The 144,179-nt window shown below is 39.4% G+C and overlaps 4 protein-coding genes across 4 annotated transcripts; 3 read left to right on the top strand and 1 right to left on the bottom strand.

Moving 5' to 3' along the window:
• Positions 1 to 62,006: 62,006 nt before the first annotated feature.
• Positions 62,007 to 90,307, bottom strand: MMUT (methylmalonyl-CoA mutase). The gene is made up of 13 exons (XM_016212796.2): positions 90,237 to 90,307; positions 86,246 to 86,667; positions 84,642 to 85,009; positions 81,141 to 81,298; positions 78,966 to 79,137; positions 77,516 to 77,764; positions 74,594 to 74,705; positions 73,446 to 73,561; positions 71,349 to 71,464; positions 69,658 to 69,789; positions 68,354 to 68,501; positions 66,980 to 67,147; positions 62,007 to 62,496 (listed from the first exon to the last, which is right to left on the bottom strand). Exons 2-13 carry the CDS (start codon positions 86,625 to 86,627, stop codon positions 62,368 to 62,370), a joined length of 2,250 nt encoding a protein of 749 aa, XP_016068282.1. The 5' UTR covers positions 86,628 to 86,667; positions 90,237 to 90,307; the 3' UTR covers positions 62,007 to 62,367.
• A 197-nt stretch (positions 90,308 to 90,504) lies between these two features.
• On the top strand, positions 90,505 to 107,792 carry CENPQ (centromere protein Q). Its single transcript, XM_016212841.2, has 9 exons — positions 90,505 to 90,857; positions 94,786 to 94,928; positions 95,708 to 95,762; positions 96,809 to 96,935; positions 97,463 to 97,531; positions 100,341 to 100,470; positions 105,451 to 105,570; positions 105,711 to 105,785; positions 106,830 to 107,792. The coding sequence occupies exons 2-9, from the start codon at positions 94,827 to 94,829 to the stop codon at positions 106,959 to 106,961; spliced, it is 810 nt and encodes a 269-aa protein (XP_016068327.2). The 5' UTR covers positions 90,505 to 90,857; positions 94,786 to 94,826; the 3' UTR covers positions 106,962 to 107,792.
• A 7,985-nt stretch (positions 107,793 to 115,777) lies between these two features.
• On the top strand, positions 115,778 to 128,224 carry GLYATL3 (glycine-N-acyltransferase like 3). Its single transcript, XM_087817243.1, has 5 exons — positions 115,778 to 115,855; positions 119,354 to 119,461; positions 120,192 to 120,318; positions 124,231 to 124,357; positions 127,789 to 128,224. The coding sequence occupies exons 1-5, from the start codon at positions 115,778 to 115,780 to the stop codon at positions 128,222 to 128,224; spliced, it is 876 nt and encodes a 291-aa protein (XP_087673369.1).
• Positions 128,225 to 142,471: 14,247 nt separating this feature from the next.
• On the top strand, positions 142,472 to 143,286 carry C5H6orf141 (chromosome 5 C6orf141 homolog). The gene has a single exon (XM_087817440.1). It carries the CDS (start codon positions 142,503 to 142,505, stop codon positions 143,127 to 143,129), a length of 627 nt encoding a protein of 208 aa, XP_087673566.1. The 5' UTR covers positions 142,472 to 142,502; the 3' UTR covers positions 143,130 to 143,286.
• Positions 143,287 to 144,179: the final 893 nt, after the last annotated feature.

Genomic DNA, 144,179 nt, shown 5'->3' with positions numbered 1-144,179 from the left:
AATAGTGATTTAGGTAAACTAGATGATGCCACTCATAATTTTTCTTAAAAAGATAAATATTTTCATTTGATTGGGATCCATGTTGTATTCAACCTAAAGAAATTTATTACACAGCACATTAATTTTGTTACATAACCTCAGTGTTATTGCTGAACAGACAATACTGAGAATAATTTGTATGAAGGTATTGATTTAAATAATATGATTTGAAGGCTTTCTACTTCAAAGTGGGATGAAGTAGTTTGCAACAAACCACTGGGAGCAGGAAATGGAACTGACGTGGATAGAGGGATGCAAAAAGGCAAGAAAAAGCACAGAATCAAAAAGTACAAAGCAAGAATCAGAACCAAACTTGGACATGACACGGGTTTTGGAATTACCAGATAGGGGCTTTAAAATCACTACGATTCATATGTTAACGGAAAATGGAAGAAAGTAAACAACATCCAAGGACAGATGGATAATATACAAAAAGAGATAAAAATTCTATGAAAGAGCTGAAAGGAAATGCTTCAAATCCAAAACTGCAGCAGAGAGGAAGAACGCCTTGATGTGCTCATCAGCAGGCGAGGCGCGGGAAGGAGAGAATCGGAGTTTCAAGAAATGCCAACAGGCTTCCCAGGCTGGTGGTCCCGCAGACGGCACATCCCCACCCAGCAGCACCGCCTCGTGGGCCCAGAGCACCTACCTACAGGAACCCAACTGAACACAAGTTTGGGGAGGAAAGACTGAAAAGCAAAATTGGTAGGTGAGAGTACAGTGAGGTCCAAAGCAGGGAAATAATTGAAGATTAAATCAAATAGGTGGGAAATGGTCCTTACAGGTAAAGTTTATTATAAAAATCATATTCACTAGGTAATTTTACAATATGCTGCCTCACTTGCTCCTTGGAGAAATGAGCCTAAACTAACCTTTTTTAGGCGATAACTCAAAGACAATTACATTTTAGCCCGTCGAAAAATAGTTTGACTATATTATCCATTGATTGCTATCCAACATTTTAAATTTATTTTAATTCTGTGACATCTGTCTCTGTCTCTCAGTCTCTCTCATCTGTTCCCCACCACCAGAGAGAGCAGGGGTTTCTCTCCACAGGGCGCATCTCCGGAGCGCCCTTTCCCCTCCTGTACTTAACATTTGTTGACCTTTCAAACTCTCAAAAGCCTTATTCTTCCATCTTCAAAGCAACTAATAAAATCTCCATTAAGCAAATGAAGACGCTAAGGAGCAAAAAAGGCAAAAATGACCTCTAAGGTCATACAACCATTAAATAGAAGAGCCAGGACTTGATGCTACTGACCTCAATCCAAAATCTACGTTATTTCATCTTACTACTCTGCATTTCACATCTGCTGCGGGTTCCTACTGTCACTGCGTCATCCTCGGCACTGTACACCAAAACGTAGACTTTAAAATGCATGATTGGTAGAAATGAACTCTTAGTTTTACCTTATGAAATTCCAATCAGCCTGTGTAGTGTAGCTTGAAAGTCAAGAGTACCTTAGCTATTTTGGAAAATGTTATTGAAAACTTATTAAACACACACACAAAGAAAACTTATATGTTTATTTTTTACCAATCCTTTATATATGCCAGGAGCACCTAGGTGACTTCCCAGTATAAAGGGTTGGGTATGTTGAATATCACTAGGACAACTCTGTTAAGAGCTTAGGAGAAGCTCGCAGGATCCTTTGACCTGGTGCCATCCACTTTCCAGACACACTCAGCTACCTTCTATAGACAGAGATATAGTTCTAATTGTGGTCACATGTGATACTCTTCTGAGACTGAATGGAAGATCCCTCACATTTTATCTAAAACACATTTTTACCACCCTTTGTGTTACGAACACATTTTTACCCCACTTTCTAATATTCATAGTATATATTTCAATTAAGTATTTATTATTTATAGGCTGTTTCTCAGTTTATCTTGATCCAGGGTCTTAAAGAGCTGCCCATATTCATCATTGTTTTATGAAGCACTTATTATGTTCTCTATATTGTGTTCAGCACTGTGGATAAAGTATAAACAAAGCTCAGTCCTTGCCCAAAGAGTTCAAAATTTACTGAAGAAAATTAATATGTGCATAGATTATGCTAATACTAGATTATAAATTTCTTAAGAGAAATAAGCCAAGAACTCAGGGTTTGTTTCCACACACTCTTATTTCCTTCACCTCAATATTTGCTACCTTTAATGGTACCATTTTACATTTTAAACTTCCTTGTCTATATCAGCATCAAAAGTTAGTTAGCATTAAATGGCCATAAATAAAAACCAAGTGACATTTTCATTATTTTATTTCAACCAGACTAATCTTCACCCATGTAAAGATATTGCAGAAAGGGAGAAGAGTTTGCCATATATATATATCACTTTCAAGCTTCAGGAATAATTGTAATTACAAAAATGCTGTTATCTCCTAAGTACAGTCATTTAAACTCTACCAGAGTCTTGGCATTGCTTTGCTTAATAATGTAATATCTAAAATATGTACAAATTAATTGAGTAAATTTTGTTCATATATATGTTGTAGTAATAAGACTTCAGAGTGATAAATGTAATTAACAAGAGAATACCAACAAGGTATAGATAGAGTATACAATAATTTCTACCCATTTGTTATTACCCATAAAAAAACACAAGTTTATTATCTCAAATGTTCATGATATTAAGTGATTATAATTAAGAGTTTAATGGCTCCTCCATTTGTCTATTAAACAAAGTCCCATGGGCCCCATTGAACGAGGCATGATTCAAGAATTGCTTTTATTTCTGCCATTTCATAACTATGAGGGCTATTTTCAAAAGAGGTCTTGACTCAGCAAAACTTGTGCACTGAAAAACATTTGAGTTAATGGAACAGTATTTATAAAACTGGAAAATTTACAAGAGCAAATTCCAAGGCTGAAATTCAGCTGCAGAACAATGGCTTTATTGGAGATTCATGACTAATACTTAGAAATATATATGATATTCCCTCATAACTTAAGTTTCAAATGCTTTGGGTGTTTCTGAGTGTTGTCCTTGGACTGTTCCCCTTAACCAGTGGCTACCACTGTTGCCATAATATAATTGTTATTAAGCCAAAAACAGTCAAAGAAGGGACAGGTTAGCAGGCAAAATTTGGGGGAAAGTATATAGATAGCTAGAAATCATAGATGAGAAGCAGAGGTAAAAAGGACCTCTGTCATGGCACATGTACAGGAAAACATACATATAATTATTAAGTGAAAGAGCTAGTGATCTTAATCCAAAATCCATGTGATGGCCTTCTCCAGGATGGCCCCCAGGGAGCCCTGCCTCCTGGTATTCACATCCTTGTGCAATCCCTGCTCACATTGTACCAGTGTTGTTCTCTGTGATCAATAGGATATGGTAGAAGAGACGGTATGTCACTTCTAAAATCAGGTTACAAAGGACATCATGGCTTCTACCTTGGTTCTTCTATCTCTTGGATCATTTGCTTCTGGAGGAGCCAGATATCATGTCATGAGAAGCCCAGTGGAGAGACCCACATTGTGAGGCACTGAGACCTTTTGCAATCATGTAAGTGACCTGAAAAGCAGATCCTCCAAGACCAGTCAAGCCTTCAGATGGCTGCAGCCCTGGTCAGCAACTGACTGCAACCTCACCAGAGACCCTGGGTGGAAACTACCCAACAGCCATTCCTGTATTTTTGTGCTACAGAAACTATGAGATAATAAGTATTTGTTCTTTTAAACTTCTGTTATGGGATAACTTGTTATGCAGCAATATATAGCTAATGAAATGACCTTGGGCCTAATTTTAATAAAAAGTTCTAAAAAATAAATGGTTTGGGGGAGAATGGTCTTATATACTAATATCTGAAAAACAAAAGTCTTGAAGGCAAAACTAAGATCAGTGTCTAAGGGTACTTACTGAGCCTCATAGGAAAACACAGGCAAGGACAAATATTTGTAGCCTTAAGTTCAAACTGGACAAGTAGATTCTTATTATAAGAGAAAAGAAATATGTTTGAGATTCATAGGGGATGAAGAATCAGGCAGGGGGAGGTGCACAGACTAAGACTTTTGGAGTAAAATGACTTAGCCCCTACCTACAAATCCAAACTCATAACACACCATTCTTCCATGGCTCATCAAATTGTACTCACATTGGTTTTCCATTAGTTTTTTAGAAACTCGTTTGTATCTTAGGACCTTGAAACACTCTTGACCAGCTCCTAGCACAGCAGGCCTGTTTCCTGACCACGCTCTATAAGTAGATCCACATTCTGATCTTCCTCTCCCAGACCTTACCACACCTTCTGCAGTCATTTACGTGTTTGTTTGCCTGCGTCTTAACCACTCTTCTCCTTAAACAGTGCAATCTATGAGGGCAGAGACACTTTCTTTTTTGTTCAATCCTGTTTTCACTGAGCCTAGCACATTCCCTGGCACATAGTGGCTGCTCAGAAAATAACTGTGGAATCTTTTTAGAATTCAGAACAGGTGATTCTTCAAAATCAATGGTGAAACAATTGCTAATCTCAGAAATGGGCTGTTTGCCCTCTGCCTGCATTCAAAAAATTAAGAGGAACAGACAGAGTAAGCAGGTGGATGTTTCCCAAATGAGCCGGATCCTCCCATGCTGATGATCTCAGCAGAGAGCTGTTTTCTCTAAGGTAAGGCAGCGCTTCACAAATGTTAGAGTGTATCAGAATCACCTAGACAGCTTGTTAAAACTCAAGATGACTAAGCCCCACCACAGCATTTGATTCAGTAGATTTGGGGCGAGAGCCCAAGAATCTGCATTGTTAACAATTTTCCAGGTGCTGCTCCTGCTGCTGTTAGAATGATCACACTGGGAGAGCCGCAGATTAAGGAGCCTTCTTCAGAGTATGTATGAATATTTCCATATGTCCTTTATGAGACCATACTTGTTCAGATGAAGATAAGCAGACAGTAACATTAACATGGCCACAACCAAGGATTTGTTCTTGCTGAACTGGGAAAAAAATTAATGGATCTCTCAAGTAGAAAAAAATGGAAAAAAATAATTTTAAGACAGGAAAAATTATTCAGGAAAGACTATTCCATCTCTTAGCAAAGAAATAATACCCCTTTGTTCCAAGAAAGCAACTTACATGGAATAAATATTATTTATAAATATACTTATTTATAAAAATATTTACTTAAAAATAAAAATATTTCCCAAATTCCTCATAGATGATATATTTTGTGGCCCTTGGAAAGGATCAACAAAGATCAACATGTTTGTTTTATGTACAAACTGTGAGTGAGATCTGACTTTTGGTAGAATCATGTTACAGAAAATTCTACACAAGAGCACATTTCTTTAAAACCAATATATCTGTGCCTTAAAACTCCCTAATTCTGCTCTAAATGTCATTTTATTCTTATTAATATTAAAATTATAGCAAAGTCAGTGGACAAGAGCTCGGGGAGGAAAAACGTAGTTTGAGCAGTTCAGGCTCTTCAGGAGGAAATATCAAGGGTAAGAAAGGAATGTCCTCACTACCAATAGTACTTTTCAAAGTCATCCAGTTTTTTTATATGACGAGGCATTTCTGTGTTGTTTTTTGTTGTTGTTTTGTTTTGTTTTGTTGTGTGTGTATGTGTGTGTGTGTGTGTGTGTGGTGTTAATCCCCACCCAAGAATATTTTTTTTCCATTGATTTTTAGAGAGAAAGGGGGGAAAGGGGAGAGGGAAAGGAAAGAGGGGGGAAAGGAAGGAGGAGGGAAAGAGAGGGACAGAAACAGCGATGTGAAAGACACATCATTGGTTGCCTCCGTCATGCACTCCACTGGGGCCAGGGATCGAACCTGCAACCCAGGTATGTGCCCTTGATGGGGAATCCAACCCTCAATCCTTCAGTGCACAGGCCGACGGTCTAACCTCTGAGCCACACAGGCCAGGGCTCAGTAGTTTGTGTAAAAAAAAAGACTTCATGTTCCTCATACTAGGATTTGTATTTCCCCCAAACTCCTTAGCATGCATTCAAGGTGCTTCATGATCTCATCCCCACTTACCTCTCCAACACCATTGCTCATTGCTCCCCAGCAACTTACACCCCAACCTGGACTAGAAAACCTGCCTATTCTTTCCTCAGGACCCAATTTCAACACCAGCTCTGGGTCTCCCCAACATGGAACTGCAGAAACTATTGATCAGGGTGGCAGCATTGGGGCCTCCCCAAGCTGAACCACCTGCGAGAGCCCTCGTGTTGCAGAGCACTGCGTGACCTCAAACTAGCAGAATTACACACCATCCCCAGCTCAGCTCTGACCTTGCGGATGAGGCAACTACTGAAAGGTGCAGAAACCAGCAGTGGAAAGCCTTTGTGAACTGTGATTCTGCATATTTATTATGGAATAATTGTCATTAAATGTGCCTCAGCTAAATCTTAGGCTCCAGCTGAAACTTTATGAAGTTTAATGTTTTGGAGGATGGTTGGTACTTGAAAGTCTCTTTTAAATTAAGTCGAGCAGCTAATTAAGCTTCCGTTTCCCAGAATTGTTTTAATAAGCCTTATCAAAGCTATTAATAGATTTTGCAGTAAAACACATTTATTACCATTTTGAAGGCCCACAGTGTAGATCTTTTAACTTTTGATTAATGCCTAAAAAGTCACTAACCCACTAAAAGTAATTTTTATCACTTGTGATGTTTCTCAAAAATATATAGATACTACAAAGGAGTTTTTCATTAAAGCATTTAATTAATAAATATTTCACAAATTCCTCATAGATGGTATATGAAATAGATGATCCCTATCCACTCAAACTTGAAAGTTTCTTTAACAGCTAGATAAAAACTGGAAAATATATTCAAAATATTACAGACCCAGAATATGGTTAATTCTTACAATCAGTATAACAAGTTACCTGTTTTACCAGGAAGCCCTTTGGGCTTTCTGACAAGGTGGTAACCTACAACTCCAAAGTGAGAAATTTTGAGATTGGTAAGATTCTGGAATCTAAGTGTCTTTGCATCAATGAACATGGATGATTTTAGCTTGAGTTAATAAAGAGAGAACCACAGCAGATTGCCACAAAATGATGAATGAGCTGGTAAATTGCTATACCTAGTGATAAATACACAAGGATCTATATAAAGCAAATGCCTGCTCTGGAAAACTTCGGTTAAAAAAAAAATTAATGATCAAGATAGATTCCAGGAAATGTTTGCATAATTTATCAAATTTAGGAAAATGAAATTGGGAATCTACTTAGACACTTGGAAATAAGCCCAAATTTCTTCCAGAAGGCTGAGCAATATAAAATAGGTATTTATCTCAGTATAGAAAAACTGTCATCTTTTTGCTTGGAAATACATTCCATTAGCTTCTTTTAGAATACTTTAATGGCTAGAGTTTATATTTGGCACTAATATAATTATTGTTTTCAAATAGGTGGTGTATTTGAATGATTATGTTTATTAGTACATGTAGAAGCTGAGATTTAGACAGTTCCATTGATTTCCTAGTCATCTGTGAGATTTAATGTTTGTTTTGAATGCTCCCTTGTCTTTGTGTTTAATACCCAGTTTTGTACAGTGCAATTCCTTGAGCACCTAGTGCGTTCATCCTGCCCCTCACTAGCTACTTCCTCTCCTCTTAGTGCCCTACCAAGTCCTGTATTTCCAGGACACTTCCTCCAACTTAAAAGCTTTCTGGCATCAAATTGCAAGCCCTACACTGTCTTCTAGTACCATAAAGTGTTAGAATTAGAAAGAACCTTATGAGGCACCTGACCGATGTTTTTGTAGATGAAGAAAACAATTTACTCTTGACATCATTGAGAGATTAACAGTTTAATTTTTAACTTTCTTTTCTCTCATGTTCTGGCTTTGGTTACAGAAAAATTATACCTTCTGCCAGACGAGGCACATGTTTCCTGGAGGAATCCAAGCATAAGTAATAGACATTTCTGTGTACACAGGTTGAGGCGGAGCCAGGCAACCACTTACAGCCTTCAGACTCTAACACAGGTGTCGTTATATACATCAGTGCTGGGTCTGGTTTGCTGAAATAGCATCACAAATCGGCACGTACAGAATTAGTCAAGTGGTGTTTACTACTTGGCAAAAAACTATTTTAGGTGTCTACCTAGAGACACTCAATTAGATTTTTACTCCTGTTAGTGCTTGTTAAGCAGGAATACAGTTAATCAGTGAGGGAACCTTAGCCTCCTACTGAACTAGAAAAAAAAAAATCCAAGAAATACAAATTCAGTTCTTAGTGATCTCTATGAATCCGTTGTGTGCCTGCTGTGTACAAGTCCCACTATGCTCTAAGCCCCATTGCCCCTCCACTCAAAAAACTTACAGTTTGTTTTGAAACATAAATCACAAAAAGTGAGCAAACAGTACCAGGCTCTACTATTCTAACATGCAATGAAGCATAATAATCTTATCAGCATAAAGTCAGCTCTGTGACATTATCCCATGCCCATATCTCCTAGTTTCCTGCTTCTCATGGCTTTCATATTACACAATTATGGATTCTGCTTTATAATCTTGTCCTCTGTCATTTTAACATAGTTCAGAATATATAATGTAATCCTTAGAGCAAACAAGAACAGAATTCAATATTCTTTTGAAGTACACATGGAATACTATCTTAGATAGACTATTAGAGTTTGTCATAAAACAAACCTCAACAAAGATAAAATAACTAAAATCAAACAAAGTATGTTCTCTGGCCATCTCAAAATTAAACAACAAAAATCACAGAAAGGTATCGGGAACATTCTTAAATATTTGGAAGTTAAAAAAAAATCTAAATAACCTATAATCCAAAGACGAAGTGTTTGGGGAAATTATAAAATATTTTTTACTGAATAAAAATAAAAACAACATATCAATATGTATGAGAAACAGGAAAGTGCTTCGATTTTATAGCATTAAGTGCTTATATTCATACATCGTGAAAATAAATTATTATAAAACTGGCAAATAGAAAACTTCATTATGTTTTAAGGGCTTTCTGCCAAAGTCTATGAGTAAATAATATAATGATACCATTGTAATTTAATTAACTGGAAAGGAGCAAAGAGAAGGCCAAATAGTATGGGCGTGCCATTTGTGCAGCTTTGCCAGGAAGCTGCATTTTAGACACATGCCCAATAAAGTCTGGGTGAAACAGGGAAGGAACTTGCCTGCCAGTCACAGCTGGGAACAGGCCATTGGCCAGAGTCGGTGTGGCCACTGCAAGCATGGGGAGATTTAAGATATTTAATCTCCTGAACAGAGGAGTCCATGCTCTTGGTTTGCGCTCCTGGCTTGCGGGGGCCCTCACACTCCCGCGTCTGCCCGCATGGCCTACAGCAGGCGAACCCCACACGCAATGGACTAATGGGCCGCAACTAGCTTAATGCTACCCTGGACCCAGCTCTGCCATGGAACAGAAACTTTGGACACTGGCTTTGCTTTTAGCTCTACTGAATCCACAGCTGCATCTCTTCCAGGGCTGGATTAAGGGAAATGGGACTTTGCAAACCCAGAGATATAGTTCCATGCAAATAAAAATCACTCATCGGCCTGTCGGTGTCTCAGAAAATTCTTTTTCTTGAGATATCATAAGGACCCCACTCCTTCTAGCAACGGAGAAAGACCACCCACATATTTCTCCAATAACAATACTACTTGTAAAGAAGTCTAAATGCTACAACAATTAGAAACAAAATAGTTTAGGCAATAATTGAAGATGAATCATGAGGACAAACTCTGTCTTCAACTTCTGAATTTTTTGGTAACTTCTCTTCAGTTAGGAAATCTAAGCTATAAGCTTTCCTCATCGATAGTTAAATTAAGATGTGTTCTTGATTTTTGCTTTAATATAAATTTAAAATGTCCTCTCCAAAGCCTCCTTTATATTTTTTCTTAGCTAATCACTTAGTGACAAGTCAGGTGAAATTACCGTTTTGTTTCTCATTTCACATTTAGAAATAGCTATTTCTTATGGTTTACCTAATTCCTTGATTTCAAGATTGTTCTCATTTATTAATCCTAAATTAGTTCAAAATTAATCTGCAATAAAATGCAAACAAAATGAATTCTAATTAAAAAGCAAATTCAACAAGTTCTCCAAAACTAATTTTTCATTAAAATCTCCAGGCTAGATTTCACACCTTATAATACCATAAAATTGTTTGGCTCATGATGCTGAATGGAAATCATACTTCAGTGTATTTTTTAAAAATTGGTTAGCAATAAACCTAAATAAGAGAAAGTATTACGACTTCAAAATATTTAGACTCTATGTATCAGTTTAAATTATTTTAATCCACAGACATTTAATTTCGGTCCATGTTCTACTCTAATACCCCCACCCAAGTGCCTCAATCTTTCATTATTTTAATAAATGCTATTTATGTTTTCATTATAGGCAAAGTATGGGATATAAAGAAATAATATGCTTGATTTCTATCCTAAAGGCGTTTACAATCTATTTGTGAGCCAAGACCTCATGTAAAAATTTCAGTAACAAGCCCTGGCTGGCGTGGCTCAGTTGGTTGAGCATTGCCCCACGCACCAAAAGAATGCTGGTTCAGTCCCTGGTCACGGCCCATGCCCAAGTTACCAGTTCAGTCTGGGCTTGGTCCCCAGTTTCTCTCTCTCTCTCCCTCTCCCTTCCTCTCTCTAAAATCAATAAAAACATATTTTTTTAAAATTTAAATAACAAGAGTAGAACTAACATTTAAAAAATAGGAAAGGTAACCCTTAATTGCCACATAAGCGTCACAAACAGCAAACATTTGAGTTTAGAGGAGGAGATCCATCTGAGCTGGAGTGTTAAGGAGCGTCTCCGTGATGCCCAAGATTGCTGTGTGCTAGGCACACAGAAAAAGTATGACCTGCTCTGATCCTCTCATGAACTGGGCAAAACGTAACCACAAAACAATGTGAGCTGAGTCAACAAGTATACATGAGATTCAAACATATACACAAAAGAAAGAGGAGCACTGTAAGGGTAAAAAACAGCTGGTGGAAGCATAGTAGTTTTTTTGAACATCAGCTATTGCTAAGCACTTCCCTTTACCCCAAAACAATACTGCAGTCATTATTATTATTATTATCCCCATTTTCTAATGAGGAGACACATTAAAACAAGTTAAAGAATTTGCTCAAATCATTTAGGTAGTAAATGGCAGGTATATCATTTGAACCTATAGATTATGGAAGGGCATGCATACCAGAAGGTAACTGGGTGGCGGGGGGAGTGTCACCTTAAGATCTGTCTGCCACATCTTCCTTCACAGCTTTGTGCATGTTCTCTTTCAACTTTTCTCTTTAGATTAAATACAGCGAAAAGCAGTAAAGGGCAACTTGGGGTACATAACTCCTGCTTGTGAACTGCTAGCCAGAGAGTAGGTATGAGGTTTTATAAAGGAAGCATTTCCTTTTTCTACCTATCTTTATTATTGAAAGTATTAATGGGCACTGAGCAGATGCCAGAGATCATTTTGTGGACCTCTTGTTACATTAACTGAGCAATATTTGAAACACCAGAAGTTAGAATGCCTTGAAACATGATGCCACAGGGGTTGCAGAAACAGTGATGGTAGAAAAGTCTGAACTCTCTGTATCTACTAGAAGAGAGAGCAAGTGAGTAGCCATTCTGTAGATGGCTTGTTTTAGGAGAAGCCTGTAGGAGAGAAGTTGGAAAGAATGGCTGATTTGGGGAGAAAAACGAGCATGTAATGGATAATTGACTCATACGAAGCTCATATGCTTGTACAATGTTTGAATCTCTAGTTTGACTAATGAGGAAGCCCAGTGAGGATTTTCCAACATTCACTGATTTAGTGCATGTTTATTGCTATAGCTTATGGGAAGCCAAAGAAACCAATGAGCCACTATACTCACAACCACGGAAGCACTGTTTCATGGCAAGTCACAGACCTCACTCCAAAATGCACAGCAAAGATCCATCCATGCCCAAGGCTGACTGCATCTCCGGATCAAATGAAATTGGGTCAACAGTGACTCTGTGGCACATCCCACATAGGCCTGATCTTTAGACCTAAAGACACCCACTTTGCTCCATCCATATCATTTCTTTGCTCTGATAATTATCTCTATTAAGACAGCAGAGTGGCTGTTGACTTTTACTTTCAACAACTCAGATATGTTCACCCTCCGAGTACAGGGAGAGTAGAGAATTGGCAGTCATCAGGATCAGACATGCTACTTGGGAGTTAGCTGTACCAAGGGATTCCAAGTCCTCCACATAGAAAATGCAAGCAGGAAGAGTTACTGCAATGACTCTGAACTACCTATTGGATGACAACATACCTATAAACTTCAATTTCTCTCTCCAGCCATGTGTCTATTGTTGTAACGACATTCTGCACCAAAGAGAGCCTAATCTCTACACAGATTTTGTTTAAAGCCACAAACATTAAAAGGTTTTGCACAGCAAAGGAAACTATGAACAAAATGAAAAGGCAACCCACTGAATGGGAGAACATATTTGCTGATACATCTGATAAGGGGTTAATATCCAAAATTTATAAAGAACTCATAAAACTCAACACCAAAAAAACAAACAATTCAATTAAAAAAGATACTTCTCCAAAGAGGACATACAGATGGCCAACAGACATATGAAAAGATAATCAGTGTCACTAACCATCAGGGAAATGCAAATTAAAACCACGATGAGGTATCACCTCACACCTGCCAGAATGGCTGCCATCAATAAATGAACAAACAACAAGTGGTGAGGGTGTGGGGAAAAGGGAACCCTCGTGCACTGCTGGTGGGAATGCAGACTGGGGCAGCCACTGTGGAAAACAGTATGGAGTTTCCTCAAAAAATTAAAAATGGAACTGCCTTTTGACCCAACAGTTCCATTCCTACGAATTTATCTGAAGAAAACTGAAACACTAATTTGAAAGAATATATGCACCCCTATGTTCATTGCAGCATTATTTACAACAGCCAAGATTTGGAAGCAGCTCAAGTGTCCATCAGTAGATGAGTGGATAAAAAAGCTGTAGTACATTTACATAATGGAATACTAATTGGCTATAAAAAAGAAGGAAATCTCACTCTTTGCAACAGCATGGATGGACCTGGAGAGCATTATGCTAAGTAAAATAAGTCAGTTAGAGCAAGACAAGTACCATATGATTTCACTCACATGTAGAATCTAATGAACAAAATGAACTAATAAGCAATATAGAGACAGACCCGTAAATAGAGAGAAGGCTGACAGATGGGAGAGGGGGGTGCTGGGGGGAGGTGAAGAGATTGAGCAAAAAAGGAAAAAAGAAAGAAAAACTCATGCACACAGTGTGGTGATTGCTGGGGGAGGGGGAGGGGATAAGGCGGAAGAGGGGATGTGGGGTTAAATGGTGATGGAAGGAGACTTGACTTGGAGCGGTGAACACACAATATAGTGTACAGATGATGTGTTATGGAATTGTGAGCCTGACCCCTGTAGAATTTTGTTAACCAGAGTCACCCCAATAAATTCAATAAAAAGGCAAAGCCACAAACATTAACTTGCAGTGTTCAGAGAACACTGGACTCAGTTACCCTATAGGCTCAGTTAAGCTTAATTTAAAGCCCTAAAATTACATCGTATTCAGCACCTGCCCCTCTGGGCCTTCTAGACATACCTAATCCCCTGTCCAGTGGGATCCTCCTACTGAAGAATTATCAGGCTCATAAGCCTTTGAAAGAAACTTTGCCACAGGGAGCCATACTGCAGTGATGGAGCTGTCCTGAAAAATGCTCTCTTGAAGTATTTCACCATTCCTGAAATGCTCTTCTTGTAAATCACACTGAACATCACTGGCTTTTATTAGGGAACAGAGATGCACTGCTACCCTCTAGGCATAATAGAAAATAACCATCTTTTCCCATCTAAAATCCTTCAACCAATCAACCCAGAATTTTAAAATCTGGAAGCCATGCCTTTTGTACTCTGCCACAATCATGGGGCCCAAAATTTAGGGTGAATTCTCTCTCAAAATCCCCTCTGATTCATAAAGTTTGATTATTACAGATTCATAGATTCAAATCATAGAGTCATAAGTCAGTTTGACTTCTCTTTGCCTTAAATGCTCACAAAATATCTCAGAAAATATGCCAGCTAGATAAATAAAAAGAGATAGAATATTAGATATAAAGAAAGAGCTGATGAGACTTTAATTCATTAAGACACTATAACTGGAGGTTAATATTCCCTGGACCAGTGTCCACATCATATAAAAACCACCAATCAATTTCATTTAAAGAAAAGTCAATCAAAACTTCTATAGCAAGCTAGTGTGGTGGTGATAGGTATAAAAAAACCCTCCATGTGCAGAACGTTAATAATACTATACAAAATATTAAAAAACATGTTTTTTCAATGCATGGCTGAGTTCACATTGAAGTAAGGAATATCCTCAAAGGTAAGAAGTGGGAAGGAAAAGTGGAATCCAGAGAGCTACACCATCTTCCCTGGGCTTGAGTACAGGGGTCAAGAGATAAAGCCTAGAGGCTAAGTAGGGTAGAAGACCAAGATGAACACCTCTGCATAAGAGAAGGGGGCCTGAAGGGAAGGGCAATACCTTCGCAAGGTCCACTCGCTAAACACCGGCCCACAGAAGAGGGTAAATACAAGAGCTAGACCTTCACTCCGGGTGGAGCTGAAAAATAAGAAGTTCAGCTTGCCAGCTCCAGTTCTGGGTAAGCAGCAGGCATATTCCACCCTGTCTCACCCATTGAATGGACAGAATGCATGAATCCTGAAGAGTAAATGATGTCAGGTAGACTGGGGGGAGGGGGAACCAGAATCTGAAATACCACCAAATGTATGGTGAGTTTCTCTTTTTTGTCTTAAGGTATCACCCAACCTGGACCCAAGGCAGCTCAAAACACAGAAGGGCAGATACCTGGGAACAACAGAGAGAGTTCCAGAAATCCTCAGGTTTTGTCTTTAAAAATGGGAATGGAGTCCCCTAACACTCAGAGAAACTTGGGGTGGGGGTCTCCCGATTTTTTCCTGTTCTCTCTCACCCCAGCCCCCTGGCCATCCCACTACAGTGCTAGAAGCAAGAGCACCACTGGCAACAGCCAGGGCCCAGAGGTGCCTAAAATGTGAGAAACGGGAACCTTTCTCTTCGCTCAGGGAAGTGATGATCATAAGAGGACAGGGCAAGCGAGCCTCCCTTCTCTGTTCTTCCACCGCCTGGCCCCAGACACAGGCACGGCCGCAGGAGGTAAGCAGCAGAGCAGGGTGAGTGAGACCCCCAGCTCCAGGCCACAAGGCTGAACAGAGGAGTGCCAGAGAATCTCTTCGGAAACTAAGAAATTAAGGGGCCTTCTTAATCTGAAAAAGGGAATCTATGTTTATGAAAAGGTAGTGACAGTAAACATCTCAGAAAATTGTGAATGTTGAAAGCATTACATTTAAGAAGTCAAGTATGTAGCTATTAGCACTTGCCTTCTTTACATTTAATAGTAGGCACATTGGTGTTTATTATTATTGCTATATAAAGTGCATATTGTGTTTTAGACACTTTTATGCCTTTATTTTAGGAAAAAAGTTTTAAAAATTATGAAACAAAGAAGAATGTGTCTTCGTTGCTGTGTATATAAAGTCCATGTTGCACCCAGGGAGTGCACTACATAGGAAATTTGAATTCAAGGTGTCTAGCCTCCACCATCACTGACTGTCTGTATGACTTGTACTAATTAATCATTTAACACTTCAGAGACTCAATTTTCTAATAAATTAACTGAATTGGATTCAAGATATAGCCACACATTCTATAATTATTTTCAACTAACTGGTGATCAGGCTCTGGGTTTTTCATTACTTTACTTGCATACTTCCATGGATTTGGGGTACAGTTTTGCATTCTTGACAGAGAATGACTAAACAAAATTATATAAAATTTAAATGTCAATGTCCACAAATAAAGTTTTATTGAAACACAGCCATGCTCAGTATCTATGCACTGTTTATGATTGCCTTTGTGTTATAACAGCAGAGCTGAGCATGTGCATCAGAGACATATGTGGTACTCTCATTACTTTTCACCACTGCTCAGTGCACAAATCACAATAACAGATGTTATAACTTGGCAGCTCTTCAAATGTCATACATATCACCATGTGGGGACTTTATATTTTCAATTACCACTGCATACCCATCATGTAAAAACAAGAAAAGTGGACTTTGCACTTTTATGGCACAGTGAAGTGTTTTGTTATTTAATTAGGTCACCAATCATTGTATTTATTATGCAAACACTATAGATGTGCTCAAAGATTACAATATATGTTGATGTTACCAGATCAAGCACTAATCACAATATTGACTGCAGAAGAAGAAATGTGTCAAGAGAAAATATGCTTGTTTATAACTACGAGACAGTAGGAAAAAATCAAATAGTTTCTTAAAAAGGAAAATGATTTTGAATGCTCTTCCTTAGCTCTTGGTGAATTAAGAAATGTTACCTATATTATTCAGTTGTTTAAGGGTCAATGCTGAGTTTGAAGTAACTGAAAAATTAACCTCTGTGAATAAAGTGGTTGGAACAACTGCAGATGGAAATATTTTACAAGAAGTTGAAAAAACACTAATTTGGGACAAACTGAAATGGAATCTGCTAAGATGTGCTGCAACTAATGGTAGTAAAAATAGGTTTGAAGAAGAAAAGTGTTTAGTTGGACAAATTTGCAAAGCTTGTATAAATGTAAGATGTTTAAAACTAAAGTTGTTCATTGTATTTTTCATCAGTAACTACTTTGAAGAAAATATTTAAACTGGTTACTGAACCAGTAGTGTCAACAGTGAACCTCACTCACTTTTGTGAACTGAACAATCATCAGTTCCATGAATTTTTGTCAGAAGTAGAAGCTGAATACTCTAATTTGCCCCATTATATTGTACTCTGAAGGCCTAAAGTCTTATTGCAAATTTTAAAATTCATGCCAAGAAAAATTTTTTTCTAAGTGAAGAGCTACCCTCAACCATTACTATTGAACCCTGAGTGGATGTGGAAATTAGTGTTTGTTGTAGATCTGATCATTTTTCCTCATGAAGTCAACCTTCAAGGCAAACTACATGAAGTCAAATTTCAAGGCAAACTACATTTATATGCAAAATGTATGATATGATAAAGTCATTACAAAGACAACTAAGGTGTTTGGAGTCACATGTAATGTCCAGCTGCTTTATATACTTCCCATGCTGCCAAAATTTAAACAAAAGGACAGATCACCATTTCTGTAAAAAGTTGCAGTTGGTATATTTCATGAGATTAAAGTACAGTTCCAGCAGTGTTTTGGGGGGGGGGGGATCTCGCTGCAAGTGCAAAGGAAATATTCACATTTGAAAATACACTTTATTGGGCAATTGAGAAGTTTCCACCTAACCTCCAACTAGCAATGATTAATCTGCAATGAAATGACATACTAAAAGGCAAGTATCAAGAAAAGAATCTAATAGAAATACATAAATGCGTGCAAGCATTGAATATGCTCAATTAAAATCATATGCTCATGTATTTATATCAGTGTTTGGCAGTAACAATTTGTGTGAAAAGACATTTCCAAAGATGAAATATACAAAATCTAATTACAGTTCAGATGAACATTTGCAATCAATTTTGATGATGGGAACCACTGACTTTGAACACCAATTAGGCAAAATATTACCCTCCCCAAATAAAATAATATGCTACTCTTCTCATTACTAGACCTGTATTATAAAAAATTGTACTAAATTATTATTTTTATTGTTGTATTTGTAATTTTGTCAATAAAAATGTTATGAATATTTTTCTCCATTATTGTATAAGTACCTTTAATTTGGCCTCCCCTGTAAAGCCTAAAATATTTTACTATCTTGTCCTTTACAGAAAAAGTTTGCCAACTCTGAGACCAAATTATGAAATTAACCATACCCAATATAGTCTACATAGAGTTTATTCACACCCCCTTTAACACATTTGTTTAATCAATGCATCTTGCTACGTCCTCTTTGTCAGGGAACTATCAACATGATGTCATCAATATAAGTGATAATGGCAGAGGGTGGAAAACTTGCTATAACCCTAAGGCAAGATGAAGACATAGTGCTATGTCAATAAGGTGAAAGCAAACTGCTAAAAAAAAAATGTATTCACCGACCAAGTCATGTAGACGTCATTGTACTGTGGGGACCAGAACAAGTCACCCCAAGATATGCCTCTGTAGTGTGCAGATTATTTCGAGCTAAAGGAAACTTTAGCCATAGGCTCAAAAAGGAACGTTTGCCCCTCCACTGACTACCTGGAAGAACTTGAATTAGTGGCCTTACCCATAAAGGGAGATATCAGATATAACCTCTTTTGACCTATCAATGATACAGGACAAACATCTATATATTAAATGGTTGTTCTTCTTCTTATCCTGTAATGAATGACCTTTCTAAGTCCTTAAGGTGCATTACTTCATCCTAACTCAGAGTGTCTTATATGACCCAATCTCCCTTTCTATCTCTGGGCCTCTTGTGCATGTGGGATCTCTGACTCTCATGTATGAGGGTTCCCCATACATAGGTATGTATTAAATTTGGTTATTTTCTCTTGCTAATCTGTCTCATGTTTATTTGATGATTAGACCAACCAGAAGAACCTTAGTTAGCTCCTCCCCATAGTATATATTTGCTTCACTAAATATACCACATCTGGACTAGCACCTGCAATTACAGTCATCCCTTGATTAAGTTTATTATCACCCACTGTCTGACAGATTCTATTTTCTGTCGATTTAAATAGGCGTATAAAAGTGTCCTCTTTGTATACATCTTCTAACACTTTGACCTTGCCACTAATATCTCTAATTCCCCTGGGATCAGGTATTGACTTTGATTTATTATTTGGGTATTAATGGGAAATTTCTAGAGCTCCCATATGGCTTTTCTTACCAGAAGAGTCTTCACTAGTTGGTCAATGGGGGATTCTGTCAGTTGAATATAACTTATTCCTATTAACTCAGAAACTGGAGGGGGGGGAAACAAAAAACAGAAAGTTTTCTCAGACCTACTAGGCCCACTGTGAGACATGGATTTAGGCCAAAATTCCTTTTACCTAAATACCTTAATTTCTTCACTCTGACTGGTGGTACTCAATAGCATTCTAAATCTGTTACTTCAGGAAAAGTATTTTAAAATTTCTATGAAGGTCTAGATATATCACTTTATCCAGTCTGCCATCACTTTAGTAAATGACTGCAGATTTGTGGGAGACAAGAGGAAGATTTGAAATAGGATTAGGGTTAGAGTTAGGGGCTAGGGGTTAGGGTTAATGTGATGGGTGCCCCTCAGTTGTGTCTGGCCACTCTTCCATTATAGTGGTGCAGGTCTGTGAACTGACTCTCATTTTAGCTTTAGGAGAGACCATAATTTGATTTTGATGACTCCAGTCAGCTTGGAGTACTTTTGTTTAAGCAGATCAAGGTAGGAACTTTGTGGATGGTCCATCTTTCTCAGTCTTAAATATTGTACGGTAAATTGACTATCTCCAAAGTTCAGTGAAATTTCAACCATTCTGATTCCTTGGGTCATGCTCTATATTGGTAAACCATGTCTACCTAGTCAATAATAATTAAGGAATCTTTGTTTTAATCAGGTTATTCATTTCACTGGCAGCTTCTCCTACCTTTTTCCTCTTTCCAAGTCCAAGACAGCTACTATGGATTTCTCCAAGGAAGGTGGTGTCCTTCACATCAATGTAGCTCTTGGTATTTTTGGTAAAAGGAAAAGTTTTCTGAGCCTTCCCTTCCTGAACATTTGGATTCCTTCCTCTTCATTGCTGTAGGAACTTCTGGCATCTCAAACTTCATTCAGTATAGGCTTCCCTTTAATCCATTTCTAGTTAATAAACCAAGCTTCTCCCAGCTGCTCAAGCTACAGCAGAGTCTCTTTTAAGAGCCTTATTTAAAATCATGTTCTCCCCTCCTTGGTCTAGCACTCTGAATCTCTATTGCTACATAAATCTTTTAAATGTCTTACAAATCTTTCCATGTGTAAACCTTTCCTCTAGGGTTTGAATTTACAGTTGACCTGTTCACTATAGGGCATTGTTGGAGAAGGTCATTGAGAGGACATGACAACCAGTTGACACCCACCCCCATTCCCAAGCTGGACCCAGGCAATTGGAGGCCCCTCCCCTCCTTTCTGGTGCTTGGAATGTATATTCTGCCCACCTTTCCCACTGCCGAGCTGTTTTCAAGGATGCAGATTTGAAAGAGTAGTGCACTGTTGAGACCATCTAGACTAAATATTTGATTGAACCCAGTTAAGGCCTCTATATAAACTTTCAAGATTCTGGTGGGCAGGTGAGATCTACTCTTCTTGCTGCCACCAAGACAAACCTCATATGTAAGTAAGTTCTCTGCTTACTAAAACTGCCACCTACCAGTCTGGAGTGCCCTGACTCACTCTTTTATCTCTCCTTGCCCTCCGGGGGCAGTTTGCTATCCAACAGGCACTCTGACTCTAGTTACAGGAGAAGGCAATGAGAATTGGTATCTACCTGCAAGAAAACAAGCTCATGTGAGTTTAATGCAGGGTCTTCAAGCAATGAAGACCAGGTCTTCAGACAGGTGAAGGACAGCTTCCACTGATGTGGAAAGTTCTGTGAAATTTTGGATTTGAGGTATTCATATATATATGAATATATACCTGAATCCTCCAAAATACCCCTTTCATATCTCAGTGTCCCACCCTTCTAATAAATCTTAACTTCCACAACAAATATGTTGAGACAATAAATTAATCTATGTTTACATTTAGAAAATGACAAAATCATATTCTGCACCTAGAAATTATTTACACAAACCCTGTGGCTATAAGAAATAAAATTTTTTAGTGTCTTCATAGGAACTCTTTGGTTCTCTTTTTTTATTAAATTTATTGGGGGTACATTGGTTAATAAAATTATATAGAATACATCATCTGTATATTGCATTTAGTGCCCACCACCCAAAGTGAAATCTCCTTCTATCACCATATAGCCTTGAGTGTAGAATTAAAGGCCCTGATTCATTCATCTTCTCTATAGCAGAGTTTGCAGAAACTGTCTCATTCCATAGTCTTTGTATAACTTATGCCCATTAAATATAACTTAATATGCTGTGGCAACCACCACTTGAACTGTCCTTAATATTTTAAAGAAATTTATGTCATGCATTAATATGTCATTCTCTAATGATATCCTGCTCCTCAATGCTTTCAAACCCAACTAGTCAAATAATAAATTCCTAATTACCACCCTTGAGGGCTGCTGCTTATAACGTCCTCTGGTATCTGATTTTGTATTGGATTACTCTTACAGAAAATACTCTGGGTATTTTAAACAGCAAGAAGATTAATGCAAGGAATTGGGTGTTTGCACAATTTTTGTGAGGATTGAAGAAATTCTCTGTGGTACATTTTCAAAAATTCCTTCCAGGAAAATACCACAGAACCAGCTCCCTGAGGGGTCCCCTGTTCTGCCACAGTTGGGCTCAGGCAGCCTCTGCCCCGGCTTCTGGCGTCCAGATTGCACAGTCTTGCCACAACTGAAGATCAGAAAGCTACTCCCACAATCAGGAAATTTTTATTCAGTGACTATTTATGAAGCGTCTTCAGAGGAAAGAGACTTCTATGGGGTCACCGGGCAGCCAGAAGCCAAAATGATATGAAACTATGGTGTGATAGGAACCTAAAAAGAATTTGGAGTTATTAATTTAGGCAGTAAATGACCGAGAGAAGCACTGAACACAAACTTTATAAAATATTCAATTTTGTAAAGAAAAATTCTTATTCTGTGTATCTGTTTTACATGGTAGAAAACTGAGCAATAAACCATTAGGTGGGAATGTGTATACCTCTTAAATGAAAACAATCACAGAAACTTATTTCATAGAGTCATTTTACCTTTTCACAGATATTGCTAGTAAAATTCTTAGATCAAATAAAATGGCAAATTAAAAAATATATACACAAGAAAATAGTGAAGATTTTTCATTTTGTTTGGCTTCTTCATGGGCATTTACCCAAGCTCTCAGGTGTTTTTTGCACAGAGTAGAAAATATATAGACAAATATTGCACTTAAAAGCTGGGACTCTAAAACCAAAGCAAGAAAAAATAATGTAACTAAATAAATCCAGTTTAAAAGAAAAAAAAACAAGCAGGGCAGTCAGAAAGAAGTTTACACACACACAACAGTTTTCCCTATAAAAGTCAAGTAATTGAGATCTAATGGGATAATATGTTTTAAGAGGAGGAAACCCTTTGATCAGAATTTGAGGTAAGTAGTTCATCTGTGAGGTGATCTGAGGAGGGAGAGGAAAAGAGAAACCAGGAGGTGAAGGGAGCTCATCAAAGGGCTTCAGTTCTCTTAGGGCTTCTGGGAAAAGGTGTAATCTCACCTCGGAATTACCCCACCCAAGGAAGCCAGGGTGCTGTCCTCTAATTCCCAGCATCACTGATGGAAGCTGCTTCTTGAGGCCTCACTGCCCGGAGCTCGAAGCCTAGGCCTGAGCACATGAGGAAAAACTGCTCCAAAGAGCTACAGGAGCGTGTCCAGCATGTTAGAGTGTGTGTGTGTGTGTGTGTGTGTGTGTGTGTGTGTGTGTGTGTGTGTGTGTGTGTGTACTATCTCAAGAACTATTTCAATCACTTATTTTCTTTTGTGTAGATATAAGGTTCACTGTTGCAAGTACAAATATAGAAGCAATGTATACCAAATCGGTATGCTAACTAGCACTGGATATTAACAAATGCAGAGTAAATAACAGCTTTAAACTTTTTCTTTTTTAAAAAACAATTTCCAAATACAAAAATGTAGGTATTCAAAATGGATTTTCATATACATATATATACAATTCTGCTGCAAACAGTGAATCAGAAGGCAAAAATGTCCTCGGCAGGTACCTCCAGCTAAAAGTTAATTGACGCGTTACTTTGATGCCCTAATTAAAAGACCACAAAAGAATCAAATAGCTGGTGAGGGAAAGAGTAACTAAGTGGTTAATTTTCTGTAATTCTCTGTTCCCTCTGATTTTCTAAGTCATTACTTTTTTAAAATTTTCCAGTGTAAAAAAGGCTATCCCCAAGCATCAGTCTTTCCACTCAGTTAAATACACTGCTATTCAATATCGAGAAATGGCTGTGGGGGAAAAGCTGTGAATTTAGATTGCTTATTAAGCACAAAGTAAATCAAAATTCACCTAAGCTGTCTTCTTTTTCTGCCTTTCTTTATCTCCTGCTGCATTTTATGTCTCCTATCCCTCTGTACTTTTAAATACAACTCTACTTAACAACAGCAAAACAACAACAATTCTCATGACTTTCTTTAGAAATGACGATGAGCATTGTAATCTTCTGCCAAAATATCCATCAAGACACACACAAAACTTTTCCACTTAATTGATAATAATAAAACCAATTTTAGAATTATGTTATGTCAGTTGCAACAATCTTTTGCCCCTAGGTTTTTTAATTCTTGCTAAATAAGCAATCAACAGCACTCTCGTTTTTGGATTTGAAATGCCATGAAGAAAGCTTCCAATTGACTTGTTACATTCCCATCTGTGAGAGGAAGAGTTGGTGATAAAAGCAAATATATATTGAACTTCTTTTCAAGTCGTCTTCTCAGAGGAACCTTTTTTAATGAAATTGATCAATCTGGGAAATGTGTCCTTCATAGATTTCCTCTAGGAAGAGCATGCCAGTGAAATTCAGCAAGGAATGAAGTCATAAAAAAATGCAAGTCATTCTATTGCTAATGAAGCCAGAGATATCACTTTTGTGATTGAACTACAAGGGAATTAAAATTGCCCTTACCAACCTGAGTATTAGGTACAAAAAAATACATTTCACCTATTTTTTAAAATAGACATACATGGTAAAAATGATTTCTCTGGTCCAAGAAAAATTTCATTTACATGGGCATTGATCAAAAGGTGAGTTTTCGAAGTCAGTTAATTAGGAATCATGCGAAATACAATAATATTTTAGTAGTGAGATATTATTACACGTTTGGCAGTACTATTAAGGACATAATTTGGCAACCTTGTCACTGAACTTGGCTCCTCTCATAAAAATGAATACTCAGATTTTTATGCATACTCTAATTTCATTTAAATGCAAAGAATTACTCTAGAGAAATATGGGGCTAATGTTTTAATGTTTTAGTAGACAATGGTATACATCAACAAAATTGAGCAATGGTGGGCATGGTTTGGGGAAGAAAGGTAAAACAGCAGTGGAAACCCATTTTGTTAGAACCACTGCTTGCCTACCTATTATCCACTCTCCTTTCCCTTTGGACTCACAGACTCTGTATATACTGGCAATTTGCCAACTATAAGTAACATCATTCAGCCTCTCTTGCAGCTATGATGGCCATGTGACACATTTCTGGTCAATGAGATAGAAGCCATACTTTGCTAGGGGTTTCTAGAAATACTCTGTATTACAAAGATAAGCAATTCTCCTGTTTCCTGTTCCTTCCCTTTTTATGCCTGGAATGTGGACTAAGTATGAGAAGTAAAAGCAGGTGATTCAGACCTTCTCATCACCATTTATCTATGTCTCATCATAGATCTCATCACACTCTGTGGCCACACTATATACCCCTCACCCAAACATCCTTGTCAATTTTCCAATCTTGTTCTTTCCATGTCCTTGACCATTTGACCAACCTATTAGTGTCTGCCCTTAAATCACTGTAGACTTATCCCTCAAGTTCTCTTATTTGAAATAAATGACCAAAGGCACTACCCAAAGTGGTACCCATTTAAAGGATTTCTTTCACTACTTTCAGGACTAACCCTGCTCTCAGACTATATATAAACACTAGTTGCTACTTTTCCACAGATATAGGTGGAGGGAGAAATGACAAAGCAGTAGACAATGTGAGTAGTACAACGTGAGTCTGAATCACCTGCTTTTACTTCTCTACTTTCTGGATTTGCTGAGATCCAACTCCATTACATCATTTCCATTTTATCCTGGAATATTGCTGTGCATATTGAGCTGCATGTGTCTGTCAAACAGATGAGCTAAGTTCAATGTGGACAGAATCACTTGACTGTGTATTAAGTCAGGAGCTGATTCTTAGTTGGTTGGAGAAATAAGAAAGAAAGAGAGGCTTAGAGTTAGTCGGAACTTGTGGGAGATGATGGTGATGACTGATATCAAACAGTATGAATAGTGAAAGGAGGCATTGGTCAAATGAGGCAAGTATTGAATTGCAAGTATTGGGAATGAGGTTACTGTGAATGCAGTCTTCATGAATGTTTGGCAGAAGATCAGTTCTCTCTGGGAAGTCCATACTTTCAAAAGGCTACACAGGAAACAGAGGAGTGAGGGGCGGCTGTGTAGGGAGTCAGAACAACCACTCGACTCTGGTTATCCGGAGAGCAAAGATAACAGAAAGAAACATTTTTTTAAAGATCCTTTTTCTGTCTAATAGCATTTACTGAGTTACGTGGTGTTGGGTGACCTACACACACTATCTCATCTAATAAACACAACAAACCAGTTTTAATGAATTGCCCAGCAATCATCAATAAATGCCTGAGATGAGTTGAAACACAGACCTGCTAGCTCTAAAATCCACACTGCCCCACCAGAGGTGGCTCTCATTCAGTTCTGCTCATTTCAAACTTCACCTGGGCAGAAATGCATTTCAATCATGAAAGACATTCTGTGAAAAAATTCTTGTATCATGCAGTTATCTAGGCAAACATGGAGTGTTTTCATTCTAAGAGAGGCCTGGAGAGCTCATTAAAGTAGATATATGCTTAGTTGGAGAAAATTAAATGTATTCCTTGCTTCCTCTAGCTAAAGAAATTTTCAAGGCTCCCTGACATGAAAAGCATTGGGGTACAAGCCAGAAAAAAATGTTCACAGAGGCTAGTAATTTCAGCTGTTCTTCACACTCATGGCCTTCAGTTAGGCCAAACATGTCAACCATATTGTTTGGATTAGGTTTGAGAACAGAGCGGAACTCTTCCAGGCTGAGAAAGCATTTGTGAATTGAAAATATTTTCTTTCTAATTAATCTACAAATTGTTCTACTTTTTAATTGTATGATTTCATTCAATTCATAAGGCAAAGCATTGTCATTTGAAGCTTATTAAATTGCATTTCTGCAAAACAAAAAAGATTAGAATTCTGTTTTGAAAAAAATTCATCAGTTTTACAGTTTTACTGAAATGGCAATTAATTCCTTTCATAGTTAATATGTTAAATCTTATAAAGTACCACAGTAAGTGTTACTGAAGTGTTTGTTCCATTATTGTGCATGAAACTTAATGAAAATATAAAACATTTCTTGACATTTATTCTATTTTTCTTCTATTGTATTGACTGACTAACTCACAGCTGGCCCTCAAGAGTATGAAAAAATTCAGCACCCTAAGGTGTCAGCCAGTGAAATTCCACCATCTCAATTCTTAACAAGGGATTTTTATATTAATGGGTCTAGCAGAGTATTCAGAGACCAGGCCCAATTAGATAGACAATTGGAAAGATTTGGAGAACCAAGAACACTGGGGCGAAATATCTTCCCACTGGAGATCTTTTACATTAGTGAGCTCAAACTGGTGGACTCCAGCTCAAGTCTGTGTTTTATTTGGCTGTCAAAGTGTTTTTATTTGAATTTGAATGCCTTTTTCCTGGCATACCTTGTCCATTTTGACATAATACCTGCCACTTCTTATGTCTTATATCCTGATCCAAACAGTAATACTACCTACTGTGACCTTTGTGCAGAAAATACTTCATATTTCAAGAACTCTCTGTCAAAACCTTTAAGATTAATGACATCTAGCTTTGGCAAGTGTGCAGAAAAAGTCATCTTGCTACATTTTAGCTAAAAGAAAGCCTTTTTGGAGAGAAATGCAGGTTGGTTATTAATAACTATCAAATTTTAAAATTTTGTACCATGGGCTTTACCCATGGTACAAAAACCAAGAACTATTTTTTTCTAAATCCTCACACAAGTACAAAAGCTTTTATGTGCAAGAATGTGTTTGTCTGCATTGTTCAAAGTAGTAAAATCTTAAAAACAATCTAGATGTGCATTTATAGAACAGTTATAGAAATTATGATAGAGTTCTTCTTTCTATATGTATATATACATTCCTATATTATATATATACACATAAATCTATGTCACATATATGAACATAATGGATACACAAAATAGATGAGTATATGTCTTTTATCTACTGTCAAGAAAAGCTCTCAAGGTGTACTGTTCAGTAAAAGAAAGAGTTGCAGTTGAATGTGTATAGTATGAACCTATTTTTTAATAAATAAAAGTAAAAGCATATTATGCACATGTATAAAATGTATGTGAAAAATTCATAAAATTATAATAATAATTACTTTTTCCAAATTTTAATGTATATAATTCTAAGTTGCTTGAATCACTTATAATTGGAAAAATTTAATAGACCATTTGTGTTTTCATCATAATAAAGACAATGCTGGTGGGGAGGGGGCGGGGCAGTCCTCTGTTAAAATAAAGAAAATCCTTGAAGGAATACATTATCCATCAACCATCAATACCTTAACATGCTTCTCAGCCCGCACTATTTGTTCCCACCACCTGAAACACTTTCCTTGAATTTCTGTCCCCTGCCTGCTCCCCACTTAATTACCACCCGCTAATTCTTCAGATCTCACTCCAATACCATCTTTTCATGAAAGATTTCTCTAATCAACCCAGTCATCTGCTCTCAGAGAAATCATATTCCCCCATAGTTCATACCATGGTCTATAATTATATTTTCATTTGGAAAAGTATGTGTTTTATATCCATAGCCTCAACTAGACTATGAGCTCCGTGGGGTCAGGGACCATATCTGGTTGGCTCGCCCTTGTATTTCTAACACCAAGGACAATGTCATGTACATGGTAGATACTCAAAAAAAGATTGTTCAATAAATAAATCACGAGCGAATTTAATGTTTAGATGCAATTACATGAAGGCTTGGGATAAATCTGATGTTAAAAGTCACATAAAATGAGAGGAAAATAGGATTTTGGGGGTGGGGAAGGACAGACAGACAGCCTAAAAATTTCAGCTCGTTTGAAATTTCACAGGCTTTGATAACCTAGCCCTTATAGATATTCACAATTATATCTGTGTATAGAGACATGGCATTAATTTACTCATTCATTTTATTCATTAATACTCATTTGTTAAGCTTTCCGTCCTTTCGGACAGAGAAACATTCAAGCAGTCTTAGATTCCGTGTAGTGTTTCCTCTTTAGTTCACAATCAGCTGCGTAAACAGAAAAAAGTCTCTTTTGTCCCTCAGCTTTTAAAACCACACGTTCCAGTTCTTATGGGCCTCATTTACATTCTCATCTTATTGGGTTTTTCCACTAATAGCTCTACTCAATCCAAAAGGTGTTTTACTCGGCACATCTCTGATTTTTATTTGTCCAGTTTTATCCTATTTAAAGCTGTTTGTTTCAAGATTTTGTTTCTCTATTTTCAAACTGACATTTTATTGCTATTTTCCTGGCCTTGGGTCTATCTGAGGTTTTAAGAAGGTTGTGTCAATAGAGAATACTTAAATTCTTACTGATCCTTTTTTGTTTATCTTAGGAAATCCACTACCATTGTACAATAACTACATGTCATGGTACTTGGGTCAATGCATGAATTCAGGCAAGGTCACTAGATTCTCCCGAGGCAGGATCCCGCTCTTCCTCACACCCCCTCCCAAGTGGAGCTCACCCATGTACCTGGAATGTTGACAGCTCTCCTTCAAGAGGATGGTGGCCCCAGGGTATTGTCTTCAGAAAATGAGTTTGTGCCCAATGCCCTGAATTATGCTACTCTTTTTAATTCTCTAGGAACATGGTAAATGATAAATGCTCATTTTCTATTACTTTGTAAATAGTTCTTTGCCGAGAGTAATCTTGTCTTTTACAGATTGCTGACCTGATTATGATGGTGTCTCATACTTGCAGAGCTCTTTTTGATTTGCAAAATACTTTAGCACCTGACTTGTGTCATAATTTCTACCTCTGATTCTAGTGTCATAATTCAATTACATAAAACAGTCGTGTGATGAGGGACTGCTATATTTAAGCACTATACCAGCTCTTCAGAGGTTAATTATAATGAGATATAGTCCCTTCTCTTGCAAACCCTTAGAAACTTGAGACTGATGCCTTTGAAACAAAGAGAAACTGTTATCGAACTACAAGACACTACAATTTAGTGTAATGAAGTAAAACTGTGATATATTCAGCACCAAAGGTGATTAAGAAGGACAGGTTTATATTTGGCTGAAATTAACAGTCAAGGCTAACAAAATGAATCTGACTGCCTTGCCTTTTAGCGATAGCCCCAGATATTTTCTTGAATTATATTTGTGATTGTTATATTTAATTCTTGCCCAATATTCTGCTTCTACCTGAACATCCACCCCAGCTTGGACCATGATATCAGTTCTTAATATATACCTTTGATATATAAATCCCAACTTTCTCATTTGGCCCTTAAGGCTTGATGTGTTTTGTGCATAATAATATAGCACAAGATCACAGTGCTGGTAACATTTTTCCAGACAATAGTCATTCCTTTAGAGACACTTTTGTTAAGCCATCACAATGTGCCCGGGATAGTGCTGAACCTCTAGAGTTATAAAGTTGACACTCTTAAGAAATTTATAGCCAATCAGAGAAGTTTACAATCCAGGCAGTTAATTAGAAATTGTTTTCATCAACTGAGAAATATATAAGAATTTACAAATATATCCAAACTTCCTTCTTAAACTTTCTGACAGTCTTTAGTATATAAAGGAAACTAATACTATACCATAGCCTATCAAGGTACCAGATTAGCCAGGTTACTAAATATACAATAAAACTCAATAGAAGTTTCTAACCTTGATGATGAAGGGAAAATGAATTTGAAGGTATAAAAAGGTTAAAATTTCCCTGACAGAAAGATAAAATATACCAACACTGGAAATACACTAGTGGAAAAATTAATCAGTGCCAACCACAAGATCGTCAGAAGGTTGATATAATCGCTTTTTTTGTGGAACAATAAATTCTCACTCATTGCTGGTGAGAATGTAACATAAACTGTAATAAATTAAAACACATATTTCAATCCCTACAGCAGCCACAAAACATTAAATAAACAAATAAGAAAGTATAGTTTAAAAGTCAATATAGGAATAAGTAGAAAAATTATAAATGTTTCACAATAATCCAGAATAAGAGAGGAAAGTAGGAAAAGAAGAGAAAACAGATGTGAAAAAGAGAAAACACATAGCAAGACGGCAAACGTAAAACCAACCATTAAATAAGTTCACTAAATTTAAAACCTAAACACTTCAGTAAAAGGAAGATACTACCAGTCTGGATAAAGACTATCAGCCAGAACAAACCAAATTCTGTTTAAAAGACATGTACTTTAAGTGTAAAAAGAGAGGCTAAATTTTTTCTTTTAAAAAAAGGAGAGAAATATATATCATATAAATGTCGAACATAAAAATGCTGCAGTGGCGATACATCAGATGACATAGGCCACAAGAGAAGGAATATTATCAAATACAAAAAAAACTATTTCATAACAAGAAAAGGTTATTCATCAACAATACCTACCAATTCTAAATCAGTATGTACCTAATAATGGAGGTTTAAAAACATGAAGCGGTAATTAAAACTAAAGAAAGAAACAAAAAATACACCATATTTAGAAATTTTAACATTGTGATTTTAGTAATTGATAGAACAAGTAGATACAAAACAGATTAAAAGCAATTTGATCAAATTATCCTAATTGAAATTTACAGAATGCTACAACTAATAAATGCAGAATACACATTGTTTATAAGTGCTCATGAAGCACTAACCAAGATGTAAACTGGGCTTTAAAAAAATATCAATACATTTCAAAGAATTAAATTCATTCCATAATATGCTCTCAACCTACAACAAATTTAAATTAGATATTAATAATAAAAATATTAATATGATTATAAATCATGATTAACAGTTTGAAGAAAATAATCACAATGAAAATTTTAAAATAACTCAAAATAAATGATAATGAAAACACAACATAACAAATTTTGTAGGATGCAGCTATAGAAGTGCTTAGAGGAAAACTGACAGTATTAGAATGCTATCTTAGAAAAGAAACATGATTAAAAATCAGTTATACAACTTTTCATCTTATGAATGTGGAAAAAAGAGCAAATTAGCACAAAGTTGAAGGAAGAAAATTAAAAAACAAATGAAAGAAAGCAGACAAATAATAGAAAAAAATAAATTAAATTTGGTTCTTTAAAAAGATAATAAAATGTATAGCCCCTCTGGCTTGAAATAAGAAAAAAGAAAGCACAATTTATCAATATTATGAATGAAAGAGGAAACACTGCTATACATATATATGTATATATACACACACACATACACATATATATACACACATATACATACATATCCCACAAAATTAGAAAACAAGAAATTATTATTAAAAATGTATGCCAAATTTAACAAATTGCTAGTAATGTTAATTTATTAAAAGACCCAAATTAACTAAATTCATACAAGAAGAAATAGAAACATCTAACAATCCTATATTTATTTGTTAAATAAATTCAATATGTAAATAAGACCTTTCCACAGAAATACTTCCAGCCCAGATGCTTTACTGGTGAATTCTATCAAACATTTAGGAAAAAATAATTTCAAACCTAAACAAGTGCTTACAAGAAATAGAGGGGGAAATGCTTCCAAACTCATTCTGTGAAGCCAGAATAACCCTGATATCAACAAACACTTACAATGGATATTACAAGAAAAGAAAATGAACAGCAGTATCCCTCATAACAAAATATTAGTGGTGCACGCCAGCAATATTTATTTAAATAATGACTAAATAGGGTTAACCCAAGAAGGGAGAGTTGTTTCAACATTTGAAAATCAATCTGTGTGGCTGGATAAAGAAGGTGAAAGGATTAGCTAAAGAACATATATGCGTAACCTGCATGCCCTGCCTACCCCCTGGACACGGACAATAATGGTGAAGGCCAAGAGGGGGTGGGTGCAGGTGGGGGCACCTGCAATAATGTCAACATCAAACATTTTAAATTAAAAAAAAAGAAAATCTATGTAAGTCCCCATATTAACAGAACAAAGGATAAGAACACTACCTTTGTCTCAATAGATGTGAAACAAAGGCCTTTGATTGTATTTAAAATCCATTCATGATTGGAAAGAAAAAAAATACCTTCAAAAAACTAGAAACAATTCCTCAATCTGATAAAAAAAAAATACTAACAAAAAGCCTACAGCTAATGCCATACTAAATGTAGCAATATTGAGATAATTCTCCCTAGAATCAGGGGTAAGACAAGGATGTCTACTTTCATCAATTTTATTCAACATGATGTTGGAGATCAAATTTACATTTTTTTTTCTTTTATCCTTCTAGCTTTTGGGGTTCTATCTAATAATGATAAACCTTTCCTCAGTGTATGGTCACAGTTATTTTGGTGAGTGTGAGCTTTCTTCTAAAAGTTTGCTAGTTTGGGATTTTTACAGTTATGACTATGATCTGTTGGGGGTAGTTTTTTATATAGTGTGAAATATGGATTGAGTGTTCATTTTTGTTTGTTTGCTGTGTTTTGTTTTGTTTATGTGGGGGATTTTGTTTTTACATATGGATGTCCACTTGTTGCAGCACCATTTATTTAAAACGTTATTCTTTCTCCATTCAATTGCCTTGGCACACTGTCAACAATTAACTGACCCTCGCCAGGCCGGTGTGGCTCAGTGGTTAAGCATCGCCCTAAGATCCAGGTGATCAGGGTTCGATTCCCGGTCAGGGCACGTGCCCGGATTGTGGGCTCGATCCCCAGCAGGGGGCGTGCAGGAGGCAGCCGATCAATGACTCTCTCATCATTGATGTATCTAGTTCGCTCTCCCTCTCCCTTCCTCTCTCTGAAATCAATAAAATATATTTTTAAAAAAACAATTAACTGACCCTCTATGTATAGGTCTATTTCTGGATTCTCCATTATGTTTTATTAATGTATGGAAAAGATAGATGATTTTGTTAATACCATTGATTTATGAAATTGTTTTGCTAAAACCACACTCTATTGAATACTGTAACATTATATTAAATCTTCAAGTGTTTTTTCACTTCAAAATTGCTTTGGGTATTGTTGGTCTCATGCTTCTCATAATAAATTTTACAATCAGCATGAAGATTTCCAGTTAATTTTCAATTTTTATGTATTTAATCCCCCCTCCCCACACATGCCTTGTTGAATTGACTAAGACCTCCAACACAGTATTGAATAAAAGTGGTAAAAGTAGACATCCTTGTCTTATTCCTGATCCTAGGGAGAATTAAGTCAATATTTTTACACAGAGTGTAACATTAGCTGTAGGTTCTTTGTAGATTTTATTATCAGATTGAGAAATGTCTTCTTTAATTAAAACTATGATAAAAGTCAAGCATAATGCCCCACAGGTAATACTAATGGCATAACTTTTAATTAATGAAAAAAATTCCACGAAACCTGTGGGCTGCATTTACATCCGTGATTTTTGCTACTGCAGTGAAACAAGGGCCTCTCCTGTGATTCATTAGTTCTTTCACCGCTGCTGAATCTCTTCTGATTACTGCTTATTCATGTACCACTGGGAAGCATCACTCCCAGACTAAAGAGGGTGTCAAATGAAAGAAACAAGGCTCTGTCCCTGAAAATCACCTGGGCCTTCATTAAAAAACCAGGACACTGGCCCTAAGGAAACAGTGTAGGAAACAAAGGCAGACAGGCCCTGATATCACCTAAGAGCATCTCCCCCAGGACTTTCTCAAGTGCTAGTTAGTTGCTCAGCTCTCACCTGGACCCGTCAGCGAGGGGGAACATACTCGCTCATGATATGCGTGTTTTCTATACATATTCTAAATAATTGATTATTGGATGTTTTCTATTCTATTCATTTGCTTTGCCTGTGTGGGGATCAGAGACTTCAGTAACTTTCCTTGTTTGCTGTTTCCAGTCTTCGAAGACGTTTAAAGATATGTATTGTACAACAGAATGTTCTCGACGTTGAAAACTTTGGTCTGATAATCCTCATTTTCAGCCAAAATATATTGAACCCCCTACCCCCACCCTGAGTAAAAAGCACAGTCAGAGAAACAAACAAAAGAAAAAAATCCAAGGATCAGATCCTGGCTTTCAAAGAAGCTCCTGATCCAGACACAGACAGGCCTGGGAGGATGCTTCATTAATAAGATAATGGCAAGAAAGAGAATTCCAGAGGAGGAGAGATGGAAATAGAGACGGGAAGATCCTCTCCTGTCTCCCACTGCTAGAGGGACAGAAAGGACAGTTGTGTTTGCCAACAAAAATAAATAATATGACAATAATGTCACTTAAGGAAAGAGGGACAATTTGAAGGAACAATCTGTTACTTAAACAGCTCGGTAAAATGAATGGAAAAATAAAAGATTAGAAAACAAGCTTTTCAAATTTAGTATCTGGAATATTCCTGTTCATTGAAGCCAGGAGAGGGAATTATCCCTAAATCATACTTTCCCCAAGTCTTTTTCTTCCTTCCCTCCTCCCTCCCTTCCCTCTCTCCTTCCTTCCTTTGTTCACTGCAGTAAGAACACCTACTTAGGAAATCTACCCACCTAGCAAATACAGTATTTTAACTACAGGCACTGTGTTGTGTAGCAGGCCTGTAGAATTTTTCATCTTGCATAACTGAACCTTTATATCCATTCGAACACCAGCCCGAGTCTTATGAATAAATATAGCATCTCAGATCTTGCTAGGGTTTCCTCTCTTATGTTTAGCAGAACTTAAGCTGGACAGCAAGGAGAGAAGAGCCCTAATGGAAAGGAGAACCCTAATCCTTCGTCCCCATGGAACCCATCTGCTTTGACCTTCAAAGAGAAGCCACCCCTAAAGCATCTGGAAGCAGCACCGGGGACATGCAGCTCCCCCAAAGCCCTCTGCAGTACACGCCCTCTCTCCGGCTCACTCGGAACGGGAATCAGAGTGACCTGACTGAAAAGTACACACATAAGGTGGGAAACTGGAGTGTCCAAAATATATGTACATAAAGGATGTTTGCAACTAAATGTACCCAAAACACAGGAAAACAATTTTCTTTATAAGAATCTACACTACCCCTCTCTGGGCATGCTTTTGGTATTAATTTTCTCAGTAAAAAACTTTTTTGCGGACAATGAAAAAGAGAACTTCAGGCCTGTTTCTCTCTGAATTAGTTTAGCATATAACCCAGGGGAATCAGTTAATGAGACTTTTTTTTTTAAACGGTAGATCAAAGAGGTCACATGTTCTTTTCACTGTGCTCTGTTTTAAGTGCTTTGGTATTAAAGAGAGTTGGGGGGTAGGGGAATAAAAAAGAACTTTGTCCTATATTTAGTTTGGGGGGGTTTTCCCCCCAGCAAGTTACACAGCAGAAGTTACAAGTAACATTTAGAGTCCTGGGAACGGAACTGGATGGTACATTGCTGCTACGATGTTCCACATCCAAACACTGGTAAAAATTACCTCTGCAGAGAGAACAGTGAATTCCCCCTGGGGTGTCTTGAAAAAGAAAACAGAAACACTCAAGTTGGGCATGAGAATATCCAAAATGCAGGGTGTTTATACACCCAAAAAGGGGGGATTTAAAAACTGTGGCTCTGGAAAGTAAGCCATGGCCCACTGTCGGGGGAAAGAGCAGGTTACGAAATGCAGTGTTTCATGGGAACCCCTTTACTTACAAATATTTGATATATACATACAGATATAATACACTTATATAAACATACCACACAGAAGAAAAATATCTGAAAGTAAATACCACAAGTTGTCAACAATGCTCGGAGCGGAGTGTGATTTTTTTGCCTTTTTTTGATGATTAAGGATAGTCTGATGAGCCTCCACGTGCACATAAAGCCCTGCTCTGTAAATGGAGCAACTTCAGGGCAGGAACAGGAGCTTCTATTTCTGGAAATTCAATACCAAAAAAAGAGAGATACAATTAATGTGTATGTACTTACCAAACTTAATTATAACAACTCTGTAATCATTAGCATCCCCAGTTTTACAGATGAGAAACTGAAGTTTAGAGATATTAATTAACACAGCTAATGACCTTCAGTGAAGACATACTAGTGCTAAAACTCAGGTGCACGTGTCTCACTTCAAACTAAAATTTAATGTCGAACAGAAGAGAGGAAGGAAAGGGGCAAGCCATGTAGACTTGGGAAAAGTTTAAAGCTATCATGTACAAAGAATAAATAGAATACAAAATGAAATATATAATAAGCAATTATATAAAAGATGTATAGAAAATATGCATGCCACACCGAGTATGTTGCCCCTCGCTGAGGGGTCCAGGTGAGGGCTGAGTAACTAGCACTTGAGAAAGTTGTAGAAGAGATTTCTGTCCTGGGGGAGATGCTCTTAGGTGATATCAGGGCCTGTCTGACTTTGTTTCCTACACTATTTCCTTAGGGCCAGTGTCCTGGTTTTTTAATGAAGGCCCAGGTGACTGTTAGGGACAGAGTCTTGTTTCTTTCCTTTGGCATTCTCTTTAGTCTGGCAGCGATGCTTCCCAGTGGTACATGAATAAACAATAATCAGAAGAGATTCAGCAGCGGTGAAAGAACTAATGAATCACAGGAGAGGCCCTTGTTTCACTGCAGTAGCAAAAATCATGCATGTAAATGCACGGGTTTCGTGAAATTTTTTTAATAATTAAAAGTTGTGCCATTAGCAATACCTCTGGGGCATTATGCTTGACATTTAAGATATTTTTAATTAAAGGAGCTATGCCCATAGGTAAGTGCTGGAGTATACTAAGAAAGGCTCAGGTTATCCAAAATATAGATGGAGTAGCTGATTTCTTCTCTAGGACTTATATTTAGAGTAAGCCGGATAAAACCTGTTGCCAAGTAACTCATGAATGTGAATATGAATTAGAAAGATCTAACAAATATTGCAATTTAGAGCTACCTATTGTCTCAGTCAGCAATTTTCAGTCTCTTTCATCTCATGGCACACATAAACTAATTACTAAAATTCTGCAGCACACCAAAAAATACATTTTTTGCCTATCTGAAAAACAAAAAGTATAATTTTGATTCATTCACACTTAACGGCTATTGTTGTATTGCCATTGTCATTTTTTAAAAATATTTTTTAAATTGATTTGAGAGAGGGAGAGATAGAAACATCGATGAGAGAGAAATATCAATCACTGCTTCCTGCACACCCCCCACGGGGGAATGAGCCCCCAACTCGGGCATGTGCCCTGACTGGGAATCAAACTGGCCACCTCTTGGTGCCTGGATCGATGCTCAACCACTGAGCCACACCGGCTGGGCAGTGGTCTTTTTTTTTTTTAATATATCTTTATTGATTTCAGAGAGAGGAAGGGAGAGGGAGAGGGGGACAGAAACATCAATGTTGAGAGAGTCGTGATCGGCTGCCTCCTGCACTCTCCCCGCTGGAGATCCAGCCCGCAACCCGGGCATGTGCCCTGATCGGGAAACCAGGAATCAAACCTCGATCTCCTGGATCATAGGTCGATGCTCAACTGCTGAACCACGCTGGCTGGGCAGTTGTCATTTTTTTATTTGACAGTTTAAGGGAAAAGAGGTCAGTGCCCCTGACTAAATAGTCAGGTACTGCATGTTTTAAAAATTCTTGCTGCACGTTGATTGAAAATTGCTGATCTAAGTACACAGTCGTCTTTGCCCTGACTTTGAATTAAGTCCTAAGCTATGAAGGTTGGAATGAAAAGTGAGAGAATCCAGCTTTTCATTCTCTGAATCTTTGAATAGTTCTCAGGAACATGGCTAAAGAATGGAACTTAATATTTTTTCCTACATCGTGAGTCAAATGGGCACTAATATGAGAAATACTACCTAGAGTATTTAATAAGGAGAAATATCATTATGTGATGACTATTAGCAAGTTTCGGCATTTCAGAGTAAAACAAATATCTTGGAGTCTCATAATATAAATCTATAAAAACTAGTAATTCAATTTCACCTGTTTTATTTATTACCTACTCTCTCATTTCTTACCTAGATCCTTAAAGCCTTTAATCCTACAAGTAGAACAAAATAAATATGTCCGACAGAATATAAGTTATCAAATTCAAAAAGTTCTGCCAAAATGAGGCCGAGAGGTGCTTTTCTCCTGAGAAGTATTTTGGGAGACAGTAATAAAGGATTGATTGAACTGACATTCCAGGCACTCTGTTCACAAAGATGAATAAATAGCTCTGATCACAGGGACTTATCATTTATGGAGAATATAGACCATAAATAGATAAATCTTATACCCACATATACAACTTTGAGGGAGGTACACTGGTGGAGGCACACATGGGTGTTATTGGTACACTGGGAAGTGACCCATAACTCAGGCCATTGGGGTAACGAAAGGACTCCCTGAATATCCACTTGAGCCGAGATCAATACATGTAGGTGTTAACTAGGCAAAGGGGCGGGTGCTGAGTGAAGTAGAGTAGGGAAGGACATGCCAGGCAGAAGTGGTAACACAAACAAGGGCAAAACAGAGAGAACATAGTGGGGACTATGAATAGCTCCCAGTTGCCAGGTTGAAAATTATACAGTGGAGAATGAAGAGAGAGAGATGGTCAAGGAACAGATCATGCATGAGACTATTTGCACAAAGAAGAGCTTCTCTCTGGAGCGTTACTGAAGGATTTAAAGCAATCAAGTGGTATTTTCAAACCCGAATTTTAAATGGATCCCTTTGGTGGTCACATGGAGAATGTATACACCAGCCAAGAGATGCAGGTAGAGTGGGAAACTTTGGAAAGCAGAAATTTGTTTAAGGAAATGCAACCAGAAGAACCCACAGAGAAGGCAAGGGGCATAGGCAGAGAAATATCAAGAGGAACTACAGACTCTGTTGCTAAGACTGTCGAATAAGTAGGATGTTGCTTCCAAACGTCAAAGAGATCAACTGTACCAAAAGAAATACAACAATCCACGGCGGCAATTACTGAAAAACATCCAACAGAATTCTAATCAGTAAGGCCTTTAATAAGAGCAGCTCACTGGAGCAGTGAGCACAGAAGCCGAGTGCCATGAGTTATGATGGGAACGGAAGGTGAGGAAGGGCTGGTGATGGAGGGTGAGTCAGATTCGGAGAAGTTTGTGTAAAAAAGGAAGAACTATTGGGTGACAGAGAACGGACCTGTTGGCAAAAACATAAACACAGGCCAAGTGAAACAAGCCAGAAGAGGGAAAGGCTGAAGATAGAAAAAAGAGAAGAGATGTCTTCAAAGGGGAGATGTGAGAAGATGAGATCTTCAAAGATACAAGAGGTGATACAATAAAAGGACTGACTTGATGTCAAAGACAACTTTGGTTTGTCTGTATTGTTTTTTTGGTTCTTGTGGGGTGTGTGTTTTTTGTATTGTCCATTCATGGAACAAAATATTAGGCCAGCATGAGAAAATTTTGTTAACAGTTTCAAAGACCATCAACTTCTTACCACTAACATAACATACCTTTATCTGAAAGGTCTGAATATGCTCCTTCTCTAGGGAAATGTACTCAACAAATTCAGTATAAACACATGCCCTGCATCACTGGATCTTTGCGGACGCTCAGAACTCCTGTGCAGTCATTTCCTGTACTAAGCCTTGACACACTGTCAGTAAGTCTTGTGACAAAAGGAATGTCAGGTTTTCCCTCCTCAAGGGCACTGTTACAACCGTCTGTTCTTGTTTAATTAGCATTGATTTTCTTGAAACTATTACTCTCAAGTCATAATATTTTTTAATTGCTTGCAATGAAAAAACACTTCATTTGGTGAGTTCTGTAAAAAGAACACTCTAATATCTTCTGTCATTTGAAGATTTTACTACTTGTGTATATCTCATTCATTTTGGGTTTAGATCTGAATATTTTTCTCATTAACAGAAAACATTGATGACAGATATCCAGTTCATAATAGGGATGAAAGGGTAGTGTTATTATTAAAATCTTAAGTCTTTCAAACTGGTAGATCCTTATATCATGTTACATTCGTCCCCCAGCATTTAAAAAAAAAAAATTAATGCATCCTTAGCACTGTTGCATTCCACCAGACACCTCACACCTTCGCTCAGTGACAGGGTAAGGCTAGCACCAAACACACAACCATGGATACACAGCATACAAATGGCTCTAAACTATATATGATGAAATGGGCCATTTCTATATTCAAACATTCTCTGCACAGACGTCCCAACTTCTCACTGCTCTGCCTGGAGCTAGGTATTGTGAATGCTGTTCCATCATTCTCAGGAAGACAACTCAACTACACCTCACTGTGCAATGGCCCAGGGCTCATCCTCAGGGAGACACTGAGGAGGCTGACGATTCTTGGATTTTGTATTCTTTACTCCTAAGAAGTCACGTAATGAGTAATGTTCTCATATCTTTTCCTACCCCAATATCGTAACTGTGGGGAGATCTGTAGACTCACCTGAGATCTTTTTGTCTGGGTTACAAGCGCTGCCCTAAAGGATTTACATGGACTACTGTAATCAATCCTCACAACAGGTCTATGATGTATGTTACTAGTCGCATTTTGCAGAAAAGAAAACCAAGAAGGTTCAAATTTTTACCCAAATATCTGTAACTAGTTAGAGGCAAAGGAGACCCAAGTTGTCCAGATGACCAGCTGATTAAAGGTGGTGTCACAAACAGACCTCCAGTTCCTGACCTGCAGAACAGTGCCACCAAGGTTGCCAACAGTGGCTCAGATGTCCAATCCCTCGATAGACTGACATATTTAAAATCTCCAAAAAATACTCTTGGCATTGATTTAAACTGACATTTTCAATACTAAGATGAACTGTGTTTCTTCTCTGGAGACCGAATGCTCTCCAGTGTGAAAATGGCCAAGCACTGAGTATGTCTGGTGAGCCTGAGGAATTATGCCCAACACTGCAATATCCCAGGCTCTCGCACTGATAGATCTCATGCCTACCCTGCTGGAAAATGTATGTTCTTTCCCTTTTTAGGGTTTCACTTCCAAAATACTTCCAATCACTTCAGGAATTCTAACACGTATAACCAGGAGGGTGCGAAGGCCCCGGCAGCGCTGCATCTATATCAGCTGTTGCTCTAATGACACTAGCAGTTCTACATTTCCTCTCCTAACACCAGAAGAATCTCCTTCTCATCATTTCAAATCAGATTCCCGAGATGTAGTCTCACGGGACCTTTTCAATCCCTTGCTCATCCATAACCAACCAGTGTGACTGTGGAGAGGGCTATCCTGATCTGTTTAAATCAGTCAGAATCCACTCTTGAAACTACAAGTTTGAGGACCAGGGATGGGAAGTGAAGGTTTTTCTCTGAAAGAAACCCGGGATATTATTACCAAGAAGTATGGGGGAAATAAATGGTGGGCGACAAAGTGTCTGCTACAGATTCCAACTGTCTGTAGGCACAATTGTACATGTCAAACCCCTCAGTACGTTTAGGCCAGGAACCATTCTGTTTTGCAATTCTAATTCAAAAATTTAGATGTGAAGCTTGTTCCCGTTGTAGTGATTCCTGATACCTACATCTAAACAATTCAGTCTGAGGTCAGTTAAATTCCTAGATCCCTAATATGAGCACTACTCTAGGCTATTGTCAAATGCCTACGTAAAGTTCGTATCTAGTAGGGATGAGACATCTTTCCACTTTGTAGCCAGTACTTTAAAATTTGTTAAAGGCAGGCATATCTGGCCTAGAAAGGATTGAGGTTCAGCAACTCATTTATACATGTGTTCTCTGGACATCACTGCCTCGTGGATCAAGCTAATGCTGCCAGGGAGACAGGATATGGTGCCCAGAGCATCTAAAGAGCGGCTCATGGTCAGTCTTCCCACTCTCGCTCCTGGCACCATAAAATCCCTTCCCAAAAGGAGTGAACTGGTATCAGCAAATTAGAAGGTTCTTTTCCTCTGAAAATCTCAATCGTTTATCAAAATTCTAGGTCCAATCTGAGGAATTTCATCCATTTATGGGAACTGGGCATGAGATCTAAACATGGTATTTGCTCACCTTAGCCTGCTCACATTTGGCCTGTACTCACCAGCTTCAATTCAGAAAGGAGAACACACGAAGACTAAATTAGTGCGAGGTGTGCCCTTATCCCCAGCAAGTGTCTCCAGGTAACATATGCATCTCAATCCAACATCAAAGAAGCCACATGTTTCCTGCTCAGTTTATCAAAGGGCATGTCGCACAACAGCGTATTCTATTCAGATACGTCTCAAGTCCAACGAGCACTGGACATCTTCCCTAATTACGAGGGAGATAAAATGGTATGGCAGAAGTGAAGCAGGTTTTCGTGTCAGACACACCTGAGTCTTCTGAACAGTACCTCTGCATTTTACATGCTGGGCTGGGAAAGTTTTCAACTTCTCCCAATATCAGTTTCGTCACCTACAGAAGGGTGATGATTAAAACATATCTCTTAACGTGATCGTCAGCATGAAGTGAGGTAATAAGTAAAATGGGCCTGGCTGGATGCTGACTGAATGCTGATTCCCTTGCAGTCACCTCAAATGGGTACTTACTGTCCTCACCATCAATAGTAATGTCATGTTGATAATATGCATTCTTTTTTTTAAATGTTTTTATTGGTTTTAGAGGGAGAGGAAGGAAGGGGGGAGAGAGAGAGAGAAACATCAATGTGAGAGAGAAACACCGATCGGCTGCCTCCTGCATGCACCCCAATGAGGGATCAAGCCTGCAACCTGGGCATGTGCCCTGACCGGGAACCAAACTGGCACACCCCCTTTTGGTGTGAGGGACAACACTCAACCCACTGAGCGACGCCAACCAGGTCATATAATATGTACTCTTGATATGATGTGATGAAAATGGTACTTTACTTCTGTAGTGTTCCTCCCAAAAACATATAACCCCAGTGCAATCATGAGAAAAGCATCAGATGAATCCCAAGTGAGACATTCTTCAAATATCTAAAGTGTAGTCCTCAAAAGTGTCAAGCATATGAAAAATAAGGAAAGTCTGAGAAACTGTCACAGTCAAGAGGAACCTAAGGAGCCCTGATAACAAATGTGATGTGGTATCCTGGATGGGATCCCAGAAAAGAAACAAGGCATGCAGTAAAAACTAATGAAATGTGAAGAAAAGATGGACTTTAGTTAATAATTATGTATCCATATTGGCTCATCCATTGTAACATATGTACCACAGAAGGTAAGGAGTTAATAAGAGCAGAAATATGGGGAAGTTCTGTATTATCATCTCAATTTTTCTATAAATCTAAAACTGTTCCAAAGTTTTAAAAAGTTATTTAAAAGATACATTTAAATAAAACACCTGCAATTTTGAAACAGAGATGTTAAGCAGTTTCCCTGAAGTAACCCTTCTCTCTTTCTTCCTTCTTCCTGTCTCTTCCCCCAAATTTAACTGCTGGGACTACTGCCCTTAGAAGCCATAAGGCCAGGGTGAGAGTTTCCTGAGGTCCGCTGAGAAAGGCCCATGAAGGAAGGGCAGGCCAAGTTCACACACAAGAGGAAACATGGTATCCATTAGGGAGAACCCATTCCCAGCAAAGCCGTAAATAGCTACTGTTCCATGTGCTGGGTACATGCATTGTCTTTTTATATTTGTTCTCACAGTAACTGTACTGACATAGATACTCACCTCAACTTGCAGAGGAGGCTGAGCTGACCGTGACCCCCCAGCTCACAGGAACCAGAGTTAAATTCCACACTCCAAAGGCCCTGGTCATAACCACTGCACATCCCGCCTCCCAAGGCCACAGTCAAGATGATCAACTTGCCTTTAGGGGCCTCCCCCTCCCATTCTTTTATACCTCATTCTCTCCAGGTGCCCAACAACATCTCGTGCCCACTGCGCCATCCAGCCATGCCTCTTCCTTTCTCCAAAAAGAAAAATGAGAGCGAGGGAGTGCGAAAGGGTGCGGGGGAAACGGGAAGGGAGAAACAGAGCTAAGGGTAGTGGAGCAGCTGCTACACACCAGGACACTTAGTAGGTACTTTACCCACTTCCCTTACTCGATTCCTCACGATATCCTCCTACGGATATCATTTCCATTTTTAGGCTCGTGGCTCCTCAGTGCTTTCACCTCAGCTGTCATAAAGGGGAAAGTTCTTCCATTTTCACTACTCTCTGCAATATTCCGTGACACACTGCTCACCCCGGCAGGGCTCGCCTCCCCTGCACCCTCCCGGTGCCTGCTGGCCCCCCACTTCATCTTGCTCTAATCTCCCTGATTTTTCTACCCCACTGGCCAACTTCCAAGTTTCCAACAGCATCCAGGGAGTTTTGTTTGCCTCTCTTTGTCTTCTCCTCTACTCTAAGCTTTAGTAAGGACTCTTGCCTCTGCCCCTCTGGTCTTTGTCCAGCTAATTCCTCCTCAATAAGGGATCTTCACTTACAGGTCAGTTTGACAGAGGCCTTTCCCAACATCCCAGACGAAACAAGGCCACCCAATTACCTCTATGGATAGCAGTCTGTTTTCTTTAACTGGGGTTGGCACGGGCATTGTAACTGTGTATGCGGCGATGCTCTTATGCATTTCCTTTCTGTCCTCGATCTGGACTGTCAACTCCAGGAAAAAACGGATCATGCCTATTCTTTTTTTCACATGTGCATAGCACAGTGCCTGGCACATAATATAGCTCAATAAATATTTTTTAAATATAGTTTTTAAATTAATAAATAGGTATAATAATACAGAATTTCTCTCCTTTCTAAAATATTCTTTAATTTTTTTTAAGGAATATGTCACTGTGTGCCTTATATTCAAGTTATTTATGCACATGCATTATTTTCTTAACTAGACTTTAAGCTCCAAGGTGGAAAAGCTCTGCGATTTTCCTGTGTATCCTCTATTTCTCTCTCTCTCATACACACACACACACACACCAAGAAAATCCTATGTGGTAGGTGCCAAATAATGGTGATAAACAAGGGGAAAGTAAGTGGTTTTGGTTAAGTGGAGGAAAGCTGACTTCGGTTTGACATGTTTTCCTCCCAGGACTGTTTGAACTTTGAGAGAGCATCACGGACGAGCTACGCCTGAAACCCACTAATGGCTCTGGAGGTGTATTGGCATCATTAATGATAACAAATGGGGCTTCACAGAGCTCAGAAACCATCTTTCACTCTTTTCAAATCCCATTCCATAAATAGGCTCCGATCGGCCTCAAAGTGAACGTAGCTCTGTTTGCAAAAAACTGTCAGTGACCTTTAGAGGGTTTCACAGTCTCCCTCCTCTCTGTTCTTCACTTCAGAATGCCCATGAATCCCACATTTGTCCCCAGAGGGTAAGCGTTGGCTCAACATCTCTCAGCTGCCACAGCAGCTTCCTGCCTCAGTCATGACCCCCTGCCTCCCCCCACTTCCATCTTGATGAGGAAATCCTTGTCTGATGTCCCTCCAGCAAGGTTCAGAAGCATTTCGTCTGTCAAATAAACAATTACCTGATCTGATCATTTTAAGATTTCCAAGGAAAAAAAATGCAGGATTTCATTTAAAATGTAAGAGCATGTTTATCTCGCTTTCCTCTGTAATCAGAGAATGAGCTCACTCACTCTGAATAGCATTCTAGGAGACGGGCTGGATGTTAAGTAACATCAGGCTGTCACCAAAAGATTAATGTGTCCAATTATCAGTGATGCCTTGCCCTCGGTAGAGTTAAACTGAAGGGTAACAGAGCTCCTCAGAGCCCGGGCTGGTGGGTTTGTGAGCTGAACTCAGAAGTGAATCCTGCTCAGCACAGTATGAATGTCCTGCTCCTTCCCTAGTGCTCTAGGGAGCTCAGAGCTGAAGATAATCATGGAGTTTAGGATAATCAGCTCACGAGCATTCGTTAAGCAACCCCACGGGTGATTTCTCTCCGTGCTCAGGCTCCAGGCCCAGCGCCTCCATCTCTGACTCAACTTCCAGGCCCAGCCGGGCTGGTGAGTCTCCAGGCTGCTTCGCCAGCACACTTGGGCATGTGTGTTGCGAGTGGAAGACGTGAGAAGGGGAAGAGTTAATACAGAAGCAGGGGCACTGAGCAGGGATAAAAGAGGACCCCTGACACTCCTGAGATGGGCTGTTACCAAGTTCACCCAGAAGCCAGCAATGGTTTTGAGAATTCAAGTAGAGAGAAATGCTCTTTAGTACTTGAAATATATGCATTTTACCAAAAATCGCCCCACATGCTACCATTGGCTTCGGTACTTTAGGTAGTAAACCTCTCCCCATGACGACACCAAAGAGGCTGCACATCAAAGTGAAAATGCAAAGCAGGGTACGATTCATTCACCTTGGGAAGTAAAATAAACATGCCTTTTGTGGTATTTCACTGTGTGCTTATAGCTGTGAGCACAAATATAAAATACAAAATAATGACTTCCAAAATGCGGATGTTTATATGGAATGTTATAATGAACATTGCTTTTTTTAATATCTGGTGTGCAAAAATTTTTCTATTTGAGGGGCATCGCAAAGTAGAAGTGGGGTTCCATCTCTTACAACCTAAAAGAAAGAAAAAAAAAGACTGCCTTTCCAGGCCTTTCGAAAGCTAGGGCATGGCTGGCAGGCATACTATCAGCCAATGGGTATCCAATTGAACATTTGAGCCTTTGAACCTTGAGAGACTGATACAAAAAAAGTTAAAGAGCAAATTAAGACCTCAGTAAAATACTAGCTAGCAGAATCCACAAAATATAAAAAGAATTGTAAATCATGACCAAGTATGTTAGCATCTGAAAATCAATGTCATGTCCCACATCGGTAGAATAAAGGCCCCAAACCACATACATGATCGTCTCAACAGATGCAGAAAAAAGCATTTCACAACATCCAATATCCCTTCATGATAAAAACACGCAACAAACTAGAATCAAAGGAAACCTTCTTGAGCTGATCGATGGCATCCACGGGAAAATGAAACTAACATCATAATTCATGGCGAAAGACTTAACGCTTCTTCCCTAAGATCATTGTACTGGAGGTTCCAGGCAGGTCAATTAGGCAACAAAATGGAATAAAAGTAAACCAGATTGGGAAAGAACAAGTAAAACTCTCCACTTCCAGATCGATAACATGACCTGGCTCATAGAAAATCCTAAGGGGTCCGCTAAAAGTCTAATAAATGTGTTCAGCAGAGCTGCAAGGTACAAGGCTAACATACAAAACCAACTGTATTTATATACACTAGCAATGAACAAGGAAATTAATAAAACAAAGCATTTATAAGAACATCATGAAAATAAAATAAGAATAAATTTAACATCTTAAGTGTAAAATGTAGCCTCTAAAAACTACAAAGCATTGTTGAAAGAAATTAAAGAATTGGTGTTTACCCAGAGCAGCTGCAGTGAAGCTGAGTCCTAAGCAACGGCAGATGCCTGAGGATGAAGCTGCTGGTGATGATGGGAACTGATGTTTCCAATAATAACGGAGCAGGACACATCACCAGCAAACTCTCTGTAGGATGAATTTTGGCTCCAGATTTTGGTCGGCTCATTGAGCCTGTTTCATCAGCCCTCCCTTAAACGCAGAGATCTATGTATTGTCCTCTCGGTAAATTCCATTTAGTCAGACTTGGTTTCTATTTTTTGTAACCAAGAACCCTGACTGAGGCAGGTATTACTAGTTAGTTTCCCTCCAATTCTACTGATTTTGGTTTAAAAAGAGAATGTCCTTTTAATTTCTATAATACATTTTTTTAGAACTTTCTAAATGCCATAGCTTTCCCATTGTTTAATTCATTTCCTCAATGACCTTATAGCTTAATAATAACTTTACAAAATATATAGTATTAATCTTATTTTTACATGTGAGAAAACTAAAGTTGAAAGAGGTGACACGACGGCCTAGGACAAGGCGGGCTATAGATGGAAACCCAGATGAGCGGAGCCCAGGTCCCAGGCAGCTTCCACTGCACTAAGCTGCCTCCTTGATTTTCTGTCCTCAGGACAGAAAGCAGGTTAGCTTGCCTCTGCCCGTGGAGGAGGGGATGGAGGTCAAGTAGAAACCACTCTAAACAGCATACAAGCTCAACAATTAATTATATCCAGTGAGTGGAACAGGAAGCAGTCATTAACAGTTCTGTTTTCCAAAAGCATTTAATGACATAACAAAATGCATGATATTAGTCGGAAATTTTAGGGTAAACACGCTCTGAATCAAATCCAATCATGTTATGTGCATACATGTATAAGTGTGGATCTGTCTTATATGTGTGTGTATCAGACAGACACACACAAATATTGTGTAAATGGCTAATTATTAACAACAGAAATGTGAGGAAGGAAAATAGTATAAGTTTCAAGGGGAAATGAGAGTAGTAGGGGAAAGGTGGTTATAAAGAAAATAAGTAGCTCTAGTCTTGGCCACCCATGAAGGAAAAGACAGGGCCTACGGAAATGCTACTATAGTATACTCACCAAAAGCTTATTGCATTCTCAAGTCCCTGAGAGGAAACCACTTTTCCTTTCTATGTCAAAGATTCCTATCACACGTTAATTGCTGCGGCTCTCAGTTTTCCCAAATATCCACGTTGCGCTGCTGGGTCTTCCTGAATGCTGGCCTCTCCCGGCCGTTTCTGGTATTACAACCCTTCCCACCGTAGCACACTTAACCCTGAGGCAGTGATCAACCGTTTTCTTTTCACGGTTACAAAATGAACTGAAATGACCAGAGATGCCTGGGACCCACTGCCAACCATCCTGAATCCCCTTGATGTCAGTCTGGCCATTATCCAAATCCAAGTTCACAATGGGCGGCACCCCTGGGAGCTCCTCCCCACCCACCCCTGGGCACTGGAGATTTCTCCGTTGCAGACACTCTTTTCGATTCAGGCAGTTTTGCAGACTGGGTTTCCATCACGAATTTGAATGGTATCATCTGTGTTCCCTGGATTCATATCTTTCTACGAACGCCTGTGTCTTCCCTCCGCCTAATTGAACGGTATGACTCATTTTGATAATTATGAGTCTCCACACTAGACGTTGAAACTACTGAATTTGGCAGCAATATTAATTATGAGAGAAGGAAGGCTGGGCCCTTGGACATCTGAAGTTCCATCTGTCGGTTTGGGGAACTTTCAATGTCAGAGGCTCTGTTCTAACACCTGAAAGGAGGCTCCAGAGGTCTCCTTCTCTGGTTGAAAACAGAGCCTTCATTTGGGGCAGTTCCTGTGGAAAATCACTACACTACTAAGCAATTTCATCGGTCATAAAACTGTTGTAGCCACTAACGACCAGCGAGGTCTCCTGCCAGCAATGCAACCAGCCCAGTACAATCACCGGTGAGGGCATTTGTCAGTCCTCGGAGCAATAGTTTCTCTTCAGGCTGAGAGTTGATTGCTGGCTAGGATAGGATCAGAAAGCAAAGCTTTAACAATGAAGATTATTCAACTGGTAAAATGTATTTGATGCAATTTATATTATGGCTGTAGCCTGATAAATAAATTTTAGATGGATTATTTTAGGCAGCATGGGTTTTTGATAATATACTCTTATTTTGAGTGTTTCCAAGCATACGTGTAGAAAGTCTTCCTGAATTTAAATTACTATATAGCCTATTAAGTTACATAAGTTTGATGCACTGACCCCAGGAATGAGAAAAAAAAGAAGTAGGGAGCTGAGCAGTCACCACAATCAAGTAAGTGTGGGGCCCTTCAAGCAGGAGGCCATGCAGCTCTGCCTTTCCCTTGGCAGGGCCCCAGTCGCAAGCTCTGTCCGGGGTCACACTTTTCTTTCTCATTGAATCTCTGTATCTTCTCTACAGCATGTCTGCTTTGAAATTAATTCTGCCCTCTCTCTGTTTTCTTTGGGTGTAATTTCTTTGCTTTTGCAAGGAGTCTAAGAACATGAGTACCCATTTCACAAAAATATGTTATGAAGACAAATATAATTGTAATCAAACAAAGTATTTAAGAACTTAAACTTGGTCTTGACACTGTGAAAGATACAATAGAATTATATACAGGTTGGGGCAAAAGTAGGTTTACGGTTGTCCATATGAAAAATAATTCAATAATTAATAAATAATAACACAAGAATAAACTCTGTGTTTCCTATACTCACAACTGCCAACCTACTTCTGCCCCACCCTGCATTAGTTAGAATTCACTGGGTGCAAAGGACTTATCATTGGGTGCAGCTAAAACTGGTTTAATTGGTAAGAACAGTTATTTCCCCCCATAACAAAAGTTCCAGAGGCGAGGCAGCTCCAGGGTCTCTGTAGTCACCCAACAATAGAGTCAGAGATCCATGTTCCTTACAGCTTTCTGCTCTGCCACCCTTAGATTACTGGCTCTCATTTCTGGCTTTTCTCCTTTGGGTAGCATGATAGCCATCATAGCTCCTGGCAACCACAGCAAGGCAGAATACGGGGGATATTATTTTCATGCATTTTTTTAAATCAGGGAGTTAAATATTTCCCAGAAATCATAGAACCTGCTTCTATGGCCAGAATTGGGCTCACTGCCCAAGTCCTAGCGGCCAGAGATGGGATGTGGCAAAGAGAGTATTTAGGCACTTTCAGCCAAAAAAGCAACAAGGAGTTTGTAGGGTGCAGATAGCTGGTATGTGAGCAAACACCACAATCCGTGGCACCATATAAGGCACATTTCACAAAGAACTTACAATTGACTGTTAACAACATCATTGTGTATAGTGATTGACAGTTCACAAAGCACTTTCTAATGAATTACTTCACTTAATCTTCACATTACCTTGCAAAATAGATTAAATGACTCCATGTATACATATTTTTTAATCCCCACCCAAGGATATTTTCCCCATTACTTTTCGGAGAGAGTGAAAGTGGGGGAGAGAGAGAGAGAGAGAGAGAGAGAGAGAAACATCGATGTGAGAGAGATACATCCATCGGTTGCCTCCCACATGCACCCCAACTGGGGCCGGGGATCGAGGTATGTGTCCTTGGCCAGAACTGAACCTGGGATCCTTCAGTCCGAGGGTGGACACTCTAACCACTGAGCCAAACGGGCTAGGGCTCACTCCACCTTTTTAATGAGAAAACTGAGCCTCAGTATGGAAAAAGATTAGTCATGCAGTACCAGCTAAGCCTCCTTCACTCCAGTTAAGCCTCTTTAAGTCTAGTGATATGCAAACTTAGAAATCACGGGCACTGGAGAACTGGAATAGAGACTTTAAGACCAGAAACTGAGTCAGGGGAACCAGGCACGACGTAGCCAGATCACTACCAAAAATTAGCTCAAGGTCTAGGAAAAGAGGAAATTATCAAACAAAAAAAAATGAACAGCCAATAAATGGGTAAATTCTAAGACAGGGGCCATGAATACAAAATCCACTGAGAATTTTAATGCCACAGTATTTATTGAGCACCTACTAACTCTCTGTTTAGAGTGTGGAGAAAACCAATGTGAATTAGACTTAGGCTCTACCTTCCAAGAGCTGAGTCATATAATACCAATTAGTAGATGCTCTAATAGAACACACAGCTCAGTATTCCATGAATACCTGGGGAAAGATCAAGCACAGAGACAGATTTTAGAGAGGAGGTAGCATATTCACTTAACTTAAAGAAAGGATAGCGATCCAGAGAATGTGTGCCGCGGGAGGAGGCCACATATTAGCAGAAATATAATAGCAGAGACGGAGAGTATGGAAGAATCGAACGGGAAAGCTAACAGAACAAGTAGGAATTGATGGAAGAGGAGGGAGGGAGAATGGTATCTTGCATGTGTCATCATAAACATCAGATAATAATTTTCTTCAAATTAAGCGACCTCTGACCAGGGGGAGCAATTGCATGAAACAAAACATACAAAAGAGGCAGCCAAACAGGAATGGGGCACTTAAATATGCCTGATTCAGCAGCCCCTGAGAGCTGATGCCAGGGAGCTGGGCCCTGCAGGATTCCGTCAGTCTACTTACACCATGAGCCCTTCCCCTTGCATTTACCCTCTGAGTTTAGAGCTCTGACCTCTCTTACAAAATAAAAACTCTGGAACGAGCTTCAAATATTTTACGTAAATCATCTTGGTGCTTTGGGAAATTCTTGACCAAATATCAGGAACACCGGACTCTCTTGTTTTTGTCAGTCTTGCTGCTTTACTGATTTTCCCAGTAAGGCAGGAAGTGAAAGTGGCAGGACTCCAAAAGACAAATGGCCAAAGTGCGTCTCCAAAACAATCTTTTTTTGTGTCCAACTCCAGGTAACATTGAGGAATGATCATGTTTTGCTTGCACTGGTTTTTGGGGCTCTATAAGTGAGGTTTCTCTTATACTTCAAAGTTCTGGGCAGTGGAGAGTCTACCCATCCTCAGAGAGGTGGGCACAGATAGAGCCATCTGGGGGAAAGCTCCAAGGACATCACCGCCTGGTTCCTGCCCACCTGGAGCAAGGCCTCCTCACTGACTCCTTTATGACCAAGGTGAAAGGCCATGCTGGCCTCCTGTTACAGCTTTTCTGTTTACATTTTGAACACTGAGAGGAGGCTCCTGTTATTTAATAGAAAATGAGTATTAATGCTAAAAAGCACTGAACCAACAATCCCAATCCTGGGAGTCAATTTGAAACAAACATGAAGATAGGCGCACGCACTGAAGCAACCCAAACATTCATCAGTAGAAGGGTTGTCCTATAACCATAGTTCTGAATTCTATGGAGAATTAAAAAGAATGGGGTATAAAAGGTAATGCAAAGAGCCATACATATAGAATGGTCCCGTTTATATAAAAACCATGTAAAAGCATATATAAATATGTGCATATTTTATAGTGAATATATCTGGAGACTGGGATGAGGAAGGATTTTTCACATTTTTATAAACATTTCCATATTGTTGGCATTATATATAGTGTGTCTGTCACCTGTCTGACTTGAGAGAAAGGTTCTGTATGTGTACATAAGTGGTGACAAGGCAGGACTGACCCAGAAAAGCCATGTCCAGGAGTCGCTTATCTGAAAACAGGTAGGACAGCCTGACCTGGGAGACTAGGGGGAGATGAAGAGAGAGAATGGAGAATTTCCTAGGATAAACAAAAGACGCAGGCGAGTTCTGGGCCCAGGGCAGGGCAGAGACTGTCAACAATTTGCCCTGCTCTGCACGGTCAGCTTAACCCAGGCCGCTGAGGGCCTAACCGCTGCTTCACAACGTGCAAGTGCAGCTTCCAAGAAGTTGCTTCTGCGTTAGAAAAGGAGAGGGGAGAGGGTCGCCCTGGGAAAATGTCACCTACCTTGGTAAAGCTGTGAGGGAGCTGCGCTGGTCCGCTTCAGCACCCAATCCCCAGCTCCCTGGGTGGGCAGCAAGGTTTCCTGTATTCTGAGGGTGTGCAGGGCATCCTGGGCCTTCACTGTGCTTCGGTCAGTTCCCGGTATCTTCTGGACTACCTCCCTTTTGGAGGAGGTCATCGAGGGGACATGACCACCAGCTGACCCTCGAACCCCCTGGCAGTCAGAGGCTCCCCTCCCGCCCCCCGTCCTTGGAATGTGCGTTCTGCCCACTGTTCCGTAGCTGGAGCTGTTTCAGGGGCTCGGCCTTCAGGGAGTAAGATGTTGCTGAGACTGGAACACGACAGTGACTGAGCCCAGTTAAGGCCTCTATATAAACGAGATTCTAGTGGGCAAGTGTGAAGGTCTAACTTGTCTTGTGGCTGCCCAAGAAAAGCCTAGGACGTAAGTTCCCTTGCTTAGTAAGACTGCCGCCTGCCAACCTGGACTGGCCCGCCCCTCTCTTCCATCTCGCCCTGCCCTCCACGCACGGGGCCAATTCCAGATTTCACCTGCGAAGCTCCCGGGGCAATTCCAGATTTCACCTGTGAAGCTCCCGAGGTTTAAAACAACATTGTCTGACCTTCAGGTAAACAGAGCAAATCCAGATTTGTGGTCACGCGAACTAGGCCCTGCACGTGGTGTTTCAGCAAATATTTCAAGGAACAGTCCTCCCAGTGTCCTTTAGTGTCTCGGGCAGCACCGACAGCCTACTGCATATAAAGGTGAAAATTGTTGCAATGTGCACAGTTGATGGGGAACTGAAGCAGCCTCCTCAGTAGCTAATAAAAGGCCATCTGGAGACACCCTTCAACGCTGATGTTACATTTCATTTTTTAATGCACTAGAGACTGTATGGGAAATTGGGTATTGTGAAAGCTGGCGAAGTGGCCTGTCTGTTGCCTTTCCTTGGGACTTTGTCATTTATATTTATGATATTGTTTTATACTGACAAGGTGACTCAAATCAAATCCATTTGCAGAACTTAGTTTGCTGCTGTAGATTCCTATATATCACAAATCCACACTTTGGAAAAAGACTAAATAAATATTACACCTTATGCATGGTATCCTCTGATATCTTTAGTAGTCAATATGAAATAGATAACCTTTTTCTTCTTTTTTTTACTTTGTCTTAACTGAGTGAAAATTTTTGTTCACTGTGTCACTGGATAACCCACACTATTTTTTTTCTCTCTCCCTAAGGGAAATAAAATTAATATTCTTCAGTGTTCACTCTGACACACATATTCAAATAAAAAACATCCAAGGAGGGTATTAAAGCATTAAGAAATCTGAGGCTCAGCAGGACAAATAGATAACTTGCCCTGAATCCAACTCTGTGAGAGGCCGAGATAGAACTAGAACTTGGAACTACAATTAAATTGGTCTCACGTGCATGTCCTTGCTCTTTCCGCAGCTCAGGATGGTTCACAGAGACTGAGATGAGAGGCTACGTCCTGGGGGCACAACCATACGAGCCTACAGAGGAAGCCTGATCAAGCACACAGAAAGCAGGAAAGGAAATTGGAATCAGAATCATAGAAACTGGAAGCCTAATTCCATCCGTGCCCGCAGTTAGTTTACTTCCACATCACTTTATCAAGTAAAAGGTGTTTTCCTTCAGCCCTGTGTGCACGTGCGCACACATACGTGCATACGTACACAAGTGCACACCTGTTAAAAGACTCGGGTTAGCCCTAGCTGGTTTGGCTCAGTGGCTAGAGCGCTGGCCTATGGACTGGAGGGTCTAGGGTCCAATTCTGGTCAAGGGCATACGCCTTGGCTGCGGAAACATGTCTATGTAGACGAGGTGCGCATGCAGCAGTCCTTAGCACACTATTTTCCTTCCACTCTTGGTTGCCCATGGAGAGCATGGTTCCTGTGGACATTCTCTCAGGAAGTGTCCTGTGATACACAGGTTGGGCTCTCCTTGTTCTTGAACCAAATCTGGGCTCGGTAAAGACATACTAGGGCAGATGGAAGTATTAGCTGTACACAGGTGATTAAAAAAACTTTGCTGCCAATTTCTCATTGTTCAGAGAAAACATTTTTCTGTGCCTTAATTCTCCCTTTGTCTCTGACCCGTGCCCTAGTTCTTACTCACATGTGCCCTTTTCACACCCTTAGCTCCTCTGCAATCTCTCCCAAATCAAAATGTGAGTGGGCAGAAAGGACTAGTAAGGCCTGCCCACACCTCTCCCAGAGTTATCTAGTTTACTCTCAGTTCTCACCAGAATTAAAGATGCTGTCTATTGTTTAAGGGATTTCCAGCCCAACCAAGTATACAGGAAAGTATATTTTGGGACAGCATCTTTGAAATCATGCTAGTGGGTTATTTCTCCTCTTGATCCACAGATTTATTGTCCAACCAAACAGAGATTTTGGTGAGTCAGAAAATTTGACTGAATAAAGGGGCTATTTTTTAATCAAGTAAGTCAGGTCATCCTGATTAGCCCATCCTTATAGAAATGATAGAGGAAAGATACTTCCCAGAACCATTTTTACCCCACTGAAGAGTGATTCATACCTACCGGCTGGCTAACAATTAGATGTTTAAAGAGCCCTTAGTTGGATTCTTAGCAAATGAAAATCTAGAATTATCTCAATTGTCTTCTAAAATAAGTTCTGGAGAACAGAAAGGTCACTTTGAATCTTGAAACAAAATCCTTTCTGCTCCTGGTTCTTTGCTTGGTGATCATAATAAACCCTCTAATCCTCCAGTCAAAAGGTCTAGTTTTAGGGGAAGAAATGTCCCTGGGTTTGGGTAAGCCAAAATAGCAAGCGACTGAATTCTCTCACCTGAAAAGGCAGTGAACACAGTTTGTCGTAATTATTTGGCCTGCTGCAGACACCATCTCTGAACCACTTTATACGAATGATGCTGACAATTCAAGGACAGCAGGTCCTCAATAACATCTTTTCACTCAATGTTGTTTTGTTGATGAGAAAAAAAATTGATTCCCAACCATGGCCACTGTCCATGAGTTTGCACCTCTCCCCATGTCTTTTCTCCAGGTAGTATGACTTCCTTCCACTCCAAGACATGCGAGTGAGGCAAAATGGCGTGTCCTACTTGTCCCTGTCTGAGTGAGTGCGCGCGCGTGCGTGGGGGGGGGCCCTGTTTTGGAAGGGCCTCCTGTCTAGGGTGTCCAGCCTTGCACCCTGAGCTGACAGGATGGGCTGCACCACCCATGACTCTGAACTGGAATAGCAGGTCGGAAAATTGTTATTTTTTTATTAATCTTTCTTAAATGTATGTATACTTCACATTTATTTCAATGTTTAATATTATGTTTTGCGTCTTTATTTAGAAGTTTGGTAATGTTTTAGTGACCAGAAATATGCCACAGGAACTTACCTCTTGTTTCTATCAATTAGCCTGTGGTAAAATTGGTTTCATCATACATCCTTTTGCTTAAAGTCACAGATTCCAAGAATTTTTGACAATGTTAAGTGAGGTCTTATTGTGTATGTAAGGCACCTACCTAAAAAGTTTGTTTTCCCTCCAAACAATGAAATGGTTTTCAGTGATCCAGTTAACAGATCCTGAACATATTTAGTACAGTGACCCTGCATCTGAGCGTGGGGTTTGCAAAGTGAATTGAAAGTAAGGAAGGGGTTTATTATGAACTAATCTGCATTTTTGATAATTAATTATAAAGGGCTGCACAGGTAGTGGGACATCAGCCACAACTTGAGAAACATCTCCCTAATCACAGAAGCCTTGGCCAACCTTAGGCAAGAAGGAAAGGCAAAATTTCGCCCTGTCCCCTATTTCACTGGCATTTGAGGAAGCTGTTATCTACCACAAAGGCCTGAGTTACAGGAAACATATGAGACAAAAGAAAAAAGTCTTATACCTCAGATTTTTAAAAAGGAGATAATACTGAATTATTTTTTACTTCAATAATATACAAATATCTCCTACTTGAAATCAGCAAGCTACCTAGAGGAAATCAATTTTTAAACAAGAATGCACAATAAGATGTTAATAAATGATAAAATCTGCATTCTGCATCTCAGCCTTATCATGAATTTCATGCTTCAACCTGAACTGCTCCTGTTGCCCAGATGCTCTGCTCCTGTACTTCTGTTATGCACACTCATACCTCTGCCCCCTAAGCCCCCACTGTTTTAGGCTCCAGATGTTGTCTCCTCTTAGTAGCTTTCATTTCCCTCTCAGGAGAAAATTAGCAACTCCCTGTGTCCTCACAGCACTATGGGGAGACCTCCTTTACATGAAGTCGGTCTTCCCATGAGTTCATCTTCTGCAAATTGGCTACCAGCTCCTTGAGAAGAACCATGTTATGTACACATATTATTTTTATTTCCAAGAGCTAGCAGTGAGGCTAGCATATTCCAGAATAATGATAATTACTATAGAAAACATTTATTGGTCTTCTACTCTATGTTGCACAGTTCAAAGCAAGTCACATGCATTATTTCATTTAATCCTTAAAACAGACATTTTGTGTGGGCTCTAGCATTACCCCCTTTTAAGATGGAAAACTGCCGCACAAAACAAGCAGAGCTAGGACGGTGCGTGACTACAAAGGAGATGACTCTGGAGCTGGGCAGTGCACAGCCTGTACACAATTAGCAATGGCCCTGTCAGCCAATGCTTTTAGAATAAATTTAAATGTTTAATTTAACTTTAGGCTTTTAGCAGATGTACAGGGTATCCCCCAAAAATGTATACACACTTTAACAGCTAATAGCTCAATTTTGAAAATGAAATGTATTTTAACAAACACTTCCTTTATAATTATTCAAAGTGCGTGTATACATTTTGGGGGGATACCCTATATTTGCAATTCTAAAGAATAGTTTTACAGGTCTTAAACCAAAGAATATGTTAGGGGTAGAAAGGGCCATCTACCTAGTGTTCTTCGAAACATACTGACTAGATAAGCATTTATTCTTACAGAAAATTGTCATTAACATTGTTCTGATGACCAGATGGCCTAATGAGAATGACAAAACTAAAGGAGGCAATAGGACAGACTGAAGTCTAGTAAAGACTGTCTAGAAAACCGTACAAGGTCATCACTGTTACACTCCTCTCTACTCGCTAAGAAAGCTCTGATCCAAGCTTTCCATTCACAGGAAGAATTGAACAGGAAAATGCCTTTTTGCTACAGACATATGTAATGCTTATTGGCCAGATGAAGCTCTGTTAAAACAATAAAATCTTGCATGTTTTCATTTTCCAAAAATTATAGCATATGAGAATTTAACAAATGATTCAACCAATAAAAATACATATCACATGATTTGTGGCATTTATCTAAATTAGTACTTTGTGTTTTATCTCAGAATCAAATTATTAAAATAATCCCAAAATAAATAAATTCTGCATTTCTCTTTTTTAAAGGACTTCAGGGAACATGTGTATCCTGTTGGGTGTAAATTACTTTTATCATGCCCAACTTTATGGTAAATGAAAGAGAGGCCACTGTAACAATAAGAGGCTTGAATGCAGCGGGAGGAAATAGGCCATGAAGAATTAGTAACTTAAAATGAGTCAGAGTGAATTAGGATGGATTTACTGAATAAAATTCAATAATAATCTCATGTCCAAGGTCATATTCTAGCTCCACTGCTAATGAACTAACCATTGAACACAAATGTAGCACAGTTCATGAGCAATGATCAACAGTGAGTGTTACTGACCAAATCACAACCACAAAGGATGGCATTAGGTGGCATTAATAATCTAAGCAGGTTATTAAAGATGTGCTTTTTCTGCTAGGTTTATAGCACCTATGAGTCTCTAGGATGGACATCATTTCAAACAGTGGTTCAAGGATATAGAATAATCCTGGACTTAGGGAGACACCTACAGGTACAACAAAAAATTAAAACGAGAATCTGAGAACCAGAAAACCATAGCATTGTTTAAACAGGAAAATCAAAATGATTTTTCTTCAAAAGTATTTTTAAATGCTCAGGGCATTTTTCATAATGATATGCACAAATCAGATAATACCTTAATAACAAATCTATAGATACAGATATACAGATTTTTAAATTGTTATCTCTCATGCTTAGGCTACTTATAAAATCAAGCTTTGTATAATGGTGTAAAGGATGGTCCATAATTCTTTTAAAATGAGGCAGAATTTAGCTATCAGTAGAAATAATATTATTATCACATCATCATGTTTTACTAACTTCCAAATAGCAACAAGTATATTTAGATACTCATTACTTCAGTAAGTTTTTTCTTCATTTAAAATAAAATATCCCTGATAAAATGAACATAGTCTACATTAGCAGACATTTATGCCTTAACATAAATAGTTTTATTAGGTCCCTTTCTTATTTTTTTGAAGGTTTCTGAGCAGTATGAAGTGGATAGGAATGTAGAGATACTAGCGGAGGGTGGTGGTGACACACAGCATAATTCTGTCTGTGGACAGACCTGGAGTTATTTAAAAAAGCCCCCTCTCTCATCTCCTTTACCTGCACCTCCCTCCCTGAAATGGAAGTCAGAGCAAGGAGAGCTCATCCTGTTTCCTGTCGCTTGGTTACTGTCTCTCTCCTACTTCCTGCGGGTTTTGTTCAGAAAGGATGCCGCCTCGAACTTCTCCTCCACTTCCTCCACTGCTATTATATTTGTATAGCACTTAACGCTCCAATAAGTTGCAGGGAAAGGACTTTGATGTCTTCAGAGAACCCTAAAGAGACCATCCCAGTGTGCTTCCAACGCCAGAACAGCTTCCAAACCTCTGGTACTGACAAAAAGATCGCTGGCACACAAATCTGTAATTTTACCTTTTCCTGCTTTTGACATTATTTCTGTGTAACGTCATAAAATCACTGCACATCCAAAAAGGCCAGAGGCCACTGCTGGGACCACTGCGGCCGGAGACTCGCCACCTTCCCCAGGAACGCCTGGGGCCCTCTCCCTGGGGCCGCGCGTAACCTCGCCCCACTCAGCCCCTCTCCCGAGTCTGCCTCGTGATCCCACACACACCTACCTCTCCCCAGTATCCTTGCGGATGTCGAGAACAGCCTGAGTGCCAGCTGCACCAGCACCCGAGGGCCAGGCTTGGCGTGGCTGAGAAAACTCTGAACACCTCCCCTGACAAGGAAGAGGTCCCCTCCCCTGTGGGCAGCACTGAAAATGTGAAAACTGAAAAAAAAAAAGTCCACAACTAAAATAGGTGGGGAAACATAGCAGATTCCACACAGCAAATACCTAATAATCAAGAGCCTTTTTAAAAAAGATTAAAGCCAGGTTCCATCCACTCAATCTTCTAAAAGAAGATCACACCCTCCACCTTTGCCGTCTCTGAGCAGCACTTAAGCAGACAGGTGTAATACTTAGAATTTCTCTATTCCATTATCCTAACAGTCCCGTGGCTCTAATCTCCAGTCTTGCCCCCATTAAAAGGCATCTCCCACACAGCTACTGTGTTAAAACACAAATCGTATCTGATCAGTTCAGTGGTTAAAACCCTTGTATGATTCTGTCTGAATCTACAGGATAAAGCTCAAATTCCTTAACTGTACAAGTTTCTATGAGTGACCTGGCCCATTTCCAGCTTTATGCCTTACCATTCGTTCTTCTTAAGTAACGGTAGTAATAATACAGTAGTAACAACATTTATAAAACATGCACCATGTCAAGACTGTCCTAAATACTTTTTATTGTGGTAAAATATATATCACATAAAGCTCACCTGATCAACCATTTTTAAGCGCGGCTTTAAATACAGGCATGTTGCTGCGCAGCCATCACCACCACGCATCCCCAGAACTGCTTCGTCTTCCCGAGCCGGAACTACGCCCATTTGACCTAGCCATTCACCCGTCAGGGGCCCTGAGCTGCTTCAACCCTTTGGCCATCGTGAATGATGCTGCTATGAATACAGGTGTACAGGTACCTGTCTGAGTCCCTGCTTTCAGTTCTTTTGGATATGTACCCACAAGTGGAACTGCTGGGCCATTTGGTAAGTGTTTGTGATACTATTTCCCACAGTAGCAGCGTTACCATACATTCCCACCAGCAATGTACAGGGGCTTAGTGGTAGGTAATTTTACGTCAACTTGACTGGCCAAGGGGTGCCCACGTTAAATATTATTTCTGGGTGTGTCTATTAGGGTGTTTCTGGATGAGATTAACATTGAACTAGTGGATTTAGTAAAGGAGACTGCCCGCCCCAGTGTGTGGGCATCATCCAACCTGTTGAGAGCCTGAACAGAACAAAGGCTTCAGAGGAAGGAGGGATTCACCCCATTTTTTCTGGCCTCATGGGCTCCTTTCGTTGTCAGGCCTTCAGAATTTAACTGGATCATATCACTGCCTTTTCCAGATGTATATACCATAGCCCTTCTATACGCCCAGCTTACATCATCATTCTGGAGGAAGCCATAGTCACAACCAAAGCACTTTACGGAATACTCATAAATATCCTCACTCCTGGGTCCTGAGCCAAGCTCAGCAATCACAAAGTCACATGTTCATGCCCAGGAAGAAAGTAGAGTCAGACCAGAAGTATTCTGCGTTTCCCTCCTGTTTCAACCTTTGGGTCTGATTTAATACTCTTACCAAGGTAATCCTAATAGAATTTGGCTGAGAACCATAGCCACAATATAGTTCCCTACTAAATACCCACTATTTTTTCCAAGGTAGATGTAATTATTTTACTCATATATGGATTTTATTTTCTGGTGCTCAAGTCAATATAATGCTAAATTGAAAATGGGACTAGTCAGATTTTTTAAGGTACAATTTAATTCTTAGAATAGAAAGTAAATAGATTTACAAGTGATATTTCAAAAAACAAGTCATGATTTTTTTAAAAGAATACCTTTGTCTAGAGTTTCTGGTAAAGTACTGAGCATGTGTTATTGAGAGTTTTTGCGGACAATTCTTTTAAATTGTCCATACAATTTCAAATTTTTTGAAATTGTACATACACACTTACAGCATGACAACATTCTTATCAGTCAGGTGTTTTAATGTAAAGTTCTCAGGAGAACGTGTATCAGCTGTTGAACTAAACTGAAAATATATTCTTTGATCATCGCTGAAAGAATATTTTAGTAAAAAGCTGAAACGGAAACTGGATGTTACATGGATTGCTGCTTCTTTTCCAAGCACTTCTCAATATCATCAAGCACTTGAACAGCGGCCTTTGGAATTCGTGTCCCAGGACCAAATACATTGGAAACACCAGCTTCAAACAGAAATTCATAGTCCTGTTGAAAGAATTTGTTCAATTAATAGAAACAATATTTTTAACTTCAAGGAAATGAAACAAAAGAGCAGTACTTACTTTTCTTTCTTCTTTGTCCCCAAGGCCCCAAACTTTCTCCGCTGGCGCACTTGGCATTTGGGGCTGAAAAATTCTTCCTTGGCTAGGACTGCTAATAGCCACCAGCACCACCCTTACACTCCAAGTCATTAAAAGAACAAACACATTTGGCCCATTTTCCAAACACCCCAGTGTGTTGTCTGTGGTGAGAGCTATAGGGCCCACTGCTTGAAAATGCCTGAGCGCTAAACCACAATTTTCTCTCACCTAAATTTTCACTACTTACCATTATTTATGCTAAATTTAGTATCCCATAGCTTTGAGTTTACAGGGCTATTTATTTTCTCCAAGGTATTTTGCAGCTAGTGAATGGTGGTACTTTCAATATGGCTTCATGATGGAATCAGATTTCTTATAAATGAAGATTAGCTCATTTTTTAAAACTCCCCTGTTTTTTGAAGCTATTACTTGTTAGTTTATTTTAAACATAGTCAAAGTTTGAGTGAAAATGTTGCCAGGACACAAATACTCCTCCAGGCTTCAGGCTGTTTCAATGTTGGAATATCTATTGCTATAATATTGAGTTTAGGAAATGCTTTAAAGACCTTTAGTGATCCTCAATCACTAGGGGAGTTACATATTCTAGGACATTCTGGTTTATGCTATTGCAGCACCCTTTTTCTTTTTTCATTAGCCTTTTTCTTTAAATTGAGGTACAACTGACATATAACATTATATTAGTTTCAGGTGCATAACAATGATTTGATATTTGTATATACTGTGAAATTATCACAATATATCCAGCTAACATTCATCATCACACAGTTACAAAATTGTGTGTGTGTGTCTGTGTTGAGAACTTCTAAGATTTATTCTCACCCGAGGATATTTTTCCTGGGTAGTATGGCTCAGGTGGTTAGAGCATCGTCCTATAGACTGAAGGGTTGCAAGCTCGATTCCCAGTCAGGGCATATACTCAGGTTTTGGGTTCAATCCCCAGTAGAGGCACATACAGGAGACAACAAATTGATGTTTCTCTCTCTCCTCCTCTCTCTTCCTTTCTCTCTAGAATCAATGAAAAATATATCCTTGGGCGAGGATTAAAAAAAAAAAAGATTTATTCTCTTAGTAACCTTCAAAAATACGCAATACAGTATTTTTAACTATATGCCATACATTACATCCCTATGACTATTTTCTAACTGGAAGAGTGTACCTTTTCATTCCCTTCACCCATTTCACCCACCCTCCGCCTCTGGCAATCACCACCCTGTTCTTCCACGTATAATTGAGATCATATGGTGTCTGTCTGTCTGTCTGACTTATTTCACTTAGCATAACACCACACTCAAGTGTTGTTGCAAATAGCAAGATTTCATTCTTTTTATGGCTGACTAACATTCCATTGTGTATATATACCATATTTTCATGGAGATGTGTGTTTTTGTTTTCTTCAGATAAATGCCCAGAAGTGGAATTACTGGATCATATGGCAGTTCTATTTTTAACTTTTTGAGGAACCTCCATACTGTTTTCTATAGTGGCTGCACCAATCTATATTCCACCAACAGTGTACAAGTGTTCCCTTTTCTCTGCATCCTTGCCAGCACTTGTTATTTCTTGTCTTTTTTACAATAGCCATCCTAACAGGTGTAAGGTGATATGCATTTCATTGATGATTAGTGATGTTGAGCACCTTTTCATGTACCTGTGGCCATCGGTATGTTTTCTTTGGAAATGTCTATTCACATTCTCAACACATTTTTTAATCAGACTCTCTGGTTTTTGCAACACCCTTTTTAATAGCACCCATTGACATTCTCAAAAGTGATCATATTTGCATGGTAAATTACATTGTCATGCTAATTATCCAGCTATTTCTTTTCTATCTCTATTATTTCCTTATAATATTCTTGTAATACTATAATTCTGCAGTGGCACTTAGCCCATCTTACTGAACTTCTCTCCTGGTCTATGAACTTCTAAGGACAGAGATCATGTCTAATCATCTTTATATCCTCAGCACGTGGCACACGGAGGTGCTTAAAATGTGCCATTGTTCTTGGGCAAGTGCTATAGATTTAAAAGTTCAGAAGAAAACTTGATAAAACAGGTAATAGCAATTACCTCCAAATTGGGGGTGGTCAAATTGCTAGGTTATCTTCCTCTGTCTTTCCTAACAGTGCTGTGTGTCATTTGTCCTGGCACCTGAATTACAGATTTGGCATGGAGGGCTGAGCTAGGAGAGGCCTATGGGACGCTGGCACTGGAGAAAGGCTCCCGGTTTGTCTAGGCCTCACACAAGCCTTGAAAATGTGCTCTAACGAGAATAAAACACTAGAGACAGTGGGTCTGAGCAAAGTGTGCGCCAGGGCTCTTTGTACCATTTCCACTTCCCAGCTTACTATTAGTTTCAAATTCTTTCTAAATAACAAGTTATTATTGTAAAATGCCCTGCATCGAGCTAGGCCAGGCATATTGCATTGGTGCTTCTTGATGGAAGTGGGCAGCCTGAGGCTGCTAACCCTGCCCACAATACCTGGAAGCCACTGCTGTAAAAAGGGCTAGACGATCCTGACGGTAGTTACACATACTGGTGAGAGCAAACCACATTTCTTTAATCAGTGGAAGAAACTATAAGCTCCACAGTGGCAGTGGCTAAATCTCTGATTAACCACCATATATTAGTGCTATCTAACTTAAAATCTAAGCATCTTTCAATCAAATAACATTTTACATATTTACTGCAAACAATATGAAAAATGCACGGGTGTTGACTGCTATAATTACATTATAAAAGGTAACCATATTGACGCTCAAGTGTGTCACTACAGAAAATGAGACTTAGCCTTTAAACTCATGAGGAAAAAAGTACAGCAAAGACCTACAGATGTTCCCAGTGATTCAAATATCCAGAGAGTTAATACAACTTGTGTGAAATATATTTCTTGAAAATGTCAGCTTACTCATAAAACAAGCCTGTGTTTTTTTTCTCAGCTCATATTTCAATTCCATTATTTTGTGCTGCCTAATTATGTTGGTTCTTAAATTTTAATATCATGCCCAAGAGCTTAGATATTAGTCTCTAAAACTGCATTATAGATAGAAGCATTCCATTAATAGATAGCAATAAAGAATAAAATCTCTTTATATCCCCAAATAGTAAACTATATTTATGAAAAAATAGGTAAGTATGTTAACAAAAGCAATTTGTGTTGGCTATATTACCTTTAAGTACTGTGTCGTTAGAAAGAATAAAACATATACAGCTTGTTTACTAGCCCCACGTTATTACCAATCTCATAACCTCATACATATGTATTTTCTCATTTTGCAAGTACTCTGTAAAGTCACTATTTTCTATTCTGAGTTGTAATGGAAATAAAAACATTGTAGACTGGGACATAAGATCCCATTTCAGTGACAGATTCGTGCTGTAGTGGTGGGGCTTTGTAGCATCTGTAAATCATTTACTTAGAGCAATGTTCTTGTATACAGTTCTTCTATCTCGATATTTTTTCTCAGTAAAAAAAAAAGATAGAGAACTCTGTATAATTAAAACCTGGATTGGAAACAGACCCAATTTATATCTTTACTAATTATTTTAACTGACAGGTAAGCTAATATGTGGAAGGTGTCCCCTACCCCATTAGTAAATTAACTGGCATCATCAATGGGTAGGTAGCACCTGTTTCTCCCTTCCTAAGAGGATCCACATTTTTGTTCAAGAATCTACCTCTTCCCCATTTGGCCAATAATTTTCAGGACAGGCTGTTCCATTTACATCTGAAATATGATATTTTTGGCTCAAAGAGAACTATACCCCAATCAAATCAGCTTTAGTAAAAAGGGGGTTTTATAAGACCATGTAACTGATACAGCTCTGAGTTAGGGCAGCATTCAGGGATGGGAACATGGAGGAAATGGACAAGGTAACTCCTCTAAAACAACATACGCAAATGCTGCCAACTGGCTAACTAAGGACTCACTTTACCACCAGGCCAAGGAGTGCTCACTCTGTCTCTGGTTGCTGTATGCACAGTGTGGTTACCATCCTTCTCTATTCCAGCTGTGAGACTATTACTTTATCCTGTTCCTTCTCCATCGTGTTCACTGAATATAAAAAAAGTAGATCTCTATTTGGGTTACTAGTTTGCAAGGAGATAATTATAATTCTCTCATAGAAGCTCTGTAAATTGTCAACTTAAATTATACACATGAATTGCATATAGCTTGAATATAAAACAACAGTGCCCACTTTTGGACTTTGCAGAACTTAGTAAAATCCCCAGAAAATTATTTGGCTCAAATTCTACAACAAATTGATCTTCGGGAAAGGTGTACAGTAAATTAAAGAACTACCTATAAGCTATTGTTACTTAGGATTCACATCATAGTAATAGAAAAATATAGATGATGAAAAATACCTGTGGTGGTATCACCCCTCCGCACATGACAAGAATATCTGGCCGTCCAAGGGAGTTGAGCTGTTTGATGAGCTCAGGAACAAGGGTTTTGTGACCAGCAGCAAGTGTGCTCACACCCACAGCATGCACATCTGCGTCCACAGCCTGCTGGGCCACTTCAAGGGGAGTCTAAACAATTAGAAAGTAGAGAGACAAATCATCATTTACTCCAGAAAGTGTTTTAAATGTTATCTACTTAACTGACATTCCAAGATTTTACTCATTAAAAATCTTGAGTGAATATAACTTCCTATTTCATCATTCTCAAATCATAAATACCAACTCATCTAACTGATGCAATGAACACCAGTGCAGTATTTGCTTCTAGCACTAGAATTTATCAGATTTAAGCTACACCAAAACACGTTACCTCTTCATTGTAATTTTTAAAAACTATACCTGTTGTCCTCATTATCAACATTTATTGAGTTGTTGTGCAGTACAAGGCAATCTATTATAGTATCTATGAAGAAGCAAAAGACTAAGTATAAAATGCACCTGGTAGATGAGCAGTAAATATGTAGTGGATAAAACTTTTAATATAAAAGTTATTACAATTTACTCCTCAACCAAAGATTTATTTTGGAGTGAATGATTAATGCCTCATCACTCTATAGAGATTTTCAGCTTCCTTTACTTCCAACAAATTATTATTATGTGATCAAATAAAATACTACGAGAAAGTAAAAAAGAGAAAATCTTAATTATGAACTGAGCTCACTCTGATGCTTGATTTCCCTTTTAAAACACTTTCCACCAATCCAATGTGGGCTACCTTTCCCAAAAAATAATAGTCAGATCTTAATAAGTAGTACAGTAAGGTACTTGAAAGTAATCTTTGCAGTTTTAGAAGCCTAATAAAAGTTATAGTTCAGAACTGACAATTATTTTTACAAAGTCTAATTAACAAGTACATTAACATGAGTTATATTTTATTCTTATTTCTGTCCTAATTAGATTATATGCATTCAAAAATAAATTAGGAAATTTGTTGAATTCAAGTTCTTCCTTTACAGCTTTAAAACATCATCATGGCCTGGTCAGCATGGCTCAGTGGTTGAGCATCGACCTATGATCCAGGAGATCGAGGTTCGATTCCCAGCCAGGTTGTGGGCTCGATTCCCAGCCAGGTTGTGGGTTCAATCCCCAGCAGGGAGGAGAAGGAGGCAGCTGGTCAATGGCTCTCTCTCTCCCTCTCCCTTCTCTCTCTGAAATCAATAAAAATATATTTTAAAAAAACAAAAACATATCATCATGGTCTATTGCGTTTTCATTATTTTTCTACATGTGATTTATGACATACTTTTTAAAATTTCCCCCAACAATTTTCAGTACCTGAAAAAGAGGACCAATGTCCACATCAAAACCAAGATCAGCAAATCCTGTAGCTATAACTTTTGCTCCTCTGTCATGTCCATCTTGTCCCATTTTTGCCACAAGAAGACGAGGTCTGCGACCCTCACGGTCCATGAATTGATGAACCCTAGGCAACATTTTAAAATACAACAGTTACATATTAATTGTCCAAAGGTAGGTTATTAAAACTACAATTTATTCGCAACAAATCATTCAAGTTTATTTAAAAGCACCTGTTTACTCAAATTTTGTTAACATCTCTATTTTACCTTGAGAACCCCAGTAATGCCTGAATATGTTTACCACTGTTCCCCTTAGAGGGAAGTTTGAAAGATGGCATAGCCTGTAAGCCCATAACCCTGAGAGCATCACAGTGAACCAAGATGATAAAATAACTACTTTTCATCTTCTGAAGCCAATCCCCAGAGTATTGCATATTAAATACTGAAGATATTAAATATAAACTAAAAAGTGCCTTTCAGAGTTATTTAAACACATATGTGATTCACTAGCTGTTGTGAACTGTCCATATACCTCCCCTTCACAAGTGTGAACTCGCCCAAGCTGACTGCAATGTGGTGTCTTATAATGACATTTAATCAAAATGCTTGCTTACTTAAATCAATAAATTTATACCCCACATGAAAAAGCACTACATTTATTTCTGACAAAAGGAAAAAATATTCCATTCTGATGACTTTCACCTTTGCTGTTTTGGTATTTATCTCATATATAACTAGTCACATAAAAATTTTAGTGGGAACTTTATTACCAAGTTTGATAAAACCAATCATCAGGAAGCTACTTCTTACATTTGAGAAGCATGATCAATTTATATTAACTTATATTTCCAAATCATGTTTGACAGTGCAATTACTGTCAGTTCAGTGAGGACTGATTTTAGTTAATGCACAGAGATGGCAATCAAATATTTACTTTCAAATAGGAAAATTAAGATTTTATAATTATTTGAGCAATTAATATAAATAAACTTGAGAAAATATAAAAGTATTTTAGTGCTTTAGTAAGGAGAATGAAATTTAAGTACCTGGCAGATATGAAGCAACATCAATGTTAGTTAAACATTTGTTTGAAATGAGAAACTACTAAAGGGAACTTTGGTGAAAGTTCAAAATATTGTTTTAGTAAAACCACAGACTAACAGGAAAGCCAGTTTACATATTTTCCAAAGGATATGTGAAGAAATTAAGCCTGCAGTAGATGAATGGGGATTGTGTTAACTGAAAAGATGATATGCTGGTATAAGAAATTTCACATATTACCTCTTGATAGCAAATGATATCTCTTTACTTTCTCCAAATTCCTGGCGATAGGCTCCGCTCACCATCCGATCATTAGCTTTGTGTTCACCAAATACCTTTTTCATGGCATCTGTGATTTCTCCAACTGTACATCTAAAATATCACAGGGAAGTTCTGTTAACATCATTATTTGAAATAAAAATATTTAGTTACCTTAATATTCAATATAGTTAGACATATTTTATTACTTACGTAAAAAATAGGCTGTCAAAAATCTAAATAAAAATTTTTACTCTATCATAAAAGTATCTTTCCTCAGAATACTTATAAAAAATGATTTTGGATGCCTTTATATACAGTAAACTCTTTTCAACATTTACCAATCAAAAAAATGACTGACCTAAAAACTATAAAATAGATAAGCATCTAAAGATTACTGAATAATTCACCATGATATAAATGTGGAAAGAGCAAGATTCCCTCTGATATTTTTTAATAAAAAGCCTACCTTTTAGCATATCCCAACCATCTGTTTATTAATTCATTCAACATGTACTGAGTATCTAATATGAGCCAAGCACTGGTAAGTGCTAGAAATACATTGATACATAAGAAAGAAAAAAAAAGAAGTACCTGTTCTTATAGAGCTTATCATCTAGTCAGAGGACACAGACAAAACACAAGCAAACAAATAATAAGATAATTTCATATGGTAATAAGTACTACAAAGGCACTAAAGTAGGCAAAATGGAATGGGGTGGCTGGGAAAGCAATTTTAAAGATATTGAAGATATAAAGACTTTTGAACTAGGATGTATGTAATGAGAAAGAAAACATAAGGGGAAGAGTATTTGAAAAACGAAACACTACATGCAAAGGCTCTGAGAAGTAGAGAAACATGTTTTGCATTCTAAAAATAGAAAGGACACTGAGGACACAACATAGTGAAGGAAGTGGGATAAGATAAGGTCAGAGAGTTGGGATAGTCATACCTAGCTTGGTAAGATTAGGTTTTAATCTATAAATAAATAAATAAATGTAATGGGAAACCATGGGAGGGATTTTAAGCAGAGAAGTCACCTTCTTTTAAGAAGTTAAAACTGGAAGAAGAAAAAAAACCCAATCCACATACTATTTACCCCTTAAGCACTTAAAACAATGTTAAAAATAGTTCATTATCTTAAGCAATAAATAATAAAAACAAAAATAATGTATTTAGTGACATTACCAAATACTGGGAGAAAAGTTTCTGTGAGTCACTCGCTTTCTCCACGACAGGGCACTGGCTGCCCTTTATCCTAGACTCTTTTCAAAGATGTCCACATAGTGAATAGCCTTGGAAGACAGGCATACATGTAGTCTACCTCTGGACAAAGGGCAAGTCTTCTCACTGTCCAACATATTAATGCCTCTCTATACATGCAAGTACATCAAACTTCAACTTGCAGGTATCAGTAACATGGATTCACTACAATAATGTCAAATTTCCTGAGTCACAGGGAAATATACAAGTGTTAATACTCTCCATGCAAAACATATGAATGTTTTAAATGCACAGATGTTTAAGAAAAACAAAATTAACTTATTTTGGTCTCCAATATTTTCTTTTAGGCTCACATGGTTTATGGGATCAACCATTTATTTTAGTACACTCTGAAAAGCTAACGTGTCAACTTTTACTGTTTGGGCATCTCCAAAGTTAATATCCTCACCGTGCACGAGCTGCATCCACTGCAAGAGCCAGAATGTTCCCATCTCCACTGGCCGCACATTCGGTCAGCGCAGCAAGACAACGTTCCGCTAGAGCAGGGTCCCTGCTAGATTTGACCTTATGGAAAAGGTTAAGGAAAGGGAGGATTTAAGTGAACAGAGAATAAGAGAGATCAGGAGATTAAACCCTGATATACATCACATAGAAATTGTTCCATAGTCCTAACCTCAAAAACAAAGGAAAAAAAAGAAAAAGAGAATACTATGTATCCAAAGTCTGATATTCCTTTAATTTATTCTTTTACTCATTCAGTAAACATTTAAGGACTCCCTAAAACAATACTAAATTCTGTTTAACTCTGATAAATCAGAAACAAGCAGGGAAGGAATAAATAATAGTGCCGACCTCCCAAGAAGCACATGCTTCTAGGCTTTTCTAATTTAGCAAGACACTGAAAACAAGTGGCTCTCATATAAGAGAGGAATTTCAAAGGCACTGAAGATGAAGAGTGACAAGAAAGAAAAAAAATAACATTACGATTTAGAAAAGAAGGTGAAAGAGATTAGCCAAAGAACATGTATGTATAACCCATGAACAGAGACAACAGTGTGATGAGGGCCAGAGTGAGGGGAGGGAAGAGTCCAAGTGGAGGTGGGCAAAGGTGGGGGGAATAAGGGACATTTGTAATAATATAAACAACAAATATATATATCCCGAGAAGAAAAGAGAGATAGAGACCATGAGAAATACTGTGATAAAGAAAGAGAATGAAAAGCATGGTCAAAAACTTTTTCCTTCAGGCCCTAGATCTACTGTGCTCTGTCAACACCTGTCTAAAGAAAATTACCTAAAATTCAATTTTTTACAAGTTTTCATCGCCTGTAAAAGAGTCTAAAATATTATACTGCTTAATATGACACTAAAATTATATAGTGTCTATAAGCAGAGGTGGGCCAGAAAATATACATTAAGGGCAAGGAAAAAACCCAACTCCATTATTAAATTTCTCTCTCTTGCCCGAAATAAGGCCTATCATCGATTATTGTAAATGGAACCCCTCAAGCTTGAGGATATACAGTTAATAAAAGCCTAAAGTATAACAGAAGAGAAAAGGGGTTTCCCAAATATAATAAATGTTGAGACTTCTGTGATCACTAGAATAAAATACATCCTAAAAGGACCTTTTAAAAAATGACACAGTGTAAGAGGAGTCATTATCTCCTGATTAAAGGTGAAAAAGGAAATATCATTAAACATCTCCCATTAACTCTAAGAGAAAAAAAATGCATTCATTCTAAATGGACACAGTCTATTAGATTCTTCAAGAACATTTGAACTGAGGGGGGGGGGGAAGTTATATCTTAAACAATCACAGGGAAAGTGAACACAGAAAAGCCATTAAGGAATTTCAAGTTTCCTGCCTTACCTCAGAGACCAAGGTAGCTTCATACAATAGAAATACATAGGTTGCAACAGTGAAAATTAATTTGTTTTATCTAGTTTAGTATTTCATACACTTTGGATCACTTCAGTGAGACAGTAGAAATAAAAAGGAAAGACAATACTTTAGTTTCAATCAAAATAAATATAGTTCATTATAAACTGTAACTTACTAAAGCACTACCAAATATATTTTAATTTAAAAAACAACAACACAGGAGTTAAATGACTCATAATAGTATCATGAACCACGGTCTAGAGGAAATAAATTACAGTGGGTTGCAATACTGACCCTGACCTTCATTGTGTTTTTAACTTAGAGTGAGTTACATAATCACCTGTGCCTTAGTTCTAACCTATAAATGATAAGAGGTATTATTATGGTGTGGTTTTTAATACTAACATATAAGTTTCTCAGAAGCAGATCATGATTTAAAGCCGAAGTTTTTGGTGTCAACAGACTTAGATTTGAGTCTTAGCTGTTCAGTTATTTACACAAGTTTCTCAATCTCCCTTATCTTTAAGTTTCCTTATCTTTAAAATGTTGGGAAATAATATCCACCTCATGAGGTTGTTGTAAGGATCAAGCAGGACAATCTAAGGGCTTAACGAGTGCCCAGAACACAGAAAGCACTTAAAACATGATAGCTGTTATTACCTTCTTAAGTTTTTCAATCTGCTTGTTTCTCACTGAAGTATTATCAATCGCCATAACATCCACAGGTTCCTCTTTTTCCAGCTGGTACTTATTTACTCCAACAATTACTTCAGAACCTGTTAATTTCCAAGAGGAAAATAACATGTAGATTCTATTCACAAGTAAACGCCTAATAGTAACAATCTGATTATGTATTTCTCTTATAAGTTTAATATTTTTAAGTAGTCTTCTCACTCTTAATGAAAAACTTCAATATAGATCAGCAAAACCCAATATGGGATGGGGGTGGGAGATGAAAGAACAGGCATATTTCAGAAACTCTGTAAAGGATGATTTTTATTATTCTCCCAAACAATATGCTTTCCCAGAGTTTCTGACAAGCCCTCCTCTAACACTTTTACAAAATCAAAAGTCAGAACAGCTACCATCTAAGATTTATAAGGCAGAGAACACCCAACAGGTTTTCTAATATTTTCTTGAATTCTCTTATGGCCAATCACATTAAAACAAAATTTTTTTAAAATTTATAAATGATAAACCAGAATTACAAAGACGTTTCCTTAATATGATAAAGAAAATATTTTGATTATTAGTCTAGCACACAACCCCAGGTTAACTCCTTCATAGAATTTACCACAATTTATAATTACTTTTTTATTTACTTCTTAATTTTTTTCTCTCTTACTAAAATGTAAACACTATGGGCACAGAGGCCATGTCTGTCCTGTTTACAGCTGTATGCTCAGACAAAGCAGAGTGCCTCAAATGCTTAAGACTAAAAAAGTGTTGACTGACTGAATGAATGAATGAATGAATGACTATTCCAAGGCAGAGTACAATGACTAATAATCATGTCACTTTCCAAATGCTGAAGATACCCATCCACACTCATGTACATGGACATAATGGGCATATCTCCACTCATACTTGCATACTTTGTACATATACTTGTCCATGTGCATCCATGCCTGCAAAAATACGAACACTGAGATAGACAGATAGATGGACTTAGATGAGAAACATTTTACCCAAGTTCTCATTTTTCCGTTACTTTTGTTTTATTAACTATATATGTTATCTTCAAACGGAAATTAATATTTCTTTTTAAATACTGGAATTCACACATGAACATTTCTACTTTATCTTACCAGAATCTATTCTAGCTTGTCTTCGAGCAGCACATTCTTCAATTCGAAGTTTAGGTAGTCCCTCTGCTACAGCTTTGGCCATTCCACCCATTTCTTCAATTTCATTAATGAGCTAATAAGAAAAACAAATTAATAAAATGACAAGAGAATAGGGGACATCTGTCATAGTGTCAACAATAAAAACAAAGCAAAATAATATATATTTTTATAAACTATTCAAATTTATGTTATATAATTACTACTAAATTATTTTAGTGGTAAATTTAATGATTCATAAGAAAATAATTACGTTAACATCAAGAGCATTAATTAGCAATTCTGCAGAGTTAATAATACTGTATTTACTTTGCTAAGAGAGTTGATCTTAAAAGTTCTTACACACAAAAATTTGTAATCCTATATGGTGATGCATGTTAATTAAACTTACTCTGGTAATCATTTATATATATATATATATATATATATATATATACACACACACACACACACACACACACACACACACGTGTGTGTGTGTGTGTGTGTGTATATATCTCAAATCATTATGTTGCACATCTAAAACTAATACAATGTTATATGTCAATTATATCTCAATTGAAAAAAAAGAAATTCTGTGTTTTAAAGTTGCTTAAAAGTCAACAGAAAAACTAACAAGTATATTCTGGAAAATAAAACCAAACCTCTCACTCAGGTCTTGGGAGAAAGCTAAAGATAACATCAATTCTCTAATCTTTATTTTTAGTTACATAAAGTTTTCATAGTTACTTAAATAAAGAAAGACTCTTTAAAAATATTTCAAAATGCAATTCTACTTTTGGTTTGAGCAGCAGAGTAATGCTATAGCTCCATGTTTACCGGCACCAGGAACCATGTAACCCTTCAATCACAGCCTCATACGTAAGTGAACCGATGGGGAAAGGGTGGTGGGATAGTGCATGGCTTAGCAGGAAGGAGGGAGGTCAAACATGCTTTCTTCTGAAGAAGTCAAGGAAGAGGAGTTTGTACTGGGATTCAACAGAAGCCGAAGGTAAGCAAGGAAGCTGAAAAGAGGGGACTACTTGAGAGTTTGCAACTACCCCTCTCCCATTCCATCAGGAGAAGCAGTTTACTGTCCACAGACAATGAACTAGAGAGGCAATGCACTATCAAACATCAGGTACAGAGAGAGGCTAGGGTAAGGTGCCTTACTAAAATGAAAACCTGCATTCTGAATAATAAGACTAAAGACAAAAGGCACACAGAGCAAACAGACGATACAGGATGTAAAAGAAAGCAACATCAAAAAAGAGATTCGGCATCAATGAAACAAAGTAGTACAATGTACAAGAGGGAAAATTAGAAAACAAAAATGAGCGCTTGGAAATTAAAAATATGATATATGAATTTTAAAGTATTAAGTAGAAAGGTAAAGTTGACAACTTTCCAAGAAGACAGAACAAAAACTCAAAGGTGGATTGTAGGACAGATAAGAACATCAGAGTATCACCTAAGAAGGTCCTACCTGATAACTAAGAGTTCCAAAAAGAGAAACCACAGAAACATGGCAGGGAGGAAATTACTTAAAAAAAAAACACAAGATAACTTCCCAGAGCTATAAAAACATGAAAAAGAAGGCAAATGAAAAAGGCTACCAAAGGTCCAGTACCATGGAGGAACTATACACACACCAAGGTACCTCAATACAAATTTTCAGAAAGATAGATCTTGAATGACAATGGCATGAGATTTCTAAACGGAAATATTGGAAGCTAGAATAAAAAAACTAAAAGATCAATGCTTACAAATTTGCTTATAAACTCCTAAGAGGAAAATAACTTCAACCTAGTCAGACCACCAATCAAATAAGAGAGTAGGGTAAATACATTTTCAAACATCCAAACTTTCAAATAATTCATCTCCCCTGCACCATTTTAGTCTACTATGAGATGTGATTTAATAACAAAGGATAAATGAACAGAGATGGACACAGGATTCAGGATGCAGATTTAACACAGCAGCAACAAAAGGAATTCCCAGGGTAATGCAAAAGGAAGTGAAAAGACAGCAATGGTCTAAGAGAAACCTGTCTTAATTAAATGAGCACATTAGAGGACTTCGGGAAAAAGTGATATTGAGGTATAATTATATCAGTAGTGCGGGATGAGGGGGGGAAAACGGGATCAATCAGCTAAAATACTAAACTACCAGAGCAGCAAAGCAACAGATAATGTCTCAAATTGATGGAATAAAGCAGTATATACATGTACAGTTGACCTTGAACAACATGGAGATTTAGGATGCCAGCCCCCACACTGTTAAAAATCTTTGGACTCCACAAAAACTTTACTCCAGTCATCCCTCAGTATCCACGAGGGGGGGTTCATTCCAGGACCCCCCATAGACACCAAATTCTCAGATGTTGAAATCCCTTACATACAATGGCATAGAACAATGCAGACAGCCGACACTCTGCATCCTCAGATTCCCAGGTAGGGATGCAAAACCCAGCAATACAGAGGGCTGACTGCATACTTATATTAAGAAATCCATGTATGAGTGGGCCTGTGAGGTTCAAACCCATGTTGCTCGAGGGTCTACTGTAATTCTAAAATGTGGAGATAAAAACAAAAACAAAAGATGTAGCTGACTCCAGGAAGCAGGGAAAAGCAAGTACAGGACAAAGGACCACTGGGTTTCTGTCATAAGCCTTTCAGTGCTGTCTTTTCGACTTCTTAAATAAAATACTTTAATACAAATTCACATGAATTTTTAAGTTATGTTTCAGTTTCAAATAATAGAAAGCCAAATCTAAAATTCTTCTTTTCCATCAAACATCTTATTAATCTTAAATCTATAAATTATTTTATTTATAAATCAAAACATCTATATCTCTTTATAAACCTGTAAATCTTGAAAGCAAAGTTTCAAAGAGAAGAAACTGACCTTCAAAGCAGCATCATATACATCATTTGTGAGAGATTCCATCATATATGAACCTCCCCAAGGATCAGCCACTTTGGGAATCCCCGATTCTTCCTGAATGATGATTTGTGTGTTTCTGGCAATTCGAGCACTTTTCACAGTCGGCAAACCCAAGGCTTCATCAAAAGAATTAGTGTGCAAAGACTGAGTCCCTCCAAAGACTGCTGCCATCGCTTCTATTGTGGTACGAATAATGTTATTGTAAGGATCCTAGAATAGTTGATGAAAAGAAAACCAAGGCAACAGTTGAGATTATACACACACACACACACACACACACACACATATATATATATAAAACAGCAATAAAAGATGATATGATTGAGTAGCGGCTGCTGCATACTTTTCTGCCAATGTCTACATTAGGCTTCAGCATATCAAATAAATTTAGACAAATTAGCAAATGAGCCAGACTTAAAATTAAGAGTCATAATGTCTAGTCTGTGCTTAGACACTAAGATATTGCCTCTTATAATCCCTGAAATATTAAATATTTGTTGTTTTTGCCTTTGTAGTACTTACTCTTCTGTGTTATCATAAATGCACACCTTGTCTACTAAGATTGTACCATCCTTCACCTCATAATTCACTATCTCCTAATTCTTTTGTATACCTTGAAGTATCTACCACAAGATATACTCAAAACAGGAACTCAGTAAATGAGTTATTGTGTTCCTAATTGTGACTTGGGCAAGACAATGGACCTTTTTGAACTTCAATTTCCTTAGTTGTATGAGGAGGTTAAGACAAAAACAATTATTAAAGCTCCTTCCAACCCCGAAACCTATATTTCCCCATTTATAAGGACATGAAGTTATATTTACTATGGAGTATATTAGTTTTATTCACTGTTAAATGTATAAAAGCAATCTAACTCTAAAGTTATAAATTATTTTAAAATTCATCAAAATTATTTTGTAAAGAAATACATGTAAAAACATCATAAAAATTTTAATAGAATAAAATTAAAATAAATTACCCAAGTGATGATAGTTTTTAAATGGTCTGTTTGCATGCATGCTTATTTAAATATATACCTATAATAAAATATATATACTTAAAATCAATTTAATTAGGCAGCTTTATGTTATAAATTTTCACTCTTAAAATTATTTAAAACAATAGTTGTTAAGTTATGATTTATACGTCTTTCTCACCACATTTTTACCCTTTTAAAAGTAAAACATGAAAAATAAGATTTAAATGATTTTATACTGCTAACCACTAGAGGGAGACAATTTTATTTATTTTAATATGTGTAAAAACAAACAGGGATGAATTATACTTCAGAATAATTATTATTTTCAAAATTAGTAGATAGGTTCTTAAATCTACTTCCTGACTGTGTCATGTTGCTTACAAGAAAATATATAGCTTTGTTAAAATTCTACACTTTAAATTATATACATACCTGCTCAGTAAGTGACCATCCTGATGTCTGACAATGTGCTCTTAGAAGAAGGGATTTAGAGTTTTTAGGCTGAAAGATTTTCTCTATTAAGTGAGCCCAGAGTCTTCTCCCAGCTCTCATTTTGGCAATTTCCATATAGAAGTTCATTCCAATCCCCCAGAAGAAAGACAACCTAAAATAGTAATGTTAAGTCCAGATTTTGATTATAGTTAACAATATAAAGTGGAAAATAAAACTAATTGTATCACAGTCAGATTTTTAACTTCAAACAGCTTAATTTAAATTAAAATCAAACATATATACTTCAGTAACCTTAAACCTAACATATAAAAGTACAGTTTTATGCATATAGAAGAAATAGCTGTGATCATTTGCTTCATAACAACTTTATAATTGTGTTTTTTAAGGAAAAAAGTCCTCTTGTGTCCTTAAAGAATTATTCACAACACACACACACACACACATTTTTAAGACTACCCAAAGGCAGGGGTTACCTACAAAGGGAATAAAACTACAAATTTGTTTTGTTTGAATAGCAATTAAGTTTTTTTAAAAAGAATGACTGTGTATTTGGTCTAGGTACATACTTTTCCAATTGTTCCCAACCCGACACTCCTTTTACCTTATATCCTGTATACATTTAGGTTACTTGCCTGAGCCCAAAGGCACAAAAGTCGTGAATCCCTATATAAAACAAGGTGAGCCTTAAGTAAAGAAACTAAAACATAATAAAAATTCTTGATATACACTTGGAAGTTTTTGTTTTTGCTTTATTTTTTATTGAATGTATTGGGGTGATATTGGTTAATAAAACTATCTGGGTTTCAGGTGTGAAATTCCATAATACCTTAGCTGTATATTGTATTCACCACCCCAAGTCAAGTCTCTGTCCATCACCATTTTCCCCCACCCCCTTCCGGTAATCACCATACTGTTGTCCGTGTCTATGAGTTTTTTGTTTGTTCATTTGTGTTTTTTTGTTTTTGCTTTTTGCATAATCCCTTCACCTTTTTCACCCAGCTGGACGTTCTTAACACAGCCATTCTCAAATATTTTGGTCTCAGGCTCCCTTTAACTCTTAAAAATTACTAAAGAAAACTTACTTATTTTGATAATATCTATCTATATTTTATATATTGATTCATTTAGAAATAAAAAGTCTATAACATGTTAGCATAAGTAACATTTTTATAAAAAATAATACTTTTCTAAAACAAAAAATTATAAGAGTCTTGGTTTTACATTTTTGCAAATCTCTTTAATGTGTGGCTGAAGGAAGATAGCTGGAGTCACATATCTGCTTCTGCAGTCAATCTGTTACATCACACATATCATGTATCCAATTTAAATGACTGATCCAATCAACACTCTTGAGAGAATGAAAGTGAAAATGGCAAAGTCTTAATATAATCATGAAAACTGTTTTGGCCTCTAAGACTCAGGAGAGGGTTTTAATAACTCCCAGGGGTCCTTGGACCACATTTTGAAAACTGCTGTCATAACAAGGATGCAGTAATCCCTCATATAAGGAGCATTCACTAGTCTCTGAGGGCAGAGCCATGTTTTTCACATGCTACATTCCTAGTGTTTGGTCCAGAGCAAAGCTTAGCAAGTTATTGCTCATCAGACTAGTTTTGACCTCCAAATCTAAATACTTCATAAACTTCATTTAACTTTTTTCATACAATTTTATTAACAAGGTGTTTGAAACAAAATGTTTTTAATAGCACTGTGCATTCCAAAACATTTATAAGTGCAACAGATGAAAAAATAAAATGTAATAGGTGACTTCTGCATTTTAAAATGAAAAAATCAAATCAAATCTGTCTTAAACATTATGTTCACATTTTAATATTATTTGCCGAAACATGCCAGTTAATTGTGCTCTCTGAATAGCAGAAGACAAGTTCTTATTTACACAGAAGTATAATCAAACTTAATTCTGATTTTTAATTATTTTTAATTATAAACAGTATTGGCTTATTCTCTCATAAACAGTCAGATAAAACAATAGGATCTAGTATAATACTTACATATACAAATGCATTTTATCAACATTTTTTGCTGTATGCTCATAAAATGCTCCTATGCATATATATTTGTTGTTGTTGTTTGTTTCTTTGTTTGTTTGCATTTCCTTAATGTTGAGGCAATATCAGAGTTCAATTTGCTCACCTTGGTGCAAATTCATCGATTGTCAGACCAGCTTGGAGCCCAGTTCTACAGTACTCTAATCCATCTGCTATAGTATAGGCCAGTTCCAGAATGGCGTCAGCTCCTGCTTCCTGCATATGGTATCCACTAATTGAAATTGAATTAAATTTTGGCATGTGCTATATAAAATAAAATAAAAACACAACACTGAATAAAAACATAAAAAGGTTCCATTAAACCTATTTTATAAAAGACAATACTTTAAAATGTTCAACTCAGATATACTAAACAGCTTATAATATTAACTAAAAATATTTAATGCTTACTTTGTTACATTTAATTCACTTTCCAATTTAAATGACTGATCCAATCAACCATCATAAGGACTGTTTTATTTTTCTAGTGAAAAGGAATCTGCACCAACCAACCTTTAACACCAAAAGTTTAAACTTCAAAATTAGCTGGCTGAGGTCAGAGATGTAACCTTTGCCCTGAGAACTGAATAAAGACATCTTTAATTCAAAACCAATGACTTCAACCTCACAAGAGGTCCTAAGACCTCATAACTTTGGGCTAATCTGAAGATGCATAAATTTAATTATTTACTTGTTATTAATTATTATCTTATTTGAATAAAGTCACTGAACATGAGTAAGTACACGATCCAGGAAAAAAACAGGAAAATGATTCAATCCCAAGTGCTATATATTGAAACAGAACAGGATAAAATTCAGGGCTTAAAAATCAAGATTTCAGTTTCATTTACTGAGATATTGAAGGCTAAGCATATCTCAGATTCGTTCTACCATAACCACTAAGAAAACAGCATTTTCACTATTCCCCTAAAATCTCACATTAGGTAGGGTACATATCACACATTATTCTGAAGAGCCAAAAAACTATTATCCTTCCCAAGAATTAACCAAACATAAAATAATAAATGCTAAATGACAGAAATTCATTGCAGTGGTTAAGAACGTGGGCTCTGGAATCGGAGTGCTCAAATTCCAGCTGTCACCTAACTAGCCAGGAGACTGACTAGAGGCAAGTTTCTCAACCATATTATTCCTGGATTTCCTAAAGTACAAAATACAGATAATAATTACACCTTCTTCATGGAGTTGTAGGATTAGATGAAATGGTTCATGTAAACCGGTTACTATACGTCAATACACAGTAAGTACTAAAAAAAAATCAGTTGTTCTAGCATATGATATGGATTATCTATATTATACTTTTTAAATATTTTATTTATAACTAACCAAAAGCTACTTTAAAATGCTCCTGTTCCATCACAAAAGCAATAAGGGGCTGGAATCACATGGAATTGAGATATTACTTGAGTATGTTGGGAGTTTACAAATAAGAAGCAGTGAAACAACCAGGTGCTTCTCTACTGAGAGGGGGTTAGTAACAGAGTTTCTTTAAGAATAAAAAAAATACTGGAATATTGAAATATTATTCAGCCTTAAAATGGGGGGATATTCTGGCACATGCTACAACATGGATGCACCTTGAAGACAGTATGCTAAGTGAAAAAAGCCAGTCATTAAAAGACAAATACTATATGATTCCATTTATATGAGGTACTTAGTCAAATTCATAAAGATATAAAGTAGAATGGTCCTTGTGGGGGAAGGCGGGGAAGGAGGGGAGAATGGAAAGTTATTATTTAATTGGTACAGAGTTTCAGTTCTGCAAGATTAAGAGTCTGGAGATGAATGGTGGTGATGGTTGCACAATGATGTGAATGTACTTAATGCCACTGACTATACACTTAAAAATCATTAGGATGGTAAATTTTATGGCATGTGTATTTTCCCACAATTAGAAAATTTTTAAGGGATAATATAAAAGTTTACAGTTTACAAAGTACTTTAACACAACATTACTCGATCAGTATCTGAAACTGACACTTTTATCACTTATATGAAGGACAATATAAAGCAATTTTGAACTTGTAGATGACATTGGGACCTTTTGTAAGGTAAAATGTCCAAGGGTGTGACAGCACAGGCTGCTACCTTCTCCACTCTCCTGTAATGCCTAAACCATAGGCTCAGAGTGCCAATCTGCAAGAACTGCACTTCCCATCTTCTCTCACTACTATGTGTCCATTGAGATATACAAGTAGAAGTTTGGTTTGTTCCTTGCGGAAGTTCACCTTTTATCAGAGGAGCTGGGAGACTCTCTTCACACAAACACACCTGGCCCACCTACTTCCTTACCCATGAGCCGGCATACTAACAACAGAGGACAAGCCAGATGAAAGGAGACTGGGACCCTGGTGACTGCAGTGGTTCCTGACAGCCCACCTGACAATTTCTTCTTTCTTCTACATGAAAGAGAACTGCCTCCTATTTAATTGAAGCTACTGCTATTTTTGTATCTGTGTTTGTCAGATGCTGCTAAATGTGATCCTTTTGGGCATGTGTTCTTGAAATTGAAAAGGGTGAGAGAAATGTACAATTCTATACAATACAACTGCATGGGCAGATGGAATCTATAAAAATAAATAATATTGCAAAGTGTAAAGGCTAAATATTAAAAGAGGAGAGTACGCAATACTTGCAAGAGTTCTGAGATGAAAGCAATTATAAGAAGTGAAAGAGATAAAGGTTTGATGGTGGAGGAGAGATATGCCCTTTGCTATGAAACAATGGTCTAACTTTAAGGTTGGTAAGGAGGAGAGCATTGCCATCAAGAAGCAAAGTGTGGCCCGGCCGGGCGTGGCTCAGCCGTTGAGCGTCGACCTGGGATCCAGGTGATTAGGGTTCAATTCCCAGTCAGGGCACATGCCCTGCTTGAGGGCTTGATCAATGACTCTCTCATCATTGATGTTTCTCTCTCTCTCTCTCCCTCTCCTTTCCTCTCTCTGAAATCGAAATCAATAAAGATATATTTAAAAAAAAAAAAGAAGGAAAGTGTGAATGATGGGGGAATTTATGTGAACTACTAAGAGGAAAATGAAGAAACTTTGGGTTTCCTGTGGAGGGACTGCTGCTAATATAAGAACACTGTAAGACCCTTCTCCTCCCTCCATTATGATTGGAAAAGATGAACCTAATTCAGGGGTGAAATATTAGAAACCTCACTATGGCTGCAGATATAAATGATGTCTTTTATATCTAATCCAATTTTTAGCAGAAATAAAGCTGATATTTTGATCCCCATCTGTCTAACACCAGTGTCTATTCACAACTGAATCTGAACTCTAGAGAGAAATAAAGAAGTGTAAATTATGAGCCCTCTCTGATCATAACAATTATCAGAGAATTTAACAATAAAGAAAATACAATAAATGTCTAGTGTCCAGATTCCTGCAGGTAATGACAGATGATAATATTAAAGATCCCCCCCCCAAAAAACCTAACAACACACAAAACAGAAAGCCCACACCTGACATTATACTACAATTATTACTCAGACTCAGTTACTGAATTCAAATTAGGTTACGGTATTTTATAAAAATTCCCACATTCAAAGAACTACAGAAAAACCTATAATAACCACAAAGGATACCTTTGCTGTATATTGGAAGATGTCAGCAATAATTTTCATGGATGGTTCTGGAGGAAAAATATACGTATTTCTGACCATGAACTCCTTTAGAATATCGTTTTGAATTGTACCAGTAAGTTTCTCCTTAGGTACACCTTGCTCTTCTCCAGTTACTATAAAAGTTGCAAGAACTGGAATAACTGCCCCATTCATGGTCATGGAAACTGACATTTTTTCTAAAGGAATTCCATCAAAAAGAATTTTGGTATCTTCCACAGTGTCAATTGCAACTCCTGCCATTCCAACATCACCACGAACTCGAGGGTTGTCTGAATCATAGCCACGATGTGTTGCCAGATCAAAGGCAACTGATAATCCCTGTTGGCCAGCTAAATATGTAAAGAAAAAAAAAGTAGGATTAAACAGTGTGGCATGTAAGTAAACTGATCTGCCTATCACTACTAAGTGTTGATTCATCTCATCACAGTATACTTTTATAACAAACATTTTTATGCTCATAAACGTCAAAACAAATTTAGATATTTTATTTCCTAAGACAGTCAGTTGTTTCCCACGTGCTAAAATGCACAAATTGGGTTCCAGACCTCACTATAAACATCTCATTTATCTCATGTCCATCTGAGGGTTTTTTTATCTTAAAAGTTTTTGACAGAAATATTTTGAAGATTCATGTAAAGATCTGGCTGTTTACAGATAGTTAACAATATTTAGTATTTGTATGCTCACTTACTTATTTTTGTTCTTATTTAATATGGTCATTATAGGGTGTGTTGGCTATTCAAATATTCTGGGAAAGTAGTATGAAAATCATGTGAAAAACTACAATGTTCTACACTCAATACAAGTTCAGTCCTCCACGGCCAATACAAAATTTAAAGACCCTCAAGTTTAGCATTCAAACAATATGATTTTATTATAGATCAGAAAGAAATAGTCAGTCTGATTTTCAGAGAATGAATGACAGATTGCACTGAATACATTTATACCACATTATTTGTTTATTACTTTCTTTGGGCATTGCTTAAACCATTTCCTCCTCTAATACCTACCCTAAAATTATATTTATTAAAAGCTTTTCAAAGGCAAAGCCAATGTTTCTTTTCTTCTTACAACTTCACTTCATCTAATTCCTTTTACACAATGTGCATGTAAGTTGTTTGCTTTCAAGAATTGAGTATTTTAGCTTGGCCTGCATAGCTCAGTGGTTGAGCATCAACCTATGATCCAGGAGATTGTGGTTCGATTCCCCGTCAGGGCACATGCCCAGGTTGTGGGCTTGATCCCCAGCAGTGGGCATGCCAGGGGCAGCCGATCAATGACTCTCTCTCACCATTGATGTTTTTCTCTCTCTCTCCTTCTCCTTTCCTCTGTCTGAAATCAATAAAGACATATTTTTTAAAAAAAAGAATTGAGTATTTTATTCTGATTCATCTATCTTTTGACCATGGAAGTTGAAAGCCATTCATTTTCTGAGTGTAATATAAACTTCAAAATTATAAAATAACTATTTTCTTTATAGAGATTAACCAGCCTCCCCTTTAAAAAAAAGCCAAGAATAGAAAATGTATGTTTGATCATAAATATATCTCATATTTAAATCTCACCCTTAATATTGTCCTTATAGAACTTATTGCTCTCTTCCACAGTACTGAAGCCAGCATACTGGCGGATGGTCCAGGGCCTAAAGGTGTACATGGTGGGATATGGTCCACGTGTGAATGGCTTCACTCCTGGAAGTTCTTCAGGAAAGTCCTTGGTATCCCTGCTGGAATATAACGGCTTTATGGAGATCCCTTCTGGGGTGCGCCATATTAGGTCTTCTGGATTTTTGCCTTTCAGCTGCTTTTTAGCCAGTGCAGCCCATTCTGGGTGAAGGGGCTGTTGGTGCAGAAGTCGCTGCCATATAAGTCTGGAGCCTGATGACTCTTTTAGTTGCTTCAGGTGATGAGGTGAAAGCAAAAAAAGCCGAGTCTTCGCCCTCAACATGATGGAGCATGGAAAACACCCGAGAGAAGGAAAAACTGACCTAGAAAAAAAAGCACAGTGTATATTTATTTACAAGAGGAAGAATGGGAGCTACTGGTAACAAGAGAAAAGAGAAGGAAAAAGGTATATTAGTATGATTTCATCTCTTCTCCTTTTCTGCTTCCTGTACCTGATATTTTATAACTGGCCCCTCTTCTCAACAACCACTATTATTTTTCTACTCTTCTTTCTCGATAGCTTCTTAGCTGGTTTTACTGAACAGTCTCAGCCCCCTGATCCATTCTACACACTGACAGCAGTGCAAATCTGATGTCACACTACTCTTAAGATTTTTCAAAGGCTATGCATCACATAGAGGATATAGTATATAACCTTCCAACTGATTTTTTTCTTTCAAAAGGTTGTCATTTAACTTTCTTTATGACAAGCATTGTGTTGGCTGCTGGATAAAAAAAGTGGTAAGGAAGACAAACAGGCATTTAAGCCCTCCGTGACCTGCTCACCTCTCTGACTCATCTCCGCCTTTGTCCTCTGCACTCTGTGTTCTACAGGTGCTGGGTTACCTATGGTTCCCTGCATATGCCAGTGTTCTCTGGCTTGCCCTTGCTCTTCCACCTGCCTAGAATGTTCCTCTTCGTCTAATTTAGCTAAGGCAATCATCTCAAAGAACTTTATACATAAAGTAGCAATCTTCTTTTTCATAGCACCAAGAGATAGGTACTAATGCTATCCCATTTACAGACAAGAAAACTGAGGCACAAAAGGGCCAGCAGTTGAATCTAGGAAGTCCCATTTCGAAGTCCTTGAATTTAACTAATATACTCACAGCCTCTCCTTGAATCCACAAGCTGGGCTAAACCTCTTCAGTAATCTACAGAACTCTGTTTCCCTATTTGTACATCTATCATCTCCCATACAACAATATATTAGAACACTATTTTTTATGCTTAGAGAAAATACATTTACTTTGGTAAGATATATTTTACCCACCCCTGTATATAGAGATGTATAAATGATTTTATATACATATACATATACATATTTATATGAAATATATGTATATAAAATCATTTACATATCTCTATATACAGGGGTGGGCAAAAGTACGTTTACAGTAGTGAGTATGAGAAACATAGTTTATTCTTGTATTATTAATTCTTGTATTATTTCCAATAACTATAAACCTACATTTGCCCACCCCTGTACGTGTGTGTGTGTGTGTGTGTGTGTGTGTGTGTATCGGGAATGTGTATAGGTAAGTTACTACAGTTAAAATACACATTCCCATTAGAGCTATATATCCCCTATAACTAGCACAGAGTCTCATACTAGGTGTCCCAGTCCCATTAAGTCCAATTTCATCATTTACATATGTAGAAATTAAGGTCCAGAGAAATAAATAAAATAGTTTGGTGAAAATTCCACACAGCAAAGCAGTAAACTGTTCACCTGAATTACTACTTGTTAGAACCTTGTATTTTAAAAGATTTTGACATGCAAATTTTACTAATATATTCATCATGCTATATTGTTTTATAATAGATAAAACAGGAAGTAATATGAGTCTAAAATTCTATTTTCCATACTGTTTCTTATCTATCAATTTAGTAAAGCTGAAAAGAAAATAAGAATATCCAACTTTTGTTAGAGGGTTGTGAAAAAAAAGACATAAATCATTGGTGGAAGTATTAATTGCTTTAACCACTTCGGAAAACAAACTGGAAATATGTACAAGAAGTCTCAGAAATGATAATGCCATTCCACTGAGAAACATCATTCCTGGGTAAGTTACTACAGTTAAAATACATATTCCCTATAGCTTTACTTGTAATTAAAAAGAAAAACCAACACTGAGAAACATCAACAACATAGGAATGAATAAGTAAATGACAGAATTTTATATAGCTATTAAAATGTGCTTTAAAAATAGCCAAAACTAATCTTTGATGTTAGAAGTCAAGAGAATAGTTATTTATGCTGGCTAGTACATAAAAGGAACAGGAGAGGAGCTTTTGGGGTGGTATTGATATGAACACTGATTATATAGATGTATTCAGTCTGTGGAAATTTATCAAATTGTACAATTATTGTATGTGCATTTCTACGTATATAGATTATACATAAGTAAAAATTTAAAATATGTGATATACATAGTTTCTTTAAAAAGAAAACAGGCTAGGTTGCAAGTTTGATCCCCAATCCCTCTCACATCAATGTATTTCTCTCTTTCTCTCTCTTCCTCTCTCTGTAAAATCAATTAAAAAAAACACATGTCCTCGGGTGAAGAAGAAAAAAAAGAGAGAAGGATTCAAAAAGTATTAAGTGAAAGAAGCAGGATAAAAAATTGTAAATACAGTATATTCAACTAGCTAAAAACACATAGTATAAAGTCTAATGGAAATACAACAAAAACAATTCCTTTTTTTTTTTAAAATCTATTATAATTTTTATTCTATTAAATCCACAGGATCCTTGTCATCCATCTAACAAGCCATACACTGCATACACTAACTTCAAAAGTAGGTGAGAAAAATAATTCAGTTATAACTGAACCATTAGGGTAGTAATGATATAAAAGGTAATTTGAAAACTGTCTGAGACTAGACTGTAGACAGGAAACATCACACTTAATTCACACAAAATACTCATGGGGCTTTCCTAAACCTGGACAAATGATTGGGAAAAGCCCTACCTACTTAAGTGACTTCCTGAAAATCACATGGCAAATTGGTACCCACTGGAAATAGACACCGTTTTTTAAATAAGAACACAACTACTGCTGATGGCAACAGGACTTCTAAATTTTCTCAGAAGATCCATCAAGAGAGGTTTCAAGCATTTGAAAAAGCAACGTGCAAAGCAAGTAACTTTCAAGTTAGAGCTGTTTACATGCAGCTCCACATTAATACTTCAAGAACTAACCATCTCCAACGTTCAGCCAATTGGGGCTGGAGATGACAACATAGACCATGCAAATTAAACCTTGGCGCAAATAATCATTAAACATAACATATTGGGAGAAAATCATCAAGTGATCTAAAGCTGCACACACATACGCTACACACGGTTTCGAGTTCCTGACACACTGCTCTCTTTCGAGACAGAGCTGAGAACAAGTTAGTCATTTAACAATTTTACGTCAGTTTCAACTTGTCTTTCCTGTTCCACCTGTCACCGTTACCTCCACCAGGATACCGAAAGTCGCTTTGAATACTGCCACCTCTTTCCAAAACAAAACAAAACAGTAACACGTGGAACCAACGCACCCTTCTGGAATCGTACCAGTGACCTGTGCCTAGAGGAACCTCGGGGTGCTAGGGCGAGCGGGGAAAATGGCGGAAAGGCCCCTGAGGCGTTAAAAACAACCTTCGGCAGTACCTCCGAACTCCCAAGGGCCTCGCTGAAAGTGAGAGGTCGGCGGAGAACCTAAAGCTAAGGATAAGGTAGAGGAGAGCGGGGCCCAGTCACAGTAGGAAAGTTAAAGAAGAAAGAAGTTGGGGGGCTGGGAAGGGCAGAGGCTCAGGGGACGGGGGTAAGGCGGGGAGAGGAGCCAGGAGAATGGAGGGATTTGCAAGGCTGCGGTGCCCCAGCGAGCACAAGCCTACTCACTGGCCGGCCTGTCCCGGACCTCGATTTTGGGAGCGCGCGGCTGGACCTCGGGACCCCGGCCCTACCAGCCACAAGTCGACCTAGCAGGACCCCCCACCGAGCCCGCCGGAGTCAGGGGGCGTAAGTAGACAACGCCCTCCTCCCAGCCAATCACATCGCGCTCTCGGGGGCGCGCTCCTGATGACGTCAGGGATGTGGCTGGCTGCCAGCGTCTCGCTACGGACGTTTCCGGTCTCTACCAGTCCACTTCCGAGTGCCAGGATTTCGATTGTTTGGGCGCGAATTGCCGTGAGCCTGGCTCCCCGAAAGGCCCGAGAGGAGTCGTTGGTGACAGCTCTCGCCCTGCCAGTGGGTCCGGGTTGGGGAGGGAGTTTTGTGACCAGCGCGTCTGTGGCAGCCTCGGCGGTTTGCATTGGGAAAGCGTGAGGTGACTTTTCCAAAGGGAGAGAACTGCGAACCCGTCTGCCTTGCGGGGCCGCGGACTGAATTATTTGATTTGCGAGGAGGGAGTGAAGCCACGCAGGTTCTTCCCTCCTTTCCCGGAATCATCCTCACCAGCCGCCTCCTTCCTTACTAACCCCCCGCGGCCAGTCGCGGGACCCGGTGCAGCCCTAGATAGAGGTGAGTGTCTGGCCTTGAAGTCGGCGGCCGGCGGCGTCGCCCTCCGCTCGCGTCACCTGTCAGGAGGTAAACATTGTGTTTGCGTTTTGCCGGGCCTCGTGCTCACCTCCTCTGCCCGCACAGAGGTCTGGATTGAGTTACTTGGTGTCCACGAGCTTCAGCAAGGTGGTAAGGACACAAGACGACGTAGGATGCCTCCCTGTTTCCTGCAGGGTAACGCAAACACCTTTTACTGCGGGATCAAGGCTGTCCCAGGCCGCCGCTCCACTCATTTCTGTCCAGTCGTCCCACGCACGTTAAAAGTGTCGCCGAACACACCAGTCTCTTTCCAGCTGTCCTGTCGTCAGGCTTTTGCTGTTTCTCCTTCCTTCTGGCTCAGTATTTCAAAATGTAATTCAAATATTCATTTTTTTGCTCTGAGTACTGTATATTCACTCTCACACACCATTCTGAAATAGTCATTCACTCATTGGCCTCATAACGTTTGTCGCGTTGTCTGTAATTGTATCTAATAATTTTTATATCTGTCTCTACCCACTATCACTAGGCTGTGGTTTCCTGTGTATCTAAAATTTCTATTCCTTTTTGTATGAGCTATGTCCCAGGTAGTGTTCTAGGCACTTTATGTATTCCATACAAAATTTTAGCTTTACACAAGCCTTTGGTGTTGGTACTTTTTTTTTAACCCATTTTACCAATGGGGTAAGTGAGCAAATTTATTTGCCCCAGGCTATACAGCTAGTTAACTGGCAGAGCCAGGATTTGGAACCTGGGCAGGTTATACTCATCCCTGGCTTGCTCTTGACAGTGGTTCCCAACCTGGGGCGATTTCACCGCGGGGGGCCATTTGATAATGTCTGGAGACAATTTTGGTTGTCACAAGAGAGGAAGGTGCTACTTACTCTAGTGGGTGGAGACCGGTGAAGCTGCTGAACATCCTACAGGGCACAGGACAGCACCCACAGCAAAGAATTATCCCATCCCAAATGTTAATACTCTAGTGCCAAGGTTGAGAAACTTTGCTTTATAGTTTATTGCTTCCTGTAGGGTTTTGATGAAAACAGTGCTTCTCAAACTGTCAGTGATAAAGGGCCAATTTTTGTTTTGTTTTGTTTTTATTTTTAATCAGTCACAACTGACAATTGTAAAATACAATTAAAAATGAATTACTAGTCAAACCCATAGAATGCATGACACCAAGAACAAACCCTAATGTAAACTATTAGGCTCTGGGTGGTGTGATATGTCAGTATAGGTTCATAGATTGTAGCAAATTTGCCACTCTGGTGTGGGATGTTGGTGGGAAAGGGTAGTGGTAGGAGGAGGTACAGGGGTATATTGGAACTCTGTACTTTCTGCTCAATTTTGCTGTAAATTTGAAAATGCTCTAAAAAATAAAATCAATATTTTAGAGAGCAATGAAGTGGAGTGGTTAGAAAGGCTTTGAGAAGCAGGTGACTCATGATCAGAGAGGGTGGGCAGAGACACAGGAGAAAGCAGCTCCAGCAGAGGGTACAGTGTGTGCATTACTCAAAGTGTGTTCAGCAGATCATCAAATCTAGCCAGAGAGGGAGATTTGAAAGGAGTGGTGGGAGAGAAGACTGGAAGACGAGGCAGGACTAGATTGTTAAAGACTTTAAATGGCAGGGTAACGAATTTGGACGTTATAAGACAGGTATTGGGAAAAGACTTTTTTTCATTAAAAAAATAGCCATGCCCTGGCTGGTATGGCTCTGTTGGTTGGAGCATCATCCATGTACCAGTAAGTTGTGGGTTTAATTCCCAGTCAGGGTACATACCTAGGTTGCAGGTTCGATTACCAGTCAGGGTGCATAAGGGAGGCAACCGCTGAATGTATCACTCTCGCATGGATGTTTCTCTCTCTCTGTCTCCCCCTTCCTCCCTCTCTAAAATCAGTTTTTTAAAAAGTCACTTATTTGGTCCCAAAATTTGAAACTGGAAACTACTTGGTAGAACTGACTCGTGTCTTTTCCACATAGTGTCAGCTGCAGCATACTGGCTCGGATATGTGCACCAGGCTGGCAAGTTGGTGCTGACTATCCATTGGGAGTTTAGCTGGGGCTTTTGCCTGGGGCTTCAGTTCTTCTCCATGTTGGCCTTCCTCATAGCATAGTTCCAGAGCAAATATCCCAAGCAAGAGGAAGTTGCAGCTGCCAGTCTCTTCATGTTTAGGCCAGTAAACTGGTACAGAATCATTTCTACCATATTCTGCTTAATAGCTGCAGAGTTTGCCCTCGCCGGTTTTGCTCAGTGGTTAGAGCATCTGTCCGCAGACTGAAGGGTCCTGGGTTCAGTTCCTGCCAAGGGCACATACCTTGGTTGCAGGCTTGATCCCTGGCCCTAGTCAGGGCAAGTGCAGGAGACAACCAATCAATATGTCTCTCATCGATGTTTCTCTCTCCCTTCTCTCTCTGAAAAGCAATGGAAAAAAATATCCTCAGGTGGGGATTAAAAACAAATTTTTTTTTAAGTAGTTGCAGAGTTCGCCAAGATTTAAGACAAGGGGAAATAGACTTCACATCAGTAATAAGAGAAAAAAGGAATTTGTACCATTTTTAAACTGCCAAGTGGAGGGAGAACTAAATTGGCCCTCCTTTGCTTCCTCACCTGGGTACTCTTTTTCAGTGAACAGTCTGAGGTGCTGTACATGGCAGCCCTTCCAGGAGAGTCCACAGGTGAAACACTCATGGATTGGTTTTTAAGTAAGGGAAGTATAAGGACATGGATGTCAAGTTGAGAGAATTAGGCATTTCAGGAATGGAACACAGCAGACTGGCTGTAGAATAAGGTACCACATTCAGGGTAAAGTGTGTTTTAGCTTTCAGTGCTTTTTGTAACTGATGTCACATGTAGTCCCCAAGTATAATTTGTGATCTTTCAATCAATTCCCACTATTTTTGTCAGTCTTACTGGGGGTGGGGGGGCTTGAAACTTCCTTTTAAAATTTGAGGGAACAGATTTATCCAGAGTACCCTATTTATTGTCTGTGTCTAAATCTGCATTATATTTAAACTATATTAATGTAATTAACTAAATTTTTAGAAAAAGAATGGTGATTGATTTATCTATATATCTAGCTGTATATGCCTAAAAAATATACATATATTGTATATGCCACACATTATGTGTGTGTGTGTATACTGTATACTGTACGTAACTTCTGGCTATTTACTCCTTATGGCCTAATGCAAGAATAAATATCTTGTTCCTCTCTCTGTTCCTTTTAGCAGAAATGAGTTTGGTGATAAAGGACTATTAGAGAAAAGGAGTTATTCTACATTTTGTCATTGGCATCCCCAACCCCACTCCTATACCTGCTTTTTAATTGGGGGTGGGGGTGTACAGAGGGATCAGTATACTTCTGTGCTCTTGTTAAAATGCACATAACCCAGACAGAATTATAGAGCTTAAATCCTTATGAGTGAATTTACCACATGATTCTGTACAACACAGATTCATGGTATAATTCTAAAAATTATTTCCTTACATCGTTGGCATAGGTTGAATGATAAATTCATTAGGCTTAAAACAAGAAGATTTGAGTGATATCTGTGAGGTAGTAGATATCACAGTTATCTGTGACCAGAGTAAGACAATTCAGCACTTTATATTTCCATTTTCTTGGATTTAAACATGGAGATAATGTTCTTGTGGGGGAAGCGGGAATAAAGTTAGAGATGCAAAAGCATTTTTAAATGATTTTTAAAAGCCCTACAAATGGAAGAGATTTCTAGGAATAAAATTGAATTAGATGTCCTTACTCTAGTAAGAACCAATGTTATTTGTTTTTAAATATGTTTAAAATGTTTAAAAGGCCAATTTGGAACATTTATAGGTATAGGTAGTCTTTTGAACAAAATATCATGCAAGTCTTAAGAATTATTCTGTGTCCTTTTCATTTTTACAGATTTCTTGAAGCACTGTTAGAATTGTTCTCTTTAGATCAAGATGTCTAGCAAGGCAAATGCGTCCAAGAAAAGGTCTCAACAGTTAAAAAGAAATCCAAAAAGAAAAACTTATGATGAGGAAGTGGAGTTATCAGAGAAAGAGGTAAGAAATATATCTAGTTTATCATCCACAACTCTTTATTAGAAATATCATCTGTTCTCTGTAAAGGAGTATCTGAAGACTAAAGGTCACTTTTTCTGCAAATTATCATAATTCGTATTATGTGGGAGCTGTTACAGCATGATTTGTAAAAGTTCTCAGATAAATATTGTTTACTTCAATTCTGAAAATATCAGAGAATTCTTTGGAGAGGAACAGGTCATGGGGCATTGCTAAGGTGTTTAAATGGGAAGACTAGGAATATAGTGTGCAAATTCTATGGCATTCATGTTAAAAGACGAGAGAGTCTGACAGCTGCTGGAGGAGATTTTTTATTAAGATAGAGAAAAATTAGTTTGGTAGGAATTAGCTTTTTCTTCCCATGATTTCACCCATCCCTTCTAAAAGAATAAATTACTAAATAATCAATTTTTTTTTCTGTGTTGTACCCTGTATTAGGCAGTGCCTCTATTTGTTTTGCAGGTTAAGCATGTAACACTATTTCACTGGCAAAATGAGTAATGATTCCTTTAAAACATTGTTTGATACCATAGGATATTATATTATACATTATCACCATTGTCCAGGAACTGCTTTAGTATATTTTTTGCCTGTGACAAATACACACCCTTTTTCTATAGCAGTGGCAATATACTTTTTTCTACCTAGCCAGAAGGTATGTGAATACTCCTCAACATACATGACAAATCTACTACCAAAGCAAAATCTTTTTATCTGATGTTTAATTCGCTCTGTGTATGTGCTCATGTTTTTCCTTCTAGGTTAGAAACACAGTGAAGAAAAATAAAAATCATCCAAAGCGTCTGTCTTCTAAAGGTATTTCTTTTCTATATCTTGTTTAATTGGTCTTTCTTAAGCTACCTATATTCATGAAAAAATTATTAGCATCTTGTTTGTGAGTTCTGCAAAAGCAAAAGATAGTAAGAAACAGCAGCATTCTCATTTTTGCAAGAATGGTTAGTTATTTTGGTCAGCTGAAATTTTATTTACCATCACTAAAAAATTGTGTAGGGCTCTGAATTATTCGGAATAATTCTGAATTACTGATCTGTGATATATAGAAACACCTACTGATTTCTCTTCAAGACAAATATGCTTCTGTTCTACCACCACTGTACAAATTAGTTTGGAACCACTATCTAATTTTATTTGGAGTAAATTAGTTTGGAGTGTTCATGTTTACTTAAATGTCATATTTTCCTGGAAGAATTCCCTACCTTTCCTCACCCAAGACCAGGTTACATCATCTGGTTTTATACAATACTTTTGCTTTTGTATTTTTATTTTTTTTTTAATTTTTTTTTTGTTTAAAATATTACAGAGTACTTTTGCTTTTATAATGCTTTGCATTCTTATTATTATATAATCTCCCTTCTCTCCAAAACAAATCTTCATGTGAGCCAATAGTGTATCTCCTTTGTATATCCCTTGTAAGTAGAACAATTAATCTAACACTGACTATCTGGTTTGGTTAATCTCTTTTGTTCTAGTTTCCATCCAACATTTAGCAGAAACAGTTTTCTAGTCTTAATGAACTCTTGAATTCGGGTCATTTCTAAGAACCATACTTTTATGTTGAATCCTAATAATTGTAGCTTGGTTCTTCATTTAAAATTGCCTTGAGTTTATATCTGCAATATCAGTTAATATTGTTTTAGTTAACATAACAATAGATAGCATATTCATATTCAACACCTGGCATTTCCTCGTGCAATAACGAGGAAATTAAACAGTTTATATAGCTTTATAATATTTTGGTTCTCATAATTTCATTAGCTTTTTTAGGTAAATTTACACTTTAATCACTTTTTAAGTAAAAACATACAAATTTCTAGACTCACCAGAGTCTCTTCTTTCACCAGAGATAGGACAAACAGAGCAAACTAGTCTAAAACAGGTAAAGATAACATCCAGCAAGAGAAAAACCTGGGAACCTCTTTCAAAGAGTAGCAGACAGCATTTGCAAACTATGATGGAAACAGTAATAATGTGAGTATGAAATTTTTCCACTTGACTCTTGGTTTCTACTTATGTTTTCTATAGACAGTGTTCTTTTAAATGTTATTTCTGTTTTATGGTGATGGGATGTTTTTCTCTCTCAGAAGGATATATTTAATGTCTTTTAATTGCATTAGCCACAGAAAAAAAAGCCTTTGTTAATTTCAGAAACTTAGTATTCCATCAGGGAAATAAAATGAAGTCTGTGGGGCCTGATCTGTAAATGTTTAACATGTTCTGTCAATAGGGACACTTTAGGAAGAAGCTGAGTGCAAACTGACACTGTATATGGAAGTTACCACACTAGAAGGGTGTACAGAGAAAGGACTCTGCCATCAAGGAGCTGAAATCCATCGGAAGAGTCAGGCACATAAATTAAACACAACAATATAATATGACAAAAAGAACTTTGATTGTACCTCTGCTTAAAATGTATATAAAAGGAAAAGTGACAGATTTTGCCTTACTAGGAAAGAGAAGCAAGCTAATATTTACTCAGTCCCTTTTTTCTTTTCTAGATCAATTTTGAGTAACAAAGGCAGAGAAAATGAACAAATTCAATATCATCTCAACTGCCTGAAGAACAGGTAATATAGTTATTATATAGAAAATGGTTAAAACATACTTAGTAAAAGTCTAATCTGTCTCTATGTTGCAATATAAAAGTTGTGGAATATTGTGGAATATAAAAGTTTTTCACTTGGGGTTTTTGTTGTTGTTTTAAAAAGAGGAACAATTTGGGAATATATATTCTATCCTAAACTGCTACTGTATGCAATTCTGAGTTCTTTAAGAGAATTTATAAGGAAGAATCTGAAAATGACAAAATGCCTGCTTCCATAATTCACTTTTCTGTATTGGGATCTGAAAAATATTTTAACAACTTTAACTCCCTTCAACTTCATTTTGAACAATTTGAAGTTCACAGTTCACCACTCTTACTTATTCTGTTCCTGTGTTTTTCCTTAACTTTATATTTTATTACATTATTTGCACAAGTAACAAGTGTAATTTTCCAAAATATTACTGTTCTTCATCTTGTGGCAAGTCACAAATGGAGGTTTCTTTTCTTGTGTTCTTAAAAAGTCACACCACTGTTAATGATTTTCAGTGACTTTTTTCTAATATTTGCATAACGTTTTCTTTCCATAGAAGAATGTTCTGCATCTCAGTTACTGGTGTACTTGGAAATGTTTGTGACCCAGTACTTTATCCTTGGGAAGACAAATTCTGCTTCCTTTAAATGTAATTCTCAAGATAGTAGCAAAATAGAAAAGGTGGGGTGGGATGGGTAGGGGTAGGAGTTTGTGCAGAGAGGTTGAAGAGATTAAAGAAAGACTGCTAGAAGCAGGCCTGTAAATGACATAGGAATGACAGCCTCATATTGAAGGAGTGCACTAAAAAAGCTGCTAAGTACGATAATATATAATAAGGGTAATAGTTACTTATGGTCTTTTTAATATAGGACAAATAATTGTGTTTGATGTGTGAATGAGAATATGACAGTACATAGCATCTGCTCTTCACTGTAATCACCCTCAGTCATCAGAAAAGATTAAATTCTGTTCAACATATAGGCTGTCTTCATCACATAGCAGCCATAGAGACATATATTTCAAAGACTGCCTGATTTCTCTTCGTGTTTGCTCTCGTAACTTTCTTTCATTCCCAAAATAACAATACTCAAGAGACTTTCCCTTTTACTAATATAGCAGTGTATACAGCCTTAGCAAATTGGATCTCTGAATAAATTTTCCTATAGTAACATTTCCCAAAGTATATTTGGAACATTTATTCTTAAAAATACTCTGAATAAAATTGATACATAGTGAATAATGTTTGGGTACATCAGCATATTAAAAGTCTTGCAGTAAATAAATGTATTTCATTCTGCTTAACCTATCATCTCCCAAATTGATATTTATCACAGGGACTCTGTTTCATATGTTAGTCTCCCCTCTGCTTCTGTCTGCATTTCGGCTTCATCTTTTAGACAGGCTGTCCTCACTAGGTTAGAATCATAGATATAGACAGTTCTGTTTTTTCGTCTCAGCCTTGTGAAGGAAGAAGAGAAAGAAAACACTTGTCCTCTTAGCTGCAGTTACAGAATTCTGGGAGATGGGCTCTGATTGGCCCAGCTTAGGTGATATGCTTGTCTTTGGACTGATTTTGTGGCAAGACTATTATGACTGATATAGACTGTGTCATATACATACCCCTGTGATCAGACAAACAGGGTTACTAGTCAAATAAAATGGTTAGCCCCTACAGTTTCTAGAGAAACATGCTTTGGGATTAAGTGTTATTGATATAGTAGGGTGTATTCCTGTTATACTTTTAATTTAATTAGACTTTAAAAGAATTCTGGAAATCTGACCACTGTTTAGAACATTGGAACAGTGGATGACCTTTCCACAGAACTGACTTAATAAACTTTTAGGAAAAACTGATCATAAATGGAAACTTTATTTAAGATATCAAAAACTTATGCTTAAACATGATGCCCTAATGATGATTTTAGTCTGAATAACTGAAGTTTATCCTAACAGTTTGATAAAAATTATGATTGGTAGATGTTTTACTGCCTACTTTTTTCTTTACAAAAATTAATATTTTGAATAAGACCCTAGGAAGATAAGTCTTGGGTTCCACTGTTGTTCGAATTAAGTAGAACTTTTTAGCATCTCAAAATGCTCCTGTTAGAAGCAACCAAATTTAGATTTTCCTACTGTGGAATTCAAGAATCAAATCTTAGAAACCTATATTGCTTTCTGCTAGAAGGTAGTGGTTGGTGCTCGAATCAACCCAATTTGAAGGAGGATTTTTTTATTTTAACTGATACTATTCATGTTGCTGGTACTTTAGAACAAAGAATTTTAATCTTAGCGTTTTATTTGCCTTAAAGTCTATGAGACTCAGTTTTCTTTAAAGTCATTTTATTAGTCACATTCTCTAAAACAACTGAGATTTAGAATCCAGGCTCATTGTTAAGATCTAGAGAGTAGTGTTCCATCTCTTACCCAGTAATTCACAATAAGTGACAGACTATGTGCTGAAATAGTCTAGAAAACACATTTAGAAGACGCAAGGAAATTTTTATTTTAAAATGCATATAAGTAATTATTAAATGTGTAAAATAGAAAATTTTCCTTTTATGAAGCAACTCAAGTGTCCCCGTGATTTGAAATAAGTCTTAGTAAAATGAAAGGTTAAATGATGATTTGTTAAGGCTTTTTGGAGAGACTTATGCTAAGGTAAGCCACTGTTAATAAAAGATTATAGCCCTAGGGATATGAGGGCAAAAAAAAAGATAACAGTATTTCAAAACAAAACAAAAATAATACTAATGATACTCAAAAAATAAACTAATGATTGTGTTTTAATTCTGTCCCTAAGATTGCTACAACTGTGTGAAACCCTAAAAGTCCCTCCCCACAAGTTGAAAGATTTAACTAATGTGTCAAGTCTACTGAAAGTGGAAAAGGCACATCACAGAGCTAATGAAGAAGGGCTGGCATCACTGCAGGTATGAGATTGAACAGGGAGTCCAGAGTTAGGGGACAGGGAAGAGACCATAAAGTTTTTAAAATTATTATGATATTTTTCTGGTAATAAATACTAGATCTACATATCTTTATTGATTTCAGAGAGGTGAAGGGAGAGGGGGAGAGAGAGAAAAACATCAATGATGAGAGTCATTGACCGGCTGCCTCCTGCACGTCCCCCACTGGGGATCCAGCCTGCGACCTGAGCATGCGCCCTCACTGGGAATCAAACTGGAGACCTCTTGGTTCATGGGTTGATGCTCAACCCCTGAGCCACGCCCGGCCGGGCTGTCTTAGTATTTTTGATTATCAAATTATAGGAATTCATCACTAAATGTTGTAGAATTTGAGAACATTAGTTTTTCCATCCTGTATATAGTACTTCATTGTCAGAAACATAGTCACCATCATTATTGTTGTTATGAGAGCTAACATGTACTGAGAGCTTTCTTTGTTCTAGGCACTCTTCTAAGCATTTATAATTTATATCCCTAATCTTCACAAGGACTTACAGAGGTCTGTGCTATATTCTCATTATACAAATGTGAAAAAGACATACTGACATTTCCAGCTGAACTTTAGACAAACTGCTTAAAACTGTGCAAACCTAGGCAGTCTGACATTGGAGCATGATTCCTAATCATTATTCTGTAGAAGCTAATGGGAGATAACATTATCTGTCACCATTAACTTCAGCCTTGTAAGGAGTGGATATTTGAACAATTAAGAAAAGCACCTTATTGGGAGATTACTTCGTGAATTATATAGGTGTCCCCAAAAAATGTATACACACACTTTGAATAATTATAAAGGCTTTGTTTATTAAGATACATTTCATTTTCAAAACTGAGCTATCATCTGTTAAAGAGTGTGTACATTTTTGGGAGGACACCCTGTATAAATATCTAACCACTATGCTGTACACATGAAACTAATATAAAATAATACTGTATGTCAGATGTAATTTAAAAATTTTTTAAAAGAATGAACCCAAACCAAAAAGAGAGAGAGAGAGAGAGAGAGAAAAGCAGCCTAAAGAGGCTTATTAAATAATTACAACTAGAACAGTTTGGACCATATATCCCTTAGTAATTTTGAAGTCGTTTATAGATTTGGTGCTTAGGTCTTTGTTAGTAATTCAGCAAGTACAGGGTGGTAGTAGTTTATGCAAGAAATGCATCCCCAAGGATTTCTAATATTTCAAAATTCACAAATAATTTATTCCAGTTTTTCCCTATAATTTAGATAATGTTGGAAGGATTAGTTTCTGAGCAACAAATCTACGTATATTGTAAATTAATAGGGTGGTATTTTTTAGCGATTGCCTGGCTTTCTTCATAGGGTGAGATTATGTTCAATTTTCTCCCAATGTTATTACTTTTCAAGGATATACTTCCAGTACTGGCACTAGTTCTAACAGTGCCATTAATATGGGTTATTTTTTTAATTTCAGCGTTATTGAGGTATAATTGACAAATAAATTCATAAGATATTTAAAGTGTGCATCATGGCGATTTTATATATGTATGCATTGTGTGTGAAAGGATTCCCATCCAGTTACTAACACATCCATTTGTCACATATATCATTTAAGGAAAGATGTGGATAAGATCGTTTAAGTTCTACTCTTTTAGCAAATGTAAGTTATACAATATGATGTTGTCAGTTATAATCACCATGTTTTACATTAGCTCATTAGGCTTTATTGTCTTATAACTAAAAGTTTATAGCCTTTTAACATCCCTTCCCTATTTCCCCCACTTCCAGCCCCTGACAATCACTTTCCTACTCTGTTTCTATGAGTTTGACTTTTTAAAGGTTATTTTAAAAGGCCTTGCAGTATAATAATGGTAAATGTTATCTTAACATTTAGTATTTCCATAAATCACTTGAAAGTGATCAGAAATAGTAAATGATAGTGTGATTTTTGTAATACTGGGAGGCATTTCTGTTTTATGACTAAAACTGGACCTCCACGTGCCAAAAGTATAAATACAATTAAATGGAAAAAAACTTTTTTTCTGTACTCAACACTTCTGACACCAAATGTGTGGGTGTTCCATGCTAAGCATCTGGGTGTCCTGCACTTTAATTCAATTCTACACTATCTGGAGTTAGCACAGACCCTACAGGTTAAGGGCTGAGTCCCACAAGACTGCCATGCCACTTCAGATTCCAAGTGCAAATCCAAGCCTCCTGTACTTCTAACCAACCAAGGATAAATCGGGGGTTCCTCTGATCCCCCTTTTCAAGTGCGATAATTTGCTAGAACAGCTCATAGAACTTAGGAAAGCACTAGTTACTTACTCTTACCAGTTTATTATAAAGGACTCAACTCAGGAGTAGCCAAAAGGAAGAGATGCGTAGGCAGGGTGTCTGGGAAGGGGTGCAGAGCTTCCATGCCTCTTTGAGGGCGCATCATCCCCCCAACACTTTCATGTGATCACCAACCTGGGAGCTCTCTGAACCCCATTGTTGGAAGTTTTTATGGAACCTTCATCACATAGGCATATTGATTGTTAACAATCTCCAGCTGATGTCCCCATCACAGACATCAAGGAGTAGGGCTGGGAGTTTCCAATCCTCTGATCATGTGGTTGGTTGTTCTGGCAACCAGCCTTCATCCTCTGTGTCATTCATTATCATAAACTCAGGTAAGGTTGGAAGGGACTTATGAATAACCAAAGACGCTCCTCTCACCCAGTCACTCGGAAAATTACAAGGGTTTTGTAAGCTCTGTGCCAGGAACCCTGGACGAAGACTGAATATATATATTTCTTATATCACAGCAGTCTGTGGTTTGCTTGATAGTTACTCAATGGAAGCACTGTTTGGGCATAAGAGTTCTTCATTGGCATAAGAGAGTCTTTGAACTAGGAGCTTGTAGAATTTGTGTTCGATAGTTTTCTCCTCTGTGTTACTTAGAACCACTGCTTTCTCCTACTGCAGCCTAGAGTTATTGCTGGTGATGGCAACTTTCGAAAACCCAGAGATGTGGGGAGAATGTGCAGTCTCCACACAGTGATGGCCCCAGCAGGGAATCAGGTTGTTTTTTTCCTCATCATTATAACAAAATGAGGTTGAAAGAAATGACATTATTAGAGGAACTGCTATACCAAAAAATGAAGTTACAGAATTCAGGAAAGAATTAGAAATAAAAGAAAAAGCCTTTAGGATATGCAGACTAAATCAGGAGTACTAAAGCAAATAAATACAACAGATAATGCTTACAATAAATAGAAGGTAAAATGAGAAAATTTTAAGAATCAAAAAGAAAGATTATCGCCTGGCCGGTGTGCTCAGTGGTTGAGCATCAACCCATGAACCAAGAGGTTGCCAGTTCGAGTCCCAGTCAGGGCACATGCCCAGGTTGCCGGCTCAGTCCCCAGTGGGGGTGTGCAGGAGGCAGCCAGTCGATGTTTCTCTGTCATCAGTGCTTCTCTCTCTCTATCCCTCTCCCTTCCTCTCCCTCTAAAAGCAATAAAAACATATTTTAAAAAAGAAAGATTGTTTTTTAAAGGTATGGAGAAAAAGCAGCAAATACAAAAGTTGGGCAAAGATGATACAGATGGGTATGGTAGGAATACCCAAGGCAATGGGACAAAATTAATTTTTAAAAATGTATAATGAAAAATTTTAGTCCTTATTATTAACTCTTCAGTCAGTGCTGTTATTTATTCCCTTCTATGTGAGTTGAATGGTGGTCCCCCCAAAATATGTCTAAATCCTAACCCTTAGAATGTGACCTTATTTAGAAAGAACCTTCCCAGGTGTAAGTAAGTTCAGGATCTCGAGATGAGATCACCCTGGATTATCTTGGGTGGGCTCTGAATCCAGTGACAAGTATCCTTCAGGAGACCGAAATGTCCTTATAAGAGACACAGACATAAAGGAAAAGGCTTCATGCCAACATGCAGAAATTGGAGTGATGCGGCTCCAAGGAATGCCGGCAGCTGCAGAAGCTGGAAAAGGCAAGAACGGAATCTCCCCTAGAGCCTTCAGAGGGAGCACCACCCTGCCAGCACCTTGATTTGGGACATCTGCCCTCCAGAACTATGAGGGAATACTTTTGTTTTAAGCTACCACGTTTGTGGTACATAATTTCTTATAGCAGGCACAGGAAATTAATACACATGGCTTAACATTATATTTGTATTTGACAGCGGTCTCTAAATCCAACAACCAATTCATAGGAAATTAGGGCTGAGGAACAGGTTAAAATGTAAAGCCACTTTGGAAGACAATTTGGTGGTTTCTTACAAAATTAAACATATTTTTGAGGCACGATCCAGGAAAATCCTGCACATGGATCTTTGTAGCAGCATTAGTCATGATTCCCAAAACTTGGAAAAAAGCAAGATGTCTTTAGGTGAATGGGTAACTAAATGGTGGCGCATCTGGTGGAATATTACTCAGTGTTAAAAAGAAAGGAGCTATCAAGCCCCCAAAAGACATGGGGGAACCTTAAATGTATATTATTAAGTGAAATAAGCCAATCTGAGAAGGCTGTGTACTACCCGATTGCAACTGTATGATATCTGGACAAGACAAAACTGTGGAGACAATAAAAGGATCGGTGATTGCCAGGGTGTGGGGTGGGAATAAAGACGGATGGGCAGAACACGGGACTTTCAGGCCACCAGCCCTCGGGCTCTGCTGGACTTACACATCTCCTTGAATCTCTGCTGCTAGCAGCTTTGGTAAGCTTTGAGGAAACATTCTTGTACAGGGGTAAATCTTTTCGTTTCAGGATATTAAGGTTCCTTATAATGCATTATTACAGTGGTAAATTAGTTCCCAGGGAGTCTGTTTTTTGAAAGAAGAACAAAAATCTATTTACCAGTTTCTTCTACCACTGTTTTAATATATGAGGTGTTTTAAAAATATGTATATTAATATCTTTGGGGTTTTATTTAATAAAATATTTAATCTGAAACATTAACTTTCTCTTTCTGACTCAGGAAGAAATAGATAAAATAGTAGAGACCACAGAGTCAGTGACTGAGAATATTCAAAGCCTAAAGAACAAAATTCAAATTCTGACAAGTGAGGTGGAAGACGACGAGGAGAAGGTGAAACAGGTAATTGTCTAGTAATGTGCTGCTAGGCTCTGGGTGGAATGTTTAATGCTTACATTTTACAAAAGACAACTTTTCTGTGTAATAAGTTGAGAGAAATTAAGTCTTTTGAAATAATACGTAGCTTTCTTTTTCTACCCTAGATGTTTCAAATAGATAGTGGGGTGCTGTCCCTTCCAGAACTTTCTCAGAAGAGTCTCAAAGCACCTACACTTCAGGTAAGTAACAATTTACTATATTGACTGTATTACCAGTTATGAATTGGATATTTCAAAGCATTATATATCCTGTTTCTTTTTTTAAAAAACAAACAAATGGAACTCATGGTATAAATACACGCACAATTATTTCTCATTAGACACTAGAGTTTGTATATCTTTCCTTGTCAGTTTATGTAGATGTGTCTCGTTCTTGTCAATAGCTGTATAATATTCCATTGTATAGGTGTACCATAATATAATTTGTGAATTACTGATGGAAATAAGTTTTGTAATTATAGATAATTCTGAGTATACCCTTGTACATATATTTTTATGCATTTGTGTGGTCATATAACTAACTAGGTTAGATTTCTGCAAGTAAATTCAGACAGTTGCTTTTGTTTATGCTTCTAACAATGACATATAATTCTTCATAAAATAGTATTATATCTTATTTGTAGTAGACTATACACTGTTAACTTGTCTTTCTTCAGAGGACCGCAGTAGATATTATAGTGTAAATGTTTATGGTGGTAGAAAGTCTTTATGTTTTCTCAAAAAGTAATTTGAAGGTTTCCTATCTGTAATTCACCTAGGGGTAAGGAGTGAAATGGGCAGAGGGAAAACAGAATAATACAGATTTGAAAGAACAGCAGTGAGTTAGTTGATGGTTATTGAAGCTGAGTGATGGGTACATGAGATTTATTGTATCATTCTCTAAGTAACATACATTTGATATTTTTCATAATAAGATTAAAAGCCAATTCTATGGGTGAAAAAGTACAAACTTCTAGTTGTAAAATAAATAAGTCACCGGGATATAATATACAGTATGATAATTAGTTAATAATAATGTATTGTATTTTTTTAAGTTGCTAAGAGTAAATCTGAAAAGTTCTCATCACACACAAAAATTGTAACTGTGGTGATGGATGTTAGACTCATTGCACAGTATATACAAATATTGAATCATTATGTTATATACCTAAAACTAATATAATGTTATATGTCAATTATATCTCAATAAACATTTTTTTAACCAGTTATACATTGTACCCACAGGAAGAAATTTTGGCACAAATTCCAAACCAGAATGCTCTTCTGAAGGACTTTGATGTTCTCCGTAATTCATCTCAGACAAAGAACATGTTAACTTTCATCGAAGAAGCCTATAAGAGACTGGATGCTTCTTGAAGAATGTTGTTTAGATTATTTTACATTAATTTATAGTGTTTATAAATTTGTAAAGCCGTTAACCTATGATGATATTTCAGAGGCTAAGGCTTCTTCAGGATTTATTATTTCCTAATATGGAACTTAAAATTAGCCTCTGTAGATCTGCCATTAGCATCTAATGTAGTCCTGAAAACTGTTCTTAGCAGTTGCCAAGTCTGGTAACTCATTTATGTTGCTGTATTTCCAGTTCTTTACCTGAAACCATAAAATAAGAGCAGTCACAGCCCAATGATTTATAACGGCTGAATAGAGCTCATTTATTGACTAGTGCAGAGGAAATTGGATACTGCGGCTTAATATATGTAAAGTGTTTATAATGCCTAGTTCATAAAAACGTGTTTGCTATCATAATTCTTTAGTTGATGACTTGCATTTTCTGCCTGGTCATCTGGAACTTTAGGTATCCCCAAATGCCTTTTCTTTTTTACATAACTCTAGACTTTATGTTGTAATTAAGATTTGCCATGTGTCTTTAACTTTGGAGGTAGCATGAACATTTTATTTCTTTGGTTGGTCTAGTGAATAGCTGTTGCATACTTATTTTCCCCTGTCATCAGATCATACTTGTATTTCATAAAATTATTAAAAAGGAGCATAAGCACATTTATTCCCTTAAAACAAAAACTAAACAAAAAAATACTTTCTAAACCTTTCCTTATTGTGATGATAATATGTATATATATGTAAATAAATGATCACTAAAATATATCAAAAATCATTTCTAACCAACTACTGTATATTGCCTGGGTTGCTTTTGTCTATTTGTAAAGTAAAATAACTGAAATTTAATTATTTTTCTGTCTAACCTAGAATATGTTGTCAGTTAATTTAGGAGGTGCAATAATTCTGTTAATATTCTCCAGACAGAAACCACCAGGAACACAGCTTTCATTGAACACACTCGGTTTAATGCTCATTGGAGTGAGGGAGACCACACGCCATAGGAAACCCCGGGCAGCTCAGTAAAAGGGTCAAAAGCAATGTCCTCTTAGGAAGTAAAAGTCAAAAAGGACATTAATGGATTTTAGAGGGAAAGAATGTCTTCAATAAAGGAAACCTGTACTGCAGCATTTAAAGAAAATATTTTTATGTATTTTGGACTGATTTTACAAAATATCTTAAGACTTAAAAATTCTTCACTTGGAAACTTCCAGCATCACGGTTTTAGAGTGACTAATGGAGCCTCACTCACTGATGTTTATCATTAATCATGATGTTTACAATAGCGTGCAGGGGGAGGTACATTAAAAGCCTGCTGTTTCAGAACGTCTGTTCAACAGATTATTGGACATCAGCTGGAACTTTTACTTACCATTATTGCTGAGAGGTAATTCTTCATGAATGAACTGGTCATACTACCCTCTTGTAGCTTTGAAAAGCATGTGAACTAATTTTGAGAGATCTACAGTATCTTCTGGCAGGTAGCAGGCAATTCAAAACATACACGATATTTTCTTTAAAGGCTGCATTTTGGTGTACTCTTTATGAGTAATTTAACAGTTAATTACAGACCCAAATAAAATTAAAATTCAACTGCACGTGGTCCCAGTAATTCAAAAGGCCGTCTTCCTATGTAGTATCCACACCCACCTGAGCTCTCACATGCACAGTCCATGCCAAATATGACACACCTCCAGCAAGGAGAGGGTAAGTGCCAATGCCGGAAACTTTAAATGCTAAAAATACATATTTTGGGGTGGAGGGTATACAGTGTAAAAACGTAGCATATGATAAAGATAGCATTTCAAGTAAAATGCAGAAAAAGTATTGAATAAATGGTTTTAAGAAAACTACACCAGAGATGGGGACAGAGGGGCAGTGGTTAATATTCCTATTTTATGCCAAATAAAGTTAAATACAAAAATAGAAACTTAAAATATCAGTAACATTAAATACCAGTAGGAAAGTGGTCAATTCTCAAAGATGGAGAAGTACCCAATAAGTATTTGAAAGATGTTCACTTAAGTGCAAAATGTTTTCGCCTATCAGAGCTAAAAGGGAAAGTTGCTGAACATACAGGAAAATAGTCCCCAGTAATGCGGAAGGAAGGAAGGTAAACTGGTGTAAGCTGTGTGTATGGAGGGGGCTGGGCAGCCGGTACGCATATGTTACAGAACCTTAGTGTACTGCCAGTCCCTTAAAACTCTTACTTTACGTGAGCCCTTCCATCTCCCCCAAATCTCCAATGGGCATATGTTTAACAAACAGGTTTTGTTTAAATGACCTGCGCTGGAACCTAAAATTAAAGGATTTACTTTCTTCTATTTGGTTGGATAGAATTGCCTGGAATTCTCAGTTTACCAAAATAAATGCAGGTGCACCTGTCAAAGTTAGTATCTGAATCATGCGGGTTGGCTCAGTTTCCAGACATAAGCCTAAATCCTCTCCTGTTTCAGTCATTGTCAAGAAATAGCTTTGCAGGAGAGAGTGAGGAAAGAAAGAGCAATAGCAGGGAGAAATTCAAATTTCCCATTTGGACTTTACCACTTTGAAAGTGAGCCCTTCTCGGATTCTAACTAGCTTTTCTCGTTAAGAGTCGCTGCCCCTGGATGTAGGCCCTCGCTACTAAGCCACTGTAGAAATACTTTCTCTTGGCCGACGTGTTTGCTCTCATTCAAGCGACCTCTGCCGTCACCAAGGCTATGAAATCACTGTAGCAGCCACATCTGAAGATCGGGTATAGTTATTAAAACTGGACAAAGATGGAGAGGAAGGAGGGATGTTTCCCAAATTCAATAAAACTACCACAGCCTAGCCAGAGTGGCTCAGCAGCTGAGCATCGACCTCTGATCCAGGAGATCAGGGTTCAATTCCTGGTCAGGGCACATGCCTGGGCTGCAGGCTCAAGGCCCAGTAGGGGGCGTGCAGGAGGCAGCTGATCAATGACTCATCATCGATGTTTCTTTCTCTCTCCATCTCCACTTCCTCTCTCTGAAATCAATAAAGACATAAAAAAAAAGTAAAATAAATAGTGTCATTTTTTAAAAAGAACTACTATAAACTTTTTAAATGACATTGTTCATTTTTTTAATTAATAGAAATAAATGTGCCTTAGCCAATTTCACCGTTTCATACTCCCAGGGCGGTCCTTAAAATTAATGTAGGTTTTCAAATGGGACAGCAGGAATATATATCAATAATAACAGTGATAAAAATGGCTGACACTTATTGATGTGTGCTATGTGCCAGGCACTATTCTAAGCCCATGACGTGTACACATACACTTATGCCAATGTTTAATCCTACTAACATGATGGGGACAAACCCCCATAACAGCCACTATTATCCCCATCCTGCAGGTGAAGAATCTGAGGCATACGGAGACTAAGTAACTGTCTTAAGATCCTCAAACAGCAAGTAATAGAATTAGGAAGCAAAAAGTATAGATATTGTAATTTTGACTTCTTAGGAATTTTCTGACAGGCTACAAATACAAGGGGCTACTGGAGCTGATGAGTAAAATCCTGTTACAACAATGTACAAATGCATCTTGTTTTTCTAGGTATAGTGATAACATGTATCATGAATCTGTTCACTTGGATTTATAGAAGAAAATTTCTTTAAATTTATCTTGAATTAGTAACCTCCTTCCCCCCTGCCGATCCCCACCCTTTTTCCTTACAAATCTCGGAGTTAAAAGTTCAGTTTAGTTTATGGACACACTTCAAATATTATCATCTTCAACCAATGCAGTTTTCCTGGAAAAGCAATAGCTTTGCCTTATTGGGTTACTTTTCCTAATGGCAAAAAGCAACTATTTTAATTAGTTCTGATGTTTTATAGAGAGCAAAGAACTTTGAAAAAAGAGGAGAAGTTTCTGTTTTGGATGTAGCCATATAAATGTCTTCCCAGACGTGGGCTACATCCTGTTCCCAGAATAGGATTGTAGCCCGTGTCTGGGAGGACATGCATATGTCTCTGTGAGTCCATAAATAACTTGACACCCCTAGCTTTAAGGTTTTTCTGGTATTGTACTTTATATTTAAAACAGATTCTGTTCTACAAACAGCTTCTGTTCATTTTTTAAATCAATTTTCCTCAAATCATATTTAGAAAAGACTAGATTTATATAGGAGCCTTAGGGATACACACAGGTGTATGTCATCTCAGTAACATCTTAAAAAAAAAAAAAAAAAAGTTATCAATAAACCAGGATCAAAAACACTTGTTTTGAGGTCCGGTAATTGTCCTCGAACACAATTTTTCCAGTCACTTTCAACTACCAACTGCCCATTGTATTACTTAAAACCAGCATCTCCAAGCAGAGTGAAGAATGCCCTAATCCACCCCTTCGTTTGAACTTGACTTTAGGAGACACACCGTGGTAAATAGTACCCTCCCACGTGGCCACATCCAAACTGAAGCAGTCCCCGCGTGCCTTTGGGACATCCGCACTGTTCATTATCCAAGACTCAGGCCCTGTGCTGTGCGCTGAGGCTCCCATGCAAACACTCACAGGGTGCTTGAGATGAGAGCCGTCTGAAGGAGGCCGGTAAGCTCTGAATGACCCTTCATTCAGAATTACAGGGTCAGCAAATTCTCCAGACTATTCCCAACTTCACAAGCATCCTCTCCAGACATGGCCCTCTCCAGCCTCGGAAGCTTAGGGCAGCGAAACCATTTTCTTTGGAATAGATAAAAATATACCTACGGGTGCGTGCCCGCATTACTCTCCTGAGCCTCTGTGCCGAGGCCCCGCTTGCTTCTATTCTCTCCCCTGGGATCCTGCTGGATACACAGGACCTGTGCCTAGAAAATGCGTCTCCAAAGCAAGATCAGTACCCAGCGGCTTTTACACGCTAAGACTGAGCGCGACAGGAGGGAAGGGGTGAAGTGTAAGCGCTTGTGCGCGCCCGTGACAATTTCACCTGGCACCAGACACGCCTCCTGTCCCACAGGTGTGGCACCTTCTCTCTCCCTCCTGTCCGCTGGCTGCGGGACAAAGCATTTGGGGAGAAAGAGCTGCTGCTGCCACCGTGAGAGGCCCCAGGCGCTGGCGACCCTCTGGGCACCAGGTAAGCAGTTATTCGTTAAAGTAAATAGATTTCAGATCACTGGTTTTAATGCAAGAACAAACGGGGGACACGGAAAGAAGAATACATTTAATTAGGTTTGGAGGAAATGATGTTTTGGGGGTTTCGGTGTTTTTGGTTTCGGTTTTTTTACTCTTCAATTTTGACATGGGGAAAACAAACATTGCGAAATGTAAACGTGGAGAAACAGATAAGACAGGAATCTTTCTAAGCAGAAAAACCTATTGTCTGAAAAAAAATAATTACTAGCATTGGATTGCGGTGCTTTAAAAAAGAAACTTTCTTTCCTCATTAACAAGCATCCACTATTGTACTGCAAATGGTGTATTACTCCACAAACACAAGACCTTCTGTTTTATTTATTTCTAAAAATTAAAAGTTTCCCAGGAGAGAACCGTGGTTTCATTGTCTAGTTAATATGAATAAAATATTTTAGGTGCTTGCTGTGTGCTGACACACACTGCCCTGAAAAAACTTCAGTTTCTAAAAGTTACATGAGCATGATAATTCCCTTCACAAATAGTTCATGTTGAGAAGAGTTTGGCTAAAGGATTTACAAACATTTACCTTCCAATTCTAGAACACATATTAATTATGGGGAATTTATAACTGAGTGCTGAGGATATGATATTCTGATCTTGTAGCTTTCAGAGTTAAATAGTTGTCATCATGACTTTCTAATATAATTCAATAATGTGTAAAAAATACTTTCCGCACCTATGAGAATTTCTGTATTCTGTTTGTGGCCTTTAAAAATTATCCTTTCATTTAATTTAGAAAGAAAGATCCTTATGAAATTCATCACTGTTTACTGAAAGGCTGTTCCCCAATGTTTTTCATGAATGATAGCATCTCTCTGTGTGAACCCCTGGGAGCAATGACCCTGATTTCAATGTCATCAAAACCTCTCACCCCGAGTCATTTGTTTGCGAGCTGAAAGAGCTGCTGAGTCTAGAGAGGTATATTAAAGCCAGATCAAGGCGGGTTTTGAATATTTAGAAGCTAGACAGCTGGGCTTCATTTAGAGATGGTACAAGTGGACAATCAAGTGGGAAACTGAATCACGTAAGTAATCCTGTTTCTTTCTCTTTGCATTAGTCACCAGAAAGCTTAGAGTAAAAAATGGGCTCTCACCTCCTGCAAGTAGCTGATTCTCACTGTTCACCGCCCTTGTGTTCAATAAAGTCACAGGCAACAGCACTGTCTTAGCGAAGTTTGAACCACTGCTCCTAGGGGGAAATAAAGGCAGGGTTAGGGTCCCACGAACCTCTGGTCCTGGCATCTTCATCAGCAGATCAACAAGTAACCTTGTTGTATGTATATTTCTTTTGTTGTTGTTTTTTTAAATGGACTAAAAACTTTAATTAGGAAGTGTTTTTTCAGATAGGATAGAAAAGCAAGACCAAACTATATTTCTGTTTAAAGACACGTGATTTCACATATATAGTTAATTTATGATCATTGAACTCACAGCCAGCAGCATCATAACTCGTGTCAGCTTCTCTAACACACGTATTTTCTCCTTAAGATACATTATAGCCTTTTTGCATTTAGGGCACTAACCAGTACTTAAGGACTATGCTCGAGGTCCATTTATTTTTTATTTTTTATTTTTTTAATTGGTTTTAGAGATAGATAAAAGGAGATGGAGAGAAAGAGAGAAACATTCATCAGTTGCCTCCCACATGCACCCCGACCGGGGATCAAACCCGAAACTGGGGTATGTGCCCTGGCCAGTAATCAAACCCACAACCCTTCAGTGCATGGGATGGCGCCCCAACCAACCGAGTCACGTTGGTCAGGGCATGGGGCCATTTTAAACAGTGAAATCACCAACGAAAAGCAAAAAAAAAAAAAAAAAAAACGCAAAACAACAAAAAACCCTTGGCACTAAATAGACCAACTTTAACTGAAAATGCGGGTTATTGAGAGACCCCAAGTCTTCACTGCTCTGCACATGCCCACAAATGACTGCAAAGTCACTGTCAGAATTGATTGAGGGGGATACAAATACATTCGCAAGCAGGGGACTCTACAGACACGGAACCCACATATGAGGACGATCAGCTCTATGTGTGGGGCTGATCTCTACATGCTTTGCCTGCTGACCTCTCTCTCAACTCCATGTTACTTTGGTACCTCTGTTTCACCCTTGCCCGAGCTTTATTTTAAACTTAATTTTTGTTGATATATTTTCACCTATGTTTATAAGCGGTTGTAGATCCTTTGGGGAACAAACAAAGCAAAAAGAAAAAAAGCTCAGGCTTCCTCCTCTTTGCACTAGCTACTGTGCTGTCAATTAGGATATAAAAGGATCTCTGGACATCACACCTAATAGGAGATACATGGTCAACTTCCCCTTGAAATAATTTTTATTTCCTTTTCTCCCAAAAGGCACTGAATTGGAATAAATTAATGTGTTTAACTAAGAAGTTAAAGTTTTATTCAGAGGTGGCATGAGTGAGTGAAAGTTGAAGCAGATACAGGGGTGAGGAGATGGTGGCTCCACTTCTCCTTTCTTAGTTCAGCCTGAACTCTGGAAACTTGCTCTTGTGGCCCAGACTTTCTCATGTGGCCTTGACCCTTAACTGTCTTCTGACTCCTGTAGAGAATGCCAACAGCCCGGGTGCCCCACTCACTGAACCGGGGCCCACACAGCTTGGTCATCAGAAACATGCCTCTTAAAAGCTCAGACTCACATGAACTCTGTGACAGGGTTTTACAGTGGATTTTTAAAATAAATCACCATCAATCACTCTGAGTATGTATCTCATGGCCACACAGAGATGCCGCATGGGAAATGTGTTGTTCAGGCGTAACCCGCAGCCCAGTAACACCAGGTCCTCGTGTCTAGCTGACTTCTATTTGCCTTCCTAGTGTCTGGCTGCAAAGATTAGGTGCAAAAGCTCGGCTACACGGAACATGGAAAAAAGTATCTTTTTTCTTTAATTTAGTCAAGACCCAATTGGAATGTTAAGGGAAAAGTTTTCTTGGGGGAGGAAGAGCAGAGGAGAGGAGCCCCCAAATCTGGAAAATATCATTGCATCATCATGGACCAGGTTGCATACATTACATGTAGGCGTTGCTGTTGTTGTGCCTTAATTTTATCTGACTGGCACGAGCCTCAGCCTTTGCTCACACAGGATTCTTCAATGCAATCTAGCTGTTTCTCTCCAAATCGTTCCTCATAACCCGATACCTGAGCCACTCGGGTCTTTGTCCCACAGTGTGAAGATTCTTACCCTGAGCTTCATCAACAACTACTTAGGATGTCCCTTGCAATGCGCCAGGCAGGCCCTGTGGTAGGTGCCGGGGAGACAGTGGGGCTCTAAGCAAACATGGGCCCTTCCTTCATGCATCTCACAACCTACTTAAGATAGACTTCAATCAAAGAAAACACCAATAAATGTAAATTCACAACTGTTACTGTATCCTGAAGGAGGAGTTCAGAGTACAATGCATGTGTAAAAGGGAGACTTAACCCAGTACAGATGCATTTTTCCAGGGTTGGGTCATCAATACTTTCTATGTCTGGGTGCTTTCCATGTCGGGGTGCTTTCCCAGTGCTTCCCTATCTTCCCCCTCCTTCGGTCTTCAGACAGAGCAATGATATTCAGAACTACAGCCACAGGACACTGGATATCAGATGGGTTATCTGGTTTCCCCGGATGGGTTAAAAGATTAACAGGCATGTTAAATATATATACCAACAAGTTTCTAATTGCTAGAGCTCTGGAGAAGATGTTGGTGCTAGCCTGCTCTACCAAATTACTGACGCTGGAAAAAATGCTGAAGAGTCATTTTCCTGAATCACTCAAGGTACTATAAATCTAAGAGTTTTATTTCATTTCTTTCTTGTATTAATCTGTGAAAGTGATGTGTGACTGGTGACTGTTTCCCAAAGTTTTGGGTGATAAGACTCTGGGGGCACTTGTTAAACACACAGCTGCTGGAGACTGATTCACTGGGTTGTGGATACGGCCCAGACAGTTACATTCTTGGCAGTCGCTCTAGATGCTTCCCAGGAAAAATGCTGGACTAGATTATTTTTAAGGTCAACTCGAGTTCTCAATGTTTTTAAATGGCACAACGGTGTGGACTGGGTGGCATTGCCGGTAAGAACAGGACCTAGGTACACGACAGAACTGAAGTTTAGGGGTGGTTATAAACTTTTTCTCCTGTTTATGTCAAAATCTTTATTTTTTGAAGTTTTCCAGTGGCATTGTTGGTCATCAAGCCTCTATCTGTTGAAGCCTTCTAAAGGTCTATGAGGGCTTGCTGGTAAAGAGTTCCTGTGGAGGAACTTAGATTAGAAATATTTTCAGCACTCGGGAGAAAAGATATAGAGTCACACTAAAATTGTCTTTGAGGGCTGAGTTTCTTGAGCAAAGAGCTCGACAACAATGGTTTTCCCACGTGCGGCTGCTAATAGCCTAGAAGAGATGGAATGAATCAGAGTTTCTGAAGGTAGAGACCAAGACCCATGCGTTTAACAAACACCGAGGATAATCGGTGTTTGTTACACTAAATCGGTTACACTAAAATTTGTACAGAGACCTGTATGTTTAACAGGCACCTTGGATAACCCTTATCTACACTAAATTTTGAACAAAAACAACCCAAGGAAAGGCCTACTGCCCTCTACTGGGCTGATGAAATGCAGCCGGCTTGCCCTACTGGTTGTGCTCACACGCTGTGCGGTGGGAGGCTGGGCTGATAATGCGGGGTCACGCAGCCGAAGCTCATAAGTGTTCCCGCTTTGAACGCTGGCACTGAGGTGGACACTGGAACGAGATGCCTGGCTGCATTTCTTGGACGACGTGTTTGACTAACGCTTTTACCAGAGAGAACCAAAAAGGTTTCGTTGAGCTTCACAGGGCCATGAAAGATGTTATCATCAAGACAAACGACGGGCCCTTGGATTATAATTATGTTTGCACAGTACTTTAGCACACAGAGAATTTTTTTTTTTCAGCCTCCCAACAATTTCATAAGATTTTTTAAAAATCCTCACCCTAGGATATGTTTTTATTGATTTTTAGAGAGAGTGGAAGGGAGAGAGAGGGGAGAGAGAGAAACACCCATTGGTTGACTCCCGTACCCACCCCTACTGGGGATCGAACCCTCAGCCTAGGTATGTGCCCTGACTGGGAATGTGCCTGCCACCCGTGTACCAGGCAGTGCTCCAACCAACCGAGCCAACCGGCCAGGGCCGTAAGACTTTTATTAACCCATTTTAACATAAATAAGCTGAAGCTCAAAGAAGGTAATACAGCAAGTAAAGTAGAGTCGAATCTTAGTTCCTTTGATTTCATATCTATTGCTTTTCCCACCACAACCTCGCCACCAGGGGCCTAGGTGTAGATGTGGAATTTTTATTCCTCCTACAGTGCTCGGCATGGGACTTTGCCCATAATAATTACTCAATAAACTGTTGTTGATTGGTCACTGGGAGCTTTATACAACAATTACTTATTAATTCCCTATCTGTTCAAATCTTATTTTTAAATTTATATATATATATATATCTTTATTGATTTCAGAGAGAGGAAAGGAGAGGGAGGGAGAGATAGAAACACCCATGATGAGAGAGTCATTGGGGATGGAGCCCTCAACCCGGGCATGTGCCCTGACCGGGAATCAAACCTTGATTGCCTGGATCCTAGGTCGACGCTCAACCCGAGCCACTCCCGGCCGGGCCAAATCTTATTTTTAAAGGCTTCTGAGTTCAGTTTAGTTGACTTGATCTGAGGAGCATGTATAATTTTTAAAAATATCTTTCACACTACCTCATTTGAGCTTCATAAAAACTAATATTACTGCCTCTGACTAGGCAGAAATCTATATTATAATTTGGCAGCTAATGCTACCAAGTCACTTCCCCGCCTCTAAGCACTAGAGTTCAGATTCCATCCAGGTTTTCAGATCCCGAACTGAGCGTTCTTTGAAATGCTTGCCTCTCCTACCCCATTCGAAACAATTAAAGGAATGAGACACGTAGGCACCAATCAATGCCTCCCTTGTGCGATCTCTTTAGCTTGGTGCCCCCGATTTCTCATTTTCTCTTTACCCCAGGATCTCCTCTTCCTACTTCCATTATTTCATTGTTGTGTAATGCTTGCCTTTGGTTCTTCAACAACACTTTCCAAATATCCCTTCAGCTACACTATGTCCTTTAGAGAATAAAAAATATAAAGTGCGCATAACATACAGCCCAGCGAATTTGCACAAAGCGATGATCTGTGTAACCTCCACTCCAAGAAAGAACATGACAGGCTGCTCTTCCCCCACCAACACTCCTTTCCAATCACTACCTTTCCCAGCTCCCCAAAAGTAACCAGTACCCTGGCTTCTAAAGCCGTAATTTAGTTTTGCATGTTTTTAAATATAATATACATTGGATCACAGAAGAAGTATTTTTGTATCTAGCTTCTTTCACTCAACAATTTTGTTATGCAGAGGATGAATAGGCCACAACTGATCTATTTTTCCACTTTCGTTGGACAGATTGTTTCCAGTTTTTATCTATGAGCACTGGCCTAGAGCTCAGCTCTCCTCATTACCACCACAGCTTTCTCTACTCTAGAAGCTCACAGGTAGCATACGAAAATTGTTTCGTAGGACAGACATCTTTGATTCTTAGGAGAGAGAAAAATGCGACAGGCCACAGAGGATTCTAATATTATTATCCAGTATTGTTTAGTCAAAAAGCATTTGATCAGCTGGGTCGGGCTCCATGGATGTACCAATGAGTAAGACACAGTTACAACCCTCAGGGAACGCTTGCAAAGCCTTGCTCCATCAAATTTGATAGCAGGGGAGCGTTAGGGGGGGTGTATTTCACCATCAAGTGCTGTTTAATGGTAATTCAGGGTTGAAGGAGGGGTTACATTTCACAGGTTGTTTTTAGATCGTGTAATAGACTTCAGAAGCAGTCGAGCATCAAAATTACCTGTGGAACTTCTAAAAGATGTATGAGCCCTAAACCCACCCGAGAGATTCTGATTCATTCAATAATATGTATTGCTGACCTACGTGCCCAGCACCCATCCAGTAAGCCTATTGATTTAGTATCTCACAGTTTTACTGTAAAACACTCAATTTAGGGCGAGTTTTCTTAGGTTTTCGTGGACCTTTTGCCAGTTTTCATGTTCACTGATGAAACAACCAGAGAAGTTTGTATGTGTGTATGTTGTGTGTATATGTGTAACTCCCCCCCGGTGGCCATGATTCTGCGGTAGAACAGGAGGTGAGAAGGGGAACATGCGACTGAAACAGCTGATGCCGTCGGCTTGTCTCTCTGGGTTTCTGGCTCAGGTGTACGGAGCGGTGATGAACATAAACCGGGGGAATCCCTTTCAAAAGGAAGTGGTGTTGGATTCGTGGCCAGACTTCAAAGCTGTTATCACTCGGCGGCAGAAAGAGGTACAGTTTTGAAAGGCAAAAAAGTAAGAGTTGGCATCAACCAGAAGGAAAAGATTACGTAAAGGGGATAATATAGCCATCACAGCCATATACTTTAGCGTACAATGCTACGTATTTCATCATTAGCTTCTCATTTGACGGTCTTTGGAGTATCGGGCATATGGAAAATCTCTAGTGTAAATGTGTTCAATAAGCTGTGTCTTTAGTGTTTCACAATCTCTGGAAGCATGCAGCACACACACTTGGATATACCAGTGTTTCGACTGGATTAGTGATTCCTTAGACTTCGGTCATGAGCGAGAATATGGAAGAACATTGAAAAAGACAGCACCGGCTCTGTTCTGCCTCTGAGACCAAAGAGGGGCTCAAGCAATCAAAAATGTGCCGCCCCGACCACAGCAGGAAGGTTCTGAGAGTTCTAGTTAATTCCTATCGGTGGGGCCCCTGAGTTACACCCTTTCTATTTTTACAAATAAACTAAAAACCCTGAAAATATGTGAAATACATGTCGTGAAACCTCCCTAATACTAGAAGACATAATCAAGCGAAGGCTCCGAACGTCTGCTTTCCCTCCCTGCAGTGAATTAGCCACGTTGCCACTCAGCCACTGTTTACAGGTGACTAATTTTGCTAATGGAAATCACCTAGACGTGCACAGCTAATGGTATCTGCTCGATCTAGGATTTCAGTTACTAGAGGGTGTGTTTCTAGGATGTGTCTTCTGACCTAGGCTGAGACAGATAACCTGGACCATTACACGAACGCCTATGCCGTGTTCAACAAGGACGTCGCAGCTTACCGGCGGCTGCTGGAGGAGCGTGATGTTATCAACTGGGACCAGGTTTTTCAAATACAAGGTGAGGTCAAGTTCAAGACACTAGGTCATTATTAAACCCTTGTTGTATCTATCAGATAGAGAGATATACCATATTTCATATACATGGTATATATACACACACATGCACAAATACATATCCATACATTTTATGTACTTACAATTCATGTGTTACAGTTTTGTAAGAACACTTGTTTTGACTCCTAATGAGGCTTGGCTTTGGGGTAGGTAGAAGCCATTTAAATGGGGCTGCTTTTAAGTGATTTTTTACTGTTACTGTAATAAGGATATCAATGACTATCGGCATAGTTTTCCTTATTGCTCTTAACCCTCTGCTATAACTTTAAAATAACCCTAATTTACATCTAAGCCAGCAGGTAAGCTTTTCTTTCTGAAGCAGATAATTCTGCAAAGAGATAATCAGCTGATCCGCATATATATCCTGACATGACTTTACAAAGAAAGAATATGTGTGAGCTCCAAGGAGAACACTGCATGGCCCCCATTGCTAGTGCAGGAACTGCAGGCCAAGTCTGAAGCAGATTAAAAATTTCTGATAGTTCAGGTGAACAGTTTCAGCTTCAGAGTATCACTTTTTCAATTTTTCATGTTTCGGGGTTAATACAGGCAATGAAGTTAGTTTGTAACTGTTCCAGTGAAATGAGTTCCTTGACCCTTTGACGTGAAGGCAGGAATCCTCATGTTAGAAATATAAAGTTCGATCATTTTTTTCAGCCACAAACAACTGAAGCCCTCTCATAAGGAAAACCTTTTGTCCATCTACAAACAATGACCAACGCATACTCACTCCCTAAGGACTTGAGATGTTGTATAAAATCGATTGCAAATGCTCAGAAAGACCTTAAGGAGGACATTCTAAACCATCCCTCACCTTCACGCATTCACCCCGTTACGCTGGTTAGAAGGCAGGCATGGCTCTAACACTTGTTTAGTCAATTCAGAATAATGTTCTCACCAGTATTACCTTAATGTGGAAATGAATATAACTCTCCCGTGATGTGAAAAATCATGGCAGTAACTGGATGGGTACTGGTGCTATAGGCCTACTATCTTAAAATCACCTGAATCCATCATTACTCAGAGAACATCCCCGTAACTGCCAATATTCTTTTCCCAAAAAGCTAAGCTGAAAGCCATGAGTCAGTTACAGTCAGTTAGATGGACTCATTCCGCCTTCCTAAAGGTTCGGTGAGGACAGATGCTAATCACTAGCACCTGACTTAGCTGAAGTGGCCAAGGCCCCTCACTGAGCATGTTAAGTCAGTGCAAGCCCTGCCTGTGGCTTCTGACATGGTCTCCTGGCCACAGGCTTCTGTGGCAATAACTATAGTCTGCTTGGAATATTGAAGAGCTTCTGAAAGGTCATCAGTATCTTTACTCTCTTAATTAGAGCACCTAAAAAGGTGCTGTTTTCATAACATTCCCAAGTCCTATCCAAAAGCCTACCTATTGCCATATGTATTGCAGCCTTGCCACAGTGCAGGCTCTAGTCGGAGCCACAAGTTGGCTGCCTGGAGAGACCGAGCGTTCGGTAGTGGAGCTACTTCGGTGCCGGGTGTCCAGAGCCACAGCACAGCCTGCACAGAGATGCCTTTTCATTTTTCACCTAAGAGCCATCCGTAAACAATATTAAATCAGCATTAATCCACTAACCTACTCCGGGGAGCCAAACTCCTTGTGATTGCCATGCGAGAGCAAGAAATGAAAAAGTACACAACCACCCAGACAGGCCAGGCTCTTCGGCTCACTGTTAGTTGCATGGATGAGACAGAGCTTGTCTACATAGCACTAACCTGAAAGCCTCAGAAGCCTGCCCACTGGTAACTGTGGTGCAACAAATGCCCTGAATCTGGCCTATCCAATTAGCAACTCCTCCCCTTCTACAGAGGTAGGGAGTGGGAGCTCCTTTCTTCTGGGAGAAAGGAGACAATCACTTGTTAAAAGTGGTAACATATACAGTGGACTGAAAAGCATGCTCAGCAACACTGTGGAGAGGTAATCAGCAAAATCCAGGCCATGGAAATGCTACCCAGCAAACAACTGGATTCTTTAACAAATATATCGAATTTTTAAAAGGGGAGGTGGGAATTAAAAGAAAACCTGTAGGTCAAGGCCAAAAAAAAAAAAAAGGGTAAATTCAAACTCCAGTGTTTAAGGGAGCACACTTGGATAATAAAACTATTAAAAAAACAAGGAAGTGATTATCATAAAAATGATAGCAGTTGTTTTTAGAGGCAAGGGAGGAATTGTGACTGGGAGGGTGGTAAATAGAAGGTGGCTAATAAATTTTATTTTGAGGCTTTAGTAGTACGTAGTTAAAATATATAATTGATTAAGCTATGCATTTGTTTTATGCAGATTTCCATATGTTATAATTTTAAAAGTGTTTTTTAAATATATATTTTTTAATTGATTTCAGAGAGAGAAGAAGGGGGAGAGAGAGAAACATCAATGAAGAGAGAGTCATTGATCGGCTGTCTCCGGCAGCCCCCTGCTGGGGGGTCAAGCCTGCAACTCAGATGTGTGCCCTGACTAGGAATCGAACCACAACCTCCTGGTCAATGCTCAACTGCTGAGCCACGCTAGCCGGGCAAAAGTTTTTATTAAAGAATTGTTAATCCCTTAAATTTTTGTTTATTGATGTTAGAGAGAGGGGAAAGGGAGAGAGAAAAAGAGGAGCATCAATTTGTTACCTTCATTGGTTAATTCTTATATGTGCCCTGATTGGGGATTGAGCCCACAACCTTGATGTATCCGAATGACACTCTAACCAACTGAGCTACCCGGCCAGGACTCATCTGACTTTTAGAAATAATTGGTTCAGTCTAACTTAGGAGAAAGAAATTCTGTTTGAACTACCATGTCTACCTTTGGTTAGCACTACCTGTTTTTCCCCCATAGATAGTATTTTGAATTACTTAGAACTAATTCAGTGTTATACCACGGATGCTAGCCACAGCTTCTACAATTTTAATAGCATTAACCTGAAGACCTACTTATCTTTTCTTGGACTTAACTCTCTGAGAGAGGGGCCGAGGCTAAGATATCGGACTGAGTTCAACAGGACTCCCCAGTCACATGTTCTCCAAGACAAAGTGACTTACTGGGAGGAGGTAATAAGCCGTCAGACAGGGAAGGAAGCAGGAAGGTCCATTTCCAGAGGATCGCATCCGTCAGGACCCAGACTTGAGGGGACAGAGCAGATGGGGATCTGGAGACGCGGAGCAAGCCAGGTCTGCGTAAACAGCAGCTCATCTGCGCGCGGCGAGCTCTGCTGGAACAGACCAGACCGTTCCCCTGCCCCACGGGGAAGCGGCGCCCAGGACAGCGCTTGACGTACACGCACTGAACAGAGTTACAGATAACAGAGAGCAGCTATGACACATGAGTGGGAGCAGGGTCAGTTAAGCTCAGGAGAAATCTCACCAACACTGAGTTTATGCCTGGATATTTCTGCAATGAGCACAGAGCCAAGAAGCTGGAAGAGAGCCCTTACAGACAGACAGAATTCCATGCCGGATAAATATAAGCTCCTTTACACTCCCAGCTGTACGGCTGATTACAGACTTTTAGAGCCATAAAATATCTCTTATCTAATCAGTCTGAGAAGTCAGAAAAAAATAAAAATTCCCACAAGAAATTCTAAATCCCTAAGGGAGATCCCATCAGAAAATTCCATAGACGATCATGATCACCACGGTCGTGATGGGAACTTGAAAACCCCGCAAAGAATTTGAAAATCAGATAGGGAGTAGTTATAATGATTCATATATAAACACACAGTGGTTAGGATAATACACGGTGGCAAACTGGTGGTATTAATGATAATAGGCTTAAAAAATACTGCAACAAATTTCCTTTTTGCGTTTTCAGATGAAACTCCCACATTTTTTCGTTGTCTTTCCATATACAGGGCTGCAGAGTGAGTTATATGACATTTCCAGAGCTGTCGCCACCTCGAAGCAGGTGGATGTGAAGCTAACTTCCTTCAAGGCGGTTCGACTTTCTCCTGGTTCAGCTCTGCCAGACACCAGTTTCCTGTATGTAAACCAAGTTTCTGTGTTTGGGATGGGGCTTCCTGCTATAGAAATACCAAGAGTGGCATCTGGAGTACTTAGTATCGTTAAGGAATATTTAGGTACCTTGATTTGGGGCTAGGGAGTCTAAATTTGAGTCTAGTGTGTGTGTGGGTGTTTACTCTCTTTCTTTGCTCAAAATACCCTGCAAAATCAAATCAGTGTCTTTGTCCATAGTAATAACTGAACTCAGGAGTCCTGTATTTTCACATTATGCGCAGAAAAAAATCACTCCTTGGCATCCTCCTTCCCAGGTAATTCTAAATAACCTGTGCTGTCTGAGCCCAAGGCTGTTGCTGTTTTGTTGTTTCAGGGATGAGGGTGTGTAACTGGCCCATGCGGAGCTCTGACAGGCCAGGCACTAGATGTTCTCAATATATTAACACCTGGATCCTTTCTACAGCCCTACAAAGCCATATAATTACCATCCCCTTTCAGAACAAAGGAGCACACAGGAGTAAACTGTAGAGCCAGGAAATAAATCCCACAAAGTCTTGATTCCAGAATCCAATCCTTCAAAACACCTGCTGGTTCATATCTGCATTATTATTTTCTTCTTACTTTGGGGGTCCCTGTTCTGTTATTTACTAGTTACCTTCCTTTCTGCTTAATCTCTCTGAGCCTCAATCAATTTCTTCTTCTTGGAGATTAATCTATAACATCTTCCTTACCTGTTTTTCATAAGCAAATAGACCATGATACTTGAAAAGTACCCACCTCGGTGAATGCTAGTTTTTTTCACTTCTATGGAATATGTTAAAGGAATTATTGGACAGAACAAGACTAAACCTAAGGAAGAATGGACACTTTCAGTGCCATAAAGCAACTGAACTTTTTTTTTTTCAATTATGAAGATTTTCAAACACAGACAAAAGGTTGAGAGTATAATGAACCTTCCCGTCAATATATGGGTTACTTAGTTTCATCCATAACCCTATCTACCGTTTCCACCCCCTGGATTATTCTGAAGGAAATTTATCATTATTCTTAAACATTCTAATATATATTTCCAAAAGATAACGATGCTTTCCCTCATTGGTGTGGCTCAGTTGGACAGAGTGTTGTTCCGCACACCAAAAGGTTGCAGGTTCCATTCCTGGTCAGGGTGCATTTGGGCAGCAACCAACTGATCTTTCTCTCTTTCTCTCCCCGCCCCTTCTCTCCTTCCCCTCTCTCTCTAAAAATCAGTAACATATCTTCAGGTAAGAATTAAAAAAAAAAAAACAAAGATAAAGAACCTTAAAAATTTACTAATATCACTTCTGTGGCAGGGGTCCCTGAGACCATCCACAGGCTCAGTTACTGGCTAGGCAGACTCACAGACTCAATATACACAGTCATGGCTGTGATTTATTACAATGAAAGGATACAAATAAAAATCAACAGGGGAAAAACGTGCATTGGCAAAACCCAGAGGAAACCAGGCACCAGCTCCCCAGAGTCCTCTCCCATGGAGTCACACAGGACACCCTTAATTTCCCCAGCAATGAGCTGTGACAACAGGCGTTAGGATTTTTATTGCAGGCACCCTCTACCTAGCATATACCAGCTTTCTAGCCTCCCAGAAGGAAAGCAGGTGCTCAGCATAAGGCACATTGACTGTGCAAACAGTCAGGCAGAGTGAGCCACTCATATCGGTTCTAGGAATGGAAGGGCCCTCCAGAAGTTCAAGTTGCCAGACACCAGTCAAGGGCCAACCTGGCAACATATCTTCATAAAGACAGTGGCCGCAAGCCTGCTGTCTTAACTCTTTTCTGCATAACACCTTAAATTTTGTTAATATTTCCTTAAAGTAAAATAACCAGTTAGTAGTCACATTTCCTAAATTATCATATTTTAGAAGTCTATTTGCTTTGAATAAGCATCTAAATAAGGTTCACACATTGCAATTGGTTAATATCTCTCTCAAGTTTCTTTTGACATATAGGTTCCCCTTTCGTCATTTATAGTCCTTACACTACTTTTTTGTTAAAGAAACCAGGCTATTTGTCCTTCAGAGTTTTCCACAATCTATTTACTGTCATATCCCCGAGATGTTATTTAAAAATGTCCTCTGTCCCCAGTCAGGCCTTTTAAAATCAGTTTTTGACGTGAACTGCTCCCTTCTGCATAGGAAGTTAGGCAATTTTTCTTTAACAAAGTCATTACCCAAATGTGCACACTCTCTGTTTTGGGTGCCCTGCCCTTTAATACAAGGTCATAGTCTCTAGGTAACCACTGAAATACTTGGCTTGCCTCAGCAATGTTTTCATTTGCACTGAAATTTCTGCCTGAGGCTCCTTTGCCTTGTTTAAAGTTCACTTTCGAAAATTAAATTAAAAATTCTATTAAGCCAATTATTGCTTGCATTTATTTTTTTTTTTTTACCCCTGCTTAGTGGTTAGGTAATTTTCCCAGGGCCAGAGCCTACAGGATGCCTGGGATGTGAGCTAACGCTGCAGAACCACTAATGAAAAGAAAACACAAGCCTGTGTGTTATAAAAATCATAGCTAGAATGACATTACCAGTCTCTTCAAGAACTGAAGCAAATTCTGAAGCCCAGCCAGCCCCATAGGCTTTCCACCAAAGAACCACCTTGGCTCTTGGAAATTGCTCCAATTCTTATCTTTTTATCTTAATGCCGTGGGATGTTAGACCTTTTTCCAAACCTCTTAGGGGAAGGTCTGGAAGAACTAGCATTTTTCAGCATCGACATATGCCTGGAATGTTAGCACTCTGTATTTATTTTCTGAGCATGGACGCATAAAGATAGAAGTTCTCTCCTAAAATATCTTTTTTTTTTTAAACCAAGAAGATTAGGGGCCCAAGAATCTGGTCTTTCCAAGGCTCCAGAGGAGGTGTCCCTAAAATCAGGGCTTAGCAGTCTGAGAATTGCTTCACTTGCCTTAATTTGTGCTGAGGACAACAAGAAATGGCCATAAAATTAGAAGGGAAATGCTTACGTTTGAAATAATGAGTATCCATCCTGTCCTAATCAGAAATGAAATCCTGAAAGACGTTTGTAAAGGGGGTGGGGGGGGATCTAAAATTCATCGGCAACGTCTTCCTATGTTAGGCCCTATCTCTGGGATGGTGTCTCCGTTTAAATCAGTCTAAAAAGCGCCCTGGCCCGTGCGGCCCAGTGGTTAGCGTGCTGCCCTGCGCAGGGAAGGGACGCGGGTTCATTCCCGGTCAAGGGCGCGCACCTGGGCTGCAGGTGGGCTCGCCGGCCGCCGCCGGTCGGGCACCTGCGGGAGGCAACCAGTCCGGTCGTTTCTCTCTCCCTCCCTCTCCCCCCCCCCCACTTCCACTCTCTCTAAATCAATGGAAAATATATATATATCCTTGGGTGAGAATTGTTAAAAATAATCACCACGGAAGCCCCGTGACCCCGCCGCCCTCTCCGCTCCCGCAGGGCCCGCGCCGCCCTGCGCCTCACCCGCCTGCGCGCGGCCGACGCCGAGCTGCTGGACCGCACGTGGTCGCGCGGCGGGAACGCGCGGTGCCGCCGCTACCTCGCGCGCCTGCTCGCCTGCTTCCCCAGCGTGTGCGTCCGCGACGGGCGCGGCCGCGCGGTGTCCTGGGCGCTCACCGACCAGTTCGCCACCATGTGCCACAGCTACACCCTGCCCGAGCACCGCCGGCGGGGCTACAGCCGGCTGGTGGCGCTGGCGCTGGCCGCCGAGCTGCAGGGCCGCGGCTTCCCCGCGCAGGGCAACGTGCTGGCCGCCAACGCCGCCTCCATCGGCCTGCTGCGGAGCCTGGGCGCCGCCGAGTTCCTGCCCTGCGGCTTCCACAGGCTCATCCTCACCCCCGCCGCCCTCTCCGGCCTCGGCCCCGCTTCCCTCTAGCCCGGGGGCGCGGCAGGAGTTCTCTTCCTTTCCCTGAAGACGCACGAGCTCCTCGCCAGTGACGAGAAAGTGGACGCCGGGACCGGACAGCGCTGGCTGATGAAAGGACCCCACCCCATCCCCCCCACCCCCCCCACCCCACCCTTCCATCCCACCCATTCCCCACCCCCCACCCCCCATCCCCCCACCCCCCACCCCATCCTTCCATCCCACCCATTCCCCACCCCCCACCCTCCCATCCCCATCCCCCCACCCCCCACCCTCCCACCCCCCCATCCCCCCACCCCCCCATCCCCCCACCCCCCATCCCCCCACCCCACCCCCCCCCGCCCAGGTCCCCACAGTGGGTAACCGGAGTCAGGGGTCGCGGAGGCTGAGGCGCAGGGAAGGGCCCTCCTTTGGGACCCGCAGCAGGGGAAGGGTCTGAAGCCAGCAGGTCCCAGCCTAGCAGCAGAAGTGACGGCCTGAGAGCGTGGATTTAACACATGACTTACGCTTTCTCATGGCTGCTCGGGCTTCCCCTCTGTCTTATCAGGGACCCGGTCAGGTCCCTGCTGCCCTAAACAATGTTGTTACCCTGTGCCCACACCGCTCTGTCTCCCCAAACTCAGCTCCTACCGCCCCTGACCCCGGTTCTCTGTAGGCCGTCATGTTGTTTGCGTTCATTCCTGGCCCTTCACCTCTGCCTGTGACTCTCGCCTAGAGGTCTTCCCTTGGGAATGTTTGACTGCAGCGGGTCTCACGTTTTGGTGCCCTTGAGAGTCACCTGCAGGGCTGGTTGCAACACAGGTGGCTGAGCCCCCCCCCAGCCACCCCGCCCCCACCAGTCCTTCACTCAGGAAGGCTGGGGGAGGGCCTGAGAATTTGCATTTCTAACTGATTCCCGCTGCTGAGTTGCCTTGGATGGAGAATGCCAGAAATAGGTGATGTCAGCACAGGACGGGACCTCACCTACCACCCATTCCAGCCTCCTGGTCTCTAGTTTGCTTTCTCGTAAGAAACTAAGATGCACAGATAGACGTGAATGTGGATATGCAGATGCACACATACACACACAAGTGTATTTCTTTCCTATTTTCTACATGTATGTAAACTCAATTTAAATAAGATCATAAATTTTAATGCTCTTACTGCATATGAAGAATCTGAGGACCAAGGAAAGTAAATGACTTCAAGATTACACAGATAACCAGGGACAGAGGCTGAGCCAGAATGGTGTCATTTTGATTTCAATCTTTTTTTTTCTTCTTCACTAAATCGTGTATCTTTTTTGTAAAGGAAATTTAAATGCTTAAATAATTAAATCAATACATTCACTGGTCTTTTATCTTTGTTTTTTTTTAATTTGGGTTCCAGTCGTTTGTGTATCTGTATCTTTCGAAGACAGGAACAGCGCAGGCCGTGTTCTCCCAGCTGAGCTGCAGTAAAGGCAGCCCAGCACAGTGGCTGAGTTCCTCTGGTCTGCAGAACGCTGACTTACGCCATGTGGAAAATGCTGGTTTCTCATCCCACAGAGGTTCACAAAATCCCACCCACAAACATAAGGTGAAATCAAAATGTGAGGTGTTTGTTCTGAGAAAAGTAAACAAACTGGCTGAAGGAGAGAATCGTTTGAATATCATGTTAATAAAAATAAGGCCTTGGGAGTGAACATAGCTTAGGTCATCCTGAGTCACTGGTTACCTGGAAACCTCTCCTGGGTGCCAGAGGGAAGAGCACCAAGCAACCACGTCCAGAAAGCTCTTGGGAGACCATGGTCTAGTTTCTGCCCCAAGGATGCTCATTATCTTTGGCATTAATTAAGCCTGGGCTACTCCTACTTGATCTACGGGAATAATATTATAGACTTATTTTCTCCCTACTAACAATATGCCTACCGTTCGTTTAACCTCTAACTCTGTGCTGACAATTGTGCCAAATAGTAGAGCTATATAACCTAATCCCTGTGAAGGAGAAGATCTTGTCTTGTGGTGGGGATGCTGGCTCAGAGGTATTATGACTCAGCGAAGGTTAGGCAGGTTTAAAAGTGGCCGAGTCACGATCAGAACCTGGGTTTGTCAAAGTCTGAAGCCTGTACTGTTTAGTAATTATGCTAATTGGCCTCGTAAGCAGCTTGGAACTCTCTGTGGGCAATTATTCCTTCCCCTCGTTGCTTTCTGAATTTTCCACCCTACCCCAACAATGTACTCTGTATTTTGAAATTTTTTCCCTACCAAATGGAACCTATAACTTTGGGTGTTTTTTACTTTTATCTTCCAGATAAGTATGTTAGATATAATTGCTCAAATTTCAACCCTGTTTCTGACCCTTTTAAAGACTGTGTGGGAGCAATTTCTGAATCAGGAGAAGGGCAAGGAGACAAGAGAGCCCCAAGGAGTAGGACGGGGCTAGATCAGCATGGGGTCTGAATTAATGCTGAGGTCAGTAACTCCTTCAGTTTAATATATAAATTGGTGACGACTTTTAAGCAAAGTATTAATCTGTTTGGAAATCAGTTTGGGGGAGACTACTGCAATAGTCTAAGCAAGAGATGATACACGTTGAGCTCGGATTTGAGTGCTGGCAGTGATTACGATGTGAAGTGAACCATTTACCAGGGCTATTTAGGAGGGAAGGCTGTCAGAATTCAGTGGCTGTGGGGCATGAGGAGAGCAGTGTCAGGACCACTCCTGGGCTTCCATGTTGTGAACCCTGTGGCTGGTGGTATTTTTCACTGAGATGGGAAGCACCGGAACAGTGCCAGGTCTGAGGCAATCGGGAACAGAGGAAATTGTTTGGTGTGGGGTTGTTGAGTTTTGAATTATACAAATAATGAGATCAAGTTGGATATTTGAATCTCGGAGAAACTGTTTGCTATAGAGATATAAATTTAGGGGTCCTAGGCATATAGATGGGAGCAAAGCCATTAATGTATTTTGCTGAAATCGCCTAGGACTGAAACTTGAGTACACAGAGATTTAAGACTGAGGGAAGAAATAGGAGAAGGGGTAGCAGGAAGATCAGAGGAAAGCCAGGAGATGACTGTCACAGAAGAAAGGAGAAAAAATTTCAAGACTGGGGGATGGTCAATAGTGTTAAATTACAGGGTCCAAGAATATATAAGGAATAAAAAATTTCCATTGGACTACCAAATATTTTAAAGACACGTATCAAAAAGAAGCCAGAAACAATACACACTGTATGGTTTCGTTTACATAAAGTTCAAAACCAGGCAAAACTAGTCTCCAGCTAAGAAGTCAGGGAGTAGGTAACTTCAGAACGACAGGAGCTAGAAGGGAGCATGGGAAGTGGCCTCTGGTTTCTGGTGATATTCCGATTCTTGACTTGGGTGGGCTCTGCAGATGTGTCCACTTTGTGAAAGCTCATTACGCTATACAATTACGATTCATGCAATTTTCGGTATGTATGCTACACTGCAATACGAGATATCCACTCACAGAAAACAGGCCTGGAATCTGGAGTGGGAGAAATTGGATTTTTGACCCAATAATTCCACTTCTCAAAATGTACCCTACTGGTACAAAAGCAAGTATGCAAATTGTAAGGATTGAAAAATGAACTAAATATTTTAAGTAGCTCACTAATTAAACGTAGTACAACCATTCCATGAAACTACGGGACACTAGAAAACCATGATTGCTGATGTGGAAAATACGTCTGTGATAATGCTAAATGCAAAGCAATGCGAAGCAATTACGGAAAAGTTATGTGTCATCTATTTAAAATTCAACTGTGAAGGTAAAGAGGAAATAAGCAGATAGGTAAACTAGAAAGTTATGAATCATCTATTTAAAATTCACCCGTGAAGGGAAGGAGGGAGTAGCAGAGAGGCGAATACTTCTGAAAGCAGCCTAGTGGGTTTTACTGGGAAGACAGGAGCCTTTGGTAAGATGTAGAATTTCATGGTATGGTGGTGGCTGGATGCAGTGATGAAAGAAGTTGATAACGTGCTTGGCTCTCGGGTGGATGTTGACCAGGTTTTGCAAACGTCTGTGAATTAGCAAGAATGACTATTCCCTCTGCCTAAGACCTACTAAGGAGAAATACACAGGAACAACTGAGAATTCAACCTGCTCAAACTTCGGGAGCAAGACAAGGCAGTGCAATTTGGGGGGATGTTTAGACATCCTCTAAAAGGGAATCTCATCTAATATCATAAGTTTCGATTCTCTTTGTTTTTCCTTTGTAATCAAAAATGTGTTTGGTGATTTGAATTTTGAGAAAGAACATGAAATCGCAATGAATTAAATTTTCTTAAGTTGTCCATGACGGTACCTAAAGTTTTGTGTCTATTGTCCCTCACCTCAAGTGAACTAGAGGCAGGAACAAAAAAATAAAATAAAACAGCAGATGAATCACAAACTGCAAAGATTATTTCTTCCTTCTAGCCTGGGGCGTTTGCATTAAAATTATTCCAATGAGGGTAATGAAAATAATAAAGGTATAAAATACAGACGGAGATGTTTTCTAGAGCAACAGTGAACAGCCTAGTTCCCTTTTCCCAAATTTCTAAGAGCCCAAGTTTCTCAATCTCTGATAGAAATCTTAGCCCCAAATGTAAAACCCAATTGCCATAGCCGGTTGCTTTTTCTGATCTTGACATGTACTGACCCTGAAGAGTGAAACAGAAGAGGGAAGAGTCGCTCCCAGCCTTTCCCCTTTACCCCTCCTACCTCAGCATGACACCTGATACACACATGACACGGGCTGGTATCATTTATGCTCCCAGCCCTGCTCCAATTTTGTGCACTTGTTGAGTGAACTTTTTTTCACTTCTACTTACCCTGTCCCTGTGATTTTAAAAATTACCAATAAGAACAGCTAACATCCTCATTCCAAGTTATGTGCAGCTTGCTTTCACTACATTTTTCCAAGGAAAAATATGCTCTAGGTTTTCGACACTATTAAAAGGCATTGCTTATCATAAGACTATCGGACATTATCTAGTACCACGCGGTTATCGCAGTGACACCAGATCTCAGATTTTAGTTCTAGATTATTTCCCAAAGAGAGGGCACTTGAATTGTGTCTTCTCGTTTCATCAGAATGTTTGCTACATTTTGCACTATTTCTTTTCAGCAGATTCCTTAGCCTCGAGAAATTTATTCTAGGGCATTTGAGAAAAATAAATAGGTAAAGATAGCAGAACAAATTCGGGGAGAGGAGGGAACAGGGTAAAAGGAGAGAGTAACCCTGCCAATAATAAAACACACTAAACATACTATAAGGATTACATCATTTAAAGTATAGTACAGCAGTGTGATTACCCAAACTGTGTGATTACCAAAACCGGTTCAGAATGACAAGTACCAAGGGAAGTTTAAAATGAAGTCAAAGTGGCATTTCAAATCCCTGCTGTAAAGGTGGCATTTTAAATAAATGGCAATGAGACAACTGAGTAACAATTTGAAAATAAAATAAAATTGGACTCATACCTCATACCCTACATCAGAATAACCTCCAAACTGATTCAAGATATAAATACATACATACATACTTTTGAAAAGAAAATAAAGTTGTTCAAGTACCAGAAGGAAATACAGTCTACTTTCTTTATAACCTGGACACAAGAAATACTGTTCTAAACTCAGAAACTCCAAATTCAGAATAAAAGAAAAAAATTAAGTTTGATAAATATATATGTGTGCATGTGTGTGATTTTTAAGGGCAAAACACCATATTTAGAGTCAAAATACAAATAAAGTAGAAAAACTATTTGCTATGTAATTATATCACAGATAAATGGCTATTTTCTGTAACATATAAAGAGCTCTAAAAACTCAGAGAAAAACACTCAAACCCAATAGAAAAATGGGCAAGAGGCACGGTTAGTTCACAGAACAAAATGGTCCTTAGACATGTGAGAAGATGCGTAACTTCACTTAAAAGAAAAATGCCATTAAACTGTTAGGTGATGCCATAGATTATGAAAACATGAGAGGTAAAGAATGCAGAAGTTGAAACAAAGAGGTCTCAGAGATGAAAGAAAGAGGAAGCAGGGCTCCAAAGGAAAAAAACTGAAAGACAAACACAGTAGAAATAGAAACTGATTTATTCAACAGTGTCAGGCACTATTCTAGGTACTGGGGATACGGCAGTGACCGTCACATTGCAGTGAACAAAATAAACAAAAATCCCCGCCTTTATTTATTCTAGAGGAAATGTCATTTATTACTGTGGCAGGCACTGCTCTAGGGACTTTACGTATGTTAACGCCACCCCAGCAACCTATGGGATTGGTGCTCTTCTTACCCCCACTTTTCAGATGAGTAAACTAAGGCAAAGAAAGGGTAACTATGCTGCCTAAAGTCATGCAGCTAATATATGGCAGGGATAGAAATTAAATTCAGGGAGTCCTAGCCGGCTAGGCTCAGTGGTTAGAGCGTCAGCCCACGGACTGAAGGGTCCTGGGTTCGATTCTGGCCAAGGGCATGTACCTCGGTTGCAGGCTCCATCCCCGGCCCCGGTTGGGGCCCATGCAGGAGGCAACCAGTCAGTGTGTCTCTCTCACATCAATGTTTCTCTCTCTCTCTCCCTTCCACTCTCTCTGAAAAGCAATGGAAAAAATATCCTTGGGTGAGGATTTAAAAAAAAAAAAAAAAGAAAGAAATTAAATCCAGGGAGTTTGGCTCCACCACTTACATGCTCAAATTCCACACTACATCACATAAGAAAGTAAGGAAAGAACTGCAAAAAAATGAAAAGAAGAAAGTTCAGAAAAACGGTAAGAGAGACACAAAGCTTGGTCAGAGGAAAGGATAGCTATCAGGAATATTAAACTCAAGAAGGGCTAGATTCCATACATTCCTTAATGAATTTATAGTACTGAAAATAAGAAAATAACATAAGATTGTCCTTAATAGAAAAGTTGAGAAAGAGGGGGAGTGGAGAGACAGGGGGGTCACTAATCACCCACTGAACCAACTATACCATTTTGGCTGAGCCTTGCCCTCAAGGGGTGAATTGTGAAGTATGCGTAAGAGATAAAGAGGGATTATTACTAACAGTTTCTTTGAGTTCATAGACATTCCAGATCAACTTGTTTGCAAACTTGCTAAACAAGGGATTCAGTATTTTCCACCCACTCTTTCCTTTGCTGCTATAATGCAGCACGTTTTAACAGCTAGTTACTTGGGGAATGAAGCCTCTCTGGATGGAAAGTATCATTAAGGATCTCCACAGCTGTACCCCTAACCTGATCACATGTACACTGATTAATGTAACAGCATAATGGAAAGAAAAATGGCCTTGCCCCTGAAAATTTTTAATTATAACCTAACGAAGACTGGGTATTAAGATCACGACCTTTATTTTACTAGCCAAGCAATTATTTTATTTTACATATTTAATAAATATTAATACACCCACGTTGAGTCATGGATGAAATTATCTCTGGAATAACATTACACGCTGCTATTGAACTTTTGTTCATGCTCAAGATGGGTGTAGGGTAAAGAACATCGGTTCTTCATTATCACTAAACGCTGGCTCGGGCCCTAATGATGCCATTTCCTGTTTAAGAAGCCGCTTACTCATACCCATGAGGGCCCTGTCCTATGTCCTGACCTCTGACAGGAGGGGGCGATGACGAGGCTCCTTTAGAACTTCGGGTAATGAAGACAGCCGACACCCAAGGACGTTTTTAAAACCTCACTGAAGCCACTACTACTCAGAGTGCTACAAGAGTCATCCTTTGCATTGTAGAGTGGAAAAGTCAGTTTTTCTCCCAACTTTGTAAGTTCTTCTGGCCAAAGTAATAATCAATTTAACATGAGACAGCTTAACAGGAGAAAATGTCCAACTTTATGACACGGGTGAGTATGGAGGTACCCTAAGGATCTGAGACCCCAGCCTTAGCCAGTTTGCTCAGTGGTTAGAGCACTGGCCCGAGGCCCGAAGGGTCCCGGGATCAATTCCGGCCATTCTGGAGTAAGCAGAGGGAGGCCGGGGTCTAAGGTTTCAAAGGGAAAGTAGGCAGTTCGCAGGCAGATAAGAAAGAGCTAGCCTGTGATAAACACCTTGTTGCTGGGCCACCCAGAAACAATGGGGCACACAGAGAGTCCAACCAACAGGCTTTGCCAGGTTTCTCCCTGTCCGCCGCACAATTTATATACGCCCGGTGAGTGTGCCGAGGCAGTGAACAGCTGAGATGACGCGCTCCCTTCCTTTAAGCAGGTATTCCTTTAGGCAGGTAAGCTGCTTTCCGAGTCTTTTGTTTCTTAAAAATAACCAGCTTAAAATAATCAATATCCCAAAAGGCATACTTTGGAATGGCAAACTCTGGTCCCCCCTCACAGTTAACTGGAAAACTTAGTATTCTTTGTCTTTTAACCCAACATCATTACAGCTTCCAACCAGAAGTAATACCAAACCAAAAGAGACAATCCCACTCACTCCATGAAGCTTTTCTTAACTACTCTCGCTCTCTCCCATTTCCTTCCCTTTACTGGATTTCGTTAACTTCTTTTTACTAATTGTGGTGCCTAATATACATATTATTTTTAATTTTTCTTTCCTAGTGTCATAGCCTTAAGGATAATTGGCTCTAGTGATTTTCCCACTTGCTGGGAGGTTAGAATCATCTGGGAAGGTATTTATAAACTTGTCAGTAATCAAGCTGCTCCCAGCCAACAGAATCAAAATCTCTTAGAGTGGGCCAGATGATACTTTTTATTGACTTTTAAAGAGAAGAGGGAGAGAGAGAGAAACATTGATGTGAGAGAGAAACATTGATCAGTTTCCTCTTATGGGCCCCGGCTGGGGATCAAGCACACCACCTTTTGGTGTACTGGACGATGCTCCACCCAGGTCATTCCAACGTGCAATCAAGTTTGCAAAGTAACGAGGTAGTTCGATCTCATTCAAATTGGAAAATTTGGCTGTTTTGTGTCTATTAGTTTTGTCTCCCCAATGTGATTTTACATTCCTAGAAGCAGGAATTCTTGCATTTACTTAGCAAGAATAACAGTTATTTGTGATGGGTACATATCCAGCAAACAATAAATAAACTCCATTATTGGTGACCCATTAATCCTTTCAGACAGGCTGGCTTAAAAATACACTCCTGCCTGCACCTGCCCCACTAATTTATTAGTATCAATGGAGGCCTTGAGCTTCATGAACAGCCATCCTTGAGAACCATCCTGACCTATTTCCTGATAAAACTGGTGTGTGGGAGAGCACACCTGTCATAATATGACAGGCTCATTCATTTGTTCTAAAGATGAAAAACATTATCTGAACAAATTCATTTACCAACAGACCCAATAAAAGTGAGCCTAAGAGTCTTTGCTGAAAGACTATTGTCTGAATTGTGAATTCCATTGCCAAAGGCACCAATAGGCTTCTAATCTGCCAGTGTACCAAGGACCCCTATAAAACCGTGTCATGGAAGTGACACCCTATTACTATATTTCTTTGATTAATGTATTGGCCCAGTAGATGTACTGATTCATTTCCTAATGCCGGAGCCACCTCAAGCTGTTTCCATGTTCACTTTCCACTCCACCCTCCCCCTGCCCCAACATATATTCCAATTTCATTTCAGGGTGTGGCACTACATACTTTCCAAATTAACAAATGTTAAATCCCAGTGGCCAAAGACCAGCAGGAACACACCTGCACTAAAAATTTAATTCGATTTCTTTATCTGGCCTCAGCAAGTCAGGAGGTACCCTTGAGAAATCATGGGACATTTCATGAAGTGGAGCTGGGAAGGGCTTCTCATAGGATTCAGACTTAAGTTAGATGATTCTAAGGAAACTGGAGCTAGTGCTCAATTAGATCTCGTCAACAAGTGGGGCAACTCAGGGAGAGGGGGCCTTGGCAGTTTTTATCTAGGAAATGAGAGAATTCAAGCAGGCGATCAGTATCTGGTAAAGCAGCCAGGATCACTTAGGTTAGCCATGGCGGGGGGGGGGGAGTTTAATCTTTCCTATGGTTTAATAGTGGCCTTATCTCTGGTCACAGAGTATCTTTTACACTGACAATGTTTGTATTATTCGAGGGTTCATTAGGTGCTGTTGGTAACAACACGGCTGGCTGTTTTATTTTTACTTTTTCACAAGTAAAAACTGTTTACTAGGCCAGTTTTTCAAGTCAAGAATTTTAGATCTGATAGGAGAAGACAGCTATAAAATATTACTGTGGCTATAAAGCCAGAGGTCTGCAAGTGGAGGGTAAACCTTCTAAAGGCACAGGTACGAGAACTGAGAATGATGCTATAGTATAAGAATTTAAAAAATAACGTCTGAATCTAATGGGCAAAACTAGAGGGCCAGGTCCTTGGGAGGCTGGGCTACCAATAACAGGCCTCCTTTGCCTCTACTAGGGCACAATGTCTGCCATGGCTTTTCAGACCTCGGGGATATAAATTATTTTACTGCCTCACTGGCCTGAAATTATAATTAATAGGCAATTCAGAGAGGAAGCATGTGGGGTCCCTTTAGCACCTTTCTCAGCCTTCCAGGCACTTTGAGATACTAAAGCACAGCAGACACCACCATCCTGGAGGCAAGCTACCTGTTTCCCTGGTTTATATTCTTTTTAGGCTTTGTCTCATTGAAGTTTTGTTTATTTAGCGTTTCCTCTTAACGTTCTCTTATGCATTTACATACGGCTTTTTGACAGCCCGAAATTCAGGTGCTATGTGATGGGTGACTCTCTCTCACTTCTCAACAAATAGGTTTTTCTTACTCTCCAATAGGGAAATACGGAATACTGAAATATTGGAAGCAATAAATCTTGTGGTTTACATTAGGCTTCCCTCTGAATACGGACCTCTTCATTGGAATTTCCCCAATATTCCTGTAAGGAAAGAAAATACACTATTCTTATTGCCAATTGACAGCAGCAAAAAAGGCCTCGAGTTTATCTAAGCCAATTGTTGGTGATCTTTCTCATAAAGTTGTCCATGGACTGCTAGCATCAGAATTACTGAGGGTCTTGCTAAAGCTCCACAGTCTAACCCCTACCACATACCTGTAAGGACAGGATCTGAGAGCAGGTATGGGCATTAATTTGCAGGTGATTTTCATGTTAATTGATTATGCCCTATTTTCAGACAGACAATTTGATGTATGTTACCAAATATAAAGAAGAAAATTTCAAGAGGACAAGCAATGTGGTTTGTTCCCCCAGGTGTCTCCATCACCCAGAATAGTGGCTGACATTTAGCTCACACTCAGGAATTACTGGTTAAGTAAGTGAACAGCAAAGATCATGAAGTCATGGGCTTAACATAGGAAGGTACTTTCTGGCTCCTCTCCTTATCAGCGCTTGACCTTGGACAAAAGCTTAATGTCCTTGTCCTTCAAAGTTTACAAGAGGATGACAGTAATACTTCTCTTGTCTGTGGAAGTGGGGGTTCTTGGGGTACCACTGGAATAAGCACTTCCAGAGGCCCTCAGGGAAGGATGGGCTGTGGTAAAAAGCTTTATTTCCATGGAATTACATCCCTTTAGCAAAGCTAGAAGCAGGGTCAGAGTCCAGAGTTTCCTTTCCATGTTGGAGCTGGGTCCAGCTCAGTATCAGGCTGGCTGTAGTCCATTAGTCCACTGTGCGAGGGGCCTGTATGACCATGGGCCAAGTGGGCGAGCGCAAGGGAGCCCCACAAGCCCAGAATCACACAAGTCTCAAGAGTCCCAAGAGCAGCAAAAGGAACCAAGAGAGTAAACTCCTTTGCTCAGAGGACTAAATATCCCAAATTTCTTGCCCTAGCCATGGCCACGCCCATTCTGGCCAATGACCTTTGTTCTCAGGTGTGACCGACACCAAGCACCTTCCCTATGTCACCCCAACTTTACTGGGCATGTGTCTATCTCCCCTTCGTCGCCCCCTGGGGAGTGTAAAGTTGTAGCTTCCCGGCAACGCTGCCCAAATAACATGCCTATAATGTCGGGCCTTCCCTTTGCTCCTTTCCTGTTATTAAATAATTACAACAGTATCACTACTACTTCCTCAGTTTGTTGTAAAGAGTAAATGAGTTTAAATATATAAAGTGCTTAGAACAATCCTTGCCTAAACCACTCAAAAGTGTCAGTGAGGTGTAACAGCAGAAGGCAGCCCAAGGTCGGGCATCTACTCCGACAGGTCTGACCCTCGGTTTCTCACTCCTACCACACTTTTTTAATTCTATGACCTGGCAGACATCAGAAGGTCCCCTCTTTCCAAATAGCTCTTTCACCGTTCTACTTGGTCCTTCATATATGGGCATAAATTTCTACCACTGCAGTCATTTTTCTAAAGCACACAGGAAAACTGAGCACTTTCCAATAAAACAAGCACCTGTTACGAAGAATGGACTGGAAATTACAAACCAAGCTCCCATTTTCCTGTTAGCTAGCTGCCCCCGGCTAAGATTAACGTGGCAGGGGGCCTGGCAATAAGTACATTCCAAAAGCCAACACAGAGATACATATATTGTTAACCTCTGGAGTTAAAGGGAAGGGGAGTGGGGGGAGTGAAGGGGAAATTTAAAAGAATGACATGAACACAACGTTTTGAATCCTGAAGTTCATGTAACGTTTTGCTTTCATTTGATCAAAGGCACTAAGCCCCTTCCTGGGAAACACTTTGATTATGACCAAAGTGAACACAGGTGACTGTGGCAGGCAGTTAGACAGACATGAGCAGAGCAAGGACGAACGGCCAGGAACAGGTCACCAGCGTGGAAAGCCCCAGATTTCTAGCAAGCGACAATTATAGGGTGGGACCTTATCCCCAAGGTGACTTTTCCTCCCCTAGTTTATCGCTGGTCATACAGTTTGGACCCCCTGACCTTTCCTCCCTAGAGATACTATCTAGGCCTCAGTTGTAGTTCAGCTCCAGGCCCAGAAAAGCAGCAAAACCAGACAAGGGAGGCCAAGGCTGACCTCAGGACCAGCTGCATTGAATAATGAGCCCCCACCCCGGGGTCCAGTCAATTAATCAGTGGAGACCACAACCCCAAAAGGACACACCTGGAAAACTGCTGAATATTCTATCAAGATCTTCCCCTGGGACGGCCTCTAAAATCTCCACCCTTAAAACCCTCAGGAGGGTCCAGCCCCAGCTCCCTCTGGGAGCATGCCTGTGCCTTTCTGAATAAACACTCTCTTACAGTTTCAGTCTTGGCTCTGAATTCCTTCCTGGCCAGAATTCAAGTACTTGGGTGCTGAACCCAGGTTCGGCCTGACCCCACCGGTGCCATTCCTGCCACCTGCCAACACGACCACTGTCCTACAGCCCTGGCTTTCCAAAGGAAGACCAACAAACAAAAGCCCTGTTCTCAAAGGCTTCAACTCTCCCAGGCTGATCCTTTCATCTACATTCGATTATCTTGGGCAGCAGCGTGGGGATGGATTTAGAGTAGACAGGAAACCCTTTTTCGGAAGAATTTGATTAAGTCAGATAATTTTTGAAAAGTAAACTTCCTTTTCCAAAGCCCTGGCCAGTGTTCTCAGTGGTTAGAGCGCTGGCCTGGGCACCTAAGGGTGGCAGGTTCGATTCCCAGTCAAGGGCACTACCTGGGTTGCAGGTTCCACCCACCCCCACCTCCACCTCCACCTAGGGGATGAAACTAATCTCTCTTTCCCCCTCCCCCCCCTTCCCCCTCCCCCCCCCTTCCACTCTCTAAAAATCAACGGGAAAAAATCCTGGGGTTTAACAGCAGCAACGGGAACGTCCCGGGCCCTTCCCCAGGAGGAGCGTCCTTGGGCAGCCGCGCCTTGTTGGGCAATCCAAGGTGCGCGGCACGGGGTGCTTTGCGCCCCTTGTTGGGCAATCCAAGGTGAGCGGCACGGGGTGCTTTGCGCCCCTTGTTGGGCAATCCAAGGTGAGCGGCACGGGGTGCTTTGCGCCCCTTGTTGGGCAATCCAAGGGGCGCGGCACGGGGTGTTTTGCGCCCCTTGTTGGGCAATCCAAGGTGAGCGGCACGGGGTGCTTTGCGCCCCTTGTTGGGCAATCCAAGGTGCGCGGCACGGGGTGCTTTGCGCCCCGGCTCCGGGGAACACGGAGAGTGGGAAGCGGGACCGAGCTGCGCGGTAAGAGGCGCTGGAACCAGAAGCACGACCCCGGGGCAGGTCGGCTTTTTGTCTTTAAATGGCTAAAAGGCGCGAGGCGCGCGGAGGGGCGGGGGCGGGGTTCTGCCCCGGGCGGGCCCGAGGCCGCTCGCGCCCCAGCTCCGGCGGGCGGGCCGCCCGGGGGCGGGGGGCCGCGTGACCACACCCAGGGCGGCCGGTCCCGCGCGCCGCAGGGCTCCCCCGGAGTCGGCTGCGGGAGCCCGCGGAGGAGCCAGCGCATGAATGACCCTCCTACCAGGATGGGGGCCCCGGGGCTCCGCGGAGCTACGCGTCTCGCGCACGCCCCCCTCCGCGCGGGGCGAGCGGGGTCCTTTCCGCGCGAGGTGGTGCGGGGCGCCCCCCTGGCCCCGGGCGCCCCGAATCCTGCGGCGGCGGCGGCGGGGGCGAGCGGAAGCGGGGGCGGCGCGCGCGAGGACCGCGGGGCCGAGGACAACCTGGACTCTCCGTCCCGGGTCAGAGAAAAAGTGCTCTTTCTTCTTCACCCCGAGAGGGGGTCGGGGACCCTCGGGGGCCCGGCGCGGGAGGAGGAGGCGGCCGGTGGGGAGGACGAGCCCGCGGCGGGCGGAGAGGAGCGGGCGCGCCCTGCCCCGCGCTCGCCGCGTGGGGAGCGGGGTCCCCGCGGCCCCGGAGCCCCGCCCAGGCCCCTGCTGGTGCGGGTGCTGGATTACCGGGCGACGGAGGAAGTCCAGTTGACCGAGTGGACGCGGGGCTGCATGGCCACGCGGACCGAGGAGCGCGCCATGACCGTGGTCACGTATGCGGGGCGCAGGGACCCCTCGGCGCGGAGGGACGCGCCCGGGGCCGCGCTGCGCAGAGACAGTCGTTCCACGGCCGCGAGGCCCTGATTCCCCGGGAGACTCAGCTCCGAGGAGCCCGAGCCGCGCTCCGGGCTGGCGGAGAAGCGCTGCTCCCCGAGAAACGGCAGCGCTCTTCCGGGAACCCCAACCTGCGGTTAACACCTGCGCGGACTTTGTTAAGAGGCGGGCGCGGTGCCGGGGGCGCCCGGCGCGGACGGGGCCGCCGGCCTTCAGAAGAGGGGCGAGAAGGTATTTCGAAATTACGAATGTGGGAATGTTGAAATAAGAAACTCCGCTGTTGGTTCTCATTTTGCAGCACCTCTTCTGTGCCACCCCGCTTGCTCTTTAAGACTGAAAAGCAGCAATGGAGTTGGAGGCCTGCTTTGTGCGAAGGGAGTGCGGGGTACAAGGGGCGAGAGGCTGGTTTTTTAAAAGCTGAAAAGGAAAAGAAATGGGAAAATTAAAACAGAGCGGCAAGTAAACGTTTTGACTTTGTTTTGATGGGCACAGTCTCCCCCCCCCCCCCCCCCCAATTTAAGTGTTAGGAAGAAAACTGGAGCTAGGAAAAGAAATGGGGAGAACAGAAGACTGAGCCCTGACAGGGAAATGCCGTTTAAAAGAGCTTTGTCCCAGAGTGTCTACTTGAGTCCAGTAAAAATGCTTTTAGTCTGAATATTTTTAATTATTTTAATGTTTCAAATACCACAGATAAATCTTCTGATCTAAAGGTGGAAATGTGTACTTGGCCATAAAATGACTGTATATGTTTCTTACTCTTGTCCCTGGTGGTTTCATTAATAAGCTGTGGAGTCAAGACTATTGGAAATACATCTCTCCTGATGCCATTGAAAAAATACTGCTGCGGCTATGGGAAGAACTCATTGTTTTTTATTACTCTTTTTATTAAATAGTCTTTATTATTCCTTTAGTACAGTGGCCTGGTTTGGGAATCTGAGGAGCCCAGCACCCCCTCTGGAGTTGGACTGCTTGACCGACTAGCAGGGCTTGAAGGGGTAGTATTTGGTTACCGCAGGAATTAACAAGACAAGGGGACTTGGCTTTTGAGGAGTAAACTGTTCAAGTGTCCCCTACCTTACC

This window comes from Miniopterus natalensis, chromosome 5 (assembly GCF_054644295.1).
Source record: "Miniopterus natalensis isolate mMinNat1 chromosome 5, mMinNat1.hap1, whole genome shotgun sequence".
Lineage (NCBI taxonomy): Eukaryota > Metazoa > Chordata > Mammalia > Chiroptera > Miniopteridae > Miniopterus > Miniopterus natalensis.
Note: the sequence above shows the minus strand (reverse complement) of the source record. Positions and strands in the feature narration are given on the sequence as shown.

What these genes read in the sequence shown, in the direction of transcription:
- GLYATL3 (XM_087817243.1), top strand. Translation starts at nt 115,778, where the DNA reads ATGTTGGTGCTAGCCTGCTCTACCAAATTACTGACGCTGGAAAAAATG. An exon ending in ATTTTCCTGAATCACTCAAG is followed by an intron (nt 115,856 to 119,353) that starts GTACTATAAATC and finishes TTTCTGGCTCAG; the next exon opens with GTGTACGGAGCGGTGATGAA. An exon ending in CTGCCAGACACCAGTTTCCT is followed by an intron (nt 124,358 to 127,788) that starts GTATGTAAACCA and finishes CCGCTCCCGCAG; the next exon opens with GGCCCGCGCCGCCCTGCGCC.
- CENPQ (XM_016212841.2), top strand. Translation starts at nt 94,827, where the DNA reads ATGTCTAGCAAGGCAAATGCGTCCAAGAAAAGGTCTCAACAGTTAAAA. An exon ending in TGGAGTTATCAGAGAAAGAG is followed by an intron (nt 94,929 to 95,707) that starts GTAAGAAATATA and finishes TTTTCCTTCTAG; the next exon opens with GTTAGAAACACAGTGAAGAA. An exon ending in AAGGGCTGGCATCACTGCAG is followed by an intron (nt 100,471 to 105,450) that starts GTATGAGATTGA and finishes TTTCTGACTCAG; the next exon opens with GAAGAAATAGATAAAATAGT.
- C5H6orf141 (XM_087817440.1), top strand. Translation starts at nt 142,503, where the DNA reads ATGAATGACCCTCCTACCAGGATGGGGGCCCCGGGGCTCCGCGGAGCT.
- MMUT (XM_016212796.2), bottom strand. Translation starts at nt 86,627, where the DNA reads ATGTTGAGGGCGAAGACTCGGCTTTTTTTGCTTTCACCTCATCACCTG. An exon ending in TCTTCCAATATACAGCAAAG is followed by an intron (nt 81,299 to 84,641) that starts GTATCCTTTGTG and finishes TATTTTATATAG; the next exon opens with CACATGCCAAAATTTAATTC. An exon ending in ATCGATGAATTTGCACCAAG is followed by an intron (nt 79,138 to 81,140) that starts GTGAGCAAATTG and finishes TTACTATTTTAG; the next exon opens with GTTGTCTTTCTTCTGGGGGA.